At 35.5% G+C, this 144179-nt stretch overlaps 5 protein-coding genes across 8 annotated transcripts; 1 reads left to right on the top strand and 4 right to left on the bottom strand.

The window, feature by feature from the left end:
• Positions 1-6083: 6083 nt before the first annotated feature.
• LOC138335140 (KAT8 regulatory NSL complex subunit 3-like) lies at positions 6084-30310 on the bottom strand. Of its 3 annotated transcripts, XM_069284080.1 has the most exons (15): positions 28949-30310; positions 28773-28811; positions 26547-26770; positions 25842-26000; positions 25217-25322; positions 24372-24455; positions 23422-23523; positions 22922-23059; positions 16723-16938; positions 16362-16433; positions 16075-16149; positions 13542-13763; positions 11677-11787; positions 10450-10624; positions 6084-9641 (listed from the first exon to the last, which is right to left on the bottom strand). In XM_069284080.1, the coding sequence occupies exons 3-15, from the start codon at positions 26699-26701 to the stop codon at positions 8011-8013; spliced, it is 3246 nt and encodes a 1081-aa protein (XP_069140181.1). In that variant the 5' UTR covers positions 26702-26770; positions 28773-28811; positions 28949-30310; the 3' UTR covers positions 6084-8010. The 3 variants fall into 3 exon arrangements, with proteins under 3 accessions (XP_069140181.1, XP_069140180.1, XP_069140182.1); XM_069284079.1 differs by lacking the exon at positions 28773-28811 and having other exon boundaries at positions 28857-30309; XM_069284081.1 differs by lacking the exon at positions 28773-28811 and having other exon boundaries at positions 6085-9641; positions 25217-25307; positions 28857-30307.
• Positions 30311-38112: 7802 nt separating this feature from the next.
• On the bottom strand, positions 38113-54643 carry LOC138335139 (coiled-coil domain-containing protein 125-like). 2 transcript variants are annotated; one of them, XM_069284077.1, is made up of 11 exons: positions 54138-54643; positions 51456-51517; positions 51115-51201; positions 49639-49698; positions 48983-49068; positions 48498-48580; positions 48007-48170; positions 46521-46628; positions 45262-45457; positions 44428-44561; positions 38113-41283 (listed from the first exon to the last, which is right to left on the bottom strand). In XM_069284077.1, the coding sequence occupies exons 1-11, from the start codon at positions 54565-54567 to the stop codon at positions 41167-41169; spliced, it is 1527 nt and encodes a 508-aa protein (XP_069140178.1). In that variant the 5' UTR covers positions 54568-54643; the 3' UTR covers positions 38113-41166. The 2 variants fall into 2 exon arrangements, with proteins under 2 accessions (XP_069140178.1, XP_069140179.1); XM_069284078.1 differs by having other exon boundaries at positions 48049-48170.
• A 470-nt stretch (positions 54644-55113) lies between these two features.
• LOC138335138 (protein PBDC1-like) lies at positions 55114-68468 on the top strand. Its single transcript, XM_069284076.1, has 6 exons — positions 55114-55188; positions 58178-58243; positions 59454-59513; positions 64153-64293; positions 64845-64956; positions 67217-68468. Exons 1-6 carry the CDS (start codon positions 55165-55167, stop codon positions 67321-67323), a joined length of 510 nt encoding a protein of 169 aa, XP_069140177.1. The 5' UTR covers positions 55114-55164; the 3' UTR covers positions 67324-68468.
• A 1182-nt stretch (positions 68469-69650) lies between these two features.
• On the bottom strand, positions 69651-87635 carry LOC138335137 (high mobility group protein 20A-like). Its single transcript, XM_069284074.1, has 12 exons — positions 87522-87635; positions 85206-85478; positions 84740-84837; positions 84061-84272; positions 83474-83553; positions 82266-82389; positions 81468-81570; positions 81183-81244; positions 80401-80509; positions 74549-74731; positions 74106-74197; positions 69651-73883 (listed from the first exon to the last, which is right to left on the bottom strand). The coding sequence occupies exons 2-12, from the start codon at positions 85406-85408 to the stop codon at positions 73758-73760; spliced, it is 1392 nt and encodes a 463-aa protein (XP_069140175.1). The 5' UTR covers positions 85409-85478; positions 87522-87635; the 3' UTR covers positions 69651-73757.
• An 8970-nt stretch (positions 87636-96605) lies between these two features.
• LOC138335136 (uncharacterized) lies at positions 96606-140648 on the bottom strand. Its single transcript, XM_069284073.1, has 12 exons — positions 139648-140648; positions 128724-128794; positions 128124-128240; positions 127204-127281; positions 125658-125697; positions 124864-125142; positions 123834-123928; positions 122657-122785; positions 122301-122375; positions 121998-122030; positions 97695-97848; positions 96606-97175 (listed from the first exon to the last, which is right to left on the bottom strand). Exons 1-12 carry the CDS (start codon positions 139879-139881, stop codon positions 96861-96863), a joined length of 1620 nt encoding a protein of 539 aa, XP_069140174.1. The 5' UTR covers positions 139882-140648; the 3' UTR covers positions 96606-96860.
• Between the last annotated feature and the right edge of the window lie 3531 nt (positions 140649-144179).

The raw sequence follows: 144179 nt of genomic DNA, 5'->3' as shown, positions 1-144179 counted from the left end.
TTAATTCTTTAATACAACACACAACCATATATACTTTATAAACTTTTTTCATATATATAGGATCCTTGTATACATTTATAGACAGTGGCGTCGATAAAAGGAAATTAATGAATACGCAAATTGCCATGCGAGCACCGAAGGTGCGATATTTTGGTGTTTGGGGGTGCCGAGAGTCTCCTACGAGAAAAAATATTACGATTTAGAAAGACTAAGATGGGTTTAACGATGCATTTTGATGAATTTGCGAGCGCCGAAGACGCGATAATTTGGTGTTTGAGAGGTCCGGGGGTTTCCCTCGGAAAAAAAAAATTACGATTTAGAATTTTACGATGCATTTTGATGAATGTGGGAGCGCCCGAAGGCGTGAGATTTTGGTGTTTGAGGGGGTCCGGGGGTCTCCCCCGGGTAAAAATATTACGATTAAGAATGGCTGTGATGAGTTTTACGATGTATATAATGATTTTAAAGCGTTCTTAACATGATACTTTTTTATATTTAAAGTTACCTGCATTTAGAAATGATAATTGTGAATCCCATCATATCATTATGCAACTCTGCTCGATCTGAACATACCGGCTTCACACCATCGGCACATTGTTGTTTTACACAAAATAATAATGAATTAATTGTCTTTCTAAGTCATATAAACAAATGAATCTTTAAAGAGACGTTTTTTTTTAAAATAGTATGTAGAATCCCTTGATTGACATTTTAAGTCTAGTTCATGTGTATTGAATTTTGACTGGTTCGCCCGTTGTCAGTATAATGTGACCGGGTGGGGTGTGTTGTTTGGTGTCTTCGGCGGCATGCTTCAGGGACCTGGCACGATTTTTTTAACTAACAGTATACATATATATATATTATATTATAGTATCAAGGGTATGAACTCGGCGGTCGAGAAAAACGAACCTATTTTCTTAAAACCGTGATTATTTTAATAAATGGGTTCTATACAACATTGAAGGATATCTTACCTTAAAGAGAAATAATTTATCTTTCCATTGAGTGCTTGATGAACAAAATTGGCCAAGTATTGACGAAGTTATGGCTTGATGAATCGGGAAATTTGCTAAAAATATGCTAGGTAGACATTTCCCTGTCCGGTCGAAATGTCGTCTCGGCTCTAATGGGTACCTCAAAAACCAAGCCAAAATCACAAAATCTACGCTTGTGGTGGTAAACAGTACCCATAACTGTGTTCATCCACAATCTCCTTTGGAGGTGTCATGACCCGTACTTTGTAGAAACTCCATTTAAACATCGTGTAGCTCACTTACTTTAACCGTCACCGCCATGTTCATTTTTCTCTCGGAACGCTTCTCGAGTTTACACACAAGCACAACATTACATAATTTGCATAATGTAGTCACGATATGTAAAGTTGAGAAGCGTTCCGAGAGAAAAATGAACATGGCGGTGACGGTTAAAGTAAGTGAGCTACACGATGTTTAAATGGAGTTTCTACAAAGTACGGGTCATGACACCTCCAAAGGAGATTGTGGATGAACACAGTTATGGGTACTGTTTACCACCACAAGCGTAGATTTTGTGATTTTGGCTTGGTTTTTGAGGTACCCATTAGAGCCGAGACGACATTTCGACCGGACAGGGAAATGTCTACCTAGCATATTTTTAGCAAATTTCCCGATTCATCAAGCCATAACTTCGTCAATACTTGGCCAATTTTGTTCATCAAGCACTCAATGGAAAGATAAATTATTTCTCTTTAAGGTAAGATATCCGTCAATGTTGTATAGAACCCATTTATTAAAATAATCACGGTTTAAGAAAATAGGTTCGTTTTTCTCGACCGCCGAGTTCATACCCTTGATACTATAATATATATATATGTATACTATATTGGTTAAATTTTTTCGTGCCAGGTTTGGTGTCTTCGGCGGCATGCTTCAGTGATATAGCACTATAAAAAGGGCAACAGTTCCACTATACAAGAAGACACAACATGAATATACCTCAGTGTCGTAAAAACACGCACCTTGCACAACATACACGCAACACACTGCATACATGGGAGGCCGTCCTTATATGACCATAGCTGTTAATAGGACGCGAGCGTCGAAGGCGCGAGATTTTGGTGTTTTAGGGGTCTGAGGGTGACCCCCGGGAAAAAATATTGTAATTTAGAATGGCTGAGATGAGTTTTACAATGAATTTTGATGGCTTTGCGAGTGCTCGAAAGCGCGAGATTTTGTTGTTTGGGGGGTCCGGTACCTCCCCCGGGAAAATATTACGATTTAGAAAAGCTTAAATGAGTTTTGATAATTTGCGAGCGCCCGAAAGCGCGAAATTTTGGTGCCGTGATTCGGGGGTCCGAGGGTCTCCCCCGGAAAAAAAATTACGATTTAGAATAGCTGAAATGAGTTTTGATGAATTTGCGAGCGCCCGAAAGCGCGAGATTTTGGTGTTTGGGGGGCCCGGGGGTATCCCCCAGAAAAAAATTACGATTTAGAATGGCTTAGATGAGTTCTACGATGCATTTTGATGAATTTGCGAGCGCTGAAAGGCGCGAGAATTTGGTGTCAGGAAGGGACCGGGGGTCTCCCCCGGGAAAAAAAATTACGATTTAGAATGGCTGAGTTTTACGAGGTATTTTAATGATTATAAAGCGTTCTTAACACGGTACTTTTTTCGATTTAAAGCTACCTGCATTTAGAAATGATAATTGTGTCGACATAACATTATGCAACCCTACTCGATCTGAATATACCGGCTTCACACCATCGGCACATTGTTGTGTAACATAAAAAATGAATTAATTGTCTCGCTAAGACATATTAACAAATTGATCTTTTAAGAGACATTTTTTTAAATAGTACATATAATCCCTTGATGGACATTTTAGTCTAGTTCGTGTGTATGGAATTTTTACTATTTAAGGTTTGACATTATGTGCTTGAACGTTTTTTTTAAATGCGCCGCTCAGCGGAAAATTTTCTAGAATGAAGTACGAAAAATGTACAGGAGGACCCTTTTTTCTTTCAAATAAGCATGTTTGGAAATTTTCAGTCGGCGAAAATGGGGGGGGGGGGGGCAAAAAGACATGTTTGCCCCCCCCCCCGCTTCCTACGCCCCTGGTCAATATAAATATAGGAAACCGTAGGAAGCGGGGGGGGGGGGGGGGGGGGGGGGGGACATGTTTGCCCCCCCCCCCCCCTTCCTACGCCCCTGGTCAGCGGCAAATTTCTAATACATCGTCAATACAATGCCGGGAAAACGTACAGATACCTATTCATCGGGATCATATGTACCCCACTGCCCCCATATTATATCTCATTTGTGAAATTAAACAACTCTGCACAATGAAATACTTCTGGACCCTTCTATTTCACACATTTGCAATGGCCGCCGACTACATATTTAGTTGACTAAACGGTTAAAGGGACAATTCAGTCTAAGAGAACATTAAAATTTGTATATATATCAGAAAAAAACCCAATTCTAATGGAAATAAGATCAGTCGGTTTTACTGTGATATGCCTGAAAAGCCCATGGTGGTGACATGTGTGTGAAATGTTCAAACTTGCTTGCTGTCCGCCATTACACACTGTGGTCGAACATCTTGTATGCCGAACCCTTTCTCGTAAAGTAATGCAACTTTTGTCTAGAACTGCTCAAATCGCTCTGACAGTAGTGTTTACCTTATTAGGTGAATTGTCTTGCCTAAAAATCACTTTATCACCTTATCAGTGGTTATGTAGTTCATTTGTTTAACGTGCGTGACTTTGGCTCGGGTATGGGTACAGAGTCCATGTTGTACCTGCTTAATCGTATTGATCAACGATTTGATATTTCAACGATATTAATTTAAATACTTAACAATGTCGTGGAATTTGTCAATGTTTTACGTTATATGTTTCATAAGAAATGTAGACCAATACATTTATGCTATATTTTGCTTCTTGGTTATGTAAAAGAATTAGCCTGAGTGAATCGTCTCTTTAAGCCACGTGTAGTTGAGAGGTAAACAAAATGCTAGCCACGTGTATGCTACATGTAAATGCAACGTGGATATCGCGAATGTGATGCGGTACCAGCGATGTTGGTGTTCAATTTGAATATATTTGACAAAATGTCGTGTATGTTGACAATGATTCCACTATATCAACTTTAGGTGGCTGGCATTTTGTTTACCTCTCAATAGACAGTCTATTAATCTGTCTGCCGGTATGAAATGGCAGAACACCCCCTGCGTACAGCACGCGCATACTTTGAGATACATTGTTATTAGGATGTCAACCTAAAAACCATCTTTATAATAGCACACCTAACAGGCTAACAGCTTGATGTTTGTATGGATTATGTAGATAATAAGGAGAGTGTGTTTAATTCCAAAATAATTTTATGATATAGTATCATTATAAGAGTAACATCAAAATAATTTACTTTTTTTTTTGTTTAGGATTAACTTCAATAGATTGTTTTATGTTATATATCTCGCACAAGAATCTAAGTGTAATCTAAATAAACCGCGAAGCGGTTTATAATGAGAGTACACTAAGATTTTAGTGTTATAAAGCCATAAAATAAAAAAATCTATTCAAATTAATCCTTATAATTCAATTTACTAAAGATAATCTCTTTAATATTAAAAATTCATTTTGGGACTCTTTCGTCTATGAAATCATTACGCCGTCATCTCAGCCAACCAGAAGCAAGTAAAAAAAATTCATATCTTGGTCTTACAGTTTCGGACGATTTGAAATGGGACACTCATATAACAAAAATAGCAAAAAATGCTAGCTCCACATTAGGCTTTCAAAAACGGAACCTGAAACACTGCCCAACTACGTGCAAAAATAGCATATATTTCACTGGTGCGCTCCATTCTTGAGTATGGTGCAATAATTTGGGACCCTTATATAAAAAAAGACATTGACAAACTTGAAAGAATACAAGGAGTAGCAGCCAGATTCATTTCCAACGACTACAAGACCAGGGAGGAAGGATGCGTTACAAGAATGCTAGATGATCTGAAACTAACAGAGACTGACCTTCCTATATAAAGTGGTGGAGGGGTTGCTACCATCAATACCCCTAAATGAGTACTTAACAAAACAACGACCCAAAAGAAACATCAAGGCTAAGAAGTAAGAAAATCACATCACCACAAATATTGTTGAAAAAAATGTCACCAGAAATAGTAGCCTCGATCTAGACATGAACAGCGACCGGGCGCGGCTATGGTATAGACCAATCGACACATACATATACTTCAAAACCCCTCACGGTACCGACACACAACTGTGAGCCATACAGGAATTCCTTCTTTGTGCGTAGTCATTGACTGGAACCACTTAGAGGATAAGGTAGTATGTGCACCAACATTGGAGGCTTTTAAACATGCCCTGTAAGATCCTCTCTCTACCGTTGTGTTAAAACCGGAAACGGGTTCTACAACGTAACATATATCGATATAGAAGCAACGTTACAAACGGCGACGCCATTTTTACCTTTAAGGGCTGATAAAGTAAATTTTTATGAGACAATGATACAAGTTTTGCTACTTGGAACTTGGAACATGGACAGCTCACATGTTCTCAGGTTTAACAATTCCTCGTATTAACATACAAAAAGTCAATATTTGTATAGTGTCACCTCCGTCGATAATTATCACCAGCGGCAACAGGGACTCGCCTTTCAAATCACACACATCAGCCTTACCTGTGTTACGGTGCAGGTGTTACAATGTACCTGGCTCATTTCGTCGTAACAAGTAGCTGGATTTCCTACATATACTTGAAAAAACTTATTTAAGAGACATTTAGCATTAATTGAAATTTCTTCCGAGCCATAAGGGCAATTTTTGTCAATATTAGAAAAAAGTTTTATACCATTGCTACTGTACTGGCGTTACCGTAAATGGTTCATGAACACCGAGTTGATATAGAGGTCTACATACATGTAATACTAATACTATTGTACAATTTTGAATCCCCAACCGATAAGGACGCTACCATTACATTATGGGTGATATCCCATGCTTAGTTGCAGAGAAGAAGTCGTTTATATGGAAATAGACAAATTGACCCCTTTTGACCCCGCCCCTCAGGCCCCCGGGGGTCAGCCCCATCATTTGTACAATTTTGAATCCCCATCCTATAAAGATACAACCATTGCATTATGAGTGCTTTCCCATACTTAGTTTCAGAAAAGAAGTAGTTAATATGAAAATAGTCAAATTGGCCACTTTTGACCCCGCCCCTCAGTCGACCTAGGGGTCAGCCCCATCATTTGTACACTTTTTAATCCCCATCCTATAAAGATACTACCATTGCGTTATGAGTGCTTTCCCATTCTTAGTTTCAGAGAAGTCGTTTATATGGAAATAGTCAAATTGACCCCTTTTAACCCTGCCCCTCAGGCCCTCGGGGGGGTCAGCTCCATCATTTGTTCAATTTTTAATCCCCATCCTATAAAGATACTACCATTGCATTATGAGTGCTTTCCCATGCTTAGTTTCAGAGAAGAAGTCGTTTATATGGAAATAGTCAAATTGACCCCGCCCTTCAGGCCCCCGGGGTCAGCTCTATCATTTGTACAATTTTGAATCCCCATCCTATAATGATACTACCATTACATTATGGGTGAATACCATTACAATATGGGTGATATCCCATGCTTTGTTGCAGAGAAGTCGTTTATATGGAAATAGCCGAATTGACCCCTTATGACCCCACCCCTCAGGTCCCCGGGGGTCAGCCCTATCATTTGTACAATTTTGAATCCCCATCCTATAAGGATGCTACCATTACATTATGGGTGATACCCCATGCTTAGTTTCAGAGAAGTCGTTTATATGGAAATAGCCAAATTGACCCCTTTTGACCCCACCCTTCCGGACCCCGGGGGGTCAGCTCTATCAATTGTACAATTTTGAATTCCCATCCTTTAAGGATGCTACCATTACATTATGGGTGATACCCCATGCTTAGTTTCAGAGAAGTCGTTTATATGGAAATAGCCAAATTTACCCCTTTTGACCCCACCCTTCCGGCCCCCGAGGGGGTCAGCTCTATCATTTGTACAATTTTGAATCCCCATCCTATGATGATACTACCATAACATTATGGGTGACTACCATTACATTATAGGTGTACCCCATGCTTAGTTGCAGAGAAGAATTCGTTTATATGGAAATGGCCAAATTGACCCCTTTTGACCCCGCCCTTCAGGCCTCCCAGGGGTGGTTTAGCTCTATCACTTGTACAATTTTGAATCCCCACCCTATAAGGACGCTACCATTGCATTATGGGTGATATCCCATGCTTAGCTGCAGAGAAGAAGTTGTTTATATGGAAATAGCCAAATTGACCCCTTTTGGCCACGCCCTTGAGGCCCGTGGGTGGTCAGCTCTATCATTTGTACAATTCTGAATCCCAGCCCTATAAGGATATTTTCAGTTAATAGCCCAGTCAAATTTAATTGAGACCGGACCAGTGGTTATGGAGAAGAAGTCGATTGATGACAGACCCCAGACGCCGCTCTATCCCATAAGCCCTTTGGACCAGGTGAGCTAATTATGTAATTTTAAGCTAAATTACTTTCTGAACATGCAGGTTAGATGAATGATAGTTGAAGTTGATCACTATCAACATTGAGCTAACAAGGTACATTCAAGTTATTTTGATTGCATTTCATATTTATTCAAAAATCATTGAAGACAATATCATTTATATCTATGGTCGATGTAAGACAAAATAAGTATAACAGATAGCACTCGCTATCTGTTATCAACACTATTATCAACAAAAATACCTTTCTTACAATGAATGAACACAGTATAGTATATTTATCAAATGAAAATGATTGAAAGTAAACCTCGTCTCTGAAGATACTTTCATGCGAGTAATTTCAGATTGGTTACAAAAATGTTTTTCAGTATAAATGCGAAACAAAGTTAATGAATCATTAAATTTACTCGTGATACTCTTTGTACCTTACAATACACATATGCTTTATGATAGAATATGCATGGATGCCGACTTTTGATTACACATCATATTGTTTTGGGGTCCTAATCCGCCTTGTCCTGGTGGAGGCTACAGGAACTTTTGTAGGAGTGACGTATGATGTTGAAATAGCTGGAACTACCAGAGTTTTACTGACTACGGGTTTGTTTGGTACACTGGACACAGGTGTCCCACCACCTACAGTCATCACCGTGACGGTCGGGGTACCAACACATTTCGAGTCAGTTTCACTAGCTTCAGGAGCACTAATTGTCTGAGAGGTCAATGTACTTGTTGCCATTGGTGATGATGTGGAGCCCTGTATCACTGGACTTGACTCCAGAAGGGATGAAACCTTTCCTAATGTCTCTGTTGCCATAACTACTTTGATTTGTTTCTCCTGTGTCTGTACTGGCTTAGCAACTGCTGTCATGGATCCTCCACTCATTAGAGTTCTCTCTAATGCTGAAGCAATTCCTGGTGCTGATGTGGTTCCTGCAGTGACTGTCCCACTTGGTGTAGAAGTGTTACCGGTGTTGGAAGATACAGGAAGTGATGTCACAACAGACGGAACACTAACAGTAACACTCTTTCCCGTGGTGTTGCTGTTTGTCTGAGGTTTCATCATACAAATAAGTTCCTGGCGAGACACAGAGTGAATTTTGGCTTTCACAACAGATGCGGTTGTGTCAGTGAGCCCAGCTGTTGTGAGGGGAAAGTCGTGAAACTGGAGTTTTTGTAAAGTCTGAACTTTATCGGACTCTGTCTGACTACCAGCAGAAGCATGCATCTGGGTGGCGGCAGTAGTGGTAGCAACTGTTGGAACATTGACGGTGGATGCCACACTGACAGCAGCAGATGCAGGATTAGTAGCAGTGACCTTGTTGGCCTGTTGGATATTAGCTGCTGTAGGGGATGACAAGGTCTGTAGTAGTGTGGGAAGGTTTGAGTGAGCCATAACAGGGTTCGACTGTTGTGATGAGGATGAAGATGATCGGGCGATAGAGGACAAAAGCTGCTGAATCTGGTTACAACTTGTAGCTGATGCTGATGTTATATGAACTGGAGGCTTTATGCCACCAGCACGTAGGGCATTGCTGAGAGTCGTGAGAGTCATTTGTAAGGAAGAGGATGAGTTGGGAGTTGATACGCTGTTAGCTGACGACAGTGTCACACTTGCTACAAGTTCCTGCCGTGCTTCCCTTGCAGCCTGAGACAGATCGGAAGAGGATGGCCCACACACACTGTGACTTGGCTTGGCTAACGGCATCGAGGCCACTTTAGCTGTTGTCTTGTCCAGGGCTTGGTTCTGACTGATGAGGGTTGCAAGACGATCTGCCAGACTTTTACTAGCTAAAGGTGACATAGAGGATGCTGCTGGCTGCGGACTTTGTGAAGGTGTGGAAGTTTTGGTTCCATCTGCACTAGATAAAGCAGTAACTGTTGATGGTAAACGTGACTGTGGAGTAATTTCATTCCCACGAATATTAAAGGACAAAGGTCCGGGTCTACACAGCAGTCCAGATAACTCTGGGGCACTCTTCATGGCTTGCAGTGTGGATGGACTAGCGACCTGTTGCTGCTGATTAGCCAGGGCTGTCTTTAACCGCTTCTTTGGAACGGTACCAGGAGCACTGCGTACATACTTCCTCTTGGGAGCATTTTTGGGCTCTAAAATCAAAACAAAGTTATTTACATAAGTATGTTTATGTATTAACATGCTAATTTTAAAGCTCAAGTTTAAAACCAAATTCTTTATCACAAAACAGGCCTATTCAGCTATGACATAAATATTGTTAGACACATGTGAAATAAAACAACTGAGATGTCAAAGGTAATAATGATAGCCTCTGTACATGGAAATGTTGTATCTGAGTCTGATTTCATCTTTCTTATAGAGAAGAAAATTGAAAGTTTTGTTATATTCTTAAGTTTTTCAATTATGTGATAAATTCAATCTTACATTCGTGGCTATGTAATATGAAATTAATTAAACCTGTTAAAATAATTTAATATGCCATTTGCCTAATGTCTTAATATGAAGTATTGAATTATTGAATTCATTTAATAAATTTCATATTGTAGTCACGAATGTAAGATACACTTTTTCTAATTTAACATTGTTTTGTTTTAGCTTTAAGACCATGCTGAATGTATTTTCCATACACAACTGTTGATATTTTAAAACTGAAGTTTTAAAAGACTGGTTGCATGAAGATTACAGCAGTAATTATAAACACAACCATACCTAAAGGCACACATTGGAACCCTTTTAATGTTAAGACTAAAACTTTTAACTTTAAGGGTGAGCAAGGTAATGTATCAAATGTATGATGTTTGAACTTACTAGTCCCCGAGAAGATGACTGGACCAGCTGAAGTTAATGTATCAAATGTGTGATATTTGAACTTACTAGTCCCCGAGAAGATGACTGGACCAGCTGAAGTTAATGTATCAAATGTATGATGTGTGAACTTACTAGTCCCCGAAAAGATGACTGGTCCAGCTGAAGTACTTAAGGCAGAGGAAGTTGTGAATCCCTGGGCTGTAAATGTACCACTAAGGAATGTGAGGCCTTGTCGGGCAGACTTTAGGGCCTTGGCCACTGTCAAACCCTTAGGGCTTATCTGGGACACTGGGCTGGTTCTCTCGTACTATAAACAAAAGGAAGAGTGAATTATTTCCAAATATATATTCGTTACTCAACATAGTAAAACTGTCTTTTAAGGCATCTATGTGATACTTTGACTTCCAATTAATTCAACAGGTGCCAACTAGAGTATTCATTATATGTACCACATGTAATTGACTTTAGTTTAAACAATATTTTATTCCAAGATATACATACATATACACCAATACATACAGACAGCTGAAGTAATTTATTTGGAGTGCTGGACTAAAGTTAGAAATTTCAAAATAGTCCTTAATCTGTATGGTGTAAATATTGCACTTGATTTGTCAAGAATTACCAGTACAAAAATATATTTCCCTCTATAAGGTAAACTCTGTGTATGTTATGATAGGGGTAAGAATGTTACCAAGTTAATTTTTCTAATTTCTTTTTAGCACCAAAACTACCAGAAACACTTTTAAACAGTTAGCATAATCTCTGTCCATGTATTCTGTCAGATGCAAAAAGTAACTTGACCAAGATTCAGTTCAATCGAATGTGATTAACTTTGTCCACAAATGGATTTTTCACACAAATTCTCAAAATTTTAGGATTTAGCCCAAAACACCAGAACTGGTTTTAATATTTTTTCAAACCTTTGTCTGTTTTCTGCTTGATGCAAATAATGACCAGACTTGTCACCAAGTTTCACTCAATTGGATGTGATGAACTTTGTCAACAGTGGATGTTAATGCAAATGTTGACACTGTTGCCATTGGAAAAGCAGCCTATGGTTTGTTTATTTTTACGTCCTCTTAACAGCCAGGGTCATGTAAGGACGTGCCAGGTTTGTTGGTGGAGGAGGCCAGAGTACCCGGAGAAAAAACACCGACAAACGGTCAGTAGGCCTACCTGGCAACTGCCCCACATGGGATTCGAACCCGCTTCCCAGAGGTGGAGGGCTTGTGGTAATATGACGGGACATCTTAACCACTCGGCCACCGCGGCCCCAGCAGCCTATGGAAAGTCAGACAGGAACGAATAGTTTACAAATAAAGGCAAAAGGTGACTGCATGAATAAGATATATTGACCTTCTTTTTCTTCTTCTTTTTCTGTTCCGCATCTGACACATCAGTATTGTTCTCCATGTTGAGGTGGGCAGACTTACACAAGATACCTCCCAGAAAGTCTGACAACTCTTCCTGAAAGTAAATAACGATTATGTAAATTCTGCCAAATTGATAACAAGAAATGTCTGTATGACATAAAATGTCCTTGTCTCCTTATAAACTCTGAGCAGGATGGGATGAAGGGGATGCACAGGAGAGAATGGGACAGGACCAGACAGACACATTTAACAATATATGTCCCTCACTTCATCTTTTCAGTGCAGAGACACAAAAAGATGATTTCCAATAAATTAAAGCATTTTGTACTATCAATGAATCTTTTCAAGTCATCAATAATTGATCTGCATTGCATAAAAACACCGATGGTACACAAACATAACAAAAAAATAAGAGGCCACGGTCATCTGACTACCTTGGCAATAATCATATAGGAAATTAATTTGATATAGCGTCATGGTAGCCATCTTTTATTTGGGATCAACCAGAGATGTAACAACACTTTGTAAGGACCATGTCAGGATCATTTCATGCAAGTTTCAGCCAAATCGCACCTGTAGAACTTGAGAAGAAGTTCAAAATGTGTTTTCAAGATGTAGGCCATCTTGGAATTCGGATCGACTTGAAAAATAACAACACTTTGTCAGGACCAAGTCAGTATCATTTCATGCAAGTTTCAGCCGAATCGCACCAGTAGAACTTGAGAAGAAGTTCAAAATGTATTTTCAAGATGGCAGTTTTGCAGCCATCTTTGATTTCAGATCGTCGCGAAAAATAATATCACTTTGTCCGAACCATGTCAAGATCGTTTCATGCAAGTTTCAGCTTAAATGCACTGGAAGAAATTGAGAAGAAGTTCAAAATGTGAAAAGTTTACAACACATGGCGGACGAAACATGACGACTATAGGTCATCCTGACCCTTAGGGTCAGATGACCTAATAAAACCCTGAGGCAACAAGAGGCCCAAGGGCATTAATGGTCATCTGTGGCAGCCATCTTGGATTTCAGATAGACCCGGAAAATAACAACACTTTGTCGGGACCATGTCTGGATCATTTCATGCAAGTTTCAGCCAAATTGCACCGGTATAACTTGAGAAGTTCAAGATGTGTTTTCAAGATGGCGGCTGTGGTGACAATCTTGGATTTTGGATTGACCCAAAAAATAACAACATTTTGTCGTGACCATGTCAGGATCATTTCATGCAAGTTTCAGCCAAATCGCACCAGTAGAACTTGAGAAGAATTTCAAAATGTGTTTTAAAGATGACGGCTATGGCGGCCATCTTAGATTTCGGATCAACCTGAAAAAATAACACTTTGTCAGGACCATGTCAGGATCATTTGATGCAAGTTTCAGCCAAATCGCACTGGCAGAACTTAAGAAGTTCAAAATGTGATTTCAAGATGGCGGCTGTGGTGGCCATCTTGGATTTCAGATAGACCCGAAAAATAACAACACTTTGTCGGGACCATGTCTGGATCATTTAATGCAAGTTTCAGCCAAATTGCACTGGTAGAACTTGAGAAGTTCAAGATGTGTTTTCAAGATGGCCGCTGTGGTGGCCATCTTGGATTTCGGATTGACCCAAAAAATAACAACACTTTGTCGGGACCATGTCAGGATCATTTCATGTAAGTTTCAACTAAATCGCACAGGTAGAACTTGAGAAGAAGTTCAAAATGAGAAAAGTTAACGCACGGCGGACGACGACGGATGAAACATAACGACTACCTTCGGGTCAGATGACCTAAAAATAAGAGACATGCAAAATGTTTAACACAATTTGCCACCATTTTGACATCGAAAGTATAAATTCAGACGTACCAGGATTTGTCGGTCGACCATTACTTGAGTAATGCCCTCTTCTTTTTTCTTCGAGCTCCTCACCCGGAGATTGCTATCAGCACCCCCTATAACTAGCAGTCCATTCTCTGCCTTCATGCGTTCCCTGAGATCTTCCATGTCATCTATATTAGCATTATTGCTATGCTGACCAATTACAAAGAGACTTGGTGTACGACTGTCCAATAGGGGATCTTCAATGTCCTAAATAGTTAAAGCCAGATTAGAATCAGACATTTATAACACAAGTACAGTCAAACCTGTCTATAACGACCACTTAAGGGGAGGCAGAAAAACGGTCACTATATACAGGTTGCCTTTATAGACAGGTTGGGGCTTTCGTGCCAACCAACGAGCCAGTAAATAAAACAGAATTACATTAATACAAAACATACATGCTACTGGATGTTTATATATTTATTGCCATGCATTATTTAAGAAATAGTTGTGTCAATATATTTCCGTGATTTGTGTACGTTTTATTTTAATGCAATCGGAAATTTCAATCATCACAAAATCAACACGTTTTGATACATAGATTTTTTCAGCTATGAACATAATCATTACCTAATTACTGACTTCACATGGCATGGAATTATCTGTGAAAGATTATTTTCAGACAATGTATGCGTGCAATATTTTTTTTACAACATATTCTCGCTGGCAAGTGTCGTATGTAAGGCCAAACAAAATTAATTGTTAGTTTCTCAGGCCACTTTTTTAAAAAGTCAGTGCGGGCGGCGGGAATTATTTTTTATTTTTTATTTCTCTGAAAACAAATGCGGCAGATAACATTTTATTTTTTTCTCACTTGAAGGACATGAAAATCAATGAAAACATGTGTAGAAAATGTAAATTCTTACTCAGTCTTTAAGAACAGCTTTTAAATATCTCAATCGTCACTATATCCAAAGAAAACCAGTTGAAAATACATAATCCTGGGAGGAAACATTCCGTTTTGAGCAAATGCTGACATCGGCAGCCATTTTTTACCGGAAATGAAAGGTGCATACTAAAATTGGAGCCAATTTCCGGGTGCGTTTTCGAATGGAAATTGCGGGCGAGTTCGAATGGAAATTTGGGGTGCATTCGATGCGGCGGTCTCGATTTTAAGTTTTAAGTTATGGCGCATAAAAAAGTTGGTGCGGGGGGTAAATGTCGATGCGGCGGGGCCTGAGAAACTAAGAATTAAATTTTTTTGGCCTAATGTTGCTGTGTAACCAGTTTTGACGGATTAATCTCGGAAGATGAAAGATCAAAACTATTAAAATCACAATGCAGGTACACATATTAACTTTCAGTAACATTTCTACCAAGTAATGGGACTGTATTTTATTTATAAACACATCGAGATTACCTGAGTTACATCGGGCGATAATCCGACTGACTCTAATCGTAAAGAAGTCGAACGTAAATTTATAGGCCTAATTTGAAATAGCTTAAGTACAGGCCATTTCTTAGTAATAAAACAATGCTAAATATCGACAATGAAAAACGGAACACATTAAATAAATCGGCATGTTTTACTTGCCTACCGTATCATCAGAGTTGTGGCTTCAAAATCACGCTTTACGAGTGATCTTTTCGTGCACATGGCGTTCACGACCAAACTTAATTTCAGTCTTTGATAGGCGTAAACGGTCTTTAAAACTTCCATCCTTAAGTTGGCAACCATATTTGTACCTCAAATGTTACGACCACTAGGTTATAAACCAAACAGTACTGTATAAACAATTCATAGCTTTGGCTTCAGTAATGGCTGCCATTTGCTTACAAAGGGAGTTAATTACCGGAAGTAGGTCAAAGGGACGCTACTACACACACACTGTACTCGGTACTCGAAAAGTCGATCTCAGCAACCGGTTGTTACACAACCTTTACGGGGCTAAACGACCGGTCGTTAGCCACATTAGACAGGTGGTTGTTATGCAGAGTGCCATTATATAGTAAAAACGCACGGGGAGTCTAAAAACCGGTCGTTATAGACAGGCGGTCGTTATATACAGGCGGTCGTTAGAGCAGGTTTGACTGTAGTAACGAAATTTACAATACAAGTAGTAACGAAATTTACAATAACAGTATTAATGTAAAGTACATGTATTTATTCCATTAAACTTACATAAAGACTGTAAAAATGTACACTTTTAGGATGCATCCTAAAGAACTGAAGAAGTTTATATCTATCTTGGACAACACATTCTTCTGCTAATCAAATTTCATCAAAAGTTATGCAAGTCAAACCTGCCTATAAGATCACCCAAGGGACAAGTGGTCTCTTTTTTAAAGCAGACTAGATTAGTCTTTATATACAGGTCAAAATGTGTTATGAATGACCACTTGGGACCCTAACAAAGTGGTCTTAATGAGCAGGTGGTCTGAAAAGCATGTTTCACTGTGTATTTGAAACCTATTTCTGAATCAATCTGTTAAGTCAATACCTATCACCTTAATTTTTTCTCCAACATTTTTTCTTACACATGGTTTTTAGGTAAAGTCAAAACCATTACACACTCACCCCACGACTACCGTTGGTCCCGGTCAGTGGAAAGCCTAGGCAGACAACAGCACTAACTACCTCCAGCAACGCCACCTGTAGTGTGAACAAAACAAAGGTAATGACGTCTTTTCAAATCAGGAACTGCTGTTAAGGTGATAAACTATAATCCATAATATTCAAGTATATGAATTTAAATAATTTCTAGACAATGAGGACATCAACTATAGAGAATCAATTATAATTTTTATATCCAATATATTTGGTTTCCTTTCATTGGCTTATATCTTCCACACACGACTACTCACATGACAGGCTATTAAAGCACCAATATTCCACCCAAGTAACACGATGGGGCGATGCTGAAAATGGCCCTTCAGCTGAAAAATACAAAATTATCAAATTTTAAACATTTTTTTTTTATTCATGAATTATTGCATACTTTGACATTATACATGTATTGTATGTAAAACCACAAGACATTTTGTGAGGACAGCCCCATCATTTTTGGATTTACTGGACAGTGGTAAAAATATATGACTTGTGGACATATTTTGGATTTACTGTCAAAAGGTATATTTTGCATAATTATACCAACCTCGAGAACTTTAGTGCACACAGACTCAATATATTGGATTTACTGTTGAAAGATATGACTTGCATGCAAACCTCAAGAACTTTGGTGCGGACAGCCCCGATCATGTGCTCCAGACATTGGGCGATGCCTACACCACTACCACCACTAACTGTATGCATGGTTACAGGGATGACCTTCCCTAGGTGAGACAGCTGCGAGTTCCAGAATCGCGTCCTTTTGGAGTAGGCACTGTTGTGGGTGGGGCCTGACGGAGCGATCAGAATAAGAGGGTTCCCTGGTAGTTTACGCTGGGAAAGAGAAATAACATGACTGTGGAATTTTACAAACCAGGCAGGTAAGCTGCGAAAATAACCAGTTATATGGTATGTGATCTCAATCTCCATCACGCTAACTTGACTAGGTAAACATAAGGTAAACATTTAGTTCCAAGAATAAATTCTGTGCAAAATACTTCATCATAAACAAAAGGCCCAGAGGGCCTGTATTGCTCGCCTGTTTGTAATGCCATAGTAATGTTCTAAATACAGGTTCATTGTTTGTTTTCTGAAGGAATTTGAATATTTACCTCTAATTCCCCTTTTGGGCCCAATCCCTCCTGCCCCCAGGGGGTCAGAGCCAAAATTTAATACAAGTTCTGTTTTCCTTCCCCAAAGGATGTTTGTGGCCAAATTTGGTTATAATCCATGCAGAAATCTAGGACAAATAGAGATTTTCAGGATTCACCTCTAATTCCCATATTGGGCCCCGCACCTCCTACCCCCGGGGGGTCAGAAATAGCCAAAATTTATACAGCTTCTGTTCCCCTTCCCCCAAGGATGTTAATGGTCAAATCTGGTTACAATCCATGCAGAACTCGAGGACAAGTAGTGATTTATAGGATTTACCTCTATTTCCCCTATTGGGCCCCACCCCTCCTGCTCCCAGGGGGGTCAACGCCAAAATTTATACATGTTCTATTTTCCTTCCCCCAAGGATGTTTGTGGCCAAATTTGGTTACAATCCATGCAGAACTCTAGGACAAGTAGCGACTTATAGGATTTACCTCTATTTCCGCTATAGGGCCCCACCCCTCCTGCCCCTGGGGGTCAGAGTCAAAATTCATACAAGTTCTGTTCCCCTTCACCCAAGGATGTTTGTGGCCAAAGGACCAGGTAAGGTGTTACCGTATTTTTGCGCGTATAGTGCGCACCCGCGTATAGTGCGCAGGTACGTTTTTGAGTTTCATTTTGGAAAAAAAAAATATTTACAAAAAAAAATCTCAGTTTTTGTATCTTCGATCACAACATTTTGCATTGCCTCCAAACACTTTTGAAGAACAAAATCAAACGGTTCTTATTGTTTATCAGTGCTTAAAACAACCTTCTGTTCATTAAAATTAACTGGCGAGAGGAGTTTGACACGATGATTGACACTTTGTTTACACAACGGCAGGCCTAGTTAGCTTGTGAATTGCCGGTGACACTATAATGAGGATATCAACAACGATGTTTTTACAATCAAATAATTAACCATACCTTGTGTAATTCCAAGTGGTATCAATCAAGTCTATTGTGTATCTGATAGGCATTTAGATTTAATCATTGTCCAAGATATTAGCTGGAAAGCCGACTGAGTAGGCTAATCAACCACAGGTGGCCGCCATATTTGATTACTGACTGCACGCTTCCGTATTCTCAATTATTTCAATTAGTATTGAAATCAGGATGATATCTTACAGAACCATTTCAAAAGATAGTAATAAGAGTAAATTTTACAGTCATACCATCATTTATAGTGCCGATTGGTCAGTGTTAATGTAGGAAGGTTTTAGTTTCGTATTTAATTTGCTGGCTCTGCATGTGGGATTACACTCACTTCCGTAAACATTTGCAAGTTCAAAAGTTTTCACATGCTGGAGAAACTTATTTATAAGGTAATCTGTCTAATGTGACGAATTAATTACACACTTATACATCGTTTCAAGCTCCAGGCTATATTCATTTAGCCATTTAGATTTGGAGATACCTTACTGAATATTCACGATCGTAACATGAATCCGGTCATGAACACACGTGCTCTCAAAACGGACTTTCAAGGAATTAAAGATAAAAATTTCAAGAGATGTTTTCCTTTTATATTGAATATATGCATTGACCACTGACTTAAAGATCCAAGTATTTAATCATAATTATTTCACGACAACGTGTACAAAATGTTACTGCATAGCTCGCGGGACCTGCCGGTCGGTGATCATAACCCAGGACCTGGCCATGCCTTGTACCTGCGTATAGTGCGCACCCCCAACTTTTCACTTGATAAATTATGAAAAAAAGTGCGCACTATACGCGCAAAAATACGGTAGGTATGGTAAGGGTCTTTTTTTTTTGCCCCCAAATTCCGCTATTTTTCAAAGTTTGTTATTTTAAGATGTGAATCTTGCATTTCAAATATTAACTACATACCTGATATATTTGATAGTGTTATAAGATAATATAGCAGTTCTAGTTGCCATGGCAACCATTTTTATTATACATTAATTAAGCAAAATGTGAAAATTTCATCAAAAGTGGCCTTTTTATGCAGTTTTTCATCTAGTTAACATAGAGCGCATTCTAGAACAAACTTAATATTTCTCAAAACAAGAGGCCCAGAGGGCCTGTATCGCTCACCTGGTTTGTAATGCCAAGTAATGTTCTAAATACAGGTTCATTGTTTCTTTTCTGAAGGAATTTGAATATTTACCTCTAATTCCCCTATTGGGCGCCACCCCTCCTGCCCCCCGGGGGTCAGAGCCAAAATTTCTACAAGTTCTGTTCTCCTTCCCCCATGGATGTTTGTGGCCAAATTTGGTCACAAGTAGCGATTTATAGGATTTATCTCTATTTCTAATATTGGGCCCCACCCCTCCTTCCCCGGGGGGATCAGAGCCAAAATTTATACAAGTTCTGTTCCCCTTCCCCCAAGGATGATTGTGGCCAAATTTGGTTACAATCCATGCAGAACTCTATGACTAGTAGCGATTTATAGGATTTACCTCTATTTCCCCGATTGGGTCCCGCCCCTCCTGCCCCGAAGGGGTCAGAGCCAAAATTTATACAAGTTCTGTTCCCCTTCCCCCATGGATGTTTTTGGCTAAATTTGGTTACAATACATGCAGAACTCTAGGACAAGTAGCGATTTATAGGTTTAACCTCTATTTCCCCTATTTGGCCCCGCCCCTCCTGCCCCCGGGGGGTCAGAGCCAAAATTTATACAAGTTCTTTTCCCCTTCCCCCAAGGATGATTGTGGCCAAATTTGGTTACATTCCATGCAGAACTTTATGACTAGTAGCGATTTAAAGGATTTACCTCTATTTCCCCTATTGGGCCCCGCCCCTCCTGCCCCCGGGGGGTCAGAGCCAAAATTTATACAAGTTCTGTTCCCCTATCCCCAAGGATGTTTGTGGCCAAATTTGGTTACAATCCATGCAGAACTCTAGGACAAGTAGCGATTTATAGGATTTAACTCTATTTCCCCTATTGGGCCCCGCCCCTCCTGCCTCCGGAGGAGTCAGAGCCAAAATTTATTCAGTTCTATTCCCCTTCCCCCAACAATGTTTGAGGCTAAATTTGGTTACAATCCATGCAGAACTCAATGACAAGTAGTGATTTATAGGATTTACCTCTATTTCTCCTATTGGGCCCCGCCCCTCCTGCCCCCGAGGGATCAGAGCCAAAATTTATACAAGTTCTTTTCCCCTTCCCCCAAGGATGATTGTGGCCAAATTTGGTTATAATCCATGCAGAACTCTATGACTAGCAGCGATTTATAGGATTTACCTCTATTTCTCCTATTAGGTTCCGCCCCTCCTGCCCCGGGGGGTGTCAGAGCCAAAATATATACAAGTTCTGTTCCCCTTCCCCCAAGGATGTTTGTGGCCAAATTTGGTTACAATCCATGCAAAACTCTAGGACAAGTAGCGATTTATAGGATTTACCTCTGTTTTCCCCTATTGGGCCCCGCCCCTCCTGCCCACAGGGGTGTCAGAGCCAAAATTTATACAAGTTCTGTTCCCCTTCCCCCAAGGATGTTTGTGGCTAAATTTTGTTACAATCCATGCAGAACTCTATGACTAGTAGTGATTTATAGGATTTACCTCTATTTCCCCTATTGGACCCCGCCCCTCCTGCCCCCGGGGGATCAGAGCCAAAATTTATACAAGTTCTGTTCCCCTTCCCCCAAGGATGTTTGTGGCCAAATTTGGTTACAATCCATGCAGAACTCTAGGGCAAGTAGCGATTTATAGGATCTACCTCTATTTTCCCCTATTGGGCCCCGCCCCTCCTGCCCCCGGGGGGTCAGAGCCAAAATTCATACAAGTTCTGTTCCCCTTCCCCCAAGGATGTTTGTGGCCAAATTTGGTTACAATCCATGCAGAACTCTATGACAAGTAGTGATTTATAGGATTTACCTCTATTTCTCCTATTGGGGAAATGTTGACGGACAGAAGGAAGACGGACAACGGACGGACGGACGGACGGACGCCGCGCCATGACATAAGCTCACCGGCCCTTTTGGGCCAGGTGAGCTAATAATGTGTCTTCGTGTCTGCTAATTCCCTTAAAATATAAAGTTTGTTCTAGGTTGTGCTCTTTTGCTTTTCAAAGAAAAACAATCAAGAAATATGCCAAAATTGACTAAAGTTTCAAATTTGCAGGATTTAAATAAAGTTACCATGGTTATATAGCAAAAACATACTTTCCGTCAACGAAAATATCATTAAGTTTTTATCAGGGGCGTATTCAATATTTCAAACACAGCAACTTAATTTCTAAATACTTAATTTGAAATTTGGTAGATTTAGGGGCTAAAAAGAGCTATTACCATATCTAGTCCTTTGGTTACAATCTATGCAGAACTCCATGACTAGTAGCGATTTAAAGGAAATGTTGTCATACGGAAGCCGGAAGCAGCACCATGACTTAAGCTCACTGGCCCTTTGGGCCAGGTGAGCTAAAAATGAGGTGTATCTCTCTGCTGATTAATTTACGGATAATAGTGTTGGACTGTTTAGATATTTTCGTTAAATATCAGCAAAGCTACATGCACCAACTGAGATGAAAGTTCGTTGAAAGTTTTGCTATCTTTGCTTTCATTTCAATGTTATTTGCACAATGGTCAGTGCACAAAAAAGAAACTAGAAATATGTCTATTAGACATAAGTGCTCCCTAAATATGAACTTCCCAACCTTAATTTCCGCTATGAAATCATCCTCTGCAACAGGAGTACGTAGCACTTTCACTCATTATCTTCGGGACTATATATTGCAAGGAGACGGTTTACAGCCTTGGTGCATTATAATAAATACTTTTACTTCATCAGAACTTCAAATGTGAAATTACTTTTAAGTTCTTTGTTACATAAAAGTGTGTTTCTTATCATATTGATATTAATACGATAAACTTGTTTCGTTGTTCAAAATAGTCGTCCCCTAAAACACCGTCCAGTCTCTGTGTACGTGGTGACTTCCCTGTGTCATGCTTGAACGCCTTTCTGGGGTACATTAGATCTAGAGCTCAGACACTCAGCCTGATATTTTATAATGTGTTTTTTTAATTCTGTTTCTCTAATGCAAAGCTGTGTAATTTTATAAATATTAATTAAAACTGTAGCAAATGGGGTCTATGGTCACAGGGTTTAGTAAGCGATAGTGCAACGTACACCTAGTACCTAGGATGATGTGAAATAAATTAAATATGTGGCCGCTACTAACAGTTATCCGTTTCGTCACTTTCTTTTATTGCCTATATAAACCTGAATTGCATTGTATTGTTCCGTAAGTTTCCAAAGTCGATCAGATGCTTAAAATATCGTGACCGATGCAAGAGTTTGTATGATACACAGCTAGAAATTTACTCAAAACAAATGTGTTTTGCACTGTGAAATGTCCCTGCTATTAATGTATAGTAGATTATCGCTGACAAGTATATCTTACCATGTGTTTTTGAAAGTTTAGTGTCACTAAATCATGGCGAAATTTATTAAACGCTATAAGACACTGACTTCCAGTATCGCGTGCGCAGTTGGAAGCTGTGCATAGCGGATGAACACAGACTCTACACTCGACAAGGAAAATAATAGTACAAGTATACTCGCACTAAACAGCTTTTTTACAGAAGTTGGACAATAAAATGAGAATCGCAGTAAATTCAGAAAGGAAACAATCTTTTATCAATTCAATAAATGGCATGGATATCTTTGACAACCTATCAGTGACACAGGGTTACAGAATAAGAGATCCATAACCTACCAGTTTCTGTTGAGAGTAGACGCTGTATACTGGGTCCCATGGACGCTTGAGCAGTAGGTTTAGGGCATCAACCGAGGCTGCGGGTGTTTTGCCTCCGGTTGCAGTCATGGCTATCATTTTCTCAATCAGGGAAGGTACCTACAAAAATATCATCAAAATTCAGATTTAGATATCTTCAACAGCATGATTTGATATCAAATGTCTACTCAGGTTTTATTTTTAATTACGTTAAATTTTGTTCTTTTAATTAAAAGAGGCCCATCCTAGAAAACATTGTGAAATGAATATCTCCAAACCAGTACATCAGAAAGATTGCTCAGTTTTATGTTTTAAGGTATCTGGCAATTGCCCTACATGGAGTTCGAACTCATGACCCAGAGGCGGAGAACTTGTGGTCATATGTCAGGACACCTTTACAACTCAGCCACCGAGGCCCTGATCATAGATAATGACACTTCAGATCATAGATAAAGAAAACTTGTTTTGTATGCTACTGAGACCTTAGACTTTAGTGTCTGTAAGACGTCCAGATAGGCACTGAGTACAGGTACACTGAGGCTATCCAACAGTACACTGTGTAACCACTGGGTGAGGCGCGGGTCCTGAAACACACAACAACACAAATCACAATCGATGATCGGTGGAGGACAACTTACTAATTATCATATTATAATCGATTACCATTTACTCTCCTAAAGTTTTTTTTAGCTTTCCAGAAGAGTTTTAGAAAGATGAACCAGTAGTATGAAGACATAATTTTTTTTTCATAATTAAATGTATTGTGATTCTGAGACATTTTGAAACGTGGTTTTGGCATACGTTTTACATGATAAAGATTCAGAACAGCATAAAGCACAACTTATCTACCATTTAATGATCGATTATTGCTTTTTATAATCAATAGCCTTTAGCAAGATCACAATCAATTGATTATCGATTAAAATTGAAAATCGGTCCAACACTATCACAATTAATTTTAAAGCTACAATACATTATACATATTTATAGTATTATAATTGTGATAGATAAACTTGTTATTGTTAAGAAGGATAAATTCAGTCAAATATCATAGAGATACAAACATATTGAACTGGATATTGAATATGCTATTTAGATCTGAAAGTAGGTATTTTGTGGTTTAGAGAAAAGGTCATTTATTGTTTTATTTTTACTACTGATTAATTTCATTTAATTTTCTTTTTATACCGATATAAAGTACGAATATTGTATTTGTGATTTAAAAACAATTATGAACAACTTTATGCAATGAATGTTTCTTATCAAATGATAATGCAAATCCTGATTTCAAATGTCACTTTTAATTCATTCACCCCTGAAAACACATTTAGGCTTGTCTAAATCAAAGACTAGACCAGTCAATTATAAAATTTCAGGGGTGAATGAGTTAATTATATGTACAACAGTCTTTCATCATTAACATATATACTACCCAGGAAACCCCGGCCAGAGCTTGTCGGATGCGGCGAGCAGTCTTGTCAATGTGGATCCTTCTCATCACTGGCTCATTATGGTGCTACAGCAACATGATAAGTACATTTTAGTGACAATCCTATCACAAAGAAGTCACTCGAGATAAAAACTTTTAGACAACATCTTGGATATAATAGAACTGACAATTCAGAATAAAGTTGTATCTGCAGAGACAGATATAATATCTAACTTTTTTATGTAGTTTCAACATGCTCATGCTTAAGGAACAACATGATTGTTAGTTTGATCACTATTGAATAAGATTCCAATGTTATCCTTACAATAGTTCAAGCATTTTAATAGCATTAAAATTGTATTTTTTTTAACAAACATTTGTTACATCATATAAATGTTATAGTATATACAATGTATATGATTTGGTTTCAGGTTGCAGTTTATCTTAACCATATGGAACTAATTCACATACCACGTGATACCCAACAACATTTGTGCGGGACTAGTATCTTCAGTAGTGATGGAACGTAATTATTTGTAATCTTCCCGCTAGAATGAAGTTAGCGCAGGATATCATCTTTTGATGTCATTCCATCACCAACAGAAACAAAAGTCCTACATAAATGTTATCGGGTATCATGTGGTACATGAATGATTCCCATTATTTACTAGTTTTGAGACGCTAACCCCCTTGTATGCTATTTTGAGAGCCTTAATCACCCCATTGTATGTTATTTTTGATAGTCTTACCCCATAGTATGTTATTTTGATAGCCTTGCCCCATTGTATGTTAGTTTTGAGAGTCCTGTCATATTGTATGCTAGTTTTGAGTCTTTTTGATAGCCTTACCCCATTGTATGCTAGTCGTGAGAGCCTGTCTCCTTGCAGAGCCTTCATAACTTTGTTATAGAGTCGGTTCTGCTGTAGTGTCCAGCCGACCCTACAAGTAACAACACTAAAAATCGCACCTTGTTTATTTGTTGGATGAATGAAATGAGGCAATGAGAACGAACTAAAGAAATGAGGGACAAAGATAGCTGAGACTTGCATATGATGTGAATACATATGAAAAGAACATCATGATATTGTGTGCAATAATGTACAAATGAAAAAAATTTCAAATGATGCCACTCACTTACATATTAATGTATGATGAGGAAGTTTATAATGCTATGCAAATTGATGTATCAAAATATAAAATATGAATTAAACTTTTGATGATGATGTTGTAAACACAGTCCAACCAACTCAATTCATTTTTTTAAAAAGCATGAAAATCTCCTAGTCTTAATGTAACTTTCAACTAGCAACCCACAATATATAAAATTCTGAAACTCTGATAATTACTCTGACAAATTAAAGAAACTTCTAAGTTCCAAACAAATTTAGGATGGACTTAATATATGCTAAATGATAATTATGCTGTAATGGTTTATAATGATATTGTACACAACATATGATAATGTATTATTACTTGCTAACATGATCCTCAGCGTCATCAGCACAGTTATCTGCCCTTGCGAAGTTAACACTGCGGTCACACTCGTGCATCAGGCTACGAGCCTTGGCCATCTCGTACGGAGGGGGAGGAATAACATCATCTCCGGTCACATCTATCTCATTATCACGGGAACTGTAGGCAGAAAATGGCATTTTATCTCAGGAACTAGCTAGGCAGGAAATGGATTTTAAGGCAGATAAAATATCGAAAATTTATCAAAATTGAAAAGTTTGAGTTGCAAAAAGAATGTATATCGGTAATAACAAGTTCTTTTACTAGCTATGATTTACTGTACTATAGTTTATAACACACTGGCCAAAGGAGTCAATATAAACATACAGTATACTGATATGTATTGTGGTTGAATACATAAAGGTATATAGTATACAAATTTAACATGAATCAAATACATTTTAATATTCAATTTACTTATATACTAGCTATCGATACTGTCATATTCTGTCTTTTCATATTACAGAGTTTCTTCTCTTGCGGGTAAGTATCCATTATGGCATCATTATTTTGTGAGCAAAACTCGCGTCATTTTCTCTGGCATACCCAGGTACTCTTGTAAACACATGACGTCACAACCAATACCTACCTACAAGGGCAGATAACTCTGTTATATGTAAATACAGAGTAAAAAAGTTTTTATAGGAGTAATTTTGTCTCTATTACCCAAGAATCTGGTCTGCAGTGGTCTGAGGTTTGGTTGGCTTGGCCATAAAGAGTAGTTTGGCTGGTCGGGCATTGCTCGCGTCTGGATGAGCACTCCAAGGTTTGGAGTAGCAATGGTCTAGTCCGACAAAATCCACAATATGCATCTTATACATGATTGGCCCTAATTAGTTTTATCAGAATTTGAATGGTATGTCCCTGCTGTCACCGGCTCATTTTCAGATCTGAAAATTAAAAGAAACAAACACACTATTAATATTTTTAAACGCTAGCTGGAGTTTCCTCTGCATTTCCAGACCAAACTTTCAGAGAGATGGCTCTCAGGGGTGCAAACATCATAAATTTGGAACAATAGCAATGCATATATGAACAGTCATTATCTTGTATTACCTTTTTCAAGGTATATGTGCAATAACTGAAAATTTTTGACACATGATTTTTTTTTTCAGCAGTACATGTGAAGATTTAAATGGACAGACAAATGTCTATGCCTTTCACATTTGCTACACCATGCAATATACATGTATTATTATATGCACTTTGCCATTCCTGTTTCTTATGCCTTATATATTTTTACAGCAAGGCAGTATCTTCTTTCAGAATATGTCTTTATCTTTACTTATGAAAATTTTTGTGTAAGCTTAATGATACAAATACACATGCAATGTTAATGGTGAGAATTGGTTGCCTGCCAGTGGCACTTTTAATTTTCTCGCTTAATTCGAAATTCAAAGGGGTCTTTTTGCCTCATTTTGGGAAGGAAATTGGTAAATTGGGAAGGAAACTTCCAGGAGCAAACTGTATTTTTGGGGGAATTTAGCATAAATTTGAAATCATTTCCATTGGGAATGTGGCCGGCTGCCATTATCAGCCCAAAAAATCTTTCTGATAGGCAAGTAGGCATCCCCTACTCATACTTGCTAACTTTTTGAAATTCCCGTGCCAGGGGTAATTCATGTGTCTAAACTTTTAACCTCAAGAAAGTCTACTTAGTAAGCCCATTTGAAGAAATCAAAGGTTGATTTTTTTAATTTTTTTTATTATGACTTGTTCTTTCCGATGGTATAGGTAGATTTTTGACATTTTGAATTAAAGGGACAATTCAATGAGACTAATTCTTTTACATAACCATGAAGCAAAATATGACATAAATGTATTGTTCTATATTCCTTATAAAACATATAACAAGAAATATTGACAAATTCCACAACATTGTTAAGTATTTTGATTGATACCATTGAAATTCCAAATTATTGATAAATAAGATTAAGCAGGCATAACGTGTATGCTGTAGGTCCATACCCATACCAGGATCATGTATGTATACATTAATACATAACCACTGATCTTTATGAGGAGTTGGTCAAATTACATTTAGATAAGAACATGCACCTAATAATGTAAACACACTACTGTAAGAGTGATTTGAGAAGTTTTAGACAAAAAATACTACACTGGCTAGGGCTACGGTTAGGAATAGAAGGCGTCCAACCACAATGCATAAATGGCGGACAGCAAGTGAGTTTGAACATTCCTACAGTGGTCTTTCTGGCATATCACAGTAAAACCAACTAATATAATTTCCACTAGAACCGGTTTGCATTTACCAAGATATATTCAAATTTTAATGTACTCAGTAACTCTTAGACTGAATTGTCCCTTTAAAGAATTTAGATTTGCTGAAATGGCCTAAAATGGGGGGTTCAAAAATCGAGAGCCTAGCTCCCTCCAAATTAGGGAGAATTGGCAAGTATGCATGCTGTATCAGGCCCAAACTTCAGAATATCCATACCTTTAGGGATAATGGCAGAAACATAAAAGAGAAGTTTCTGTAACTTTCAGATAGGAACCCGTGCAATATCCGTACCCAATTTTAGAATCGGCGATCGACTAATTTTGGTTTTATCACATGCATTGTATTATTTTGAATTTAATCTGCATCGCTTTAAAGGTAGGTTTCGCTCAACCAAACAAATACATTTTTGTAAAATCCGATAAACGGAAGAAAAGATGAAAAATCATATAAAAAATACCTCAATTTAATTTCTTTATGTGTATGAGATTGAATGAATGTGTCTTGAATACAAAATTGAAGGAAATCCTTGCAATCCTTTTAACAAATGAATGAAACACGCTTGAAAACACTACAGTACAGGTGTGACTAAACAAACCAGAGTAAACCGACTATAAACAAGGCTGTTTACATTTGGCGTTGGCCTAACTTACATTTTTTCCGTCGAAACTGGAGACGCCAGACATGTGGCACTGAAACGACACAATTTGAGAGGGCACACATCAATATATACATACCTGGTTATTACAAAGATGACGGGGATATGTTAAACAATGAAAAATAATCATCAACGAACTAAATACGTATCGACATATACGTAATTGTTTACATAATTGCCTGATGTAATTTTAGCTTCGAAACAAAATGGCGCCTAAGGGAGATTCCAATTGTAAAACGGATGGCGGGTGCAAAATCCGGAAATATGTTTTGTTAAAATATATACAAACTCTGTAACTGTTTCAACAAGTTTATTCTGCAAATAATTAAAACGTGACATATTATTATGGTTGTTACATAAATAAATTGCATTGCATTTCAACTGAAGACATAAATATTGAACAAGTTTACACATTTTCCTAACACGTTACATCTACTAACGTAAACATGAGAAAAAGTTTTGTAATTTATACTGGTTCATATTTTGTTTCCATTATATAAAGAATAGCTACAAATTGTTACAATTATAAAGAAATGAGATTTTCACTAATTCTATCAATGGACATCTTCGATTTTACCCCCTCTCCAAATAAAATAAAATAAAATAATTAAAATAAGATCAAATAAAATAAAATAAAATAAATACCTTCACAAAAAAAGGCAAATGTTTATTATGGTGAATGTTATGTAAAATATTTATTTTTGCTGTGTGTTCTCTTTTTCAATGGGACTCATTCACGTACCAAGTGATACCCGATAACATTTGTGCGGAACTATTGTTTCTATTGGTGATGGAATGATGTCAAATGGCATTATCGCAGGAAAACGTCATTGCAGCAGGAAGATTACAAAGAGTTACGTTCTATCACTACTGGAGATCCTAGTCCTGCACAAACATTAATGAGTGTCTCGTGGTATGTGAATTAGTCCAATTGAATACTTTTTTTAATGGATATAATTTCTTAGCATTACTCCTTGAATCACTAGATGCATTTGTTTTATGTTCAATTTCTACTGATATAATTAAAACAGTAAATATTTTATCCAGTATTTCAATGCCAAGTTACTGTGACAAATACCAGAGGGATCTTGGCGCCCACCAAAGATTGATCTATGTCTGACAAATGAAAGAGGGATCTTTTCTCTGCTTTTCAAACTTACACTTCTTTTTTCTGCTTTTCAAACTTTAAACTATCAAAATCCAAGATGGTGGTCGCAAAATGCAATAGGCAGAACTAGGGTCCTAGAGGAACCTACATATGATATTTGAGAACAATCCCTTCAATACTTTCTGAGAAATAGCGGTAACAAACTTTAACTATCAAAATCCAAGATGGCTACCGGTCGGCCATTTTGTTGACCGATCAGTCCCAAAATGCAATATGCACAACTGGGGTCCTAGGGGAACCTACATATGAAATTTGAGAAAGATCCCTTCAGTGCTTTCTGAGAAATAGCGGTAACAAACTTTAACTATCAAAATCCAAGATGGCTACCTGGCAGCCATCTTGTTGACTGATCAGTCCCAAAATGCAATATGCACAACTGGGGTCCTAGGGAAACCTACATATGAAAAATTTGAGAAAGATCCCTTCAGTACTTTCTGAGAAATAGCGGTAACAAACTTTAACTATCAAAATCCAAGATGGCTACCTGGCGGCCATCTTGTTGACTGATCAGTCCCAAAATGCAATATGCACTACTAGGGTCCTAGGGGAACCTACATATGAAATTTGAGAACAATCCCTTCAATACTTTCTGAGAAATAGCCGTAACAAACTTTAACTATCAAAATCCAAGATGGCTGCTGGTCGGCCATCTTGTTGACCGATCAGTCCCAAAATGTAATATGCAGAACTAGGGTCCTAGAGGAACCTACATATGAAATTTGAGAACAATCCCTTCAATACTTTCTGAGAAATAGCGGTAACAAACTTTAACTATCAAAATCCAAGATGGCCACCGGTCGGCCATCTTGTTGACCGATCAGTCCCAAAATGCAATATGCACAACTGGGGTCCTAGGGGAACCTACATATGAAATTTGAGAAAGATCCCTTCAGTACTTTCTGAGAATTAGCGGTAACAAACTTTAACTATCAAAATCCAAGATGGCGGCTGGTCGGCCATCTTGTTGACCGATCAGTCCCAAAATGCAATATGCACAACTAGGGTCCTACGGGAACCTACATATGAAATTTGAGAAAGATCCCTTCAAACTTTATGAGAAATAGCGGTAACAAACTTTAACTATCAAAATCCAAGATGGCTGCCTGGCGGCCATCTTGTTGACTGATCAGTCCCAAAATACAATATGCACAACTAGGGTCCTAGGGGAACCTACATATGAAATTTGAGAAAGATCCCTTCAGTGCTTTCTGAGAAATAGCGGTAACAAACTTTAACTATCAAAATCCAAGATGGCTACCTGGCGGCCATCTTGTTGACTGATCAGTCCCAAAATGCAATATGCACAACTAGGGTCCTAGGGGAACCTACATATGAAATTTGAGAAAGATCCCTTCAGTACTTTCTGAGAAATAGCGGTAACAAATTTTAACTATCAAAATCCAAGATGGCTGCCTTGCGGCCATCTTGTTGACCGATCAGTCCCAAAATGCAATATGCACAACTAGGGTCCTAGGGGAACCTACATATGAAATTTGAGAAAGATCCCTTCAGTACTTTTAGAGAAATAGCGGTAACAAGAATTGTTAACGGACGGACGGACGGACGGACGGAAGGACGGACGGACGGACGGACGACGGACCACGGACGAAAGGCGATTTGAATAGCCCACCATCTGATGATGGTGGGCTAATAAAACATTGGAAATTGCTATAGTTGTAGTTTTGAGCAACACATAATATTATGATGATTAATATGTTAACATAACAATTGTCATCGGAAGCACATGAGAAAGAAAGAAAACAAAACCAATGTGAGATTTTTGGTAAGCTTTCAATGATCAATATGATAATGTAATAATAATATTGGCCATCATGGGAAGCACTGATGAAAAAAACACAAAAAAAAAAACAAACAAAAAAGTTGTGGCTCTGACTCGCAAAAACAAGTACATAAAGGATCAGAACACAAAATAACTTTGTTTGCCGTAGTCTATTCTTCTACCTTTAATTAGTATTTTTATACAAATTATTAAATTAAAAATATTGAAATAATTTTAATGATGACTGTAACATAAATTATATCTACTTTTTTTTAAATAGGTTTATTTTTTTAGTTTCAAATTGTTAGTTCATCCCAAAAACAATGGTGTTTTAATACAATGAAGGTGTAATTGCTGTAGGAAACACTGGGTTCTTTGGAAAAGATGTAAAATACCGGTAGTGTATATATATAAATGGAGTACATTTTGTTTAGTGTTTCATTCTAGGTCTCTGTAGCTAGGCCTAAAATAGTAGAAATTGTTGTTAGAATTATCAACAAAATGAAACAATTAATTACGTTAACATTGATTTTTCTATATGTCAAAGATGCTCCACTGCTGCCTGATGGTATTTTTTCACTATCAAAAACAGGATCAGATGATTTGGTATTTTTCTTCAGTTAAGAAAGTTACTTACTTTACATCATTACCAGAAATACCACCATTGGAAAGTTTGAGCTTCTAATTTTACTTCAAGATAAAAATATTAAAATTTTTAATTGTATCCTGAAAAAATTCTGTGGCACTATGTTCTATATAGAATGAAGTTCTGACTGCCCATGCACCAAAAGCAAAATAAATTATTTCATATTATTTTTTGTGTTAATTAGACATATATATATATACACGATTAAACACCAATTGTTGTTCAAATGATGAGTATCATTTATGGTCTGTCGGTGGTGGAGCATCTTTAATATATACCTGATTTTCTACAAGATATGTAAAAACCTATAACCAATATCATATCTCATTAACTCATTATTTGTAAATGAATCAATCAGATATTGTCTTTGCATATTACAGATCTAGAGTTACCTCCCATGCCTGTAGGTATTCATTGTGACGTCATTGTTTTGTGAGCGAAATATGTATTGTTTTCTCAGAAAAGTATGACGTTACGCTCACAAATACATGACATCACAATCAGTACCTACCCGCAAGGGCAGATAACTCTATGATATGCAAATACAGTGTACTACAAATATAATGGAAAAGAAGAGTAAAATCTGGGATAAAGAAGACTGATATCCTAAAATGAAATAACACTCAACAATCTGAACAACTGATATATATATATGTATATATATGATGTCAATAATTTCAGTAAATTGATAAAGTTAATCATAAAACAATATTTACAGAGATACATAAACTTGACATAACTCAAAATCAAATATATAAACAAACACTTTGAGATTTCTCTCTCTCAAACAAGTACTATGGATTGAGATTTTAATTTTAAATTGCAATCTCAAAAACATAATACATGTAAAACAAAAATTATGATCCCAAATGAAAAATGATATTAATGTGTATATATATCTATCACAGAAATTAGGAGACAATATGAAAAATAATGTCATTTTCATTCTGAAATTTTAACTTAAATATATGAGATCCACTCATTGAAGATTCATTGTAATTTTGAACCAGAGAAATAATTTAGAATTCTCTTAAACATTCCTAAAAACATGGGAGATAATCCATGTCCACCTTCCTTAACTTTCAACAGATATTTCTACATTAGGGGAGGTAATTTCTCCACTAGAAATAGAAACCATTTACATTGGTGAATAGATGGATACTGGTATGATATTTTTACCGACATGTCTGTTCATTAGAGGTATTATAGAGAATATTAAGACAATAAATCAGTTCAATTGTATAAAGAACAAGGTTTTGAACACTGAAAAGTCAATCTGATAAAAATGCTTTGTTCCGTAGAGGATATCTGACAATGTCTCGACATTAAGGGTCACTTTCTGATGTAGTTTGTACTCACTGTGCCTCATTTCAAATGCATTTACTGGTAGCTTAAGTATATATTACTGAAAACAACATTTTATTTAATCACAACGTGCATAAACGTGTAGCTATATGTTGTGCTGTCTGGGCAAAATGACTATAGACACAAAAATTATCCTGACAGCTTTTACAAACTATTTTGTCGACTCCCTGTCAAGATATTTGAAGATAATAATCTGATTGGTCAATTTGAAAGTTCATCAGAGCTTGACCCCATATGACTTGTTTTCAGATCCTCTATGAAACAGAGTAAGAATATGGATCTAGATTTTAATTAATTGATGTAATCACAGAACACAGGGGCAAGTTTTCATTTAATAGTAATAGCTAGGTGTAAAGGACCAAAAGATTGCATTGTGGTCAATGTTATTGCATCATCCATAAATTTGCTTACCCCTGTATTTGTGATTAGTTTAAATATATTATGTCTCAAAATTCATACTGATTGAAAATTACAACAGCGCTTTGATTCCCCCTTAACACCTCAAATATCAATATTTGAGCTAAAATCAAAATCTTTAACTTTATCATGAAGACAAATTTACCTATCTCTGACCTAAAATTTTAGTACATATGTAAAATTATCATATTAAGCTAGATAAAACACCAAGAAAATGAATGGTCAGACAAGGTTTCCTCCAACTGCTGGCAGCAAGATGATCAGGAAACTTAAATTGAAGTATAAATTTCTGATAAAGAGTGCCATTCCGCATTACTAATAGTTCAAGAGATTCAACTAATGATTAAACAGTCAGCTGCATATATACAAAGTTTCAAGCTAAATGGGTTCAACTGGATATTAAACAAAACGTAAATCGTATTGCTGATGGAGTGCATCATGTAAACATTGAAGTGCATTCAGTTGGTAATTATTGAAGTATGAATACCAATTGGACGGTGGCAAATTTAATGAAGCAAGCTATAGTGCTTCATGTTGATTTTCTGATGTCTAGTTGGCATTCATACTCCCAAAATTGCTAAGAGAATGCAGTTCAATGCTTATATATAAATTTGATATCAATCTTATGATAAAATTCAAAGAGATTTTGCATCTACAATGTATGATATAAACAATTCATTGTCGTTAGGAATGGAACAGCCATTTGAACAGTCATTTCTGTGGTCACTGGCATGACAATTAAACATATGGCAGTTCTTGTACTGGTGAATGCCAACTGCGTTTAGTATGGTTATACAGTAGGGATAGTGAAAATGTTAATTTATTTAAATGTCTAACAGAAATGTAAACAATGCCATGAGTAGATTGTATGCTACGAGATCTGTCAATGCACATTTGCAAATTACCTGGTATGCATAGATAAATTACAATACACATGAAAAAAACTGCATTTATCATAAGTTCAGAAATGTAAAAAATGTAACCCAAGTGTATGTGAATACATGTAAGCAGAAGAGTAAATCAAAATTTAAATCTGGTATTTAATATTAATTTGCATATCAAAGAGTTACATACCCTTGTGTTGATTGTGACATCATCAATTTGTGCGTGCTGCGTAATATTTTTTCTGAGAAAATGATGAACTTTGTAATTTTCCATTGCAAACTAATGACATTAAAAAACTGAAATCTGCAAAAAGTGCACATTGCTCTGAGACAATTAAAGCTGAGCATGGAAAGGTTTGAATAAAGAGTAACATTATTTACCCATTTGAACAGAGCTGAATTGGGTGACTGAAGCAAGACAAAGGGTCGATCATTGATTTAGACAACCACAGTTGTTATGACAAGAATGAATGGCAGAAGTTGAGGTATACATTGTATTGCAATTATTGAAAAATTACTATAGTGTATACTTATGCATATTTTTCCAGATCTGATTTGACTTATAATAATAATATAATTCAATATCACATATAAATTACAGATAAAAATAAATGATGGCACTATTTGTATTACAGTATAACTTGTCTAAACCTGATGTCATCAGGACCACATATCTGGCCAGAATAGACAGATTTCCAGATTATACAGGTTTTAATAACTATAATTAAAAAAAAAATATTATACGATTATGCTGGAATAGATTATAGGAATTTGGATTAGACAAGGGTCAGCTTGGGCAGGTTACACTGTAAATGGAAAGTAATATTATAGCTCATGATTGAAAAACATTACATGTATATGTAAATCTGTATACCGGGTAATAATTATAATATGATTGAAACATAACAAAGTCAAATAGACATCACTAGAACATACCAGAGTACTACTTCCATATCATTTTATATTCAGGGACACATCAGATAATATTTTGTGACTTTGTACTAATGATATGATTAGACATGATAAATACTGTAAACCACCTTTCTTTCGCTGCTACTAGATTTAGCGATCTCCATTTCAAAACAAGTTTAGCATTTGCAGATTTAAAGTTGAATGGGAATTCCTATCAATATAAATGATGAAGATGTTACCAGGGTATTTTGCAGAGACAAAATTTAGCAAAACTTGGGTTGTAAAATTCATGGAAGTAAATCGCATGTGAAAGAAAGTTGGTTTACAGAAAGACGATGTTATACATTTTTGATTAACACACTCAAGCTGAACACTTCAGGCAACATTTTTTAAATTAAAAATTCAATGATATTAACTGACATTAATTTCCTGATATTTGTAAATATACATGATATTGGCTTGTAATCACTTAAATCAAACATAATATGTATTCATTAAACTCCGGTAATATATAAACATTTGTAACAACATGATATAGACTTCTAACATATTTCTTTAAATATGACTGACATAATTTATTCTACTTTATCAAGATCAACCTTCACCTATGTGAAAGAAGAAAGTCCATTGTATGGGCTATCCTGTTCACATATTTCTATATCTAAATCTCATTCTACAATAAATATTACCGCATATATTCAATATATGTTAATAATATATGTCAACTTAAGCTAAATATCCTAAATAATTAACATGTCTTAAAATTAACTAAACTCATAAACTAAAACATCAACAACAATAACAATATATTTACTATAGGTAATAAAACTAAAACCTTGTCCCTTTCCACCATTAAAATTAGTCATTTATATTAATTAATGGAATGCAGCACTTTCAAACATACAGTATATAATTTGCACAAACATAAATACTACACTTTGAACTATAAAAGGAGTCAACCAATGTTATTTCCCCATTTATTGTACCATGCGGTTTGGGTTTTATTAGTTTAACATCCTATTAACAACCAGGGTCATGTAAGGAGGTACCAGGTTTGCTGGTGGAGGAAAGCCAGAGTACCTGGAGAAAAACTACCAACCAGTGGTCAGTACACCTGCCCCACTTGAGATTCAAACTCGTGACCCAGTGGTGGAGGGATTGTGGTAATATGTTGAGATATCTTACCCACTCGACCACCGCGACCCCTAAAACCATCTGTTAAAAAGTGTTCACTGATTTCATTTTCTATTACGGTTAATAATGCATTTACAGACTGCATATCATTCTGACATATAGAAGTTAATCGTAACTGCAAAAATACATTTAACTCATAGACCCCTGAAAATTCATAATGAACTGCCCTAACCTTTGAATTAGAGGAGTTTAAATGTGTTTTCAGGGGTGAATGAGTTTTTGGAAAATAAATCATCCAAAATTCTAAGCAATTTCAAATATCCAAGTATCTTCTATTCTGTCCTTGCAGGTAGGTATCGATTGTGACATTATGTGTTTGTGAGCGTTACATCATACAATCAGAGAAAACAATGTAGGTTTTGCTCATAAATTAACAACTTCATAATAAATACCTTTCTGCAAGGAAATAACTCTGTAATATACAAAGATGGAACACTGTATAAAATGGAATTGTCATTGTGCAGAAATTTCCATTTGTTTTACCTCGAGGTATATGTCACTGTAAATATAGCTAAAAACACTATGCCAAAATTATTTCTGCTACAAAATACATGTAATTTTAAAGCTCTTAGCCATAACAGAGAGCCTCCACTAAAATGTCATGTAATAATAGTTGTACATGTATATTTGTCAAAAATCTTGCATTATCTGGACAAACATTCTCTCACATAATATAAACTGTATTCGGTCCAATAAGCGACCCATCCCTATAAATGCCCCTCCTCCTTTTTGGGGGCCACAATTTCAGTTAAACTGACTTAAATACAAACAGACACTATGAAAACTGTGAAGATACATGTATTTCAATTTGATTCTGTTGTAAATTCATTAATAGCCTACTAGGTGCAATGATTGTGTGAAATGTAGCCGACGTTTTCACTGCTCCTTAACCGCCCGCCGCCCGGAGTGTCTATTCCCTCGCTGTTAATAGGATGTTAATCTAATAAACCAAACCAAATTATTGGGTCGCTCACCTGGTTTGTAATGCCAAGTAATGTTCTGAATACAGGTTCATTGTTTCTTTTCTGAAGGAATTTTAATATTAACCTCTAAATCCCCTATTGGGCCCCACCCCTCCCGCCCCCAGGGGGTCAGAGCCAAAATTTATACAAGTTCTGTTCCCCTTCCCCCAAGGATGTTTATGGCCAAATTTGGTCACAATCCAAGCAAAACTCTAGGACAAGAAGTGATTTATAGGATTTACCTCTATTTCCCCTATTGGGCCTCACCCGTCCTGCCCTTGAGGGGGCCAGAGTCAAAATTTATACAAGTTCTGTTCCCCTTCCTCCAATGATGTTTGTGGAAAATTTGGTTACAATCCATGCAGAACTCTATGACTAGTAGGGATTTAAAGGATTTACCTCTATTTCCCCTATTGGACCCCGCCCCTCCTGCCCCCGGGGGGGTCAGAGCCAAAATTTATACAAGTTCTGTTCCCCTTCCCCAAAGGATGCTTGTGGCCAAATTTGGTTACATTCCATTCAGAACTCTATGACTAGTAGCGATTTAAAGGATTTACCTCTATTTCCCCTATTGGGCCCCGCCCCTCCTGCCCCCGGGGGACCAGAGTCAAAATTTACACAAGTTCTGTTCCCCTTTCCCCAAGGATCTTTGTGGCCGAATTTGGTTACAATTCATGTAGAGCTCTAGGACAGTAGCGATTTAAAGGATTTACCTCTATTTCCCCTATTGGGCCCCGCCCCTCCTGCCCCCAGGGGACCAGAGCCAAAATTTATATAAGGTCTGTTCCCCCTCCCCCAAGGATGTTTGTGGCCAAATTTGGTTACATTCCATTCAGAACTCTATGACTAGTAGCGATTTAAAAGATTTACCTCTATTACCCCTATTGGGCCCCACCCCTCCTGCCCCCGGGGGGGTTAGAGCCAAAATTTATACAAGTTCTGTTCCCCTTCCCCCAAGGATGTTTGTGGCCAAATTTGGTTACATTCCATTCAGAACTCTATGACTAGTAGCGATTTAAAGGATTTACCTCTATTTCCCCTATTGGGCCCCGCCCCTCCTGCCCCCGGGGGACCAGAGCCAAAATTTACACAAGTTCTGTTCCCCTTTCCCCAAGGATGTTTGTGGCCAAATTTGGTTACAATTCATGTAGAACTCTATGACTAGTAGCGATTTAAAGGATTTACCTCTATTTCCCCTATTGGGCCCCGCCCCTCCTGCCCCCAGGGGACCAGAGCCAAAATTTAAACAAGTTCTGTTCCCCTTCCCCAAAGGATGTTTGTGGCCAAATTTGGTTACATTCCATTCAAAGCTCTATGACGAGAAGCGATTTAAAGGATTTACTTTTATTACCCCTATTGGGCCCCGCCCCTCCTGCCCCCGGGGGGGTTAGAGCCAAAATTTATACAAGTTCTATTCCCCCTCCCCCAAGGATGTTTGTGGCCAAATTTAGTTACATTCCATTCAGAACTCTATGACTAGTAGCGATTTATAGGATTTACCTCTATTTCCCCTATTGGGCCCCGCCCCTCCTGCCCCCAGGGGACCAGAGCCAAAATTTACACAAGTTCTGTTCCCCTTCCCCAAAGGATGTTTGTGGCCAAATTTGGTTACAATTCATGTAGAACTCTATGACTAAAAGCGATTAAAAGGATTTACCTCTATTTCCCCTATTGGGCCCCGCCCCTCCTGCCCCCGGGGGACCAGAGCCAAAATTTATACAAGTTCTGTTTCCCTTCCCCAAAGGATGTTTGTGGCCAAATTTGGTTACATTCCATTCAGAGCTCTATGACAAGTAGCGATTTAAAGGATTTACCTCTATTACCCCTATTGGGCCCCGCCCCTCCTGCCCCCGGGGGGTCAGAGCCAAAATTTATACAAGTTCTGTTCCCCCTCCCCCAAGGATGTTTGTGGCCAAATTTGGTTACAATCCATGCAGAACTCTATGACTAGTAGCGATTTAAAGGAAATGTTGACGGACGGACGGACGGACGACGGACGGACGGACGGACGGACGGACGGACGGGACGACGGACGCTGCGCCATGACATAAGCTCACCGGCCCTTCGGGCCAGGTGAGCTAATAAACCAAACCAAATTATTGGGTTTAATCTGGTATACAAGTATATTTCTACATATCAATTTACTTGTTGCAGATTTTGCCTAATATGACCAATGTTGTCATAAATCAAAGAATAAAACAACTGGAACTGTAAGTCAATTGCTTACTACAATACCCCTGCTTACCTTCATTTAATACCAGGATAACCAAATGACAATTATGATGTGTTATTTTTGAAAATAGGACAAATTTCCACCAATCATCCAAGCAGAAATTAAATTTATGTTCATTTTGATGTTTTACTTGGTATTATATAATCTATAATTTGCATAGAAAATTTGAACTGTCTTGACAAACTTTAAATTATGAATGAAGAACATACAGTTAACTTCACCATTACTATAGTGTATTGCCTTTAGTTGACAGATTCTAAAATTTTTCTAATATACCTACTAATTCAGGTCAAAATAATCTTTTTTTTTACAATTTCATAATCTATATTCTGGTGTTTGTTAAAGTGACAATTGAGACTTTTAATTGGTATCTCCTGGGGTATATCTTGCATCAAACCATTAAAAGACGCAATGACTTTTTAAGACCTTTGAAAAAGTCTGTAACAACTCACAAATCAATTTAACACACACAAAAAAAACAATATAAAGTACATGTATTGTAAATATTCTTACCTTGCATATAAAAAAAAAAACACTGGCAAGACAAAAATATCTAAAACTTCACATATTTGTGAGCAAAGACCTTAGAAAAAAGGCAGTAGAGAAGTAAACGTCAAACTCAACCTTCCAAGGATACTTTTCCCAGATGGCTGTCATTTTGTCGAAGACAGTGACCTTGACATTGTTTGCAAACAATCTTTTTAGCACTGTCAATTCCATGAGTACATATATCTTCTGTGACTTTGTTTTCAACTAATCTTTTTAGCACTGTCAATTCCATGAATACATATATCTTCTGTGACTTTGTTTTCAACTAAACTCCAGTCTTTAATTTTGGAACACTTCCTCTTGAATGGCAAGTTTTTCTTCCAGGTACTTGATTCGGTCCCCAAGGACTTGTATGGCAATTTTTTTGTTGGCTAAGGCTTCAGTTCTATCATGTAACTGTAAATTTTAACACAATCACTGATCAGTAATGCAGAAATTTCAAGATATTTGAGATATCATGGATAAGTCCCACCTTCTAGTAATTGTGAGATCACAAAAATCTCGTCAAATGTGACATCAGAATTACCGAAAGGTGGGACTAATTGAAAGTAAATTGTACTAAATACTTTCATTTTTTTCTACACAATTTAAAAGATTTTGTTTAAGAAAATATATCAAGGTGAATACACAATTAAGTTTTTTTTCAATCTCACATTTGGTAATTATCAATTAAACATACATCAGACAAACATAATGAAACACAAATGAATTAAGCATGTACCAAAATATTCTCCCCTCTCCCGACACTCCCCTAGCTATTTGTAACAGTTAAATATTCTCCCCTCTCCCGACACTCCCCTAGCTATTTGTAACAGTTAATTATTCTCCCCTCTCCCGACACACCCTAGCTATTTGTAACAGTTAAATATTCTCCCCTCTCCCGACACTCCCCTAGCTATTTGTAACAGTTAAATATTCTCCCCTCTCCCGACACTCCCCTAGCTATTTGTAACGTTAATATTCTCCCTCTCCGACAGTTAAATATTCTCCCCTCTCCCGACACACCCCTAGCTATTTGTAACAGTTAAATATTCTCCCCTCTCCCGACACTCCCCTAGCTATTTGTAACAGTTAAATATTCTCCCCTCTCCCGACACTCCCCTAGCTATTTGTAACAGTTAAATATTCTCCCCTCTCCCGACACTCCCCTAGCTATTTGTAACAGTTAAATATTCTCCCCTCTCCCGACACTCCCCTAGCTATTTGTAACAGTTAAATATTCTCCCCTCTCCCGACACTCCCCTAGCTATTTGTAACAGTTTAAATATTCTCCCCTCTCCTGACATTCCCCTAGCTATTTGTAACAGTTAAATATTCCCCCTCTCCCGACACTCTCCTAGCTATTTGTAACAGTTAAATATTCTCCCCTCTCCCGACACTCCCCTAGCTATTTGTAACAGTTAAATATTCTCCCCTCTCCCGACACTCCCCTAGCTATTTGTAACAGTTAAATATTCTCCCCTCTCCCGACATCCCCTAGCTATTTGTAACAGTTAAATATTCTCCCCTCTCCCGACACTCCCCTAGCTATTTGTAACAGTTAAATATTCTCCCCTCTCCCGACACTCCCCTAGCTATTTGTAACAGTTAAATATTCTCCCCTCTCCCGACACTCCCCTAGCTATTTGTAACAGTTAAATATTCTCCCCTCTCCCGACACTCCCCTAGCTATTTGTAACAGTTAAATATTCTCCCCTCTCCCGACACTCCCCTAGCTATTTGTAACAGTTAAATATTCTCCCCTCTCCCGACACTCCCTAGCTATTTGTAACAGTTAAATATTCTCCCCTCTCCCGACACTCCCCTAGCTATTTGTAACAGTTAAATATTCTCCCCTCTCCCGACACTCCCCTAGCTATTTGTAACAGTTAATATTCTCCCCTCTCCCGACATTCCCCTAGCTATTTGTAACAGTTAAATATTCTCCCCTCTCCCGACACTCCCCTAGCTATTTGTAACAGTTAAATATTCTCCCCCTCTCCCGACATCCCCTAGCTATTTGTAACAGTTAAATATTCTCCCCTCTCCCGACACTCCCCTAGCTATTTGTAACAGTTAAATATTCTCCCCTCTCCCGACACTCCCCTAGCTATTTGTAACAGTTAAATATTCTCCCCTCTCCCGACACTCCCCTAGCTATTTGTAACAGTTAAATATTCTCCCCTCTCCCGACACTCCCCTAGCTATTTGTAACAGTTAAATATTCTCCCCTCCCGACACTCCCTAGCTATTTGTAACAGTAATATTCTCCCCCTCTCCCGACACTCCCCCTAGCTATTTGTAACAGTTAAATATTCTCCCCTCTCCCGACACTCCCCTAGCTATTTGTAACAGTTAAATATTCTCCCCTCTCCCGACACTCCCCTAGCTATTTGTAACAGTTAAATATTCTCCCCTCTCCCGACACTCCCCTAGCTATTTGTAACAGTTAAATATTCTCCCCTCTCCCGACACTCCCCTAGCTATTTGTAACAGTTAAAATATTCTCCCCTCTCCCGACACTCCCCTAGCTATTTGTAACAGTTAAATATTCTCCCCTCTCCCGACACTCCCCTAGCTATTTGTAACAGTTAAATATTCTCCCCTCTCCCGACACTCCCCTAGCTATTTGTAACAGTTAAATATTCTCCCCTCTCCCGACACTCCCCTAGCTATTTGTAACAGTTAAATATTCTCCCCTCTCCCGACACTCCCCTAGCTATTTGTAACAGTTAAATATTCTCCCCTCTCCCGACACTCCCCTAGCTATTTGTAACAGTTAAATATTCTCCCCTCTCCCGACACTCCCCTAGCTATTTGTAACAGTTAAATATTCTCCCCTCTCCCGACACTCCCCTAGCTATTTGTAACAGTTAATTATTCTCCCCTCTCCCGACACACCCTAGCTATTTGTAACAGTTAAATATTCTCCCCTCTCCCGACACTCCCCTAGCTATTTGTAACAGTTAAATATTCTCCCCTCTCCCGACACTCCCCTAGCTATTTGTAACAGTTAAATATTCTCCCCTCTCCCGACACTCCCCTAGCTATTTGTAACAGTTAAATATTCTCCCCTCTCCCGACACTCCCCTAGCTATTTGTAACAGTTAAATATTCTCCCCTCTCCCGACACTCCCCTAGCTATTTGTAACAGTTAAATATTCTCCCCTCTCCCGACACTCCCCTAGCTATTTGTAACAGTTAAGTACCATGGTTCTGCTGTGGCCTATTGGTAGACCATTAAAACTTCCTAATTCAAAATGTCTGCTTCTCAGGACTTATTTGCTGATATATACAAATTCCACCAAATAATGCCTCACCCCAACAATTAGTGCCCCTCCCCTTTTCATGGCCTCAAATTCATTCACCTAATTTGGATTTATAGATATAAATGTAAACTAAAAATAAGTGCAATATTGCAATAGGTCTGGATTTTTAACCATTTTGCACTTCCTCAATTTCCTATGTACTTATTGGGTTGGACATGTTAAATAAGGAAAGATTAATTTACAGATGTATATAAATAATATAATTTATGCATTATAAATTAATATAGCATACTATTTCTGTGAGAGCGAGGACGAGATCCCTGTCTGTAATGGGGGGTACCCCAGCGGGGAGTGTATTACATGTCCCGTTACTGTCAGGATCCTGTTCTCGACCGTGGTCTCTTTTCAGGGAAGCTGTGTAGTCCTCTGTTAACATCATAAAGGTAAAATATCAAACTTTACATCAATTGTGAAACAAGCTATACAGCTTACTTAAATCACTTTTGATGAACTGGATGTAATCGCACAAGATGTGTTACAGTTGGAGGAAACCGGTATGCTTGATTGGGCATGTGACTGTGACCGTGAATAGGTAAGACAAACACTACCTTGATCTGAGCAATATTATGAAACACTTTATGCAACATCAAATACGTCATTTCACATAACAGAAATTAATTTGATTAAGTATCATCACCATACTTATGATAGTAAGAGTAGTTGTAAATCATTTTAACTGAAATTTGTGAAACATAAATTACTGGTACTGTAAACTAGATGAAAAATAGTATCAAGCCTCTAACCATTTCTTTGCTATAATAGACAACTTTTCGAGAACCGCATGTGACTTTCCATTTTGTATTGTGTATGCTGCAATATTTGCTACATCAATGAATAGTTGCATGTGTGTTTGCAAGCAATAGGTGTGGCTACATCCTGCTTGGTGATCGGGCAATATTTAAAGACATTATGAAGGATAGTGCAGATATTACGTTGCACACCAGGACAAGGTATTACACATATTTGAAACTTCAATAACAAAATTCTGCCATTTTAGTCATTAAACAAGTAAATATCACTGTATTTTTCTATTGTTCCTATTAATCTAGTTAAGAACATGCCCTACCATCATTTAGCATCTGTATGAAGCGTTTAACAATAGTTTTGGCTTTCGTAACACGAGAGGGTCCGGATGCTGAGGTAGCGATGTCGGATATGTGGAGCATGAGGGCTTTACTCTTGGATAACTGCTCCTCAAAGGCCATGTGGTAGGCGTCGGCTGTCATATAGGCTTCATCCCGTCGCCTCAGGTACATCTCATTCTGGTGGAGAAATTTAAAATGAATATATAAAATATGAATACTGTATAATAAAAAATTATATATTTATATTTACATTTTCACTGCAGCCCCACTATGTAACCTTACCAAACGCAGTTTGCAGTCATATAGACAATGAACATAAAGCGTTTATTATGACATCATTATCATTGTGACGTCACAGTTGTCGTACCAGCAATCACGGAGGACGGCTGTTCAAATGGCTGTTCCATCAACGACGATAACGAATGATTATTTAATCATAGATGCAAAATTCCTTGGGATTTCATCATAAAATTGTAACCGAATGTAAATATAAGCATTGAACCTCTTTCAGTTTGCGTTCATAGCCAACATGAATGCCAACTGAACAGAGGCAAATTCAACATAAGCGCTAGCGCGCTTCATTGCCTTTTTCCAGTTTGCATTCATATTGGCTATGAATGCCAAATGAAAGACGTTCAATGCTTAAATGTACATTGTAAATTGTGTAATCAAATCAAATAAAAAATTAAGTCTTTATAACTATATCTCATTTTGGTGAAGAGATTTAAAATGAATATATGAGATATGAATACTGTATGATCAAGTCAAATAAAAAAATAAGTCTTTGTAGCCATTTATATCAATCTTATTGAGATATGCATCTAATTCAATATAAATATGTCCCAACTTTATTAAATGATAATTTATTTTTGTACTTTTAACAGTAATTTTTTTAATCATGCAGTTTTATAGTAAAAGTCTAATAACAATGTATCACTGATAAATACATAAACAGCCTGACTACATGTATATTACATTCAGATTTTTTCTCTCAATTTATGGGATGCAAGCTCAAATCCCATGTGAGAATATTGCCTGGTACTGCTCTAGTAGTTTTTCTCCAAGTACTCTGGTTTCCCCCCATTCCCCCAACAAACCACACATGTCCTTAAGTAACCAAACTTAATCAATTTCTTTATGACTTACAAAAGGGATAAGATAAAGAAACTATTCCATATCATATAATACAGCCAATCAAAGACAGACATGCATGACACAATGAGGAAAGAAAGAGAGCTACCTTCTCATTACTCTTGATGATCTCTCTACGTAGATGAGCGGCAGCCATGGCACATCCACATGGTTCCGGTTCATTGCCCCGACATTTACAAGCACCAAGCACCGCTAGCTGTTAAGAATGAAATAGGTTGTTACAATTTTTTTTCTTTTTATGTAATTCATGTACGGTTACAGTTGTATTACCAATTTAATAAGATGTATAATGTGGAAATAAACATGCAGCAAAATACTACACTGTAAACTACTTCACAAATTGCATTTTAACAAGGTACACATTTTTGTGTAATTTCACAAGAACCAGAGAGAGCTCAACAACTCAAAGTAGTGCGAATTAAAAGGTTTCACAAATAATTGCATAAATGAAATTACAAAATGAAAATATACTGCACTTATTTAACAGTCCTTGATCGTGAATTAACATATTTACAAATATGTTGCAATTAACAAAGACACAAAAAATAGTATACACAAGAGTAAAGTGGTTTTCAGTTATTAATTGTCAAGATACGTTAGATCTACTTCAACAGTCATAAATAAATGGGATGCACCAAATAAGGAAATCATTTCAAAATATTACAGTAATATGATCAATCAGTAGAGATGAAAATTTATGATTTATAACTTCTGTCATTTAATATCTTACTGGTGTAATGGATTTGGATAATTTAGTCTAAGTAAGACTGATTTATGGAGAACAAATCTTTCTCCCTTTACTGCTTATCACAGTACAGCCAGATTTTAACGTTGTCATGACATCAGCCATAGTCAAATACTGAACACAACTATCTACCAGTATATAACATAAAGGCCAAAATGTCAATATACTGGTAATGTATAGCCAAACACACTCAGTTTATCATGTCAAGATGAAATGTGAATTGTATTAAATATGTACTTCTGATTCAGGAAAGAACTTTCACACAGTGCTGTTAAGATCTTAGGTGTTTTTATTTTTTATGGTTAACTTCAAGTATGGACCAGGTACAAAATGTCTTTATTTCCTAAATGGCATACTTCATGCAGAGTTACGGTATGTTTTGCAAATAAAGCATGTCTTTGTATTACAGTTTTACGTACCAAGTACTTTAGCATTGAAGAGTGATTTGGAATTACAGAATACCTTGGAAATTTTGCATGCTTCAAAATTAAAGCATGTCTTGAAATTATATCATGTCTTGGAATTAAGCATGATCAAAAATGTAGTAACATATTCAGATTTAAAGCATGTTTCAAAAGTATAGCATGTCTTAGAATTAGAGCATGCCATAGAAAAATAGCAAGTCTCTTGATCATAGCATGTCTTGTGCATGCAGTAACAGCATGTCACAAGGCTACAGCTGGTCTCAAGGTTACAGCATGCCTCAAGGTTACAGCATGCCTCAAAGTGTCCGCATGCTTCAGAATAGAAGCAAGTCTCAGTATCTAAGCATGCCAAGGACCATGGTAGCATGCTTCATGCTGCATGCTTAACAAAGAGATATTCATACCTCTGGTGACCCTTGACCTTCACAATGATCTTTGACCTTTACCTCTGCAGACGTGTATTGGCTGTACTCCTGATCATCAGAAGATGAACTTTTTGATTTTGAATATTTTCCCCTTTCCTGGACATCTAACAAGGCAATGAGTTCGTCTCGCTCCCGACAAAGACCTGAGCCAATCATAATGTTATATGTTTGTGCCAAAAAATATACTTGAGTCAATTTAACATATTTAAAGAAAGTCATGTACAAATACAATAATTACATTAAATACAACAATTTAAGATATTTTCCCAGCAAAGATGTGTGATGGAGAAAACTTCCCATTTGTATTTTTGCAGACTTATGATAGAAATTATCTGAGAACAGAAGACAGAGATTCCAATTGATGTAACACTGTTCCATCAACTTACTAGCTCAAATGTTAACAGGATAAAAGTCGTCAGGGGTGTCAACCAAAAAAATTTTGTAACATGGTCTGACACATGTGTACTTACTTAGATTCTGTGACCGAGCAGCTTTTAACTCTGCTGTTTTTTGTTCTAACTCTACTGTTAAAGCAACATTGTCCCTGCACACACTGAAATGACAAGCAAATTTGTGGAATTTCCATCCCCCGCTTTCAAGACATATTGTAGGTAAACATTATTGAGGTTGGGTTTAACCTTGGTTATGCCGTGGCAATCAAACTTGGCCAAGCCCTTAAGGCATTTGACCTTGTTACCAAGTTTGAAGAAAATCGGTTAATATCTATTAGAGTTATAGCAGGGAAATTGTTTATATTGCTCACTATTAATAGATCAATTTCAAAAATGCCTGACATAAATAATGTAGCAGGGTACAGGCCAAACAGTTGACAGACTAAAAACAGTTCAGAGACCAAGTGGCGATCATTATTAATATCTAAGGACTAAATCTGATCTAAAGAAATTTCTTTGTAATGTGGATATTATTTAAAATCTGCACATCTAAATAAACTTGCCTGTCAAATCGCACTGCCCACATCTGTTGGCTGTCCTCCAAACTGCTTCCCTGTTTGTCTAGTTCAAAGTGGAGCTTGTTCACCTCCTAAGAACAAAGATTTGTACCATATTCATAAATGTTGAATTACATTCAATGAAAACCAATTCATCATGAGTTTAACCACTTTGACAAGATGAATATTTTGGTCATCCTCAATACTCCAGGGGTTATTATTACTTTTGTTATATCCACCCCTGGACTATGCCACAACAAAGCTGAAGGCTCTGTATGTGAAAACAAATTAGCAGCAGGTAATTTGGTCCTTTGATCTACATCAATAGAATTGAATAACAGTACATTGTATGACTTTGAAGATGAGCGTCACTCTAAGTAAACTTCAAAGAAATTCTCTGCAGTCTGTGATCGGTAAGTTTTTCTCTCCTGAACTGCCATCTGTTTTATTATGATATACATGAAGTCCAAGAGTGGATATAATGAGAGTGATAATAACCCCTGAAGTATCAAGGACGGCATGGTATATATTTGTTTATACATCTGTTCTGTTTGCATCATGCATGTCCAATTATATTTCAAGGGATACTGATATTGAATTAGCTTTGAAAAACATTTTTACCATGACCATGCAACCTTTTATGTTTTTTGTAACATACAAACCTGCTCTAGGGAATGGCTGTACTTTTTGGACTTCTGATCTTGTTCTTCAACTTCTGAAACCTGTAAAAAAAAAAAAGAAAACAAACAAAGTTTATTTTTTCTGTGAACTTAGCCAAATTAGAATCTGCAATATGTATAATGTATATAAATATGATATGAGAATTGTACCTATTTATAACATAATGTCCCTTACAATCAATCCATGCTGTGATATACAGTGTTCTCCCTTAAGGATTTTTTCCTGCTGGTCCTAAGGACCGGCTGATCCTAAAAGTTACTGGTCCTGACTGAAAGTTAGTGGTCTTTACAAAGTTACAATTCATCCTTGTAGATTATATATTAATTACTAGCAAAGTTATAGGTTTACTAACAAAAGACTCTATACATGTATCTGCATATCCGGATTAGTATCGTCGGCTCTCAACAAAGTTGACTGAAAACCAGAATATTACAAAAATTTGTTTTGTACAATTTGAACTTCGACTTTCTACAATTGGACTGCCATTTTTGCTTTGTATATTTTCTGTCTGTACCAAAAGTCGCCGGTCAATGGACCAGCTACATGGTAAAAATTGTCTGCCCACCTATAAAGTTGCCGGTCACGGGCAGACAGACAGGCGTTAATTTCAAACGCTGGTGATATATACTGGCATCATGCTACAGATTTTAAAGTAAATAGTTTTTCTTTAACAGTCATAAAACAACGAAAACTTTGATGCTGCATACCATTTCCATGTATATATCAACATAAATCAAGATTTTCAAACACATTTTCATGTGATCCTAAATTTACATTAAGATTGTTAATGTTCCCTGTTATTACTCTGCAAACTTAATTTTCACTATATGTACACATTGAAATTTGTGTAACCTTAATTATGACATTAAAATACTCAAGTTATTTACTTTAACATGCACTGTATACAGCTGAAATACACAATATAATATTTAAAGTCATATAAATCAAACCAACAGGAAACTGTCCTTTTGTTATAAATGATTCTGTTATGAAATTTCAGCATAGTTACAGCATGAATTCAGTATGATTACAGCACGAAAATGCAGCACAAATACAGCATGGATGAAGCATGCTGCTAAATTTCTTCCACCATATATTATTACCACTGTAGCAACCGCATAGTGCAGCATGTTTCAATTATGCAAATTAGGCTGCAATCATGCTGCAAACCATACTGTGATCATGCTGCAGAACAGCTTGGCTGCAGTATGGTGGTAAATTGGTAAGGGTTAAATCCTATAAAAATATTTATAGATTCCATTTGTTTTTTTTCTTCAGCAAATATGAAAAAAACCCATTAAAGATCAAAACTGTCCTTAAAGAATGATTTGATGGACATAATGTACATCCAACATATGGAGATTGATTATCATATGACGATGTCAGCTTGTATCAACTATATGTACATCATTGATATGTTCAAGCATGTTTAAATTGATGTATGAAACTAAAATTACCTGTGTTTTTAAGATAGCAATAGCTTGATATTTTGCCTCCAGTCGTTTATGATAAATTTCTAAATCAATCTTCAATTCTTCAACTTCCTAGAATAAAAAATAAAGATCTGTATTATTTTCATTTTCAGATAGAAACATGATCAAAAATAAAAGACAAAACTAGAAGTTAATTCATTTTTTTTTTAATTGAACTAAGTGTTATGGTAAGCATTGTTATCATTGTAATATTGCACAAGCTCATTATTCCAGGTGTTAAGAATCTTCATAATCATCATCATCATCATCATCATCATTATCATCATCATCATCATCATCATCATATTCATTATCTCTTTTCTTACCTGCTCTGCTTCTATCAGCTTTTTCTCTATTGCATCTCTGCTTAGACTTCTTTGAAGTTTTGCTGAAAAAAAATTTGTAAAACAATTACATTCATTGTTTATAATTAGGTGTAAGTGGCATTGATTTATGGAACTTGTCTAGATGAGTTTTGGGTTTTGGACTCATGATTTTCCTGTGGGACCCACAATTATGAGGTAGAGTCTACATCAAAACATTGATATTGTGATTGAAAAAACAGTAATTGTTATTAAAGAAAACATAGTAGCCAGGCTCGTTTATAATCCCTCATCACCTTTGGGAGTCAGTATGCTTGAATAGCACAATTGGTATACCGAGTCTCTATCTTGCTGTGTTATGTATTCAAAGACAAGTTTGCAATTGGCTGCTATTCATGTATACATTTCTGTTTTTTTTAAAAATAGGGCTACCGCTGTTGTGATCGTCTACAAATCAGATATAAGTAGCAAACTATTATTGCTGCATTTTTCAAAACACTAAATTTAGTATAAATTAATGCAAATATAACATAGCTATTGTGCTAAGTCTTGTTACAGTCTGTTTCTACGAACTGATATATGGGAGAAATGCAAGTTGCATGTGCTTTATATAATTACTGGTTCTGCGGCTCATAGTTGTTCACTTGAGTTTGTTTTAAAGTGATGTATTGGGAACAATACACTCAAACAGCAATTACGAGTGAGTAATTTTGACAACTGAAAGATAAGAATATAAAATGCAGATATTAATATTTGCCAATTTGGTCATCACCACTTTGGACATATACATCTATCTACAACTACATCTACCTAATAATCGATCCGTCACCTACTTCATCATATTGAAGATCATGTCGATATTGTTGAAGGTGTGGCTATGAACAGGGGAAGAGAAGAAAATAATTGAATTAGAGATGAAAGACGAGTTTTGAAGGAGTCAAGCGACTTTGAGATTACAAGATCTGGCAGAAGAGAGTTCCAGTCTTGGATAGTGCGGGGAAAGAAAGAGTGTTTGCGAGAATCAGTTTTTCAGTAATGTATTTGGTATGCAAGTGTATGAGGGTGTCTGGTAGGGCGTAACTGTGAGGTCAAGTATTGGTCTTTTTTAAAAGCCACAATGCCGTTAGCGATTTTGAAATGCATAGTAAGCCGTGCTTTTTTTCTAGTAGCCGATAAGCTAGGCCTCTCTAGGTGTTCAAGCATGTCACTAACACTCGAGGTGTTATGGAATCGGTTAGTGACATATCGAGCAGCTCTGCGTTGGACCATTTCTAACTTATTAATGTCTCCCTTCTGGTATGGGTCCCACACTGTACAAGCAATTACAAGTATGGAACGTATGTACTAAAGATTTGTATGCTTGTTCTTTGATCTTTTTTTAATTAATTTTTAGATTTCGTCTAATAAAGCCAAGGGTCTTATTGGCTGTGCAGGTGATGTTACTGATTGTGGGAGTCCCAATTTAAGTCATGTTGGATTGTTACGCCCAGATATTTTGCCTTACTATATTTTGACCATGAAGATGATAATTATGTTTGATTGAAGGTTTAGTCTTGGTAATCGAAAGAACATCCATACATGCCATATTTTTCTAGGGGTGGAGAGGGAGATTGATAACCATTTTAAGGGATTTTGGTCTCAAAAGAGGGAGGTATACGTGCGACATATATGAATAAATTAAATATCTGCTTTTTTATGATGAAATTCTGCATTCATATTGAATTTTACAGAAATAAAGGAATGTGTGGTTTTGCAAAAGTAGTCACATCCCTATATACACCCAGTTCTTGAGCAGTTTTATTGTTCAAATTATTAGACTGGGCTTTTTTACAAGCACTAAATTTAAAAAAAAACCAGAATCGTTACAGTAGTATTCAAAATGTAATTTAATCTGAGAGAGAAAAAAAGTAAATTTCTTTTTAATTTTATCTATTTAAATTCAGTTACTACTGATAATTTTTTATTATTAATATATTTTTTTTCTAAAAATAAATTCACACAGAAATTCTAAAAAAATAATACTTTTTCCATTTTTAAAAACGTGGTTATTAGGAAATCCGGAAATTCTATAAAATCTCGATCATCTATTACCCAAAATGGCGGCCATTACAATTGCAAAGTTTGTGACATCCATCAAATACAGATAGGCCTTTTTAACATTAAAAACGTGAGTAAATCATTCACAGTTGTAAGCAGTATTTGTTTTGTTTAGCTGTAGCCTAGTCATAAAATTTATTGAAAGGCCAGCTGATCGTTTTCTAGGCGGCCGATCCTGATCGGCTGCTTCACTTCAGTTTACGTAATACACAGACGTGAGTGAAAGTGACACCACAAGCCAAGGTGGAAATAGCCCAAGGCTGCTAATTAGGGCCACTTGGGTGTTGGTCAGGGGGTCAGGGAGTGGTTACTCTCGTGCTAAAATTAACCTAGCATGTACACAAATGTGGCAACAAAAATAAAAGAGGGGTTTATAGAAATCGGGAATTTAGACTCTCCTGCCGGGAGACAATAAAAGGCTTTAAAATATGGGAGGTTTTGTCTCACGCCGGGAGGTATGACATGTATGAACATCACATTTCTGGGGGTGGAATTCCATTTTCCACCTTTTCCCCAGTCAGCTAGTTTATCTAGATCATTTTGGAGTGTTTCTGAATCTTTACTGATTTTTAATCTCTGGCTGCTTACTTTTTGAATGGCCTTCAGGAAGAAACATTTGTGACGAGGAGTCTAAAGATATGCATCTCTGTCTTATATTTGACAGGTCTTTCGCAAAAAGTCGCTTTTGCTGCTTAAGCGATGTTCCATATGGGACATCAGCAAATGTTGGGAAATTATCTTCACTCCCATTTTCACTTATACCATCAGATTCTATTGAAGATTGACTATGCGTTCTTGACTTTTTGGGAAATATCAGACGTGATTTACTCTGAACCGGTGGGTGCAAATCTTCACAATAGAAATCGTCAGGTAAATATTTCTCTGTCTTTTTTAGTGTTTTTCCCACTTTCCAATTTCTTAATATTTTTGGAAGGGCTCCAGGTCTCAACCCTTCACCAAGGCCCAAATCACCATTTTCTGGGTTATTATCTTCTGAACTTCTCGCATCAAGTGACATGTCGATGTCAAAACACAGCAATAACACACACTTTCATTTGTAAACAACGTTGAGCAGATCAAAATAGTGGCAGTCGTGGAAGACCGAACAACACCCATAAACAGGAACAAATTACGCAGAATATAGTTCAATAAAAAGAGACATTTTAAACTCATATTGTTGACTTCCCATAGATAATACAAATATAAAATTGTTTTGATTGATGCATTTATTAATTTTATAGATACTTAAAGACTTTTGATTGTAACAATTAAAATGCGTAGTGATATATTCCAAAAATTTCGTGTAAACAGTCAAGGATATTCTAGTTAACATATAGTAAAATATATTATCCGGAAATTTAATTTGATTAGGTTTATTTGTTTCTCTTGCTTTAAAGTTTTGTTTTACAATATTTTTTTTGTAACAACATAATTTATTGATAATTTCTCATATGCCTGCGTTCTCATGAAAACATAGTAATCACTAACGGCGCATATATAGTTTCAATATTTAGACACTGTAAAAATCTTCATCATTTGTGAGCTTGTTTTAGGCAGTCTTTTAAATGCTGTCATTCTAGAGCGCCTATTTGACATAGAAACACCAAAAAGCGGCATGGCGTTCGATCTGGGAGGATTGGTAAATATTGGCTCTAAATACGCCGTATTTTTCAATCGAAAACTGAGTATAGCCTGCCTTTACATTGTACTGTTTTACCTTAGGCTTCCATATGGCCAAATGACGTTTGTCAGGCATTACGTAGCCGTAATCTAGTGATAGAAATGTTTATATACCAGGTTGGGCACAACCCTGCATTTGGGTAACGGTCCATTTGAGTAACAGTTACTTGTTTGCAGTTATCAATAAGTTACCCAATTAAGTAATTTTGTGAAAAGAAAACGTATAATGTTGGTTTAAAACTTATTATCAAAAAAGGGCATCATAACTTTTAGAATGCCCTACAACTGATCAAAGACTATTTTTCTGTGGGTGAAATATCAAATTCTGTTGTCTACTGGGTCGCGACCAGTTACCGTGTTTTTTTCGAGGTTTTTAAGGATTTTGTCAAAACTAACGCACAGAAGGCGTTGAAAAATCGACATCAATTATCTTTAGTCCAAGATACTTCAGTAACAATAGTCGCTACTTAGTTTTAATAATATGTTTTTTGACGAGACGCCATTTATTTTCACCGCTAATTGGTACAGTTGACGATACCTACAGGACCAGTTACCGTGATTTCAAAATAGAAAAGAAATGCGCTTTTAAAAACATGCTTATAGCACCAAAACTTAGCTTGTGTTTCATTAAAGCGCCCAATATCTTTTGGTGAAATAATGTAATCGTAATGCATGGTTATTTTGGGATCCAGTGACTGATCGGCGAAAGCAGCACGAAAAAAGGACTGTCTAAAGGTGCGTTCGATAGGTGACCAGGGAATCACTAAAAACAGGATTCAGCTCCGGGCAGGAGTAAATTTAGACAAACAAAGGTGTAGACGATCTAAAACTTACAAAAAATTCACTAAAGACAAATTAATTTTCTTTTGACGGTAACTTGCCGTATATACCCATTATTTTGTTTTGACCTACTTTGATGCAGACGATTTTTGAAAACAACCAACAAATAAACGATGATTTCATGAAATTTCAGGATAAATATGCAAGTGAGTCATGATTTCAAGCTATTCCCCGCTATGATTTAGTGTTGCAAACTTTGATTTCAAAAGAAAAACGTAGATTTGTGAGCAATATCGACTGCAAATGAACAATTTTTTGTTGAATGAACACTTGCCTGGCAACCGTGATTTAGCTGTTTAAAAGAATCCAAAAAATTGTGCGGGAGATAGTGTAGAAGTCACGGTAATTGGTACATCACGGTAACTGGTCGCGACCCAGTAACTTTATCAATTTAGGTGCTCTCCATTGACTTCAGTGTATAGCAGTGCAAATATCATGGTTGAATGAGTTTTACCTTTGTTCTTTTTTTAGCACCATAGTAAGCAATGGAGGTGGTCTATTTTGTGACTTTTACCAAAATTGAGACAATGAAGTTTGTCCCATTTTGATTAACAATGTACAATGTTATGTTAGTAATGGTGCCATGTCAAAATTATTACGCCTTTTTTTTTATTAAAAAGTTTAAAACAACTTCATGCATTTTTCTTACACAAAATTCCTCATTTGGGTAACTTATTGATTACACAAACAGGTAACTGTTACTCAAATGGGTAACCGTTACCCATATGCAGGGTTGTGCCCAACCTGTTTACTGAACAACATCATGTCTTGTCACTAAATCAAGTGCGTATTTTACTTATTTCGTTTGTTGTCACATGTTGGCATTTGATGTCGGCATATAGGATGATCAATTATCAGCCGGATGGTATTATCACAGGCGTCGGCTTCTAGTTTGAAAAAAAAAGTATAATACTAATAGCTTACCCCGAGACTCCCTAATCCAATAATATTAGATCTCGATATTGAGAAACTTCTGATGGGCAATACCGAGATCTAATGCCCGATCTCTATATGAGTCTTTGCAAGTTACGCCCTCAAATTAGTGTGTAAGTTTGACGCTTAATTACTAAGTAAAAACTTACCAGAATGTCAAAAAAAAACATGTATAGCATGAATCAGTAGTTATCCATGAACACAACTGGTATGACAAAATATAAATCCACGGAATAATCATGCACACAATTTATAGGTGACCCATAGCAATTAAGTGCAGGGCTGTATAATATAGGTAAAATCCAATTCAATTTGTCACTTCCGGTTTATCAAGTTATAGCATGTAGTATCAAGTGGAAAGATAATATTAACAGTGGTAACCAAGGTTGTTTATGCGTACGGAAACAAGTATTTAGTATTCAGTTCTGATATATTCTTGAAATATTTAAATAAATTAATGCATTTAGTCGAAATACTGTAAGATATATTTGTAGATTTTTTACTTTCCGTCACCATTCCATAATTTGTAACTACCCATAAAAATGGCGACCGGGTAGACTTACAAATAATGGTGGGGGTAAAGAAACTAAATTCAATGTAAAAGTGCAAAAGTGACGTTTGGTATTTTGGATTTAAGACATGATTTGGGATAATTCTTTTAGGATTTGAAAGGTTAGTGTAAACACAACTTGAAATTTTGAATTTATATCGAGCCTATTTCTGCGCCATGTGAATCCTGCCTTAATTGTTAGAGGTTAGACACGACAAATATATATACCGTATGTTCTATTTGCAGATACAACTGGTAGGAATCGCTGTATCTGTAATGGAACGAGCTGTACCAGCCGAACCGAATCGGTATAATTAAGTGATTCGTTTTCAGAAGCGTACCACTTGTATCTAAGATGGCGGACCCGAGATTCCTCATTTGTCACCGAAATGTTTTCATTGTTGAAAACAAGGCAGAGCATATTTATATCCGATAAAATTACACGGATTGTTTATTTCAATGTGTACTGAAACTATTTAGGTATTATTTTTATATCCATTTCATTGTTAACACTGAAAATATGTAGCTTTTATATTCAAAGCGTATCCTTCAAATGGGTGCCGCCATCATGGAAAAATCCAAACATGTTCCATTGTATGATGTGTGATGTTTTCTATTTTTGTAGAACGTGAATCAAATGACAGCAGCAGGAAAAGCTCTAGATTCAGATGCCTCCAAATATGTTAATGATGTAAGTGAATTTGTGCATTTCATCCATTGATGATTAATATATAATAGTATTGGGCTGGATCAATATATCAATATACCGATATGTATCGGTTTTCAGCAGTGTATCGAATATCGATATGCAAACATGCTGTATATCGCTGTATCGTTTTAACAACTCAACCTACTGTTTTTACTATAGAAAGAGGAAATTCCAAACAAAATTTATTCTTGAACATCATTCAAGTAAGAGCATTTCAATCAAAAGGAAGTGTTTAAAGCATCTGTGTCACCTAGATGGATTTGAAATGTCTTTTCATAGCTAAGAATACGAATTGACAGAAATAAATCAACACAGATGGTGAACCAAATCAAATGTCTGGTAGGTTTTTGCCAGGTTATAGAATGTTTTATCAAAATTGTCTTTTATTGTCACAATATTCAAAACACAATGGTCAACTGAATTTGAAAAAGAGAGGTCCACTGTATCGTCAATACGTGTCGTGTTAGGTGTATTGTTTCAGTGTATTTTTTGATACGTATCGTATCGTTTTAGACCTTCCAATACCCAGCCCTATAATAGTATAACGTGTTCTACCGGTGCTATTTAGCTGAAACTTGCCGAAATTATCCAGATATGATCTTGACAAAGTGTTGTAACATCTCTGGTTGATCCCAAATCGAAGATGGCTACCATGACACCATATCTAATTAATTTCCTATATGACTATTTCCAAGGAAGTCAGACTGTTAAGGCCCTTGGGCCTCTTGTTCAGAAAGTACTGAAGCGATCTGTCTCAAATTTTATATGTGTTCCCCTAGGACCTTAGTTGTGCATATTGCATTTTGGAACCAATCGGTCAACAAGATGGCCGACAGGTAGCCATCTTTGATTTTGATAACTGAAGTTTGTTACTGCTATATATCTCGAAAAGTACTGAAAGGATCTTTCTCAAATTTCATATGTGGTATGTAGTAAAAGTTTGAATAGCAGAGAAAAGATCTCTCTTTCCAATGTCAGACATAAAGATAATTCTTTGGTGGGTGCCAAGATCCCTCTGGGACCCCTTGTTTAATCTTGATATTAATTTAAATTGATGATGAAAAAGTGCTTCAATCTGTCAATATCAATTTAGATGCAACTGTTATAAAAGATGTACCAATAATTTGAAGTAAAAACTTTGTTGAAATGAAATATTTGTACAGCAATTGATATCTTTTTCTTTCTTTTTCAGACAAATATTGAAATGCAGTGGGCTGTGAAAGCTTACCACCATGCTGAAACTTATTTTAATGTAAGTCATCAAGCAAAACAAATTACTTTAATTTTTAGTGCGAGTGTACTCGTACTATTATTTTCCTTGTCGGGTGTAGAGTCTGTGTACATCCGCTATGTGCAGATTCCAACTGCACATGCGATACCGGAAGTTAGTGCCTTATGCCGTTTAATAGATTTCGCCATGATTTAGTGACACTAAACTTTCAAAAACATATATTAAGATATACTTGTCAGCGACAATCTACTATAAATTAACAACAGTGACATTTCACAGTGCTAAACACATTTGTGTAAACTTCAACCGGCATATCATACAAATTATTGCATCTACTTTGGAAACTTCCGGAACAATACAATGCAATTCAGGTTTATTTATTGTCATTAAAAGAAAGTGACGAAAAGGATAACTTTTAGTACCGGCCACATATTTAATTTATTTCACATCATCCTAGGTACTAGGTGTACGTTGCACTATCACTTACTAAACCCTGTGACTATAGACCGCATTTGCTGCAGTTCTAATTAATATTTATAAAATTACACAGCTTTGCGTGAGAGAAACAGAATAAGAAACACAATATAAAATATCAGTCTGAGTGTCTTGAGCTCTAGATCTAATGTACCCCAGTAAGGCGTTGAAGCATAGCACTGGTAAATCACCACGTGCATAAAGACTGGACGGTGTTCTAGCGGACGACTATTTTGAACAACGAAATAAGTTTATCGTATCAATATAAATATGATAAGAAACACACTTTTATGTAACAAATAATTTCAAAGTAATTTTACAGTAATTTAAAGTTCTGATGAAGTAAAGGAAAGTATTTATTACAATGCACCAATGGCGTAAACCATCTCCTTGCAAAAGTCCCAAGGATACTGAGCAAAAGTGCTAATACATCTGTTGCAGACGATGATTTCATAGCGGAAATTGAGGTTAGGAAGTATTTAGCGAGCACTTAATGTCTAATAGACATATTTCTAGTTACACTAGGTATTCATAAATTCAGCAAGTTAAGATTGCATTTTGGAATAATTTATATTGAAAACATAGAAACTTAAATATACTCCTTATCTCTGGATCTAGATCTAGATCTAAAGTCATCAGGTATGTTTTACTTTTTAACTCAGAGAGTAATTGTCTTTACTACCAAAGATATTATCTGAAGAAGATAACAGACAAAGCAGTACTGTCACAAACCTGAATAATAATTTGCCTTTTGGTTATTGTTCTTTTCCCATCCTAATATTTATGTTTTATTAGCCCACCATCATCAGATGGTGGGCTATTCAAATCGCCTTTTGTCCGTGGTCAGTCGTCCGTCCGTCCGTCCGGTAACAATTCTTGTTACTGTTACTGCTATTTCTCAGAAAGTACTGAAGGGATCTTTCTCAAATTTCATATGTAGGTTCCCCTAGGACCTTAGTTGTGCATCTTGCATTTTGGGACAGATGGCTCAACAAGATGGCCGAGCGACGGCCATTTTGGATTTTGATAGTTAAAGTTTGTTACCGCTATTTCTCAGTAAGGACTGAAGGTATGTTTCTCAAATTTCATATGTAGGTTCCCCTAGTTGTGCATATTACATTTTGGGACGGATCAGTGAACAAGATGGCTGGCCAGCGGCCATCTTGGATTTTGATAGTTAAAGTTTGTTACCGCTATTTCTCAAAAAGTACTGAATGGATGTTTCTAAAATTTCATATGTAGGTTCCCCTATGACCCTAGTTGTGCATATTACATTTTGGGACTGATGGGTCAACAAGATGGCCGACCAGCTGCCATCTTGGATTTTGATAGTTAAAGTTTGTTACCGCTATTTTTCAGAGAGTACTGATGGGATGTTTCTCAAAAGTCGTATGTAGATTCCTCTAGGACCCTAGTTGTGCATATTACATTTTGGGACTGATCGGTCAACAAGATGGCCGACCCCCAGCCATCTTGGATTTTGATAGTTAAAGTTTGTTACCGCTATTTTGTCAAAAGTACTGAAGGGATGTTTCTCAAATGTCATATGGATTCCCTTATGTAGATCACATTTTGGGACTCTAGGACCCCAGCCATCTTGTTTTAAGTGCATATTACATTTTGGGGACTGATGTAGATTCCCTAGGTCAACAAGATGGCCGACCCCAGCCATCTTGGATTTTGATTGTTAAAGTTTGTTACCGCTATTTCACAAAAAGTACTGAAGGGATGTTTCTCAAAAATGTCATATGTAGATTCCCCTAGGACCCTACGTTTTGTGCATATTACATTTTGGGGACTGATGGGTCAACAAGATGCCAACCAGCGGCCATCTTGGATTTTGATTGTTAAAGTTTGTTACCGCTTATTTCACAAATAGAACTGTACTGAAAGGGATGTTTCTCTAGTAAATGTTCATAATGAGATTCCCGAGCCCCAGCCATAGGACCCTAGTTGTGGGCATATTACATTTTGGGAATGATGGGTCTTACAAGATGGCCAACCAGCGGCCATCTTGGATTTTGATAGTTTAAAGTTTGTTACCGCTAAAGTTGATGTATAGAAAAGGTCATGTAGATGTACCCTAGTTGTGCATATTACATTTTGGGACTGATGGGTAACAAGATGGCCAACCAGCGCCATCTTGGATTTTGATAGTTAAAGTTTGTTACCTCTATTTCACAAAAAGTACTGAAGGGATGTTTCCAAATGTCATATGTAGATTCCCCTAGGACCCTAGTTGTGCATATTACATTTTGGGACTGATGGGTCAACAAGATGGCCAACCAGCGGCCATCTTGGATTTTGATTGTTAAAGTTTTGTTACCGCTATTTCTGAAAAAGTACGGAAGGGATGTTTCTCAAATGTCATATGTAGGTTCCCCTAGGACCCTAGTTGTGCATATTGCATTTTGGGACGGATCAGTGAACAAGATGGCTGACCAGCGGCCATCTTGGATTTTGATAGTTAAAGTTTGTTACCGCTATTTCTCAGAAAGTACTGAATGGATCTTTCTCAAATTTCATATGTGTAGATTCCCCTAGGACCCTAGTTGTGCATATTACATTTTGGACTGATCGGTCAACAAGATGGCTGACCGCCATTCTTGGATTTTGATAGTTAAAGTTTGTTACCGCTATTTCTCAGAAAGTACTGATGGATCTTTCTCAAAGTCATATGTAGATTCCCCTAGACCAGTTGTGCACATTACATTTTGGGACTGATGAGTCAACAAGATGGCCAACCAGCTGCCATCTTGGATTTTGATTGTTAAAGTTTGTTACCTCTATTTCTCAAAAAGTACTGAAGGGATGTTTCTCAAATGTCAATATAGATTCCCTTAGGACCCTAGTTGTGCATATAACATTTTGGGGACTGATCGGTCAACAAGATGTCTGAACGCCAGCCGTGCATATAACATTTTGGGACTGATCGGTCAACAAGATGTCCGAACGCCAGCCATCTTGGATTTTGATAGTTAAAGTTTGTTACAGCTATTTCACAAAAAGTACTGAAGGGATGTTTCTCAAATGTCATATATAGATTCCCTTAGGACCCTAGTTGTGCATATAACATTTGGGACTGATCGGTCAACAAGATGGCCGACGCCAGCCATCTTGGATTTTGATAGTTAAAGTTTGTTACCACTATTTCACAAAAAGTACTGAAGGGATGTTTCTCAAATGTCATATATAGATTCCCCTAGGACCCTTGTTGTGCATATTGCATTTTGGGACCGATTGGTGAATACTGGCGGCCATCTTGGATTTTGATTGTTAAAGTTCGTTACCGCTATGTCTCAAAAAGTACTTAAGTGATCTTCTCAAATGTCATTTGTAGGTTCCCCTAGGACCCTAGATGTGCATATTGCATTTTTGGATTGATCAGTCAATAAGATGGCCGTCAGGCAGCCATCTTGGATTTCGATTGTTATTGCTATTTGTCTGCAATTACTGAAGTGATGTCTCTCATATTTCATGCGTAGTTTCCCCTTGGGCTTTAGTTGTGTTACCTTTGGGACTGATTGGTCAACAAGATGGCCAACGGCAACCTGTCGCCATCTTGGATTTCACCTCTGATTCTCAGAAAGCAATAAAGCGCGCGATCTGTCTTAAATGTTATATGTTGTATATTTGAAAACATTTGAAAAGCAGGGAAAAGATCTTTCTTTCCATTGTCAGACAAAGATCATTCTATGGTGGGCGCCAGGATCCCTCTGGGATCTCTTGTTATTTATTGTTTAACAAATATATTAGAAGTCCAACATGTAAACAGATACCATATTAGTTATACGTTTTATCTATTTTGTGTGTCAGGGAAATGAAAGATATGTATGAGAAAGTTGAAAGCAATGAGTGAAAGACTAACCACCTGTACATGTGTGATGTTGTGAGAGGATTGACCCCAGGGCTCCCATCCCTGGCAGCTTCATCCAAAAACTGCTTGGGAAAAGTAAAATTGTTGTGTTTAAAAAAGAGAGGAGGGGTGGTTAGAATCCTCTAATAACTTAATTATGTATAAATGATTGTACTCTAGTTCTTCAATCTTAGATCGTTTTTTAATTCAAGTGGAGAATGACAATAATAGTCATCATCTTGAATCCTAATATACAGGGATGACTCTATGCTTGACAAGGGATTACATGTTAATTTTCAAATGATATAATTTTTTATTTTTTTACTTTAGTTGCTGTGTTCAGTTGATTCATCGTTGCTGAAACTGACAAAGAAAGATGATGCAATTTATGAACATTTTCGAAAAACCTTCCCAGACATGGCTGTGGATGTCCTTAAGGATAGCGATCTGAAGACTCCTGAAGCAAAAGCTGTATGTTTATATGGCACCAATATAGCTATATAGTATGCGCTCAAAAAGATAGGACTAAACTTAACAGAATAATTTTCATCATCTGTCACTGAAACATTTGTGATAAATATTTCTAACTAGGCCAGGCCATTCAAGAAATATATGTGTTTCCGGTAGCTCTACCTTATAATTAATGACTACCAAAAACTTTTTATTAGTAAATTTTCATACAAAATGTAACCAAAAAAATTGTGTGTTTTGTTCAGAATTGTAATTTAATGTACAGGTTTTGTCTATTTATATATAAACCATGAAATGGAATCTGACAACTCCATGGTTAAAAATCAGGATAGATGTCTTAAGAGTATAAAACAAATTAAGAGAATTGCTTTCCTTCTTCTGCCCTTCTTCTTTAAAGAATGTTACTAAAAACACATATATAATTTAATTTGGCCTTATCTGTTATCATGGGTGCAACTGTTTTTCTAGATGTAAGTAATTATAAGAAATGAATTGTTTTACCAGTGTGTAACTTAGAGATATCAGTAAACAAATATTTTATCTTTTATCAGGCATGGCGTGACTTTTTAAAGTGCTATGAAGGTGAAATAGAAGATTACAATTTTGGAACACTGATTCGCGTAGATTCAGCAGGAGATATAGCTGATGACAATACAACTCTAGGTAAAGATAATTTTCCTTAATTAGTAAATGAAAAGTATTTGAAATTCTTAAGGATATGCTTTAGTGAAAAGTGAAATTTTTGTGATGACTAACTTTTTTCTAAACATAAAATATAGATTTCATATTCATAATTTAAAACGGAAAAGATTTTCTCAAAACCGATCACCTCTAGAAACCGAACATGGATGTCATGTACGGAATGAGTTCCTTATCTGTTATCATGTTGTTGCATGCCATGTCCTGGGGCATGTATACAAGTGTGAAGGTGTGCAACTAGTAAGTTTTTCTAGATGTAAGTAATTATAAGAAATGAATTGTTTTACCAGTGTGTAACTTAGAGATATCAGTAAACAAATATTTTATCTTTTATCAGGCATGGCGTGACTTTTTAAAGTGCTATGAAGGTGAAATAGAAGATTACAATTTTGGAACACTGATTCGCGTAGATTCAGCAGGAGATATAGCTGATGACAATACAACTCTAGGTAAAGATAATTTTCCTTAATTAGTAAATGAAAAGTATTTGAAATTCTTAAGGATATGCTTTAGTGAAAAGTGAAATTTTTGTGATGACTAACTTTTTTCTTTTAAAAATATAGATTTCTGGAAATTGGAGTTTATACCAATGTTGAAAACAGAAAAGATAATATGGTTTTGTTCTTGATTTTGAGCTACAATGTAACTTCCCGCAACCAAACCTTCTCAAAACCGATCACCTCTAGAAACCGAACATGGATGTCATGTACGGAATGAGTTCCTCTTTATTAATGGTAAATAAAATTTCCCAAAACCGATCCCTCCCAATACCGAATACAGGACAGATTTTGAGATCGGAATAGTCAAAAGTAACTAAAATACACTTCTGAAATACACACGTACCTGTATCCATAGTTGTTGCATGCCATGTCCTGGGGCATGTATACAAGTGTGAAGGTCATAAGTATAATTATGTACACAGTAATTATACCAGAGATGGTGGTGTAATTATTTATCATGTCTATTGTTTAGATATTTAACGAAGGTCTATCACGTGCATTGACGGTTTGTTTACTGTAGAAAACAAGCAGAGCTAGTAATAAACAGAAAGTGTCGTATTCAATTTTGAGAGTCTCACACGGGTTATTTATTTACTTATGTAGTTGTCAGATATCGTAAATTATCTGTATGAACAAGCCGAAGCCATGTATTGTTTTGTCATATAATGAGCGGCATCGACTGATCATCATGTAACTAGACCAAATTTGATTTCATTCTTGATGTGACCGGAAGTGATCGGCTGTATGTAGGTTAGATCAGACAAGAACATCCCCAAGAACATTCACGCAACTAACTACGTTTATAAGCGGTAACAAAGTCAAGATTGTTGTAATCCATCCCTTTAAATTATATGATTTTCTCTTTTGTGCTAACATTTACATTAACAATTAATATCGGCCAGTTATAACAAACACTAGGCAGTACAGTGTAGTGTAGAAAACAACTTCCGATCAATAAAATACGGATCGTAATTTTCTATTATGGCCTGGTTGAGAGGGCACTATTGCCTCATAGAATTGTCGAGGGATGGAATAGTGCCCGAGCCTAAGGCGAGGGCATTATCCCATTATGAGACAATACTATGAGGCAATAGTGCCCTCTCAACCAGGCCATAATGGGTTTAGTACATCACCCTGACATGAGACCATTTTTCATGTCATCGTAATGGAAGCACGTCAAGCGATAGGTCAACCACGCAACGCTATTTTCATTTCCACACCATGTTGTTACATTAAAAGTACAACATATGAATTGTCGCAGAAATATGGGATTCCATAAGAACGGGATTCAGCTTCATGAAGATTAAAAGTAGATCAATGTAGAACATTTGTGAACTGTCTATTGTAGAAAAGCAAGATTTGCTTGCACAAAACAGCCTGTCCGCCTTCTTGACGTCTTGGTCGAAGCGCAACGATATAATGATGCCATGTAATGATGACGTCACAATACATTCACATTCCATTTCGGGCCGCTTGCCTGGTCACTATTGCAAATAGTACCCATGTGTGTAGCCAATCAGAATCCAGTATTCTGTCACGTGATGTACTAATGATCGATAATCGGTAAACAAAACCCTCTCTAAACCGGCCAAAATTCTATGCACTGATTATTATCGGTTTAGGGAAGTTCCACTGTATTATGATTGAGAATAGCTATTTGATGTAAATTGTGATTTCACCAGAATTTCACTGTTTTGTTATGTTTTATTTTGTTGTATTTTCAGTTTTAAGAGTCCAGTTTTTGGCAATAGAGATAGCAAGGAATCGTGAAGGTTTGAACAAAGCTGTAAGAGAAAAGATCAGGAAACAGAAAGAAGAATCAAAATCATAGCACAAACTTTTTATATTGGATTAACAAGAAGAGGGTGGGGAGAGGTGGTGTATAGTTCTGATGATTATATACAACACTATAATGTTCATGGATTAAATGGTCTTTGCTGCTATGTGATATGACTTTGCAAGACTTTTTGCCAAAAGTGTACCTAGTGCTTGGATCCTGATTGTCTGCACAAGGTTTTCAGTCAATTTCAGAATGTCAAGTGCTTTATGTGTCAATTTCTTATATTTTAACCCATTCTTTTTGGATTATTAAGTTAAATATTTGAGAAATTCAAGTTCCGGTCTCATATTAAGGTTACACATGTCATATGAAGGGGCAGGTTGTCCCCTGCCTAGATGGTTACTGTCGAGGAAACAAATTGATATTGATTAATACATGTCAATTTTCTAAATTCATTGTATAAGTATTGAAGATATGAACTGCATTATTTCAGACAGATTAGCTCAGTAAGAGACGTTTCAAAAAAGATATGTAAATTGTTGGTAAAAGTATCATAATTATAAAGTATGGTATTATAATTTTAATACTGCCGTAACTCTTTGATGTGGTTAGGTCTACAATTGAGGTATATTCATTTGGAAAAGGCTACCTTCAGCACTATTTTATATCATATTTCTGAATATAACTCTCTATCAATTTTCAGTGGAAAATGTTAATGCAGAAATGAAAGGATTTACGGAATTCAGTGAAAAAGCATTTTCGTTTATATTAATAATGTCTCTATGTATGATAAGGCCCCATGGGCCTCTTGTATAAAAATATTGTTATAATGAACCAGTTTTTATACAGTTTTCTCATCAGTTCTTGAAAGTGTAAATCTGATTATAGCTGGTGTCTTCAAGTTTTGTAAAGATTAACCCACAGGGACCTGAACCAGCACGGTATAATAAATATACACAGTGTATGTGTATTATAACACTATTAATAAATGTATATTTATATTGTTGGTTGGAAATTGTGCAAGGTCCCTGTGGCTTAACCAACACGCTTTGACAATGTTGTTTTATTTTTATGCAACCCATACAGCTACATGTGCTTTTATGTTAAAACACATGCTGTGCAGACTACATAACTAATGTTGTACTTCATACAAGATTATGAATTTAACCTATAATGTATAAAACATGTCTACAAAAGTAGGCTTTATGGTTATATGTTTACCCATTGCTTGCCATGGTATGAATCAAACTCAGTTCAAACCCATCTGAACTCAAACAGAATTACTGCAGTCTGTACAGTGCATGTGCAAGATTAAAAGAATCTTGTACATATAATTAGGTAATGTCAAGTGGACATGTATTTCTCTAAACCTGGAAAGATGATATATCCACACTTCTGGTGAAGGAAAAATATCTATCTTGCTCATGACAAGACAGCTTGCAAACACAGAAGTATTTCTCTAAACCAGGAAAGATGATATATCCACACTTGAGTGGGTTTGTTTGTTTGTTTGATTAATTAACGTCCTATTAACAGCCGGGGTCACATAAGGACGGCCTCCCATAAATGCAGTGTGTAGCATGTGTAAAGTGGGAGGTACGTGTTTTGGGAGACTGCCGTATGTTCACTGAAGCATGCCGCCAAAGACACCAAGCAACATCCCCCACCCGGTCTCATAATACTGACAACGGGCGAACCAGTCGTCCCATTCCCTGTATGCTGAGCGCTAAGCAGCAGCAGAAAGTACCACTTTTATAGACTTTGGGGTGTCTCGGCCAGGGGACAGAACCCAGAGCCTTCCTGGTGAAGGAAAAATATTATCTTGCTCATGATGAAGACAGCTTGCACACACAGAACAATTATATGACATCACAACAATCTGATGTTGATACCATACTATGTATCATATCAAAAGCTTTCCATTCCATCATATCAATAGCTTTCCATTCCATCATATCAATAGCTTTCCATTCCATCATATATGTGTATAAATGTATGTATTTCATCATAGAAAGCAAACGGATTAAGAGAAAGTTACAAGAATTTTTTAGATCAATCTATTGAGTTCACAAACAGGTTGATATACTATAAACACATTTTATTTCGAGGCTACTAAATTTCACAATTTACGTTTCATAACATGTTCACAGATTTATAACTGAATGGAAATGCCTTTCATTTTAATTTTGCAAGAATTGTGGAAGATGTTAATTCGTGGATATAAACTTTTAGAAATTTACATTGATCGTGAAATTCCCGAAAATAAATTGCATGCGAAAGAAAGTTGGTTTACAGTAACTAAATTGTATATCTGTTCTCCGGATGGACTGCTAACATTCTCCAAGTAAACATATTGATTATATTAATACAAAAACTGATTTTCTTCAATAAAGGTTTATTATTTTAGACAACAATTCATTCAAATATAAATAGAATCAAGCACAGTTTTCATTCATTCATTCATTCATTCATTCATTCATTCTTATATTCATTCATTTGTTTATTCTTATATTCATTCATTTGTTTTTTTATTCGTTCATTTGTTTTTTACTCATTCATTTCCTCCCTCATTTCATTCATTCATAATATTTATTATAGTAAATTGTATGATTCAATCATTCATCAATTGAATAACATAATTTGTTAATTCAATGTTATTTACTCATTCATTCATATAGGGCATATACACATGCTCATTTCCAATAAACAATTTTATCAATAATTTTTATGGTACATGTAAATTACTAATACCTGAACATGTTAGATATACAAAACATGCATATTGTAAAATGAATACACAGTTAATTGGTATTTTTAACACCAGTCAGTACATGTTCTCTCACCCAACAACTGTAACCCATAATTATATGATTCACATTCCATTTTTATCACAGTTTGCACGACCTGTTACTAGATTCATGAATCTAAACTGCTTAAACGTTCATTCTCCACTAAATGTACAAATTCCATTATTAAGTGTCCTCTATCAATATCGCATCCTCGATATTCCAGGGGTTCCGATCACTTACGATCTCTACACCCCTGGACTATCTCATAGTAAAACTGGAGGCAACGGAATAGAACAGATAATTTAGTCATTTGATGTACATCAAAAGAACCGTATAACGGTACACTGTGGTTGACTGTGTGGCTTTGATGTTAGGCGTCGCTCTCTCTGTAGTCTTCAAAGGAAATCTTTGCTGGCCTGTGATTGGTCAAATGTTTTCAGCTGAGCTGCCTTCAATTTCACTATGAGATAGTCCAGGGGTGTAGAGATCGTAAGTGATCGGAACCCCTGGAGTTTCGAGGATGTCAATATCGGGACTTAAAAACCATGTTTGTATATCATGTTTGTTTCACACGTAAAATATATTGATTGATCTTCGAAAATAATCAAGTGTTGTTCCTCTGACCAATTCAGATTTTGCTCATCATCACATTAAATATGGCTCTCGTGAATTTCGACTGTCCTCTTAAGCTATAATGTATTTCATAAATCATCTGTGACTAAGTAAATGGGTAAATGTTACATTTTTTTCTATCATATCATAGATATTAGCATACGCAATGAGAATAGACAAGTATTGGCACACAAAATGCTTAGATATTTTTTATATAACTCATTTTATCATTGTCACAAACTATGCTGGCAGATACGTTACAAACAAATAAAATCACGTACACAATTAATGTATTATCAAATGTTCACGTTTTTTTCGTGATAATGAACTTTAATATGTATACTAACTTTTACCCTTATGACAAGGACATATCCATTAACAATTAAATGGACAGGTGCGATCTAATCTTGAAAATATACATGTTACGCAACGACATCAACAGATACGTTACTACTATGTACTTGATTACCTAAGATGCCACTTTCCCACAGAGATAAATTCACATCACAGTTTGAAAAGTATATAACACTAAGTGTTACAATGTTTGTGCTTTGGTTGACAAGTCACACGGTGTCATTTAAATGATGAGAGGGGTTAGTGTCGGTCAGTACATTACCGACAGATACGTTATGGAAAAATACTCATATCGACAGAAATTCTCACGCTTGTCATAAAACATTCGAAATTAGCTTAACCACGTGGCAAGTGTCCGAGAGTTTGTCAATAGTTTACAAGCGGGAAGATTCGTTGTGTTGCCAGTGTTGGAAACTCGAAATAAGAAAAACCTTTACTTTCCTGTAGTATATACCTATACATAGTAACATATATATACATTTCTGATAATAATCACATGATTTCTAACACTAGTTAGCTGTATTGATTAAGCTATTAGGTATATAATTAATTGTTAAATGTATAAATCACATATCAAAATAAGAACGTATCTGGTATAAAAGATTATGTATCTGTTTGATGAAAGATGTACCGTTAACTCTAATATTTAGTGTAAAACTAATAAAAATACTGTTACATCGACTAATTCAAATACATTTTATAGCCAGATATTGTTAGAATGCTTGGTATACTAATGATACGGTAATGTGATATATAAACATGAAATAACGTATCTGTTTATTTGGTAGCGTACCTGTCATATTTGGTAACGGATCTGTACTTTTGTACGTAAACCTTAATTTGAGTGAACTTGGTTTCATTTGTAGCAATTTGTTTCAGACTAGATATGGTCAGAAAATGTAAGTTTAGGGTTGTTTGTGGCAATCAAGTATGACGGAGACTGATACGTTTCTCAGGTGAAGGAAGGCGAGGACAAAGAGAATGAATTATTCCTTTTCTTCATGTCAAAAAACATCAACAAAGGACAAGTGAGGTTTCGTTGGCCAATAATATCAGACGAACTGTTTATCCTGAGTTATCACATCTACCTGTCAGCCGTGCGGGTCGTTTTTTCCCAATTAAATGACAAGAACGCTGAAACCATCCGCAGTAAATGGGAATCGGTGTAGACAGATACGTTACCAATATGGTACAAACATAATCATCTCTTCATCGACGCCGCTTTCAATAGTTTTGATCTATCGTTTGATAATTTCGATGTTGTAGTTTTGATTACAAGTTTTGAAGCAGATTCGTGTTATTGAATTCGTTTATTTTCTAATACTTCATAAAGACATATACCAAGAGAACAGATACGATCGCTGCTAATTTAGGCAAAAATTATCTAAAGTATTGCAGAGAAGTGAAACCGCTGAAAAGTACATTTTCTTTGATGCATTTTGACGAATTTATGAAACAGAAAAACATAATAATCCTGTCAGATTTCTACAGTCATATATTAAGTATGTTGTAACATAAACGTTACTGTTTAAAGCTGGATTTTAATGTCCTATACAGTAATTTTTGATTTATACAAATACAAAATTAATAACATGTACTGATGCAGATAAAGGTACAGTTTGATAAAAAGGAAAAATATAGAAATAAAATACTTTGGTACTATTTTTATATGAAACTATTCGAACACACTTATGAATCATACAAACCAATATTCACAAATGAACTTTTCATAACTGCAATTGATAAAGACAAGTTGCTTTCGAGACGGACAAATGGCTTTGAATGGAAAGAAAAGTCCAAAACCAAAGCAAAAATTCAGTTTAAGTGTATATTTTGTGGCATTTCTAATGACAAACCTCAATTTAGTTCATTTTAACAAAGTCACGTATCTGTTCTTTACCAAAATATGATGGTTGACTGTAACAATTATAACTTTTCTTTGAGTAAAGATAGGAGCCAGCCCTTTTGGATTTAAAAAGTAGAGATATTTGCCAAACAAATGACAATACATAAGAACTTTGTTTTCAATTTTCATATTTTATGTTTTCTTTTCTGAAAACATGCAAATTAGTGGAGAATGAACGTAAAGTTATGTTTCAAATGTTTTTCCAGAAAAAACGGGGAAAATATGACAAGACTGTTTGGATGAATTAGTTCCTCTTTAAATAATTTTCAAACTTAAAAAATAATGTAAACCTACTTATTTTATCGATATAATCTGATTTCAGTGCTTTTTGTACCAGACATTTTGTGCTTTTGCAGTAACTCTATTTTATCTTAGTCTTTAGTGTAGCATTTGCATGACATTGTGATGATTACACAAATTCATCAATGCATTATCCTGTTTATAAAAACAATTTTACCTTTAAAATTGATTGCACCAAAATAAGTACACTTACAGTACCAGGTAACTCATAATTCGAAGACAATCACATTTGACCTACCCTGGATACCAGTTGCCCTGGATACCTATACTCAATTTTGTCAGAGGAAAGTGATGACAGACCCATCTACATTGTGGATCTCGATCTACAACCAAGTCAGTATCCTTATTTCTGCCTGAGAAATTGATGACTCAATCAGCCTGGAAAGTAATCCTCATTATTGTCGATCACAGTACTATCCTCCTTTCTGTTATCCAAGAAGTTGACGGTATTGATTTTGAGTACCTTAACAGTACAATCCTCCTTTCTGTCCCAAAACCTGATGCTACTGATTTTGAGTAAGTCGTCAGCCTTGGAAGTTAATTACACCAAACAGAGTGAGTACCATTTTAAGAGTGTCTGTCTGAGAGGAAAGGTTAGCACCGATAGCTTTGTGGTTGGCTGTATCGTCCTCCAATTTGTTCTGGTAGATCTGCAACAACAACCATTAGCATGAGTAAAACTTTTCAAAATGTAGGAAAAGTGAAGCTAATTGCTAGGATTTTAGAAGTTGATGAGAAAAATACAAAATTTGAGATCAGCACTTCATATATTCTGGATATCAGGCATGGTTACTCAATGACTCCATAGTAATTTCATGATACAATCATTATCATTTGTTATTTCATTATTCTTTTCTTTCAATTTTACTCACCTTTAATTCATTGATCTGTTTGTAGAGAGACAGGTTTTCTTCCTGTAGATGTTTGAAAGATTTCCTAATTTCTATTAATTCTAGTTCCCGTTCTGCAAAAAATCAGACACAAGTACCAGAACAGTTTCAAAAGTTGTGTCTATGGCATACATCTACATGCAGCCTATATATATGAAAAAGTTAACATCATGTACCAGTATTTTCATAATGAAGCAGACGACAGTAGATAATAATAAATTGGATGAAATAAAACAAAAGCAACATGCATTTCTTCACTTCTGCACATTTTCAATCTGTAATTTCAAAATGTAAAGAAAGCAAAGCCAGTATATTTTGATAAATATTTTACTGAAGTTTAATATTTCTAGTTTGACCTCTTTGCATCAAATCAAGAGGTCAGGCTATAACCTTGACCTTGAATGGGTTCAGTTTGTCTGTCTTACCGTAATTGCCTCTAAAGAAGTTCTGTATGAATCCGTCAACATCGAGGGGAGATGATTCTTTGTCCGCTACAGGCAGGCTATCTGACTGGTTACTGTCGGTACCAAGGTCCTGGGGGATGGATCTTTGTGTAGGTGACAGAGTCGAGGAGTTTGCTGTACTGCCTATATCCTTTTGTATCTCACCTAAGCATAGAAACATTAATCAGCATTCCAACAACAAAGAGTTACAGATCATGATCATACAGTTTGACATTATCTTAAACAAGATGCCCATGGGCTTTAGCGGTCACCTGAGTTCAGATACAGAATAAAACAAAGACATATAAACACTATATATTGGCTCATCAGGCCCTTGAAGTTAGCCAGCGATTTTATAAATTTGAATTTTAAATATGAAGAGTATTTGGTTCCATCAAATCTGTGAATTCAGACGGTATTTTGAAATTTCAGCAATTTTGACCCCTTTTGGCCCCTCTTTGGGGGTCGGCTAGGACCAATATGGATATGATGATAAAATGCTATCGCAGACTAATTCTAACCACATTTGACTCATTACCTATGAAATTTGAGCTAATAATGCTCATAAATGTGTTTTTTTTCTTAATAAACTATGGTAAAATTGACCCCCTCCCCAGGGGAAACATGAGACCCCAGACCCAGGGTCATATAATTCACAATTTTTGTGAAGGACCTAATGACCTTTCTTTTTATGAAGAGTATTTGATTCCAGATCTGTGAGTGGAGAAGAAGATTTTTGAAATTTTTGTCAATTTTTTCCCCTTTTTGCCCCCAACAGCCCCTTGAGGGTGGGGATCATATAATTCACAATTTTAATTTGCCTTATATGTACCTTAGAAGGTTTGTTCAAAATTTCATTGAAATTGCATCAGCAGTTTTAGAAAAGAAGTCAAAAATGTAAATTGTTTACTGACATAAGACGCACAATGCATGAAGGACGATGCACAACGATGACGACGGACAAAAGGCGATTAGAATAGGTCACTTTAGACTTCATCTCAGGTGACCTAAAAATATACATGTACATGTACTATACAAACCAAGTTATGATTCAAGGTTAAGAACAGTAAAACGTTTCTGCAGACATGACAGGTTATACAGTAGGTGATGCACCATGGTTATCACATATAACCATTCTACCTCACCTGCTACATTCTGTACATGTTATACAGTAGTTGATGTGCTGTGGTTATCACATATAACCATTCTACCTCACCTGCTACATTCTGTACATGTTATACAGTAGTTGATGTGCTGTGGTTATCACATATAACCATTCTACCTCACTGCTACATTCTGTACATTTATACAGTAGTTGATGTGCTGTGGTTATCACATATAACCATTCTACCTCACCTGCTACATTCTGTACATGTTATACAGTAGTTGATGTGCTGTGGTTATCACATATAACCATTCTACCTCACCTCACCTGTACATACATTCTGTACATGTTATACAGTAGTTGATGATGCTGTGGTTATCACATATAACCATTCTACCTCACCTGCTACATTCTGTACATGTTATACAGTAGTTGATGTGCTGTGGTTATCACATATAACCATTCTACCTCACCTGCTACATTCTGTACATGTTATACAGTAGTTGATGTGCTGTGGTTATCACATATAACCATTCTACCTCACCTGCTACATTCTGTACATGTTATACAGTAGTTGATGTGCTGTGGTTATCACATATAACCATTCTACCTCACCTGCTACATTCTGTACATGTTATACAGTAGTTGATGTGCTGTGGTTATCACATATAACCATTCTACCTCACCTGCTACATTCTGTACATGTTATACAGTAGTTGATGTGCTGTGGTTATCACATATAACCATTCTACCTCACCTGCTACATTCTGTACATGTTATACAGTAGTTGATGTGCTGTGGTTATCACATATAACCATTCTACCTCACCTGCTACATTCTGTACATGTTATACAGTAGTTGATGTGCTGTGGTTATCACATATAACCATTCTACCTCACCTGCTACATTCTGTACATGTTATACAGTAGTTGATGTGCTGTGGTTATCACATATAACCATTCTACCTCACCTGCTACATTCTGTACATGTTATACAGTAGTTGATGTGCTGTGGTTATCACATATAACCATTCTACCTCACCTGCTACATTCTGTACATGTTATACAGTAGTGATGTGCTGTGGTTATCACATATAACCATTCTACCTCACCTGCTACATTCTGTACATGTTATACAGTAGTTGATGTGCTGTGGTTATCACATATAACCATTCTACCTCACCTGCTACATTCTGTACATGTTATACAGTAGTTGATGTGCTGTGGTTATCACATATAACCATTCTACCTCACCTGCTACATTCTGTACATGTTATACAGTAGTTGATGTGCTCTGGTTATCACATATAACCATTCTACCTCACCTGCTACATTCTGTACATGTTATACAGTAGTTGATGTGCTGTGGTTATCACATATAACCATTCTACCTCACCTGCTACATTCTGTACATGTTATACAGTAGTTGATGTGCTGTGGTTATCACATATAACCATTCTACCTCACCTGCTACATTCTGTACATGTTATACAGTAGTTGATGTGCTGTGGTTATCACATATAACCATTCTACCTCACCTGCTACATTCTGTACATGTTATACAGTAGGTGATGCACCATGGTTATCACATATAACCATTCTACCTCACCTGCTACATTCTGTACATGTTATACAGTAGTTGATGTGCTGTGGTTATCACATATAACCATTCTACCTCACCTGCTACATTCTGTACATGTTATACAGTAGTTGATGTGCTGTGGTTATCACATATAACCATTCTACCTCACCTGCTACATTCTGTACATGTTATACAGTAGTTGATGTGCTGTGGTTATCACATATAACCATTCTACCTCACCTGCTACATTCTGTACATGTTATACAGTACATGTAGTTGATGTGCTGTGGTTATCACATATAACCATTCTACCTCACCTGCTACATTCTGTACATGTTATACAGTAGTTGATGTGCTGTGGTTATCACATATAACCATTCTACCTCACCTGCTACATTCTGTACATGTTATACAGTATTAGATGTGCTGTGGTTATCACATATAACCATTCTTCACTGCTACATTCTACATGTTATACAGTAGTTGCATGTTTCAAATAACCTTCTACCGTGCTACATTCTGTACATGTTATACAGTAGTTGATGTGCTGTGGTTATCACAATATAACCATTCTACCTCACCTGCTACATTCTGTACATTAGTTATACAGTAGTTGATGTGCTGTGGTTATCACATATAACCATTTACTCACCTGCTACATTCTGTACATGTTATACAGTAGTTGATGTGCTGTGGTTATCACATATAACCATTCTACCTCACCTGCTACATTCTGTACATGTTATACAGTAGTTGATGTGCTGTGGTTATCACATATAACCATTCTACCTCACCTGCTACATTCTGTACATGTTATACAGTAGTTGATGTGCTGTGGTTATCACATATAACCATTCTACCTCACCTGCTACATTCTGTACATGTTATACAGTAGTTGATGTGCTGTGGTTATCACATATAACCATTCTACCTCACCTGCTGTACATGTTATACAGTAGTTGTGGCTCACACATATAACCATTCTACCTCACCTGCTACATTCTGTACATGTTATACAGTAGTTGATGTGCTTGGTTATCACATATAACCATTCTACCTCACCTGCTACATTCTGTACATGTTATACAGTAGTTGATGTGCTGTGGTTATCACATATAACCATTCTACCTCACCTGCTACATTCTGTACATGTTATACAGTAGTTGATGTGCTGTGGTTATCACATATAACCATTCTACCTCACCTGCTACATTCTGTACATGTTATACAGTAGTTGATGTGCTGTGGTTACACATATAACCATTCTACCTCACCTGCTACATTCTGTACATGTTATACAGTAGTTGATGTGCTCCTGGTTATCACATATAAACCATTCTACCTCACCTGCTACATTCTGTACATGTTATACAGTAGTTGATGTGCTTGTTATCAATATAACCATTCTACCTACACCTGCTACATTCTGTAGCATGTTATACAGTAGTTGATTGTGCTGTGGTTATCACCATATAACCATTCTACCTCACCTGCTACATTCTGTACATGTTTTTAACATAGTTGATGTTCCATGGTTATCATCATATAACCCATCTCTACCTGCATCGGCTACATTCTGTACATGTTATACCAGTAAGTTGGATGTCCATGGTTATCACATATAACCATTCTACCTCACCTGCTACATTCTGTACATGTTTATACAGTATATATTGATGCACATGGTTATCACATATAACCATTCACCACCTGCTACATTCTGTACATGTTATACAGTAGTTGATGTGCTGTGGTTATCACATATAACCATTCTACCTCACCTGCTACATTCTGTACATGTTATACAGTAGTTGATGTGCTGTGGTTATCACATATAACCATTCTACCTCACCTGCTACATTCTGTACATGTTATACAGTAGTTGATGTGCTGTGGTTATCACATATAACCATTCTACCTCACCTGCTACATTCTGTACATGTTATACAGTAGTTGATGTGCTGTGGTTATCACATATAACCATTCTACCTCACCTGCTACATTCTGTACATGTTATACAGTAGTTGATGTGCTGTGGTTATCACATAATAACCATTCTACCTCACCTGCTACATTCTGTACATGTTATACAGTAGTTTGATGTGCTCTGGTTATCACATATAACCATTCTACCTCACCTGCTACATTCTGTACATGTTATACAGTAGTTGATGTGCTGTGGTTATCACATATAACCATTCTTTTTCACCTGCTACATTCTGTACATGTTATACAGTAGTTGATGTGCTGTGGTTATCACATATAACCATTCTACCTCACCTGCTACATTCTGTACATGTTATACAGTAGTTGATGTGCTGTGGTTATCACATATAACCATTCTACCTCACCTGCTACATTCTGTACATGTTATACAGTAGTTGATGTGCTGTGGTTATCACATATAACCATTCTACCTCACCTGCTACATTCTGTACATGTTATACGTAGTTGATGTGCTTGGTTATCACATGTAACCATTCTACTCATGCTACATTCTGTACATGTTTTACAGTAGTTGATGCTGCCTGGTTATCACATATAACCATTCTACCTCACCTGCTACATTCTGTACATGTTATACAGTAGTTGATGTGCTGTGGTTATATCACATATAACCATTCTACCTCACCTGCTACATTCTGTACATGTTATACAGTAGTTGATGTGCTGTGGTTATCACATATAACCATTCTACCTCACCTGCTACATTCTGTACATGTTATACAGTAGTTGATGTGCTGTGGTTCTTATCACATATACCATTCACATTACTTCATTCTACCTCACCTGCTACATTCTGTACATGTTATACAGTAGTTGATGTGCTGTGGTTATCACATATAACCATTCTACCTCACCTGCTACATTCTGTACATGTTATACAGTAGTTGATGTGCTGTGGTTATCACATATAACCATTCTACCTCACCTGCTACATTCTGTACATGTTATACAGTAGTTGATGTGCTGTGGTTATCACATATAACCATTCTACCTCACCTGCGTAGTTATCAGTACATATCAACCATTCTACCTCACCTGCTACATTCTGTACATGTTATACAGTAGTTGATGTGCTGTGGTTATCACATATAACCATTCTACCTCACCTGCGTAGTTATCACATATAACCATTCTACCTCACCTGCTACATTCTGTACATGTTGCCTCCCCAACATGTGTTCCTTTTTATTATGTTGTGAGCTGAAGTATTTGTCACATGTCCTACAGTAAAGTTCATTCATGTCATCCTCCTGGTCAAAAGGAAATTAACATTCGTAAAATAGGAAGGTATGATTTTCAAGTAAATTACATGCTGATATACAAGTGTGATTTAATTTCATTCAAACTTAATTAAAATACAATATATATTGATCCTTAAATCCTTGATGAGAAAACACTGTATCCTTGATGAGAAAACACTGTAAGCCAACTTTCTTTTCTTTCATGTGCAATTTAATTTCACGATTAAAGTAAATTAAAGGTTTATCTTTGCAAATACTATTTACACAATACTTATTGATAGAAATTTCCAATTAATTCTTCAATCTGTAAATTTTCATCTTTGCATATCAATTTTTTTTTCTTTTTAGATGAAATTGCAAAATTGAATAGCTGCAAAAGAAATGATGTTAAGTACTGGACAATCAGATAATGCCTTATTCTCTTATTGTTCTTAGACAAGGGGAATGAATGTACATGTATATAACCCAATTTTGAGTGTGTATTAAAAACAGAATTTGAGAGGGATGTTATTAATCAGGATTACAGGAAGCAGAAAAATTGTTATTTGGATTAATTTGTAAAAGGAATCCATAATAATGACTTTATCTTTTTTAAGCATTCAAAATGATAAATATTTTAAAGGGGCATGTGCCATTATTAGGGTACCAAATGTAGTAATGGCCTGAACATAAAGAAGCTTACCTCCATGTCACCAGACATTAGTTGTGAGTAGTTCTCGTCATTCACCCATTCACCTTCCTCACCTGTATCGTGAAAACTTTCAGTACACTTTGATTTATAGGAGACAATATGAAGTTGTTTCCAAATAATCTTATGCATATGTAGTACAAAACAACTAATGTAACACAAGTAAGAGCATAATTAACCTAAACTAACATTTACATAATTTATTGACTTACAAAAGTGTTCAGACAAATAGACAAATTTGAAATACAAGATGCATGTAAGTGATTTCTGTTTTAATACCTCTTATACCAGCCTTCATTTTCTTTTTCTTTACTGTGTTTTGGTAAGTTTTCAGTTCTTCTTTGTATCTCTTCTTATCATTTTCTGCCTCATCCAAATATTTCTGTATAGTAAAGAACAAAACCAATCAACATTTGAAATATTTATCATGGTTTGGCTGATGAATTTTTATGTAATGTTTTAAAGCACAGTGATAGATAAATAAAGCTTTCGTTATCAGCTACTACAAACACATACTTGAAAAGTGACCCTGATTTTCAAGGTGAGATAAAACCATCAAAAACAACTAAATTCAAGGCTATTTTCTCATAGAAATATTGTCAAACAATCATTCTGAGAGTATTTCTAAAGCAAAACATGTACATGTTCCCTTCCACTCTCCACATGCCATCACATTGATCTCAGCCTAATCTTAGTAACGGTGACCTTTATGGTTGACTTTTTTACCCCAAAAATCAATTCCAAACTGTGTTTTCTAATAAAATACAATTGTATGCAGTTTCAACAAAATGCATAAATCTGTTCTCATGTTATGGTCTTGAAACCAACAGACAGACAGACAGACCGACAGAGACTACATGTAACCCTAGAGTCCGTTCTCGTTTTACCTGTAAGGGACTGATGTAACCCTAGAGTCCGAAGCATTATCAACCAAGTGAGTATCACATCATTGTATTGTTTCCTGTGGTATCATGGGGATTTGAAACTTTCAATATCACAAACCAACGTGAAGATAGAACTGCCCTGTAATGTCTGACTCTTGCCCGCAATCATTACCACGGCTTTCTCCCATTTTACCTGTTTCTTCTCTGCTGGCATACTGGACCATTCCTGGCCAAGAATCTTTGTTACTTCTGAAAAAGGTATTTCTGGGTTGCTTCCCTTTATTTCCTGTCTGCGTTCTATAGCATACAGCAAATATCTAGAAATACAGAACAGAATTGATTAGTGTAATTTCTAACAATCAAAAATTACAATCAAATAGCAACATAGTTTCCAAAGGTACAAAATGTAGACACCAAATATATGCTTCATATATATATATATATATACATTAATTATATAAATTGTTAAGTCAACCTAAATCTTAGAAATACAACAAGCTTTTAAATTGATAATTTAAGTTAATTTTTTATTCAATATCAATTACAATTCTTCTGATAAATGTTTTAAATGTGAAATTTCCACAAAACTTATCATTTTGACTGTAGTTACTGTGCTATAATTTAGTTCAATACACTATACAGTATAACTTGTCTAAACCGGTTGTGAACGGGACCAGTCTATTTGTTCGGTTTATACAGGTGTCCGGTTTATAGAGGATAGAACCATATGACAATATGTTCACATGAAAATCATCATAAGATTTTTTTTTATTACAGCACAAACATTTATTCTCACATATGTACATGGTAGAACACAGAATTCAATCCTATGTTTTCTTGGTTTCTGAGATGTACATGTACGATCCATTTCTCTCGGTGTGCTACATTCAAATTAACTCTCAGAATTTATGGGTATGTTTTATTGTCAGAATTGACTGTGAAAAGTATTCACAAATACAATGTACATGTAACAAAACCGTCGAATGAAAAGTGAAAAGTTGTCACTATCTAGGCCTTAGTATACCAGTACAGGTAAATCCCCTTAAACGCCTCATGATCAGTCCCATGTTGTGAAAACATTGCGTCCGGTTTGCCCAAGTTAATTTTACAAGGAAAGGTAAAGTAACATTACAGTTCCGGTTTTCAGAGTAGACAGGTTCCGGATTATGCAGGTTTTGGGTACTATATTTTATTAAGAAATTTGCCGGGACCAAACAAATTAATCAGTATAGACAAGTTTCCAATTTATACAGGGTTCGGCTTAGACAAGTTATACTGTATAACCAATTTGAAATTCATCATAGTATCCTGTCTGTTGGTAGCCACCTAGATTAATTCAAGTTTAAAACAGGTTCACATTTCACCAATTGATTTTGATTTTACCTATGTGGCACCACTTACCCAGAAGCAGGTGCCCTAGGTGTGTTAAAGTCTGGAGCAGGTTTACGTCGTTTACCTTTGGGCCATCCTCCTCTTCTTTTCTGGTATGATAAACATGATCATTATGAGTAATAATAAATAGATTGTCTCCCCTTCTTACCAAAATTAGATAATTGTCTCCACTTTTATAAATCATAATTAAATAAGAACAGAACAGAATTACCAAAATTAGATAATTGTCTCCCCTTTTATAAATCATAATTAAATAAGAACTGTATGTTATAACCACTTCATATCATTTCTACAAACATGCTATTGGTGGTACATATTAACAGATATTGCATTATTTGTCCAAAAAGGTTTCTTTTTTTTTATTTATGAACATAACTTTACAACAAAATACCTTTTGTATGCAATATATCTTCAAGAGTCACAGATTCACTTCAAAAGTTTTAAGTCAGGAAATGAACATTTTTTGTTTGTTTTTTTTTTTTTTTTTTGAATAAAATTCCTATTGTGAAGTTCAATGTATGTGAACTTATCAAAATTTCAAATAAATATTTTTGAAAAAAAATTGGTGTTAAAGGTCAGGTTTCAAATATAAAAACCTTTTCTGAGGACTGGTCACCACTGGATGAAGTACTGGTCAGTGGAGATTTAGGGGTCAAGATTTGGTCAGACTGTAGTGGAGTACAGCTAACTGATGCCTCGTATGTTTCCTCACAAACGACAGCTCCTTCCCCTGGAGTGGGGGTTTGGTTAATCAGCAGAGTTGTCCCTTGTGATTCAACTAGACCGTTCTGTGTGAGGATTCCTGTCACTACACAAAATATAGCCTCTATTTTATACTGGATACCATTAATTTTGGTTACTTAATGCATCAGTATCAAGATTGTTCTGCTTAGTGTAATCAGATGATATTGCCCTTTAGTAATAAAGTTATGTATTGATAAGGGCACCACAACATGGAAAGATTAAAAAAAAACCAAAAAAAAACCATAGAAGTTTATTTAGCATATGACATTTTCAAAAAAAAACCATAGAAGTTTATTTAGCATATGACATTTTCAGTCAAAACTTTAACAGGACCACTCAATTAATTCTTATTCAAGAAAAAAAAGTGAGAAACAAATGTGAATAAGAAAAATATCACCGGAGACTTCATGTCATATTCAAGAATAGTTAAACAATTAAATCATCATGCAAAAAAGTATTAGACTTTTCTCTTTTTCAAATATCAATCTAACAATTATGTACGTCATTTTCAAATGCAAAAAATAAATTTACTTGGTAATGCAGTTGTCAGGATTTGTCTCCCTTGAATGTCAGCATCTGTATAACTAACAGAACCCAGTGTATCGCCGTTCACAGACAGCAGTAAATTCCTGTAAGGAATTAGTATAAGACACATTCTATTCAATGAGTACATTGCATTTGAGCTGTTGCAAAAATGTAAAAGTTTCCAAATATTACTGGTGTAAAAATATGTACATTTCAAATAGATGGCATCACTAAATAATTAACTAATGGTAGCCAAGAGAAACAGTCAATCTTTTAACTTCAATTTTTCTTTCAATATATATATTTTCTATACATGTATATCTAAAACCTTTCAACAAAATGTCTAAAATTCTCAGTGACTCATTTAAATTTTGTACCATATTTCAACTATGTTGCATCAATTAGTGGATATCTAATGACAAAGTCAAGTTTACATTTACATTTACAATCAATAGAGGAAACTACTGCCTACCCTCGTGAAGTTTCCACCAGAACCAAACCTCCATGTTCTGGGAGCAGTGTGGCCGCAGTTGTTGTCGAGACGAGGGCTTCTCCAGCTGGTTCACTTTTAGAAGTGACTGTTATAGTATCTATGGCGACAGGTTCAGCCACGGTGAGAACAGAGTGGTGTACAGAGCTCCCATCTGTCATGTTCAACATTTCATGGTGATCCATTTTTGATTTAAGGATCGTTTCAGTACCAAAGGTTGTGTCGTATGGCTACATTCTACCATCTAGCAGCGAACTGAAAAGTGAAAACAAAATGCCTTAAGATATTGGTGAGCAAGAATTAGATCAAGTCAGTTTTTATGACACCATGATAATTAGCTCTCATTTTATATTAAACAGGCTTCAAGAAACTAGAAAGAAAATTTCCTAAGTCTCTTAATGCTGTTATAATACATACCGTCAAACCTGCTTATAAAGACCATCCAATTCAGGGACCAAGAAGAAATAGTCATTTATAGTAATTCTTGGAACTTACCGTATTCGACCCAATAAGCGCCCAGGGCGCTTAAAATTGATAAAAATGAAAAGGTGCTAATAAGTCAAAATAATTGCAAAATAATTGCAAATTTATACCGTTTTATGTAGTTTTGGTCCTTATTTATGCCTGGGCAATTGAAATTGAGGCCTCAAAAAGGGGGAGGGGCGCTTATAGGGACATGGGCGCTTATTGGGTCGAATACGGTATACACAGAGCAAATTGTGTTAAAATTGACCATTTGGGACCCTGAGAAAGTGTTCTCACTAAGCAGGTGGTCTTTATACAGAGCTGGTCCCTAAAGGCAGATTTGCCTGTATCTTGCTTAATAATCTGCTTTTGTGAGTATACATTTAGATATTTATAATTTATGGCATGTACCTGTGAGTCCAACATCAAATGCCATCAATGATGCATACAAACTTGTAATTATAACACACAATATTTGGTTTTCTTAGTTGAATGTCCAAGTAACAGCTGGGGTCATGTAAGGATTTGTTAGATTTTTTGGTGGAGAAAAACCTGAAAAAAAACCATAAACCAAGCGGTCAGTACCTGGCAGCTGTCCCACATGGGATTCAAATTTGTGACCCAGAGGTGGAGAGCTTGTGGTAATGTCGAGACATCTTAACCGATCTGCCAACGCGGCCCCACACACAATACTGATAATGAAAATACAGAATAGTATGACTAGACATAGGAGATATATTATCAGCTAGCCACCTGGGATACCTGTAACAGGGTACAGGATTTACAATAAATTTAATACCTGCCTCTGTCAGGGATCGAACTCGGGACCTCTGGATTACTAGTCTAACGCTCAACCGATCGAGCTAAAGAGAAGTTCTCTCTAGCCAGGTGATATATTGTGGCTAGTATTGACCAGAGTTACATACTCCCCCTCTAGGAATCAACTCCTCGAGTTTCCAGGGGTCACAACGATTCCTTCGCAGGTATCGTTAAGTATTATTTCCGAGTCCCTACATGGGCGCCAATGTAACAGGGTACAGAATTTACAATAAATTTAATACCTGCCTCTGCCAGGGATCAAACTCTGGACCTCTGGATTACTAGTCTGACGCTCAACCAATCGAGCTAAAGAGAAGTTCTCTCTAGCCGAGCGATATATTGCAGCTAGTATTGACCAGGGTTACATACCACCTGGATGATGAAATTCCACCTAATCTGCTGACCATCACCAAAAAAAGGACACCTTATAGCGCAGCACTGTACAAGCTTGAGTGTGTAACATCCGACAAATATCTTCTAGACTGCTTTATAACATCAGAGTTAAGATGGAACTATTATATCTACAATAACGTATGTAACACACTAAAATTTCTGAAATAGAACCGTGACATTAACAACTGTAATAATCAAGAAAAATGCTTATCAATCACTCTTAGAGTTAGTTAGCACCATCTGCCATCTAGGATCCACACCAACACTGCAACATACACCGGCTGGAGTCCAAAGATGCGCAGCGAGAACAAACCTCACTACAAAAGTACAGCATCCTTACTTTTTAAGCGTACATACCAAAGTAGCAGTATAATCGACCTGATGATAATGGCCACAGTCTGATAGAAGTTATAGTAATTATAAAGATCAAGATTGTATGTTTTTTATGATACAACGTTGTACTGCAAACAAGGCCGTTTTCGATTTGACTAAGTTGGACCTAGTAAGTTGTTCGTTTATGAATAAAGACGATCCGGATCTGGTGATTTAATGCTGGGCCTTGACAAAGCCCTGTAACAAAAACATATGCATCTTTCTAAGTTAACGTTTCGAATAATTTACCTCATTACACACAAATCCTGATGACAGACAACAGGTAAACACAAAAATTAAACTGCATGTCTGGGTAGTTCGTCGGATAAATAACCGGAAGTGAATATTAGAGTGATGCCCCTTAGTTGATTATTTTTAAGGATGCGCGCACTTATTTACGGATAAAAAAAATAACAACAACAAAATGTTTCTAATTTAATGGTGGCTGATTAATATAGATAATTAATAAAGAAAAATACTAAAATATAATTTTGAAACATACTATATATGACAGGACCTTGTGATTTCAGTTGGTCTATTTTCAGATGCTCTCCTCATCGTTCTCCACTGTGCTAATGTCGTTTTTAGGTCATCTGACCGAAGGTCATCCTTTTCAGGTCATCTGACCGAAGGTCAGGATGACTTATTGTCATCGTGTTTCGTCCGTCGTCGTGCGCCGTCCGCCGTGCGCCGTGCGTAAGACTTTTTATACAAAAGCCTACTCTATGGCAATCCGTTTTGATATTTAATACATAATAGCTAAAGTTAAAAAATTATTTAGCTTAAGTTAAAAAGATTTTAGCTTAAGCTAAAAAGATTTCAACACAAATTAAAAAGATTTCAACTTCAGTTAAAAAAAACTTACATAATCTGTTTTTTGAAATCTTTATAACTGAAGTTAAATTACGTGATGATGCAAAATAGTTTTTTCTAACTTAAGTTGAAAAGATAGTTGCACAATGATAATGCAAAAAGAATTTGTCTAAAGTTAGATTTCTCATTTTTGCATTAGGCCTAACACTTATTTTAAAGATGCTCCACCGCTGACGAATGGTATTTTTTCACTATAAAAAACAGGATCAGACGATTAGGTATTTTTCTTCAGTTACAAAAGTTACTTACTTTACACCATTACCACCACTGAAAAGTTTGAGCTTCTAATCTCCTTCAAGATAAAAATATTAGAAATAATTAATTGCATACCGAAAAAATTTCGTGGCACTATGTTCTATATAGAATGAAGTTCTGACTGCACATTCACCAAAAGCAAAAGCAGCTTTTCGTGCGATGACAACTGCCTAACAAGATGACGTCCCCCAATATTTACATGTCGAGTACCCATGGCACGTTGCATTTTTCTGTTTATTGTTAAGTCAAATGTTCATTTAGCACATTCTCATATTGCTCATCTAAAATTGCATTTGTTAAAAAGTCAAATTAGACCAGTTTACAATTAATCACGACCAATCACAGACATTATACAGATAAACATTATTAAATAACTCAATAAAGCATACTTTATCCAATATGTATAAATCAGAATTTGTTAATGGAAGATTTTTTTTACTTATAAAGCTGAAAAGATTTTTTAAACTTAAGTCGAAAAGTCTTTTTACTTAAGTAGAAAAAGTTTTTTAACTTAAGCTGAAAAGGTTTTTTTTTAATTTAAGTAGAAAAGTTTTTTAACTTAAGCTGAAAAAGGTTTTTTTTTAAATTTAAGTAGAAAAGTTTTTTAACTTAAGCTGAAACGGTTTTTTTACTTAAGCTGAAACGTTTTTTTTAACTTAAGTAGAAAAGTTTTTTAACTTAAGCTGAAAAGTTTTTTAACTTAAGCTGAAAAGTTTTTTTTACTTCAGCTGAAAGTTTTTTTAACATAAGCTGAAAAGTTTTTTTTCTTTAACTTAAGCAGAAAGTTTTTTAACGTAAGCTGAAAAGGTTTTTTTACTTAAGCTGAAAACATTATATAATATATACCAGATTTTTTAACGATTTTTTTTCTAAGGCATTATTCACATCCAGCACCTTTGCTTTCTTACTAGCAAGGTGGCTATCTTTAAAAATAATGAAAGGCGCCATAATTGCAATGCTTCTAGGCAGAAAACATTGGGTTTTTTTTTGCAATATGGCTATTCAAGCTTGTCGGGAACACGTACAAATGGACTAGCCTAACATATTATAAATATAAGAGGATGGCAGGTGGAAAATTGGAAATACGATTTACTTATTTAAAACCGGATTTTTTTAGCTCGTTGGGTGGATGACAACCATATCTGGTTTGAAATATTGTAGGGAATTGGCAATATAAATGAGCCTGCTCCGACACCAAGGAGCTGAGTGGTGGGGCCCCAAAAGGGTAAATTTTCTTAATTTTAGCTTTAAAATCCTACACCTCTTTCATCCTAAAATGGATTTTATCCATATTTGATGTGAAACATCATGGGGGAAGGACAGCCATATCTTATAATGAGTTAGGTCTGACCCCTGGGGGCAGAGGGGCAAGGCCCCAAATGGGCAAGTTTTCATAATTTTAGCTTTAAAATCCTACTCCTCATTAACCCTTGGATGGATGGCAACTAGTTTGAACATTGTTGGGAAAGGGCAATAATATTTTATATAAATGAGCTTGCTCCAACCCCTAAGGACTGAAGGGTAAGGCTCCAAAAGGAGAAATTTTCTTAATTTTAGCTTTAAAATCATACTCCTGCTTAACTTTTGAATGAATTTCATCCATATTTGGTGTGAAACATCATTGGTGCAGGACAATCATATCTTATATAAACGAGTTAGGTCCGACCCCTGTGGACAGAGGGACGGGGCTCCTTGAAAATACTTTTGATATATTTTAACCACTGTGTATTATAATTATTAGTAATCTGGAACAGTTTATGATTAAGTTTGTTATGTGATGATTCGATCATCCTTGCCCAATAGCCAATCATGCGAATTTTAATACTGATAGCTAATGGGAATCTACCAAGATCCTCGTATACCATGAAGTTGGGTGTTGATGTTTTCAACTTAAGAATATGTTTACAAAATTTAAGGTAGAGACGTTCTAAGAGTTTATCATTACAAAACCCCCAAACCTCACAGTCGTAAAATATAACTGGTTTTATAGCTTTATTAAAAACATCTAAATTTCAATCAATAGACAGATTATGACTCCTACATTTAGCAATGGCATCATGCATCGCTTTTTTTACCCTTTTCATATAATTTCTTAACATTAAAATTGCGTGGAAGCCATTTTTAGTGAAATAAACACCAAGATATTTGAAATTTTTCACAATTTCCACGTTGTTGCCATTAAAAGTGATCCTTATATCTCGGGATAGATTCCCTCTACCAAAAACCATAACTTTCGTCTTATCGATGTAAACTTTAAGGTGCCATAGCCTGGAATAATTATAAAATACATTAAGTTGCTTTTGTAAATCTTCAGCAGAGTCTGCAAGTAATATAGTATCTTCAGCATACAGTAAGACATACAATTTAAGATAAACATGTAAATTCATTCTCAAGTTTCCGCGCGATAAAGCTGACAAGCCTTTACAATCACGTGATTTTAAAAAAGTCTTCTAAATCGTTTAAAATATTGAAAATACAAATGGGGATAAGTTTTCACCTTGTCTCACTCCAGAGTTACAATTAATATATATTAGAAACTGATTTACCTTTAACGACTTTAGCTTTAATGTCATTATACATATTTATTATTACATTAAGACACTTTCCATTTATATCACTTGATATTAATTTGTTCCATAATCCTAATCTCCAGACACTGTCAAAAGCTTTTTTGAAATATATAAAAGCACAATACATACGTTATTTGAATTGCTTTGACAGTTATATGACAGATATAACGAAAATATGTGATCTAAGGTAGAGTATTGCTTCCGAAATCCTGCTTGGTTTTCAAGTATAAGTTCAATGCTGTTAGCATAGTTATTGGGTCTTTCACTAATGATAGCAGTAAATAGCTTACCCAAACAACTAACAAGAGTGATAGGTCTATATTTTTTGGCGTCAAACCTATTCCCTTTATTTTAATATACAGGTATTCTATTACCCATAAGCCACGACTATGGTATGATACCAGTGTCATATATGTTGTTAATTTTTTTACATATACAGGAATCATAATATCAATAGTAGATTTAATGTGTTCATTACAAACTAAGTCTTCTACATCAGCCTTATTGCTTCTTAATTTACTGACACATTTAAGTATTTGAGATGCTGATATTTGTTGGTTCAAGATACCATGAACACCAAGGTTCGACAACTCTTTGATTTCTTCAATTGATAGTACATGGTCAATATCACCTTCAACATTATTATTAAAATATGTACCAAAAAAGTTGAATAATTCATGGATGCTTGCCTTACATGATTTATTTGTAGAATTACCCTGATTTAATATTTTCCAATATTCTTTTGGGTTTCTAGATCTTAGATTATTTAACTTGGTTCTTATGGTTTTCTTATGTGAATTCACAGCAGATTTCAGTGTTTTACGATAACTTCGTTCCTTATCATATGAATTTTCTTTGAGCGCAATATCACCATATCTTTTGTATAATCTCTTTGCTTTTCTGTAGTTCTGTCTAACAGATTTACATTCAGTAGTAAACCAAGGTTTTTGAAAATTCTGATGCTTCTTTACAGGTTGGTTGATATCAAATTTTATGTTTGGCATGGCAACATCGACGAAGATTTCACACATTGTATTTACAATTTCATCAAGTGAATTTAAATTATCAGATTCGCTGTTACACAAAGTGTCTACGATATTATCGATATAGGGAAACCTTTCGGAAACATAATCAACAAATAATCCTTTACCAGAATCATTCCACTTTTTAGGTTTCAACAATGAAGAATGGTGTCTCTCCCCGATCTCGCTTGTATCAGAAATATTACATTTTTTAGATAAACATAAGTGAATCGGACAGTGTACTTCTGACAACAATGTGGAGAATTCGTTAATCGATACAAACTCATTTACTAACATTAAAAAGCCAAAATTACTTATACAATAATCCAAAGCACTTTTATTTTTGCAGGTTAACTTACCGACTCCTTAATCATCTCCCATTCGACTATTCAAAATAAAAATATTATTATTAGCCATTAGCAATTATTACATATGTTTAGCAAATGTTTATCATGATTATTACACACTTTATCCTGAGAGCTTCTCCTCTGAGATACCTGAATTTCTTCAAATTTGTGGTATATGGTCACACTTGATCAACAAACAGAATTAACAGAAAAGAACAAATGTACAACGCTTGATAACACTAGCTGTTTTACAGTTGCTGATAACGTTTTGTTAAGTGTTTCACGCATTGTTTAATTTCCATATACTTTCTATCCTTTTTTATCACAATAACTTAAATTGCACCATTTCATTTTCTAAGACAGCAATTTGCTGCGGTTAAGATTAATCGATACTTTTTGACCTGTGTTTCTTCATCCCCGATACTCCAGAGGTTACTTTCACTGACCGTTATATCCAATCCTCCATAAACGACAATAGATGTTAAAAAATCGTTTAGAAAAATGTGATAACAACATGGTTTCATTCATTTTATTATATATAATTATGTGTCCATGTTTACCCCAGACTTATGGTTTATATATATATATATATATATATATATGAGAAAGGAAAAAGAAAAAAAAACATTATCTGTCTTAAAAGAATTCAAATGAAGAACATTTCGATGATCCAAATTAGCACTTGTTTGACATCGATAACGAAGGGTGATAGGTCCAATGCGAGAAAAAGCTGCTTCACAGATAAACTATTTCGACTTTAAAAGTGCTGCCTCACTTACGAAATATGCCGGAGAAACTATACAGGACAACAAAACCCACCTAATTATTCAACAATGGATCAATGTAAGGTAAGAATTTAGTTACTTTTAACGATCATTGAATTGTTGTATCTCTTACGTCCCTGCTGAATGTCTGGTTCTTGTATTCCTTTTGAAAGGCCAGGTTATTTAAATGTAAAATATGAAATCTTTCTTAAAACTTAAGACTTCAGACTTGTAAAACATTTAGAGGGACGTGAAGAAAACTCGTCAGCTGTGCTAAATTACGTTCTCTTAAAACAGGTCGTAAATTGCATTCTTAGTGATTCCTTGTACAGCATATCACCCGCGTCATTCTGATTAGAGTAGTTAGGTTTCAATATTAAAGATGTTTCCTTCTATAACTTTACACTAAATGTTTGGAATTGAGAGTTCATATACTGATACCATGGTATAAAATGAAATATGCTCTTGTACAAAGTGTTATTGGCCACATCTGAATGGAAAAAAAACATTTTTTTTTAATTTTAAACTTATTCTACACAAATTCAACTACTCATACACCTTTAGTTTCTAATTATACAATACAACAGTTTTTCCTTATTCTGAGTTTCATATACTGATCGTACGTAAAGAAACCGATCATGTAGCAAAATATTACTAAAAACCACAGTGGAGGCATATCATAGTGATTGTATCTATACGTGATTTATTCTTCTGTCAAATAGTTTTCTATTTTCGAGTAGACCTGTTTGTATCTTAAAATCTAGAAAGTCGAATTATAAATCGCTGAACCTTATTGCAGTAGGTATCTCATAAACTTGCATGATACATGAAAGATGACATGCAATGTACACGTTCTGTCTTTCGTTTTTAAGTCATTAAACTTCATCCACAAGTCAATGGTGATACAAGCGTGATTTTTCATCTAAAAATTGCATGAACAATTAAAAGTGGATTTTAAAAATAAGATAAAAAGATGAACACGTTCAAAATATTTTATTGCATTTTTATCCAAAATCAAATTTAGTTAGAACACATACATACATTCAATAAACTGTATTTAAATTGCATCGTCAATATTGCGTTGCTAATGAACTCTCTCCTCTACATACACTATCGTTCGGAGATCCTCTTCTTTTTATAAAACATAAGCAGACACCTATTTCATTACACTTATTCAAACTCTCTCTGATTCATACATTGGTATCCACTTAAACGTTTTCTAACTGTCATTCATATGTCACACTCAAAAATAATTGAAATCTCAATTAAGTAAGACACACAAAAACAACATAACATCGATCTATACAACAGACACATCCAATAAAAATAGTTTCTTACATTAAATTTCGTAGGGGGTAAATTGTTATCATGTGCAGTACATTTATATTATATATAGTTGTCCTCTTGACACTTTCAGCGCGGTTTGCATGGAAATAATCCAGCTAAATTGATATTACTTTCTATAAAAAATATGGATATTGTTTTCTGTATTTCCACATTGAAGATGCACTATTTTTGTTAACAGATCTCGTTTGGGAATATAACTATCACTTATGGCTAGCCAAGTTTTCATTTATTCAAGGAGCAAAGCTGATAGAAAATTAAAATGAAAATAAATCATCTTTTAAAGATTGTGGAATTACGAATTAGATATACATTTAATTTGTATATAAATATTATACAGAAACTTTAATGAGATAATGGTATGAGATATCTCAAAAAGTATAAGAGGTCTTTCTTATACAAAAATCATCCTTGTAAGGTAGTATTGTTTAATTTGGCTTTACTTTGGATCAATATAGTTCCTTGAATAAAAGGCAACATGGCTTGCCATTATCACTTCTAAGATCACAAGTTATGTTTTAGGTTTTCAGAATAAAATGTTTAAATAAATAATACGATGGATATATTAAGCACTTCGTTTACCTCTTAATTAGTACGTTTTCGAAACAATTTAAAGTTTATCAATACACATAGAACATTTTTTTATGTCACGAGAAGAAGTTATATCACCAAATATATGAAAGATTCCCGGTGTAAGTTATATGTGCCGCAATTTTCGTACTCACGGATTAAGATGAGGTTTTTATATTTTATTCTCCGCAATTTTCGTACTCACGGATTAAGATGAGGTTTTTATATTTTATTCTCCACCAAAATTACCATAATTTTGAGAATTACAATACTTACAATACACAGATTTCAATTTTACAAACACAGATATTTACATCTACAAAGCAGTGAAATGAATAAATATTATCAGACATCTAAGCATCAACTACTACATGGTAAGTAGGCCGACCACAGGAAACATAAGATTTATTTTATGAAAATTTGAATTTATCTTCTGTTTAGAATTGTTAAGAACATATAAGTGTAGTTTATGAATTTACAACCAGTCAATTACTTATGAGACTCTACAAAATAATCAATCTCGTTTTAAAGTTACATTTTTTTTAAATTGAAGGCCGTTTAGAGAGGCAGGGAATCTGGTAATTGGTCACGATACAAAATTTCAGATGGAATGAAGACATTTGTAAATGTAATCAAAATTGGTCTCACTGAGGTTCAATCGACTTGTATAATACAATTGTAGGAAGCTGATGTATATTGAATGGAGATGACTGTGTTGTTCTATTCCCGTTGTCATTCCCAGCATATATCAACGAACAGTGGCATCAAGTAGTTATTAGGCACGATATGTTGTAAAGTTTTTCAAATGTTTATCTATTTATTTTCATCCTATTCACACCTTTACTTCATGGTTTATAATTTAAATCAGAATTATTCTTTAGATGCATGTATTCTCGCTTATTATGTAAAGAGTCTGAAAACTTATTATTTACATAAAACAACATCACAACACTGACTACAAAGAATGTAAAACCCATTTACTGGGTCCAGACAGGGAGATCATTTTTACTTGTGACATAGAGGAGTCTGCAAATATATCAGCGAATTGCATTAATCTTATTGGATTCTTGTTAGGATATCAAAGATATTACAAAAACACATGGAGGCTTTTTTGGTCTATCAATGATCCCTCTAGTCCGCTAAACCTGCTATATTACTAGACTTTTGAAATTTTTACTTTTGCCTTATTTATATACATATATGTATTCGGCAAAAAAATCCTAATAATATAGGCGGGTATAGCGGACTACGATCAGTCCTGCTCAGCCCGGTTTTAGAATATATCATATATATATCTAGTTAAGTCAAAGTTGATCGTTCTCGATAATCATTATTACACAAGCTTTCCAGGATACAAAACGAACTAAACTTAGATAACGATATTGCTAAAATAGGTCATAGAAAAAAACCTCAAAATCACAATCGACCATAAGTTTATAGCCTTCTTCACATACCAAATGAAACTATGATACCATAATAAAACTAACTAATTTTGCTGCAATAGACGTTATATCCACCATGAAAACCTAAAATTAAAGGCACGCCAGGAGAAAAGTACTGAGAATTACATGATTCAAAGCAACACAGCACATGATTCAAAGCAACACAGTCAACCATGGTTTACGTTATATAATTCCTATATCAAATGGCCAATCACCTTTGTCTTTTGTTGCCTTCATTTTGCTATGATATAGTCCAGGGGTGGATATAACGTCGGCGATAATAACCCCTGGAGTATCGAGGATGGACATTTTAACACTTGGAATTCATTGATTGCAAAATGCATACAGATTTACTGCACAATTATATTTCTATAAATAAACTACAAAGGCGAGACCGTATATCAAATTACATAAATATTAATTAAATTTAGCTGATAAACTTTTGTTACAACCGTTCTAGTAAATGTTGCGACGAACTGATCTCTATCATCTGCTTTAGCTTGAGTCCAGAACGATCTAAATCCGAGGTCGTGAAGATTCCGTAATATTATTAATCTATGACGGTATTGTTCACCTCCATCGTCAACATCGCCGTGGAGCTCTAATAATAACTGTTTTACTTGTCTTAGTAAGCCTGAGCTGATTTTTTTTTTTAAAGATGGCAAGACTTTCCACTCGGATGAGTCTATGTCAATTCGTAATACATCTAGTTGTTTCTGAAATAGATATACATGGGCTGATAAAATATTTTTGTTTCAAATTCAAAGAATTTTACTTCCAATTGTGAATAGGATTTGAAATCAGGCTTTGCCTATATAAGTGGTTCCCGGTAAATTCTTATTCGTCCTTGCCATAAAATACAATATTGACGGTTTGTAATTGACCCATCCGCGACTTAGCCCCATTTTATTTTTTGACCAATGAAAATAATTGTTGACTTTACATATGATATACTTTGATTTTGATATGTTTACTCCAATTTTACAAATACATGTGTAATAAAATTCTAGCCTAATCGTCTCCCTTTGTTCGGCACTATGCATCTTTTTTGCTTTTGCCATAATAGCATATATTTATGAGTATAGAAAATGAAGTATCATTTTTAATGCAACCATTTCCTGTTTATCTATGATAATGTCGTATCCAAGAAAGTGTGCTAATAACACGATGAACTCTTCTTCTAACAAACAAATGCACAGGGATGATACCACCAACATGAAAAATATCATACTTACATTTAAATGCCGTAACTTTTTCTTTATAGTTTTTAGAGTAACGCCCGTCCACGTCTGTCCGTCTGGACGCCGGATATTGGTATTTTTGTCCCAGAGTGCACTATTATGGTACAGGACTGTTCCAGCTCTGTTGTTAATGGATATCAGGTCGCTACTAAAAGCGAAAGTCGGAAAGAAAAATTAAAGGAATTCATGTTTGTTACTACAGCTATGTCATCATGTTTATTACTCGCGATTAATCATAATGGCATGGTATGAGAGAAAAAATATCCTTTTATAAGTTGAAAAGAACGACAGGGATATTTTGCCCTCGGGATCACAAAATGTTATGAGAAATATCCCTATATCCTTTTCTATCCACATACGAAAGAGTAATAGATCTATAATATTCAACGAAATCAAACATCAATTAAAATTGAGTTTAACTTATGCATTAATATACGATATCAAAAGTTACATCGAAGTGATTGAAGCATTTTCTTCACATCAGTCAAAGTTGAATAATCTATTATATGCAGTTGGTAAAGTGCTGATATGCATTGCTTTCGTTTTGTTCATATATTTCAGTGTTTTTTATGGATCCGATATGAAAGCGAAAACTTTATATTTTCCTGTGTACAAATTAGACAAGCTCCCTGATCATGTTAAGATCTATACTGACGGCTCAAAAGATGGTGATAAAGTTGCGGCAGCATGCTGTACATCTAATCACTGTTCCTCTATCCGACTTCCAGATGTTGCTTCCATTTTCTCTGCGGAAGCTTGTGCTATCGGTCTGGCTCTTGACCACATCGAAGAACACCGTATTGAAAAGGCAATCATCTGTTCAGACTCTCTTTCGGTTCTTCAGGCTTTGAAATCAAGAAGCCCTAGAAATACTCTAATCCAAAATATTTTAATCCGAACATTTCGATTATCTTCTAAAACTCAAATTACTTATCTCTGGATTCCCAGTCATGTGGGTATAAAGGGGAATGAACAGGCTGATAAAGCAGCTAAGACTGCTCTTCGCCTAGCACAAACACATTTGAAACTACCATACACCGACATCAAACCTTCAATTCAGTCAGCCATCAAACACCATTGGCAACAAAGGTGGTCTACCGAAACAAACAATAAACTGTTTAAAAATCAACCTACACTTAATCCTAAACTGTCCAGTCGGAGAGACCGCAGAGAGGAAGTTGTTCTCTCTCGGCTCCGAACTGGACACACATATTTTACACATTCCTATCTATTGAGAGGGGAGGATCCTCCTACATGCCATGCATGTGATTCTCCTCTCACAGTGGAGCATATTTTATTGCATTGTATTGATTTTAAACACATACGAGATAAATACTACGATGTCTCCGACATGTACACTTTGTTTCATGCCGTGAGACATAATCGTATTTTTAATTATCTCAAAGAGATCGGTATTTTAAGCAAAATATGAACGTTTTCTCATCATACATCGTATCAACTCAACATTTCATCGTTTCATCAACATTGTGCATGAGTTTTCTCATGTGTTTTAGCCAAATTTATTTTATCCCATGCAAACCTTTTTTTTTTATCAAATTAACGTTTACAATCTGTGTTTTAGTCCTTACTTGCTTTTTCTTACCCTGAACTTTTATCCTGATATTAATGCATGACTTGTAGTTTGGCCCTAAATGACCTTAGTTGTCGATGGGCCGTAAAACTCAAACAAACAAACAAACAAACAAATCATCTCAAAACAACAATTTAGCATACCGCATTAGTGTTTATCACACGAAACGAAACCGACACGACTGAGAAACACATGTCCATGTTGACATTTTCCACGCAGCCTCGTTTTCTAAGAGTTTGGAGAATTTATATTTAGAATCTGTGCTAAATTTACACGGGGCTTCCCCAAAATTTCAATGGTCAAAACTGGACACCGTAAGCAGAACTTGACCATCATTATGGTATACAATGACTTTTGGAAGGCCAAAAGAACGCATTTAGACTGGTTTCCTTTGCCCGACTATTCACTTTAAGAAAGAATATATAGGTTTTGCAACATAAGTAAATTTACAACATGCACAAACTATTATTCGCTTAAATCATAATGTAATGATCGTACATTTTTATGAATTTTGATCCGTTTAAACAGCTCTATAAATTTATATATACACAATTATATCGGTTAACCCTTTATTCTCCACATGCAAAAATCCTCTTAAAGATATGCCATACTAGTTGACATTTTCAAAATGTTTTATAATAAAAAATGGTTTATAACGTACAATTGTAATAGAATACGATTCGTCACGTTTATGCATACACGACAGAATATGGAATTTGCTCTACAACACAAAATGGATATTGTTGCACAACTGTGATACAAAGTACATACTTAGAATAGTTTCCTATCAAGTCATTTATTTCAAATTTCTACATACTAATGGTAAGGTCAATTTTCTACTCCATTTCAGTTTATCATGTATAATATGGATGCATTTCAACTCGTCATTCTCCGTATTCTTTTGTACTTGGGTTAAAACATAATTTAGTTTATAACAAAAAACATTTGACATCGCCCGTTTTAGACATAAAAAACAGTTAAGGATATGCTGCAGTTTGATGAGATAGCACAATAAATGAATCTTTAAAAAATAACTAAACATTGGACAACTATGTGCGAATATATACAATAATATTTGTATTCAAGTATATATTTCAACAACTATTAATTGGAAAAAATTGTTAACAATCATAGATTTAGAAAAATTACTGCTAAAAATATAAAACAAATATAATTAGGAAATTTAACTAGCGGCCATAATGAATTTTGACTTTTATTTTGGATTGTAGAAATAGTTTAAGGTCATTCACAATATTTTCTACTTTTCAGATATTTTCAGAAGTTTTAGCAATTGTAGATAGTTCAGATGCGATTATATGAGCAAAAAAATGACGCGACATAAATAGGCTCGTATAATAGATGTGATCACGTCAAAGAGGATTGAGGCGCGATTTGCCCATGGAATTGATTGTTAAAACGTTGTAAGTAATTTATGGTTTTCACCGAATTAACTGTTCGGTCAAAAAGAAAAATAGATATCTACAAACACTTCCATAAAAATAATCGTAAAACTTATTTTATTCCATAACATTAAGCGGTCGGATATATGCAAATTCCAATACATTTATGAAATAAAAAAAAAAAAAAACAGATGATCCAATTCCTCGCACATCTATATTGATCATGTAACACGCACATGTACCCGTACAACCACATAATCATTGTTCAATTACGTTTATGACAAGTGTCAACTTTTAGGCACATCTTAGATATAGTGTCGATGCATACTGGGCAATATACCGTGAATAAAAGTATTCGGCCACGTCATTTTTATATATTTCAAGACTTCATGGGACAAATTTTAATAAATTTTCATGGGTTCATTATTTCCCATTTTCAGCGACAGTCAAAATGCAAAATTACAGATTTGCTTATAGTTTAATTAATAAAATTAATTTTAAATTTATAATTTCAGGACATAATGTAACCAGGTGTTTAGCAAAGCTGAATCCAAATCACTGATTTAGGACTATTCTGTGTCATGAATCCTCGATATCCAGGGGCATCCGATCCATGCCCGAGCATGTAACGGTACACTGTGGTTGGCTGTGTGGCGTTGGTGTTTGGCGTCGCTCTCTTTGTAGTCTTTCAAAACATTCCTGGAATATTACCGAAAACCTGTGATTGGATTTGGCACTGTTTTCTGATGAGCAACAATGGGGTCCAGATTTTATATGAAAGAGTCCAGGGGTGTAGAGATCGTAAGTGATTCGGAACCCCCTGGAGTATCGAGGATGGTGTTCAAAAACACTAGTGAAGAAGCACTTTATATATGTACACGATGAAATTTATGATGATATTGAATGGACAAAATTCCTCATCCTCAAAAATTCCAACATTTTAGGTAGACCATTTTGGCACTTATTGTAATGCCGATTTTTTATTGTTCATGTTGTTGTTATTTGTTTAGCTATAAATTTCATGTGTAATAGTAAAAGTGCTAATAAAATTGAATTCCAATTTGAATTGTAATAATTACCCACTCGAAAAAAATTTTTTAAAACACTTTTACCTGTCACACATTTTTTTCGACAGTAAACATATATATAACATGAGTTATCATATAATAATCATATAATAATGTAAACTGTTACAAAAAAAAAAAAAAATTGATTGCCAGGTACTCTGTTCTAAAACTTGGTGTAGAGGATGTTTTTGTCATATTCAAGAGTTTTTCTCCCTTCTCGATGTACAGGTAGAATATGAACTTCACTGTTTTTTTTTTTTAATCTAGAACCCTAAGACCTCTAGAAATGGTCTATGGACACTCGGGTGGGTCCAAGTTGATATAAACTTTAACTTATTCTCGGACCCTCCCTAACTCCCGGCAACTCAGACCAAAACACGTGTTTAACTTGTCTTGGACATCGGATTCTGGCACGTAATATTCAGCAGATTGATAAATCAACAAGAGGTCATAAAACATGCTTAATCATTTAAAGAATCATAGATGTTACGGGGATTAAAGCTGTCTATATTATTATGTACATTATGTGTACGCGCTGATCATTATTCAGTAAATATTTTCAGTGATCTTTTCCTACATGTGTTGTTTGCTCTTTGTGCCCACTAAGGTTGGAACATTATGCCGATTTATATTTTAATTTTGGATGAAATATGCTTGAAATAGTCGGAACATATACTTTTCCTATATTAGCACGAAGTCTGCAAATAGGCCATCTATCTAAGTGCTGCCTGTTGTTGCAATACATATAAATCAAGTATTTATGAAAAAACATGTTGATATTTATGACAAAAAGTCCTAACGCTGTATTTAACAGGCATATTTTGCTTTAAATTTGGAATCAGTAAATTTCCGTTTGTATATGTTAATTAAATTAAAAAATGGAATTTGATATATCTGACCGTTTCGCACAATTATATGTTCAAATGTGGGATAGTACCATTGGAAACCCGGTTACATTGAACTATATTTGTTCCGTCGACATAATCTTTTGTTCCTTGGGATAATTAATCGGTTATGTAAAAGCTATGTCAAATTAAAACACGTTGTAAAAACGGCAACGACCATCTATGTTTGCGTTTGTAAGTAATGCGTGGAAATACAGGAACAATAACTTTGTCGTGGTGAACTCTCGTATAAAGCAATGCGGTATATCATTAGACGATCAATAAAACATTGACTTGTATACAGTTATTACGTTGCCCATTTTTGGCAATCACCATTACAAAAATTTACACCCGTACGGTAGGCTGATTAACGTGGATAACCACGATTGGGGGGGGCGATAGGCTATATGTACGATTTTATGCAGTTTCACTCGCATCTCTTGGACCGATCTACACTCTTTGACTCTTTGACATTCTGATCCTCGACAGATAAAAACGAACATGTTTACAGGATGACCGGGGTCGTACCGAAACATGCGTCTAGCAAAAAGCTATTCTCAGCTTTATTTGGTCACAGTACCACAAGTAACTAATTCGCGCCTTAACACACATAATCTATTGTACATGTATTATATGGATTCCATAGCGTTAACGGAATACATTCCTATATAAACCAGTCAATATTTCGGTAAATAAATATAACCTCACGTTTTAGAACTCATAAAAAAATATTACATTACTGCATGTCCATGTCATTTTTGTACATAATTATGAAGCTTGAGGTTTATATATACTACAATTGTATTTATCAATAAGAAATCGCAAGTTTAATTGACTGTCCACAGAATATGATATCTGACTACAGACCAAAGAGATTTTGACATATAAATGTGAAACTACCAAACGGTACCGGCGTCATATGAAATATGGTATGCATATTAAGTTCACACTGTCAAGTAGAGGTTTCAAGTGTAAGATCTGCAGCGTGTTCCATTTAGTTTTCCTGGGACAAACCTGGCGTTCAGCTTACTACTTCATTCCCTTACACTACTCGTACTTGGGGTGTAAACACTTTAGCATAAAAGGGAGTGCGTGAGTTTGCCTGTTGTCAGTATAATGACCGAGGGGATGTGCTGGCATGTTTCAGTGAGATAGCACTATAAATGGACAAGAGATTCCACTATAGCAAAGAGACATAGCATGAATAAAAACTATGAATTAATATGACATAAAACCTAATCAAACAACTATTAATTGCGCCCAAAATCATTTGGCAACAAATGGAAATACTTTAACAACGCATTTACGGTAAAAAAATACAGAAACTTCTAGGAATAAAGAATATATCCTCGAGATTCTTCGTAAGAAGATGCCATTCGCGGAATATAGGAGCACTTTTCTGAAGTCTGTCTTGTCCAGAAAGTTAGGTCGAGGATCAGAATGTCAAAGAGCACTGCAAAGAGTGGGTCCAAGAGATGCGAGTGAAACTGCATATAAAATCGTACATATAGCTAGGCTATCCCCCCATCGTCGGTTATCCACGTTAATCAGCCTACAGAGCGTATAAGTATAGACACTGGGTTTCCAATGGTACTATCCCCTACAAACACATATAACTGCAGTATATGGTCACTGCATATACATAATTATATATACATAACGGAATATTTCCACTGCCAATATCTAAAACAAAATATATCCGTTAAAAACAGACACACAGAAACTAGTGACCGCCGTTCCAAAATCATCCGTCGTTAGCCACATATATACAATGTATACTTATTGCAACAGACAGGCAGTCTCATAAAGATGGCCTATTTGCAGACCGTCGTGCTAATACTAGGAGATGTATCGTTCCGACTATTTCAAGCATATTTCATCTAAAATTAAAATATAAATCGGCATAATGTTCCAACCTTAGTGGGCACAAAGAGAAAACAAAACATGTGGGAAAAAGATCACTGAAAATACTTACTGAATAATGATCAGCGCGTACATAATGTTCATTAATAATATAGACAGACCTGTAACATCTAGATTCTTTAAATGATCCAGCATGTTTTAGTGGGACCTCTTGTTGCTTTATCAATCTGCTGAATATTACCGAGAAACCGATGTCCAAGACAAGTTAAACACGTGTTTGGTCTGAGGCCGGGAGCACAGGGGTCCGAGAATAAGTTACAGTTTATATCAACTTGGACCCACCCGAGTGTCCATAGACCATTTCTAGATGTCTTAGGGTTCTAGATTAAAACAAAAACAGTTAAGTTCATATTCTATCTGTACACGAGAAGGGAGAAAAACTCCCCGAGACAAAAACATCCACCACACCAAGTTTTAGAAACAGAGACCTGGCACGATTTTTTTAACCAACAGTTTACATATATATATATTATAGATACTATAATATATATATGTATACTGTTAAAAAATCGTGCCAGGTCCCTGTGGTTTTAGCGGTTAAATAGTCATTTTTCGAGTGGGTATTATTACAATTCAATTTAATTCAACTTTATTAACACTTTTACTATTACACATGTAATTCTATAGCTAAACAAATAACAACAACATGAACACAATAAACATACAATAAGTGCCAAAATGGTACTACTGTTGGAAAGAGGAGTGATAATTTTCCATTCAATATCATCCTTCATAACTAATATATAAAGTGCGTCACTAAGATGACACCATCCTCGATACTCCAGGGGTTCCGATCACTTACGATCTCTACACCCCTGGACTCTTTCATAGTAAAATTGGAGGCAGCTCATCAGAAAAGAGCTGAACCAATCACAGGCATTTCCTTTGAAGACTACAGAGAGAGCGACGCCAAACATCAACGCCACACAGCCAACCACAGTGTACGTTACATGGCTCGGGCATCGATCGGATCCCCTGGAGTATCGAGGATGACATGACACAGAAAGTCCTAAATCGGGGTTTGGATCAGCGTGCTAAACACCTATACATGTATGTCTTGAAATTACCAATCGAAAATTATTCTTATTATAACTATAAGCAATCAGTCTGTAATGTTGCTACTGTCGCTCGAAAATGGGAAATGAACCCATGAAAATTGATTAAAATTTGTCCCATGCATGAAATATATAAAAATGACGTGGCCGAATACTTTTGGCACGGTATATTGCCCAGTATGCATCGACTCTATCTAAGTGCCTAACAGAGTGAGACATGCAACGTATTGAACAATGACTATGTGGTTGTGCGGGTACATGTGCGTGTACATGATCAATATAGATGTGCGAGGAATTGGATCAGTACTTTTTTTTTATTTCATAAATGTATTGGAATTTGCATATATCCGACCGCTTAATGTTATGGAATAAAATAAGTTTACGATTATTTATTAGTGTTTGTAGATATCTATTTTTCTTTTGGATCCGAAGAATTCGGTGAAAACCCATAAATTACACACGTTCGATGTCACTTCCATCGGCAAATCGCGCCTCAATATCTTTGACGTGATCACTCTCGACGAGCCTATTTACGTCGCGTCATCAATTTTTGGCGTCATCAATTATTACGTCATTTCTGGCAAATTCAAAAATTCGGCAGTGAAAGGGTTAAGATTGATAACAAAACTTTTATCTACAAACATTGGTGTGAAAAAAAAATTTTTTTTATTAATGATTTGATAGAAAACAATGTACTTGTAACTTATGAAAGGTTTTGTGATAAATATAACCTGACAATTAATTTTCTTGAATTTTATAGTGTAATGAATTCAATTCCAAGGCAATGGAAGAGTATATTGCTTGAACAGGAAAATGACTTTATCAATTTGAATCTAAACAAATTTATTCAATATCTTAAGAAATATGATAAGATTACAAAATACTTTTACCATCTTATGCTAAAACCGATTATTGAATATCCACTTAAAAGTCAAAATTCATGGCAGGAGATTTTGCATGTCAACATCCCAAGAGAGGTTTGGAATAAGATTTTTATCATACCTTATAATGTTACAGATGATATAAAACTTCAAAACATTCAATTTAAATTTCTCCATAAAATGATATATACCAATTGCAAATTAATGCAATGTAAAATGAGTGAAACAGAAAGATGTTCTTTTTGCAAAGATGGTCGAGAAACACTCATGCACCTCTTTGGGGAATGTTGCCATGTTCAATCTCTTTGGACATCCTTTTTGAATTTATTAAAATCAAACTATGACATTGAGCTGGGCAGAGACCCAATGATAATGGCTTTTGGTATTGTAACGGCCAAGTGGTATGACCAAAACCACTATAATCCAGGTAGCGTATATGACCGTACATAGGTTAGGTATCAATCTGATTGATACCAAGTCCATAAAGGACTTCACTAATGGTCAAGGAATCTGTCAGTCAAGTCTGTCATTTGTCATGCTTCAGTCACTGTGAAATTCATCAGGAATCTTCTTCAGCACAGCATCAGCAGCAGTAATAAATATTCTGGAACCATTCAGTCTTATTGTCCTTGTCAATGTCTATATAATCCAGAGAGTTATCCACCCTTGGACCATTAGGGTTAACCATATTCTATTAACGAACTTTAGAATGGTATGAGATTTCACTATACTCATACACCATAATCACTGTCACCGAGACTGTGATTCCTAATCAAATACAACCAAGAGTGAAATAAAGTTAAATAATTTAATTATAGTAATATCTGATTTATTTACAAGTACATAAGTATGACCCTATCACTCTCTTTCATCTTCCATACCCTCACTACCAAACCTACTATGATATTTACAATGAAAATCTTTACAATAAATAAATAACTAATCTATATGTATTAGGAAAAACCTTAGAACCTTAAATCCAGCAATCACCAGCGGTACTAGCAAAAATGGTGAAAAATACTAAAACCCATGAATAAAATCTTATCCCTATAAGATCTCTATATAAATTCCCATTACTTTTCTCCAATATTTTACCTCTAACCCTTATATAATTACAGCTTCACATCCCCCATGATGATTCCCCATGAAAAATCCTCCCAAAAATGGCGATAAACGCTAAGTACTAAACTAAGGAAAACTATGAAAAATTCCCATAAAATCTCCCTAAACTTCCCCACAAATAACATTTAGTAGACAACAAGTACATATAAGACGAGACAGCCGCATTGGGATCGAGGAAACGCCTCTTACGTCCCCTAGCGGAAAGGTTACACGGAGACATGTTACATAACGTACACCCACCTAGAGCTTCCGTAGTAGAAGTGACCCCCTACCCAGATCTAACGGTACTTTTGCTGGAGCGTTGCTGGAAAACCATAGTTACCGCGTGCGGATATTCCGCTGCTGGATTCTGTTGGAAAATGTTGTGCACAACAATGACAACATTTATAAAAGTAAGAGATACAAACCTATTACAATATACGAAATTAATTACCACTCAAATACACGCCATACGTACTTCTAAAACTCCATTACACACGTTCGTACAAAAATGATAACTTTTATATTTACAATAACACTGGTGGAGGTGATTTCGTGTACGCCGTCCCCGATACCGTACCCGATCCCCGTACCAGGAATTATGTTTATTACATATTACTCGACAATAAAACAAGCTACGATAATAATTGTGGTACGGTTAGATTTGGAATCCAATTTTACATCACTGTGTCAAATATCAACGCACAATTTTCTTTATTTTTCTCATAATTGCAAATATTCGTTTTTCAAGAGGTGATTTCTTGTACGCCGCAATCAACCGTGAAATTTCATTAATTTTGATGCATACTAGCTATTTAAAGGCTTTTCATAATATTTGTTGTATTCTTGTAATCAATTATGCATATATGATTGATATTGCAAAGGAATTATAAAGATTTCAGTTGATACATATGAAAAATCTTGCTTTTATCATCTATCACGGCGATGGCGTACAAGCAGTCTCAAGATCCCCGAACCCGTACCACGGGAGCTAACTCTAGTATACTTATATACAGTTGTATGTAGAACTTTACATGTATACCTAAGCCCGCCCCGAGCCCGAGCTTTAAAACCCGAGCCCGAACTTTGGTTATTTTCGTTTTTCTACACAACGACAGCACATATTAAAACGATTTTTCACACAACATTTCTTTGTCTTATGTTTTATCTTTCTATGTAAGTTATATTTCATGAAATTAATTTGAATTTCACAAATCGACCTTTATCACTTTTCAAGGGGCTAAACCATGTAGCCCGCAATGGAGCGTGACATTTTTACGATTTTTCCAAATTATTAAAATATTATGCCTTTTTGACAATAATTGCCGTAACAAAAACACCAAGTAAACCTAGCTGGTCATAAAGGTATACATTTAAACATATATATCCAATTATTTTATAACAAATTCTGCCTTTTTTGTAACTTCGTTGAAAAGTACCTGTCTCGCCGATCTCTCTGTTTACCCGAGCCCGAGCTAAGGGCAGACAACCCTCTGACCCAAGCTTTTTTATAACTGTACATGTAAAATGCACACGTTATTATTACAATATTGTATAATGTAATTAATGTAATAGCAGTTTATATGTTATATTAATTTTGAATTTTAAAGGGCCACTACCTTTCCGGAGCAAAATTTATAGGTTTCTTAAAAACATTAATAACAAAAGAAAATATATATCGATGGCTTAAGATGAGGTTACAACACCAAACATATGCAATATTTCCTGTCTAATGTACGATAACAGTGGAAATTCATTTCGCTGTTTTGCCGTCTGGCGCAGTGATAGTCAACTACCGCGCGGCATTTAGGATGACGGCGGGAAACATAAAACGACCCGCGTTATGAAAATTAACATTTCATTTATTCTAATTAAAAAGTTCTGAAGGTGGTGATAAGTGTGCTAGTAAACGAGTTAATAACTTCAGCGACTCTGCAAAATTATTGATCTCGTTTCACATTCCTATTTTAAAAATTAAAAGCCGTTTCGGAAAGGTAGTGGCCCTTTAATTAAATGACATTAGTACAAAACTTGACTAAATTCAAATGAAAATTAATTAGACAATTAACTTTGCCCGTGTATGAAATAAACATCAGTTATTCATGATATTATTTATTTGTAATTTCAATATAATGTTGCCTATTCACTTGGCAGATTTTCTAAAATTATTGAGGTTTGATAGTGAAAGCGATTTTTTAAAACTATGTTAGATAAGGTCTCTGAGAAGTGGAGTGAACCATTTGTAGATTATTTCAATTCCAATATCAAGGGAGATATAGTGAAATATACAGGTTGGTGGGTACTAGCTGAATTAGGTATAGGTAACAAGTACATAGGTATTACAAATAATATAGTTGAAGGTACGAATAGTTTGATCAAATCTTTAAATACTTGGAAAGAGATACCGTTAAATAGTCAGTTTTGTCATTTTATTATATTCAAAATTACTATAGCAATGAGATCAAAAGGGTATTAATAGGAGTAGGTACATACCAGCTGAAGGCTATACATAAAAGTGCTCAATTGCTGATTTTCGGATGAATAATGGTAAAAGTACAATTAGTTTTAAGGAAAAGAATAATATTTTAATGGATAAGAAACTTTCTGGAAATACAATGTGTTATGTTCAGGACATTTTAAAGAAGCAATTTTCTAATATTAATGGTATGCAGGCAGGATACGGGTTATGCTCTGGACAATGTTACAGGCAATTTTACCTTATATACAGCAACAGACAAACGGGGTCAACTGTGGGGTTTTTGCAATCGCTAATTTAGTAGAGTTTCGTTTCAATGGTTTTAAAGGTGATGAAGAGTTAAAATTCGACATAGATTGTATGAGATTTATTTTTCATTTGAATTTAGTCAAGTTTTGTACTTAATGTCATTTAATTAAAATTCAAATATTAATATAACATATAAACTGCTATTACATTAATTACATTATACAATATTGTATTAATAACGTGTGCATTTTACATGTACAGTCATTAAAAACGCTCGGGTCGGAGAGTTGTCTGCCCTTAGCTCGGGCTCGGCTCGGGTAAACAGTGAGATCGGCGAGACAGGTCAACGAGGTTACAAAAAAGCAGAATTCGTTATGAAATAATTTGATATTGATGTTGAAATTTATACCTTTATGACCAGCTATGTTTACTTGTTGTTTGGATTAAAACAATTCTTCACAAAAAAGCATAGATTTAAAATAATTTGGGAAAATCGTAAAATGTCACGCTCCATTGCGGGCTACATGGTTTAGCCCCCTGAAAGGTGATAAAGGTCGATTTATGAAATTCACATCAATTGCATGAAATATGAATTATATGTATAGATATCAAATACCTCAAAGATTCTTTGTGCCAAAAATTGTTTTAATACGTGCTTTTTTGGAGGAGAAAAACGAAAATAACCAAAGCTCGGGCTCGGGTTTTAAAGCTCGGGCTCGGGGCGGGCTACATGGTTTAGCCCCCACCCACGAAATCACCTCCACCAATAACACTTGCGTACTACGTCACTTCCGTTTCCGCGCTTACATATAGGAGATTTCAGAAAAGATGGCGATGACGTCACACAAAGGTACATCCGGGCGCTCAAAGGTACAACTCCGTTTTATCTACACATAAACATAGTGGGAACACAGCCGCTTGCGATGATTGTTTACATTCTATTGTAATAAATAGTGCGACAATCCGAGAACTATTGCGTTATTTTAATTATAAAAAGGGTAAATAAATATATTTAACAAAAATATTTAGATATAAACATCTGGTATTCATATATTTTACTCTATTTATACTCCATTTTCGACCGCCACGAGTAAAAACACGGTCGACATTAGACATACGTATAAACATTGACAGAAGTTACAAAATTATCAGAAACTACATATCAAATTCCAAGTTTTCCCAAATAATATAATGATATTTTAATAATCGATTACTGTTTTCTAAGTTTAACTTGGTAAAACATCTTACGATGTGTGATTATGACTACATTAAAATTTGCCTTCGTAGATTACCCCAAGCGCACTGCAGCCATTACGTACAGTACTGCCGAGATCCCGACTTTCGTCATTTTTCAGAGTCACAAAATTATATATTCTGGTTAACTTTTTCGTCAGAAAATTTTGGAATTTAGTTTATGACATTCAAATCAGTCATTTTGTAGTTACTTTTTATCATATTTTAAAACAAAACTTCGAGTATTTCAGGATTCTCGAAGCCGTGCGCAATATGTGTCCTGGTCGGCATTTATAGTAATTACTATCTACCTATATTAATATATCTAAATGTAGTCTATCTAACATGTATTCAAATTATTTAAAAGTAATATCACCTCAATATGAACTTCACCTAACGGCACATGGAATAAAAATGGCTAAAAATTAAAAAGTAAACTCATGAAATTGAACGATTTCACTATTTTATTTTTCGAGATATCGGCAGCCATACTGTACGTGTGCGTACATGTACACATACATCTTTATTTATGTGTAACAGTGGTTTATACCATTCATTAAAAATAATATATACATGGGAAATAACGAAATATATATATTTTACAAGTACTTATTGAGATATGTGTTGGTAATTACGTATAAATAGTATTAATTTCCCAATCATTGGCTGTTACCCGAGGTGATCTACCAGCGAAGCCATGCACGAGCGGCCGTGGTCTGGCCAGGTGGTTTACATTTCGTTATATTTATATTAATTAGTGTTATGAACAGATTTTTCGTGTATAAAAGAAATATGATACATTGAAATCAATTATCTATTCATAACTTTTTCACAACATGGATTTCTACGTGTGAACAAAAAGCGGGTACGTGTGACGGCCCGGCACCGCTTCGCAAGCTGGCTTCAACACTAAATCTACACAAATATATTTAGCAATGAACAAGTTGTAAATATAAATGTCTGTAACCTCTGAAACAATAAGAAGCTATTTAAAAAATCAGAATTTGCAAGTATGAAAGTGTATACTTTTGCCAGCGTATCGATTGTGTAGCAGGGATGTACATATCTGTTATTGTTTTTATTAGTCGCCATACTGTGTTTGTACCTTTGAGGACCCGGATGTAAACTTTCTGTGACGTCACGCCATCTTTTCTGAAATCTCCTATACACTGCTGTCACTCCGGTGCCTCTCACGCATACTATTGTGAATCTATAACTTAATACGGGTATAAACCATATATAATCTAATCATGTTACATGTGCAAATGATTAATACGATCTTATCTTTATATCTAATCAACAATCCCTAATTATCGTAAACTCTCTCACCTCACTCGTCCATTCTCACAGGGTCCACTCGTCACAGTATTGTAGACAATGTTTTTAGCTATGAATTGAATTTTTTGATATTATTGCTGAAATATTATATATACTATTGTAAATTAAAATCAAAAACTCCTTCTATTGGAGAGTGGAAAGCTTATACCTTATTTTACAAAGAAATTGAAAATTTTGATTTAATTTCATATTCAGAGAGAAAAAAAAACCAAAATAAAGCAAAATTGGGTTTTTGTAGCCAATTTTTTGGAGATTAGCGGAAGAAAGATACAAATTAAATTTACATAGTGTATGTATGTAGTTATAATTGACACCTTCCTGAACTTTCAGTACATGTATGCCATTTGTTTTTCTTACTGTGTGTTGATTTGTAACATGGAAAATGAATGTAACAACAAAAAAACTGAATAAAAAAAAAAAATAAAAAAAAACATGCTCCGTCAGCTGAGTGACAGAAACCGTATTTAACACTATTTACAAGCCACACCGACCAACTGCTTTTACACTATAATACACATCGTATAAAATGCATCTAAACCTAAATTAATACACAAATCTTCATAAACAATAAAACGATCTAAGTATAATAGCAGACATTCTTTACAATATTTATACAACGAATACACTCGAAACGCCGGCTAGGCATCTACGTCATTTTGGCAACAAGTTGTCAGCGACGAACACATGAATGTCAACAACGACATTTAACTTACAGCTAAATAAAGTCGTCTAACAATGAAATCGACGGTATTTCAGCGAAATAACTAACACGTAGGTTTGTACATTTATTGATTTACATGTAATGTCGATTACTTAATCTTATATCGAACACATTTCACATACTAGTCATGTTTGTGTATTGTCGAAAAGATCGAGAACGTGACGTGATGTTATAGTATTGTATTGGAATGAGCGATGAAACTATCTAGTTGTGGGCAAGGGGGAAATAACTCTAATCACATTTGAAACTTTGGAACTCTTTTGTTGTAAAAGATAGAAAATTGAGAAGAATAAAAGGAAGAAAAAATGAACGGACGTGTTGCTGTCTCTCACTCTAACATTCCCCAAACACATGAAGCGACACACAACATGGTGGAGAATTCGAATTTAATAGATGTTACTTGCAGTACTCCTAACAGTATGTATACTTCAGGCTGTGACCCCATTTCGCACCTCGACACACCAATTCGATGGATTGACATTGCTGACGGGATCACGGAGAACAACGTTAACCGCTATCACGCCATGGCGGGAAACGGAATGAACTGTGCTGTGACAAATACTGAAATGCCATGCCCTGATGACCATCCACATATGAATACGCTACCTCGTCCAAATTTCTCACAGACTCCCGACGGGAACCCGGGGTACCGTTTACCACGGACAGATTTCCCACAACCAGACGGTAATTATAATGTTCACATTCCCGCCCATAATTCATCACGTGGCCATGGAGTCGGACCGACATTTATCATTCGAGACGTCGTCCCAGATAAACATTTAAGATTTTCGGGATTCATGAATGAAGATGGAGAGAAGTTTTTGCGTGAGTTTCACAGTTATCTCACACTCTCTGGACTAGTAGATAACCATGAACAAATTATAGCTTGTTTTCATTTGAGGCTACAAGGCCCTGCCTTGGTCTGGTTTGACACGCTCACTAGTAATAAGAGACTGTCATGGCCCCAGATTGAGGCCAGCTTTCGCCAAGAGTACTGTGGAGACAATCCAGCCCTCATCGCTGAGGAGGCCAACTGGCATCATTTGAAACATCCCTCAGAAGCAATTGAGGAGTATCATGCAGTTGTTGTGAGTAAAAGGCTTGCGTTTACAAAAAAGTGAACGTGATATGACTTTCAAATTCATTCAAGGCTTACCGTCTTAACTTCGGTTTTTTGTACGAGCTGGCCTAGGACGAGTATCAACTCTTCGTGACGCCCTTCATTCAGCCAAAATTGGAGAGAGTCATGGTTATCGCCAAGACTTTAATGTCTCACACAATGTCGTTCAACCATCTATCAGTGCTCTTAAGAAGAGTGACGCCGAAGATGCCACAGTGACAGCCCTTAATCAGATATGTGAACGCCTAGACAAGCTGGAAAAGACTCCAAACCCAGAGGTCAACGGCCGAAGACCGACGAGGAGAACAGGACGTGCTTCAAATGTCAAGGTCAGGGACATATCAAACCTAATTGTAATTGGCTTGGCATTGGACAAGTTTCCCCATCGCTTCTTTGTGATTTGTGTAAACAGAACGGACACAGCGCAAAGTGTTGTAGGCTATCGGTGTCGGTGTCTACTACCACAGATGTTTGTCAACTGTGTAGCGAGACAGGCCATACCGCATTGAAGTGTCCGCAGTTACACAGTCTCGGCCTGGGATTGACGCGCACCTCTCAGGTCTCTGTGTGGAGGAAATGAACCCAGTCCAGATGATTGATACCTCGCGATCGGTGACTGGAAGAGTTCAGCGCGAACTAACGTCTTCTAGTGATACGGACAGTACTGAGCAGCAGCCAAAGATTACAACAGATAATCGCTTTATGTATCTGAATGTATATGTAGGTTGTTTTACCAGTTACAGCTCTGCTTGATTCTGGCAGTGAAATTAATGTCATATCTAAGCAATTGTTTGATGCTTTACCTCAGTCTGCTATTTCAAATTTTTCACAGAGTCAAATGAAAAATGTTGTAGCTAGTAACAGTACTGTTAAAATTTTTGGCACAGCTAGTGACCTCAGTCATAGTGTAGCCAGTATGAGTCGAGTAAGCTATACAGTGTATTTGTATATATTTTAGATGAAGCATCGCACCCTATGATACTTGGTGTTGAATATTTACGTTCACACAATATTGTTCTAGATTTCAGTGCAGGTGCTAGTTTCCATGGCAAGAAAAATACTACAAAGATTTTATGTACTCATTCTTTTGTTGTTTAACCAAACTCGGAATGTGTAGTTAGTGGGAAACTTTCAAGTGATATCCAGATTGGTATGCAAGGGATTTGTGAAAGTCATCCTCAACTACGGTTTAAGGGATTATTAGTATGTAAATCTGTAGCAACATGTTCTCCTGATAATTTAGTACAAATTAAGATTTTGAACCCAACCAATGACAGTATCCATGTAAATAAGAAGTCTGTACTGTCATATTTTCGATTATGTGATAACACTGTACATATTGTTTCTTTTTCATGAAATCAAATCTCCAGGAATTTTTGTCTCCAAACATTACATCACATAGTAGTGAATTTTGTGATCATGACATGTACACTAGTAGCACTACATGTAGTAGTGAGGAGGGAGTTACCTCCCCTGACTACAGTCCAGATTTCCAGAAATTTAGTGAATACTTAGAACTAAATTCAGGGTTATCATCTGATGAGAGGTCTAGGTTACTTCAATGTTTGTACACTCACAAAGATGTTTTTATGACTGATGAAAATACAGGTTTAGGTCTTACCAATCTTGTTAAACATAAGATTATGTTAAAACCTGATGCTGTCTCTAAACATCAGCGTCCTTACAGGTTACCTCCTGACAAAAAGGAAGTGTTAAGACACCAATTAGATGAGTTGTTAGAACAAGGTATTATTGCTGCAGTCAGTGAGGAAGAGGAAGTACCTATAACAAGTCCAATTGCTTTAGTGTCTAAACGCTCTAAGCCTAAATCTGTAGGTGACTCGCTCATAACTAGAGAGCTTAGTCTCTCCTCATACAGGTTCTGTTGTGATTTCAGGTATCTTAACACACAAACACAAGATTTCAGATACACGATACCTGATTTACAAGACCTGACTGAATCCTTTTCGGAGCGCACCCCTAACTTTATAACACTTTTGGACTTGCGCACGGGATTTTTCCAAATGCCTATTTCTGAGGATTCTTGTAAATATACTGCTTTTAATACTTGTTATGGTACTTTCAAATTTCTCAGACTTCCAATGGGTCTCCATACAGCCGCAAATACTTTCCAACTTTTAATGGATAAAGTACTCAAAGGTTTGACATTTGTTTCAGTATTATGTTATTTAGATGATATATGTATAATATCTGAGACATTTGAACAACATTTATCTGATGTAAATGAGGTACTGAATCGTTTGAAACAGGCAGGCTTAAAACTTGGACCACAGAAGTGCGCGTTCGGAAAGAGTTCCTGTGTTTTCCTCGGACATTCGATATCCAAGGACGGTATAAAACCAACGACTGGAAAGATAAAGGTCATCAAACAATTCCCATTACCTACTACACGTAAGCAATTACAGCGTGCTTTAGGATTATTCAACTGGTTTAGAAAATTTATCAAAAATTTTAGTGCTATAAGCTGGACCCTTATACAAACTGCTCAAGAAAGGCACACCATTTGTATGGACACAGGAACATAGTGAGTTGTTTCCAGATATTGAAAGATAGTTTGGTAAACTCTAGCATTTTAGCTTTTCCACGATACAATGTGGAATTCCGCATCTCAGTAGATACCAGCAGCAAGGGTATTGGCTACATGTTATACCAACGTTACGAGGATGGATCGGACCATATTGTTCGTTTTGGGTCTAAAGGACTTACACGTTATCAACAATCTTATGGTCCAACCAAACTTGAACTACTCGGAGTTGTTACAAGTGTATTAGACTGTGCAGCATACGTACAAGGTCGCCATTTTGTAATTGAATGTGATCATGAAGCATTACGCGCATTTTATCAAAAACAGCTCAATGTGTGCAATTTACGAGCGCTGGTTAGCAATGTTACAACCATTTGACTTTGATATCATCTACAAACCTGCATCAGAGATGTAGTTCCCGATGCTCTCTCTCTCGTAATACAGAGTTTCTGGAAATGCTTGGATCCAGCCCTGATGAAGATGACCCCTACTTTTGACAATGTTGAGGAAAAACCTACCACGGTACGAGTTATTTCACCGAACTCTACGGTTATCAACACATTTAGTAATGTTCAATCATGTAGCCATGTCGAGCATAAACAGGACATTTTATCAGTATACTATGATGCGGACACAAGAAGACAATATTGAAGATACATGTTACGTCATAGAGTCAAACAGTCCGAACGAAGCGCCGTCTACATGTACAAACACGCTAACCCAGTCAGTGTTTATATACCGCAAAGTCTACATACAAATCCTGACGATGTTGGAAGATGAGAAAAGGCGATAATTATGTTGTTATCGCTAATAAACACAGTTTCAAGTCTTGTGATATTAGTGCTCACCCTTACTCCAGAACATTTTGATGCCAAAAAACGACGATAGTCGATAGTCAAGCTACAATCAGATATTCCAGACATCCCAACACGGACAGCTTGATCACCGACAACTAGCAACAAGATTTGACAAATTTATGGTCAGTACAAGGCACAATGGAGAATAATCCTAGACGGAACAGACAAGCGATACGAATTATGTGTCGTGCGATACTAAATTGCTCTCAAAAGCAGAAGTGATTCACCAGATTTTTGTTAATGTTAAGGTACAACACATTTATAACTCCACATGGCAAACTGATTACTCAAACAATGAGAGAAAATATCCATTACATCAGAAGACCCATGATCAGTTAGACATTCACAATGTACCTACACACATGGAACAAGTAACTGATGAGTGCAAATGATTGGTACAAACACGAAGCTCAATCGACACCTACAACAGGATGAAGGAGTTTGTTGAAAAACAGAACTTAATCAACTAGATTTTCCTGACCTGTCCTGTAGATAGAATCAAATCTAAAACTATAAGGCAAGACCATGAACTATTTTCCTATAAATCCAACTATCAGTCCAAAGGATGTTACCCAATCATCTCAACGCATTGCATGGGATTCTTTTCCATTCGCGTGTGGCTAGAGCAAAGCAAACACAGACTCTATCTCATTATCAACTTGTTTTACCAAAGTCATTGATACCTACAGTTCTTCAACTATTTCATGATTCGCCCCTCGCAGGACATAGTGGTATACAGGATACTGTGGATAGACTCAAAGAAATTTTTTTTTCTCACGCCCCTAGCAACAGTTGTATCAGATTATGTGAAATCTTGCCACGAGTGTCAAGCCAGGAAAATAACCAAAGTACATAGACAAAATAAAATCATGGCATATCCGACACCTTCGGAACCTTTTCTGTATAGGAAATAGACTTATATGGACCACTTCCACGTACTACAAAGGGAAACCTTTATGTCTTGACAGCAGTGGATTTATTCTCAAAATACATTGTGTCAATACCTATCCCTGCCAAGGATGCTGTAACGGTGTCAGAAGCACTCTTTACACTCTTCACAATCTATGGTGTCTGTGATACATTGATCAGCGACCAAGGTACAGAGTTCACTGCTAAAGTTACATCAGCACTCTGTGATCTACTTGATATACCCCAACAGTTTATTTCCCCAGCTTCATACACCATTGTCTAGGAGCTTGTGAGAGGACTCATAACACCCTTGGAGTTCGCCTTACTCCCTACATGAATGATGAGTGTAATAATTGGGACACAGTTGTACCTGCTGTTACATTTTCTATGAACAACAGCACAGGATTTTCACCATTTGAGGTTATTTTTGCCCAGCGACCAAAGTTTCCTCTTGTTAATCATACGAAGGATCTGAAATCTCTTCCAGTGGACATGAGAGATTACGTCGCTCAAAAAGCAACAACTCTTAAATGACATTCGTACTGATCTACATGCAAATGTACAGAAAACCAAACATCATATGTTGACAGCTACCAATCAGGGTAAAAACCTTATAGATCTCAAGCAAAGAGGATTATGTTTTACATGACGTAATGAATACACAGGCCCTGCAAAGAAACTTCATCATCATTATGATGGTCCTTATGTCATTTGATGAACACGTCAGTGGCCACATGGTCACACCTAACTGTGACCCTACAGGAAAGAAATCTTTTCCTCAACCTATTCATGTTGACCGTTTGAAGATTGCTCATTTGCGACCAAACCATTCACCGTCAAATTTCTTCACAGTTACCCAACCAAACGGACCTTCTCAGACTTACAGGTACCCAAACTCCGCTGACTGTAATGTTTGACAAGGGAGATAATCGACAGAGTAATTCCCCTTTGACGTCTTCATCTACCCAGGATGATGCGTTAGTAAAGGAATCCTCAGCTCTGCTGCCACGACGACAATTGCCTAATCCTCCTGTTCAATCCCATCGTCCACAGAGACAGATACGGAAACCTCTGCGGTACAGAGATTCTGATCACATTGACCCTGACATTGTTTTCGCCACCCAAGATCCTACCACTTCTAAGGTCAAGGTGAAAAAAAAGTGCCTGCTCAACGACAAACTGCAGCTGGTATTCAGTATCTTGTACATGCGGTTGGAGAGCCAGTTCAGTTAGCAACTTGGTGTCCTGCCTCAAGTTTGAACACTAAAGCTCTACAGTTAATCGCTAAATGCCCACCTAAATGTGTTTAGTTATTTGTATTAACTACTTTATAAACCAAGCCTGATTCATTGTAAGTGAAATGAACATTCTTTAGTATAATCCTAGGCTTATCTCATCTCCAATTTCATAGTTGAATTTGAAGTTTCTTTGTATTGTTTTTGAACATAATGACTTATGTTTTATATTTCAAAATCTTTTTTATGCCAACACCATTGTATGATTTTTCAACTATTGTTTTTTTAATAAGTATTACTCCATGTTACTACGGACATAGTAGATTACATGTATATGGTTACACCATTGTTGATCACATTGCATTCATTATCAATACATTTGTGTACCATAGGAGTATTTTGTATACTTGAAATAATTTTTCACATTTCTTTTACCTTGTGTGACTTTGTATGCAAAGACACATGCTTTTTATCTTGAACTCTTTGATAATTGGCAACATTCTTATTGAGTTATCATATTTCCTTGATTTTTCAATCATGTATCTTAAATGTTGTAGCAATGGCTACAATGAGTTATAACATACCACCATTTTATATCAATTGTACACGTTTTTGAGTGAGAAATCTTATGGTCTGTCAACTCTTAAGTGAATACTGAATATTGAATTATAATGTATGTTGTATGTACCTCATATGATTAGCCTGGTAAACATTGACCAAACTGAATTATACCATATTAATTGATGTTCACTGTATTTCATATACACTACTGTTTGAATAATGTTTTCTTTCTTTGATCCTTTTGGGTCAATTTAATGCTTCAGTAGCATTACCTTGTTTAAAACTTACTCATAACTCCAATTTCATGTATGTTTAAAAAAAATATATACCAATTGAAATACTTCCCATCATACTATTTAGTAATATATACTGTTCAATGTATTTTAATAGGTATATTAAATTTAATAGGTGTCTTATATATGTATTTATTATTTGTATATAGTTATCATCAAATTATGAATAAATAATAATTTGCTTAATTGCTGACTATCTACTCTAATATATAACCACATAAAATGAAAGAGATAACGGTTTAACTTCCCTATGTTTTGGGGAAAACTATGGTCCTTTTCGAAATTCGGAAAAGTTTATAACAGCGGCATTATCGGATATTTGACCATTCTCAATTTGGTAGAAAAAAATCATTTTGAAATGTTATAACACCTAGAATGTTATTGCAAGATTCAGTAAACAGATTTTTAAGCTCCATCATCATAGCTTTATGTAATAGATGTATAATAAACATGAAGACATTTACAACCAAAGTCTTAAAATGTGATAAAAAATAAGAGTTGAATAATCTATTATATGCAGTTGGTAAAGTGCTGATATGCATTGCTTTCGTTTTGTTCATATATTTCAGTGTTTTTTATGGATCCGATATGAAAGCGAAAACTTTATATTTTCCTGTGTACAAATTAGACAAGCTTCCAAACTATTTCTTTTAAAAGTAAAACAGATTTTTCACTTTAAAAATGAAAGAAAAACAATGAATATAATAAGAATTTTAAATCTGTGAATGCTATTGATAAACAAAAACAACGCATCTCGACGATACAAATACAAACAAAGAATTAGAAGAAAATATCAAAAGAAATAGTACTATGATTTTTAATTCATAGGTAGACATTTATAATATACTTATTACATACCTGGTATTGTTTTCACTGTTCGTATTTTGATATCTGTAAGAAATATAGATATATAAAAATATCTTATACAAAACTATGGGTTAAGGTTAATGATAATGGATAATAATGGATTATAATCCTATTGACATAACATCTTTTGTCAATAAAAATATATGGAAATGATAATGAATAAATGGACGAATTTCACAAAATGTCGTTTTAGAAATACAATATAAGATATTTTCATAACGCCTCTACCATGGCGTAGTCATTGACATTGAATCGCTATGTGCATTAGAGATTTTGAGATTATGTATAATATACCTTGGATCAAAACTGTGGACTTCACAGCCAAAGTGATTGGCCATTGCGCTGTCAAATGCCCAGTCATCAGCAGATCTACAGTGAAAAGACGAATATACCGGTATTACACACCATTATTTACATATGTATACTTTTCTCTATCATAGCAACATAAATAAGACTACAACATAATGTATTTTATATAACGTACGTGAAAGAGAGTAAAGCGAAAGCACCAGGTATCAAACCGACGATCACATCACTACCGTGGATCGACTGTCTGAACCAGCTGTATACATTGTCTAGTTCTAGTTTGGCTCGTTTGAATGAAACGATCTTCATTGTTATAAATCGTTATATAAACGTGTTATACTTACCCAAACGAGTAAGTAAGACAAGGCACGGTCGGACTGTAAGGTTTATCTGCACATAAATCCCAGCCACCTCTTCCGTGATCACCCATCGGAGTTAACTTCTTACAAAACGTCTGCGTCGTCAACAGATACCTTTATTAAAGGAGTAAATTAGTATGTGATGCAATAGTTTCAATTACATTTTCACTGCAAAAGAAAGACAGCGATCTTTTATGATAATAATTTCAGGAAAAATAAAGAAACAACGAAGGAGATCATACTAGTGAATGGTGGCACACAATCTAAATGAAAATAATATCACAGTATTAAGCTTAACCATATTTTTCATTAGCGTACATTTTTCGAGCCAATATGTAAAATATTCTCTCAACAATAATTCAATGACATGCTCAAAAATGTCACCACAGCGGCCCCAACCCAACATAGATGCCAATGGTTTCATATTTGTAATCTAAAGCAACACAATATATCGATCGATCAAAGGATAAACTCTAAAAAGGGGGATAAGTAACTCGTTCAAATTAAATTTCACACATGTGCACTGTATAAGGATTACTGTCACCATTTTTCATTGAAATTACTCCAGTGGTTTAGGAGCAGTAGTCGATCTGTCGTTTTGTACCAAAAGGGCATAACTCCTGACTCAGAAAAAAGATGGTTTGTTTGATTGTTCGATTAACGTTTTATTGACAGGTAGTGTCAGGTAATGACGACCTCTCATGTATATGGTGTGTTGCGTGTATGAAGTGCGTGGTGCGTGTTTTGGGAGACTGCGGTATGTTCGTGTTGTGCTTTCTTGTATAGTGGAACTCTTGCCATTTTATAGTGTTATATCACTGAAGCAGGCCGCCAAACACACCAAGCACCCGGTCACATTATACTGACAACGGACGAACAAGTCGTCCCACTCCCTGAATGCTAGGCGCTAAAAGGAGCAGAAACAATAAAAGGCGGATGTATCTTTTTCAGGTATATATTACACACACCTTAATTTTATAACAATTATTGCTATTACGTTTTGTTGACATCCCTCCACTAGAAGGTGTAGTCGATTGATCGGTGTGTCGACAGACAACTGGATCCAGTATACCCCCATAACTTCGTTACCGGTGTATGATAAAGAGAGAAGAGGTAAGAAGTTACAATTTGACTTACTCGACATGGTAACATGGTAATTTACCTGTGATAAAACCGGTTTAGTTGGTTGGATGTGAGATTATCAAGATACCTCTCTGACGGTATAACGAGCGGTGCCTTTACTTGCGAAGGTAACATCTGTAAAAAAGACATGTAGAAATGTTTGGAGGAAAAAAACTATTTTCTGTAACATCGGCATGGCCGAAATTCATATATCGAATCGTATTGAACACTTACAAAGTGACCTTGATGTTAACAGGCACCAGTTACATAACATAGATACTACAGATGTACAAACTGTGATATGCGCTTATTGATAATTTTGTCGAAGAAATTTAGCCATGCTTTATGTTCATTTTTGTGGAGAAAGATCGGGTATCTTAAAGATGCTCCACCGCCGACAGAGCATAAATGATATTCTTCATTTGAACAATAATTGGTGATTAATTGTGTATATATATGCCTACTTAAAACAAAAATTAATATAAAATATTTTATTTCGCCTTTGGTGTATGCGCAATCAGTACTTCATTCCATATAGGATATAGTGCCAAGGAATTTTTTCGGGATGCAATTAATTATTTTTCATATTTGTAACTTGAATTAAAATTAGAAGCTCAAACTTTTTAACTGTGGTAATGGTGTAAAGTAAGTAACTTTTGTAACTGAAGAAAAATACAAAATCGTCTGCTCCTGTTTTTGATATTGAAAAAATGAATTATTTGCTATTTTCAATTATATTTGTATACAAAGAAAAAAAAGAACAAAACGAAAAAAAAAAAAAAAAAAAAACAAACAAATATCGAACTTTATACGAGTACTTTATGTGTAAATATATTGTAGATAAAATTTCATCCAAATATAAAAGAGTGAAACATACAATTTGACAGGACGTTTTAAAAGGATTTTGATGAATTTCACTGGCAAACAGCTGGATGTCATCATTTTTCATTTTTCGAGATACGTTATCGTTTATACTATTACAGCCGATAGAAATTCTATGTTACACTTGTGGCATAAATTAAAATTACATTGTTAAAATCATTGACTCAATTATTAAAACATCGACTTACCATACTTAATGTCACACATCCGGCCCTCGGGGTCTTGTCACAGTGTGTGCACTGGGTGTGCCGAGTGCGATGGAATATTCGGTATCCTCGGTGAAGTAGGTCTCTTTGTATAGTCAGTCTATTTTGGTATTGCTTAGCATTCAAATTACCTTCCATGTCACCATGAAATGTAACTAACAGTTGTTTGACCCTATCTATAACACCTAAAGATATCACCCTGTCTAGTAAGAGAGCCTCCGAGTCGTCAACATCAACGGCGAATATATCTATTACTCTGTGCTAAATTAAGAGATGTGAATGATTAATTCTAAGCAAACGGGAAATACGAAGCAACTTTTATTTTCTTTCTCTTCCACAAAACTTTATTTCAATCATATATCAAATAGGAAAACATCTTTTTATTACTAAACAGAATGAAAAGAAGCTCTTCCATCCATGCAAATGTAATACATGGACAACATTCGCAGTGTGTACTTGTTACTGAAGAGAAGAGAAAATATTCTGAAAATACTTCTTTAACAAACATTTCCCCTTTTACTACAATATTTCAATGTCTGATTGTGTCCAGCTCCTCATATTTCTGACCCAGTTCCGGAGTGTCGCTTTAGTACAAAACCCACCACATTTTGCTACATGTAATTTTAAAAATTAAGCATGAGCTGTTAAATACTTCATGATAACATCGTGTTTAAGTGGGTTTCACTGGGCAAACATAAAGAATGGCTAAATATATTTACTAAGTGCAGTATACAGACGGCCTAGTGTTTGATTACATGCGTTGCATGTTTACTCACCTCGTCTTTAATCCGTTTCAATTTGCTTTCTGTACACTCACTGAAAGTAAAAAAAAACCAAACATTCAAATTGGGCAATCGGACAAAAATAATAAAATTTGCATGGTGTTGTTAGGATGTTGTAAGATGGTTTTTAACATTACATAAAGGTTCCCCCTTCTTCCCTTTGTGAATATTGCCCAAAAAAAAACCCCAAGAAAAAAGTATACCTGGTCTGTAGTCGTTCACAAGTTTAAGAGAGAAATATACAAAAAGCAAAAATAACAAACTTTACATTCTGTAAGCATCATAAATACTTCTTACTGTAAACAATGACACATACTTTGCGTTATAAAGATTGTAATGTAAGTTACCAGCAAAATGCTATTTATATGTTCAACATATTACATTCCGTATTTACATAATACAGAGTTATCTGCGCTTGTATCTGCGGGTTAGCATCAATTGTGACGTCATTATTTTCAGCTATCATCTCATCTTTTTCTTTTGTATATGGGAGAAAAAGAATCATTCCCTATCTATGAGGGTGTGACAACGAAATCATTACCCTCGGGGGAATTCCTGAATGTCGAACCCTCAGCAAGTCTCGAGTTGGACGTTCATGAACTACCCCTCGGGTTTTGAATTCGTGTTCACACCCTCTAGGTAGGGAAATATTTTATTAATCAATACCCTCATGCAGAGGGAGACAACTATGTAATATGTTAACGTGGACTGTATAAAATGAACATCACTCGACCAACTGGTCTCAACCTGTCTCCTTATGTGCATATTTGGGTCTAATCGAAAACGAGATACTTTTATGGGAGATATTAATAAAATAGATTAAAAAGAAAAGGTTTAAAAATACAAAAGAACAATTAATCTGATACCAATAGATAAACTTGATAGGCGCCAGCGTCCTGGAGAGCTGTCCACAAAATGAACTTGATGATAATTTACTACAGATACTTGACTTCCGATACATAATCAGCTACCACTGTGTTTTATAATTAGGTATTGTACTCCATAATCTATAATCTAATAAAATATCTATATTTTCCGACGAATTATAGAATAACATATTCGTCCGTTTTGTTGTACGGTTCAGCCAGCATGGCCTATGAATTGACCCACTAGATCCTGGACACACCATGTGGAGAGATTTCATTGTCCAATTTGTATTTTCCCATGTCACTGGTAGCTGTTTTTAAACTATAGCGTATGCATACTGCTGTGTTATCAAATTATATACTATCATATTAATATAATTTTACTTATCTTTACAGTTTACCAATGTAGCGTTACAGTATTGTATTTTTCGATTGGTATATTTTTTTTCATCCTCTGACATATGACAGCCAGGGTCATTTAAGGACAATGCGTTTGTGTGAACGGCTGTTTATTGAGGAAGACTGCGGTATGTTCGTATTGTGTTTCTTACATTAGTACTACCCGGTACCCTACTGAAACATACCGCCAGAGACACCGGGCAGCGCACCCCACTCAGTCACATAATACTGACAACAGGCAAACCAGTCGTAATGACCGAGATAGAATAACTTACGCTTGTTCTATTTTAAAGACCTGACATCCCCATATTGTATTGAGTTCACCCAGAAAGTGACTCGGGTCAGGGTTACTACTGCAATAGAGAAAGTACTATGAGTCACAGCACGGTTCATGTTCATTGTTGTTGATAGTTGATAACATTTTTTAAACTAGATGGTTCTTTCGTCATTAAAGCTGAAAATGCAATTAAAAGTTATGCCATTGAAGATTTAAAAAAAGTAACATTTTTGAAAAATCCTTTCTGAGAAACATATTATTCATGACAGTGCCATATCCATGGAAGCGTAGCAGCCCTGTCTTTATTCTGCTTGGATACCTTAATCTGGCCAACAGCTTTAAATGACTAGCATTCCCGTATATTTTACAGTTTTGTTGATAATCTTACAACAATCGTTAACGATCTATTTTTTGTCAGTTATCATGATGTTGCTTTTAATACTAGTCGTTTTGTCATTCCTTCACTCCAAACTTTGTTGAAAAATGTATGAAATCAATCGATTCACAACTTCAGTTAATGTACAAGTATGGTACTTTGTTGCATCACATTATACCAAGGTTTTGGAAATCAGTCAATCGAAAATTAGTATAACCTGAGTAACTGGTATAATCACACTTACATACTATACTTGACAAACATCTGATCATATGGATCATAAGGATATAAATTTCCATTTACTTTATTCTGCATTTGCATATTACAGAGTTATCTGCCCTTGTGGGCAGGTATTGATTGTGACGTCAGGTGTTTGCGAGCGTAACGTCATACTTTTCGAAGAAAATGACGTGAATTGCACCTACCAAAACAATGACGTCACAATAGATACCTACCCGCAAGGGAGCTAACTCTTTAATATGCAAAGACGTAATAACGCTAGTAAAAACCATGTTCGTGTTAAAAAGCGGTTTAATGCTTACGTGATTAGATAAACAACGCATCTGTTCCTCTGCTCTGTTGAACACACGGCCCACCCGTCATGTGTTCCACCGAACACTGTTTTTACCGGACAGAATATCTGAAGGTTATTCATGTTCCTGAAAATGGTTCACAAAACACAGTAAGAATCAGACAATTTTTTACCCTGTGCAGGATTACAGCAATGCTTTTCAAAATTTTCATTTGTATACTCAACAACGCCAAAAATAAACGCCTTTGGTCTTTACTTGTGAAGTTTTCATGAAGAATTGTTATTGGTTTTTTTAATTCAAAATGTTAAATGAATCACGAGAAGTATTAAGATATTGAAGCTGAAATACTGTATTGATATTTTGTTAAATATTATACCTATTTAAGGAATTATATTGAAAATGTTTTCCTAAAAAACAACTCTGTATTGATAATATTTTAAAAAGAAAAAAATTATGTAAGAAATTCTAATTCTATGAATTTTTTTAGGTCTTCCCCAAGGCAAGTAGACCGCTGATAAAACAGTGAACATATTGTAATGTATGAAGTAAATGGTTGGACCTGAATAGTGTTATGTTAAAGATTAATAGACTTGCGGTTTATAAGCTCACCTTTTATATAACTCTTGCAACCTAGGTACAGCCATCATCTCCAGTTGAGATCTCTCTGGAATCATGACAATCTGAAATTAAAACTTAAATTACGTGAAACAGAACTTTCTCTCAAAAATATAGGTGTAGTACTGGGTTATCACATGCACTAAACCCATGTCGTCTGAGGCTGTATTATATGGCTACCCATGCAATATGTTCTCTTGACGTCACTACTGCGTCAACAAGACTACAGTTTTCTCGGTAAAATACAATGTTCATTTTTCTAGAAAGCTGGTGTGTTTTCTGTAAAAAAGGCAAATAGCAGGAGTTGTGTTTGAATTGTCATGCAATTTACACGTATGGGAAATTGAGTCACGACTTTCTAAGAACTTGTTGCAGCAGATTTAAAATAGCGGTATATTTAAATTGTGGGATGGTAATAAAGACGTTAAGGTATCAAAATGAAAACTAAGGATTTTCTACTCTCGGGGTCAAAAAATGTTATAAAACTCTCGGCAAGCCTCGACTCAATTAAGTGACCATCAGTTAGAATGTGTTATAGTATTCATCCTGATAGCGGTCATTTTATGGTTTGTCGTTAGGTACTGATTTCTTCAGAAACGTCTGTGTCACACGACAACAACAACAACAACAACAACAAAAAGATCCTTCATCTATTGTCATCAATGAAGATGTATCCCATTTCACAAACAGGATTCGTGTATTTAAATTTCTTTAGTTTGTAACGATTCATGACAAGAATCAAATGTCAATGATGTCTTGTCTTTGTTCTTGTAGTCAGTCTGATGGGTTTCAATAAATTCCATTCCACTAAAGGTAGTCATTTACATACTTTGGAATAAGTTTACATTATTAAACATAATACATTTGATGTAGTCAAAAGTCTATGTGTCTAAACAAAATATGGGGATACGTATGGGCACGCATTACGGCATATAACCGTGTCACAATCCAACGAACTTTATAGTATCTACTGTCTGCGTGCCAAAAATGCAGACTTGTTTGTATTTGGGAGCACGAATGCAGAAGGATCGCCATGTTTGTTTGTGTTTGGGCTCCGTTTGGTCTACGGCGTTTAGGTCACGCATTTAACCACGTCCGGAAGACACGCGCATGCACCGTACAGTCAATACGCAAGCGCTGTATTGTCTCATCAGATGACAAACAACTTGTGCTCAGCGCACTAAGGCCATCTTAAGTATGTAGCACTTGTAAGTACGGTTTGATATCGTGGTGATCGTACGGAGATCGTACATTGTTAACACGTGCAACTGTTCACATGTGCGGACCACACGTGCAACTCTTGCGTGTGCCGCACTCCTTCCCATTATTCACCACTTCTTCATTTCTTCCCCACGTTTTCAGAAAGAACATAGCGATCGTAGCTCCTGAAAAAGTACGACTGAAAAACACACACGTCCTGTTAACCGTTTCATAAACAAAATTCTTCTTTGTTTTTTCTTTTAATGTTTTCGTTGTATTGTTTTCATTCACTTCATTTTATGCATTCCCACCTCCATTTATTTTTGCCTTTTCATTATTGTGTTCCAGTGAAACAGTATGCAATAAATGAACGTTGAAATACAATGTAATTTAAGTTAACATATTTTATGAATGAAGAGATATGAGTGTTAACTAAAAAACCGATTGTTTGTGGATTAATATGTTAACTAAAAAACCGATTGTTTGTGGATTAATATAACATCAATAAGCTATATTCCTATTTATCACATTTTAAAAGTTGAATCATACTATTGAAGACTCAGAGGAAGCACATCCATCCCGCCACATTTCTCGGACGAAAGACAAACCGATTGTATCTGCTTAGCAGGACGGGAAAACATTTACACTCGAATCTGTACTAACGAACATCTGTATAAAGCGACCCTCTGGTCTAAACGAACAATTCGATTTCCTTCCCGTGGTCGCAAAAAATCTCCTTACATCGACTAGAAAAACGAATGTCATTTCGATCATCATCCGGTCGCCGGTTTTGACACGGATTGGGCAGAGCAATTAAGGACGTACCGAACAGTGATCGAATGCGCCGTTCGTTCGGACCTCCTCGGGTCAATTAGACTGGGTTGTCTGCCCGAGTTTTTCTACTCTCCGCTAGGCTTCGCTCCGAAAATACGACAGGTCTGGGCTATCGCTCTTGGCAATTTGATTGGCTAGTATCTATAATGTTCTGGGGATATTCCTATTTTTCAAAATGACGTCTGCATAATTTCGCTGAAAAAATACCAACATCTATTGTTTTAGAACTGCTGACCCCTAGTCTGCTATACAATGGTAAATTGTAAATAGTATTAATTATTTATTGATGGAAAACAATTTTACATACCATTAGCTGTGTATTGGGTGTTGAAACGCGAAATTTTCTTTTGAAGCAGACGCTCGTGGGTTTTCCGGTACATTCACCAAGACGTCAGCGTACTACATGTGGTATGGAACTTCAAATTTCGGACATGAGTAGATATCTAGTCGTTAAACTTAAATTGTAGCGTTCTTAAACTACAAATACCTTTTCAATGCTGTATGCTCCCTTAACAACATCAAAATTGCATTTCCACCTCGTTGCCATTGTAAACAGAAGGAAATCCCGGGTCTAAATGGACCCAACGGTACTTCTACTAACAAAATCCCTGTCTCAATAGTCTTTTACTAGGTCGGCGTCATGATCCGAGATGTCACGGTCTACTTCATATCGTGTCCAGCTAAAAACATTCGAGCTAAAGGAGGTATTGGGTCGAGGAGCTGACGCACGTGTCCGCGAAGTCCTAGTTTGTACAATTACGTTAGTAAGTTGTGATTTGTGGTTCATTATGTCAGTAATTTTGAAGGTTAATGTTCTACGGACAAAGAGGTCAACATTTATGTCACCTACACCGAATGATATATGCGGTTTCGCCTATACGCTGGTTTCTAAGGAGTGCTGGCAAATGGTTCCAAATAGGAGGGTAATACAGTTTGAGGAGGTCTTATACGTGGTAGTACAATAACCAAAAGTTTATGGTTGTGGGAAGGGAGGTGGATTATAAGAGTACTGGAAGTATTAATTTAACCCCGCCTCTTTTTCAAAGTCGATCCTAGGAGAAATATGCGTCGTCTGCGTTCCGTTAATGTCGAAGGTGAGTCTCTGTTGTACATATAATAACAAAGTCGCTGGCTAACTGTGTTCTAAAGATGACAGTTTTGTTTCTTAGACGCGAATGTTTTAGATGGGAATTATAGAAAGGTCATTATTCACGTTCGTCAGGGCCAGTGATAGGATGGACATCATTACAGGAGAGGAGCAGTAACTGTGGAGGATTAGTAGGAAGTTAGTATTTTTTATTTATACACGACAGAATAATCCATGACAGAAGTTGCGAATGTTGCATACATAAACACTCAGCCTACAATTAATTTAAAAAATATGAATATTGATATAGGACTAACATTTTTTGCAATAGTAATTGCCATGTGGTGCCGATTGTAGAAGCAACCTAACATGCCGCCCAATATGATTCTTGATATCATTACCACATTGTCCATCAAAAACAACCAAAGTTTTCGGGTGGCATGTACACGTAAAGCAAATCTAGAAAGAGTCATGATAGTTCAAGATGTCATACAGGATAGAGGTTACAGTGAGGTGAGCAATGTAAGAAACAATAGAAGGCGCTATAGGATGTTATAGTTACAGAGATGGATCAGCATGGGAGAATGCTAACAGTGTGCGTAACACTAGGTTTCAATTTCCAAGGGATGTTTTTTCAAAACATACTTAAATCTATCAAATTAGTATAATTAATAAATAAAAACTGAATGCTAAAATAAATGCCCCATAATATTGTTCATGTGATCCATTATCTGTGTAAGAGTATTAACTAACAAATTTAATACGACAAGTCCATTCCACAGTATTCACCATAGGTTGCGAATACGTATGTCCCATACAGTTGGCTAATCATTGAAAAGACAGTAAAAGTGATGGTTGTTTGATTTTTTATATAATGTGTATAGAAAATGTCATTATAGGTGATCAAACATCATTATCATCTATGCGATTATGACCACACGCTTGTATAATTAATCTTTACTCTTGTACTCACAATTTACTTATAATTATTTAGTAGGCCATATATTCCTTTTTACATATATATAATTAATTCCATATACACTTGTATTCCAATTTACGCTTATGCAATCCAATACGTAAACCCATAGTATTTTCAATTTACACATATGCTATCAATTTTATATAATTACTATAAAAATATATATCAATCGATATACATGCTCATATATTTCTATTTTACAAATCTGCAATTTATTATATAGTCTTATAAATTAAAATTTACACTTATTTAATCAATCATATATGCCCATATTTTTAATACTTTACATACATGCAATTCAACATATACAGTCATACCTGTATATGCCCATATATTCATATCTCCATATATGTAATCAAAATAATTTGCCCATATACTCCTATTTACTTGAATGCAATTGTTCTCATTTGCCCATACATTTTTTGCCGTACACTAGTGCAATCATGTAGTAGTGCCCATTTTACATTTAGGTAAAGCAATTCTAGTATTTACACTTATTCAATCAATATATAATGCATGTAATACATTCTTATGCCCATATATTCCTAAATCCAATATATGTCAATCAATACATGCTGCTCATATATATCTATTTAATCCTACATGTAATCAACAGATAGGCCATTATAATCATGTCTTTAATATAATTCTTGTTTTCTGTATAACCATTTTTAAATTTGCTCTTATATATCTATTTAGACATACGTTAGTATACAACCATTTTTATATACCAATGCTTGCGTTTTATTTTACATAAACAATTGTTGTACCTGCCGATATATTATTGATTATCACAATCTTGATAAATCAGTTTACTGAATTGTATGGTATTGTCGGATAATTTACAATTTACATATACTATTATACATGTTATACAAGACACCTAAAACATACTCCACTGCTGCCAATCATGACTATTGTAATAATTTAGCATATACATTAAAACTTTTAAATTAAACTTTTTCCTTATTTTATTTGGGAAAATTTTTTTAAAAGTTTTTTTTTAGGGGGGGGCCCCAAAAAAAAATTGGGGGGTTTTGTAAAACTGTGTCAACTTATTATAGGGTCAATCACGACGTAATATTGTTTTGCAAAAAGACCCGTATTTTTCACTCAGATCAGTGGTCCACTTGTGTGATGAGGGATGGGAATCTGCTGTCGCGATCAAAAAGATCTTCCTTCCTTCCTGGCTAAGTTTGTATAACATATGCGTCCACACACTGCTAAGTCTTTTCATGATAGCCTTCCTAACCTCGGGTTAGGTCCTCAGTTAAAACGTTTTGTTGAGGAGGTTTTACCTTTTAAGGTTTGTTTTTTGCCATGTAGATTTTATTTTTAAATTTTTCAAGTTCTAAAATAGATGATGTTGAAAATTGTTGTCCCTTGTTTTCAATATGATATGCGGACCTGAATATGATATTTCCACTTTCCAAGACGCCCTTTTGCAAGTGTCTCCGATAGTGGAATCATTGTTAGCGGTATTCGCCCTTTCCAGGGGAACGTTATGGAACCTTAGGGAGTTTCCTTCTTACCATATTAGTTCGAGTTCTTCAAACAGGGGTTATTGTAAGATTTCCTACGGTTTCTTCTAAGGAGAAAATCACCTGTCTGATTACAAATTTGTGTGTCTATAGTCCTGGCGCAGGGGAGTTACCATTATCGTCCGAAAGCTTCGCGCTGACTATTAGTAATGATGGATTCATTGAGAAGATGGAGTAAGGGCATCAACCAGTGGCGGGAGCTCTGGCTGTTGATTGAATTGACCAATCAGAATCATTTGGTCAGGATCTTGACCAAAATGGTAGCCCTGACCTGTCTTAGTATTTATGAGCACAGTCTAGCGGAGAGAATTGGTTCTAAGACAGGTAATCAAGTCTACGGGTCAATGAGTGCATTCGGAACTGCACATGAAAACGCCTTTTGTGACTAAGATTATGAAAAAAAGCAATCTATATGCTATCCGTCTAACGATACCTTACATTTCAACATTAAAATCGGGATAGTATAGTCGATAAACGGCGTATTTGTCGATATTGTACTTCGTTCGGTTTGCGGAAAGCTTGATACCGGGTGAAAATCAAAGTTTGTACGGTAGGTGTAGGACCTAGTTTCGACAAACTTAAAAAAAAATATTGTAAGATGTTTGATTTTGGCTAGGCTAATATAACATGAAGCTACGTGTATCTTTTGAGAAGCAAATTGCATAACTCATACAAACGGACTGATATATGCCGATACGGTCTTGTACTGAATAAAATGAGATTTCATAACAATCAAGTGATTAAAACTTTTTCTGTTCAACTCCTTTAAACTGTGAATATGAGTGACACAGTGGAAGGGGCTAAAACTAGGGTAACGCTAATAGAAATATAAATTGATCATGTACGCGCTCGAGACCTGTGAAAATGATTAAAAACGTATCTGCCATCATATGAAAAGACTCTTTGTATAGCGGAACAGATGGGGATCCAATGTTATCTTAAACTTTACAGGTGTAATATTACCTTTAACTATCGAATTAGGGCTTAGCTGGAGTTACGTCATGAAGTCACTTGTAAATCGATTCCTCTATCAACTCTATACACAATGCGTTGATGGAAATTCATAACATTGTTTTTGTCTAATATTATACTTGCAAATGAAATGAAAATGTGGCGATGAATAATAAAATATTTAACTGAAATCGCGGCAGTAATTGACCGACGCAAAACACATTTCGTCTGGTAATCCGATCAGAAATAACTAAATTGTCACTAGAGGAATTTAATTTCTGAAGCCTAATTTGCGGCATTTTGATAGACATTTACAAACAATGTATCTGCATGTGCGTACATGTATTCTTAGCTTGAAATATGATATCAGAAAAAACACAAATGATCTATAAGTGTAAGATTTCTAAAAGGTATGTGATTTTACTAAAAACTTGTGGTTATATCAATATGGAAATGTCAATTTGTTAATGAATGCAATGTGCCAAACATTAGATATTACTGAATAATAAAGTAATTGTTTTATACATCGGTTGTTGTATACCAATACATCCAATGAGTGCCAATATCGTGAATGTCTCTACACGCTGGTTTTAGTTCGTACATCCCCTGTGCTACGGAATTCGTTCAATCATTCTCTTTTCATGCCAAACATGATATATTTACGCCTTCAGAAGAGATTGCTTCATTGACCTCAAAGTGTTGACAAACCTTTTGTTTCGGATTTTATAAATATTTTATCTCTATTTTCTTATCATGAAAGTCGATCATAATGACAGAATACAAAAATATACGAAAGATCTTCTTAACAGACCTATTTGTATGTGTGGAATAATTACCTCACCAAATGCTAACGAGCAAAGGTACACGAAGCCGCACACATTTAACTCTAAACATATCACTATGATTTATGTATAATTCACTCGAACGGAATACGTAGACTAGTAAACCGAACAATAACTAGGTATGAATGATAAATGGGATGATTTTTACCATATATACGATTGTTCAAATTAGTGTACATCCTTGATTAATTATTTAATTGAATGTTTTCCTTCAGAAAAGAAAATATAAGTTGACATTGTTAGTAAATGCGAATATCGATGATGTGTCATGTATGTTTTATATTTATCTACTCTCCTTTTCCATAGAAATATTTACCTGTACATCAAACTTCCGAGATAAATTGATAGACGCTTTTCACCCAATAGACAGTCTAATATAAAAGGTACCAAAGGGAAACAACAAAAATGTCCTTTGTAGACATGTCTCCTTTATATATATATATTAATGGTCTTTATAGCAGATGTAAATTGTCATTTCGAAAACAAAACATGAAGCGAACTGAATTTACTTAAGGATGTCCTTCTCTGAGAAGTCAACATTTTCTTGTATTATACTTCTTTTCTCATATAGATATTTGGAAATAGGAGTTCATAGCATAAAAGAAAATGGAAGAAAAACCATATGTCTGTGTGGTCGTTTTTGAACTATTGTCACTCAAAGAGACTAAGTTGACGAAATATTGGATTTCATGGGAATTTTGCCGTTTTGACCACATAAACGAGAGATTAAAGCCAAAATTTTTAATGAGTTGTTTGATATGTATGGATGTTTGTAGAATTTATTTTCCATTAGTCTTCTTTGAAAATATGCTAGTAATGATTAATAAGACTCATATTTTTTCTCAGAATAACAACAAATGCTTCCCCTACCCCTTATTTTTGAGCTACAAAATGCACCATTTTCAGCCATTTTTGCCAAAATTAACCCTGTATAGGAAAAGTTCTGGTATTAACTTTCTTATGAGTTCTAGGGAATTCAGTGATTTATATTAAGTTTTGGTCATTTTGTTTACTGGTATGATAGATGTTTGTAGCTGTTTGCTTATAATATTAACTCCATGCCAAACTAGTACATATAGATATGTAACCTTGCAACTTTAATTTAATTATGTTCTTTCACACCATACACTACCAAATGGCACTTTCAGGGGAGAATGCTAACATTATTTGACTTTTGATATTAGGATAAAAAGATAAAAATCAAACATGTCCATTCGGAAAGACCAGCCAGTACGTTGGCCTATAGTTCAATTAAAGTCTATCGCAGAGAAAGTGGACATTAAGGACACCTTACACCATTGATTTGGGTTTTCATTAATATTTACTTTTACCACTTGACCAACTGAATAGCCCCCTAAGGGGTCAAAACCGTTTAATTAAAAATATTGTTACACTAAACACAATCCTTTAGTACCATAAAATCAACTTTGAATACCAAAGGTTACATAAGCATGGAAGTTCAATGGAAACTATAAATCTTTCTAATCTATAACGCAAACGATGCCCAGTGTAACGGACAATTGGACAAGTTGTCCGTAGGCTAAGCTGGCAGTTCCAACACAGCTAGCCAACACCCCATTAACATACGTTATAAACGGTCACAACCCAGATAATTATCCATGTTTATCTGCTTATAAATTAAGTTAATGGATAAACTATGTAAATATTCCAAAAGTGCTACCGTACTGATGCAGACTGCTAAAGAAGACCGCCAACATGGACTGATGGGCAGAAACCAGATAAATATCCATGCTTCTTTGCTTATACATTTTAAAAGTTAATGTATAAATGTACACTATATTATATTTATTATCCGGCCCATTGTCCCTTTATATGGTATGTTTGTGGCCGATTGGTATCAGAAAACTATGTAAATATTCCAAAAGTGCTACTGTACTGATGCAGACTGCTGGAGGCGGCCGCCCACATGGACTGAGGATAGAACTACACCAGGACCCCATTTGTTCAAAGGATGATTATCTTTATCACATGATTAGTGAAATTTTCATGTCTTATTTGCTGCAAAATTCATAATTATATTTACGCTAAAATCAGCAATCAGATAAAAAATGATTTTTGTAAAATTCGTTTTACCTGAAATTATTTGATCTTGATTTGATAATGTAATTAGCCTTACATCAGCTGGGCACAGATCATTGTTATAAGGGGTTATAGGTGTACGATAACATACTCACAACAAAATTAATTTATATCAACTAATTACAACATGTACAAAACTAATAACTGAGTCAAAATTGAAATTATGAATATAAACGTTTTTTAATAAATATTGTAATGGTAAGTTACGAAGGTTCAAATGCACATACAAGAACTAACATTTGTTTCATATTTTTATTTTATAGTCACATCTTTACGAAAAATATCATAGAGACCACATTTTAAAAGACTCGTGTACATGTAATACACACATTTTACAAAAACAGTGTTACTATTTTTTCAATCCTCCAGCATTACATAGTTATGTAGCTGGTGTTCAATACCATCACATCCGATCGATTTTGTGACAGCTGGCGTACATTTAGACTAGTGTTGTTTGTCTATAATGATAATCCCACAGGCCCGACTGGTTGTTTACCATGGTGATATATATACATATATAATGCTTATTACATATTTATAGAAAGTAATCTGATTCATTTGTATTTACAAATGTAGCGATGTAAGCTTGGGATCAATGTCTTTAGATTGTACAGACACGAGTTGGTATATATTGTGCTACGTTAGTGTCATTACGGACCGACCAAGTCCCCTCAAGTTACATTATAATGACCAAATCAATACTACGGAGGGCCGATAAATCTGACACGTGCTCATGGGGATTCTTAATTCTGATATGATCTGGGAAGTTCAGGAATGATTTAGATTACAATTTTATTGGGATATAAATAGTAAGTAGGAATTCAGGTGTTCAGACATAATTACATTCTTACTAACATAAACATGGAAACATAGACTGAACATGTTAACATGTCTCCTTAATGTTAACAAATAATTGTAGGCAGGTATAGGGACTTCTTATATCAAAGGCAGAATATTAGCCAGTTAAGTACATACCAATAATACAGAACTATGTGACCAGTAGTCTCATTCATAAATATTCCGTAGATGTCATGTTGACATCATTTATGAAGCCTAGCAAATGGGCACCATAAGATGTTAATGTTTACTTTGTAACGTTGAAAGGCGGTAAAAATCATTATCAAATCAACATAAGCCTTAATATAGAATTACAGTGGAACCGTGGTATATTAAAGTTCTCAGGAAAGGAAAATTTCTTCAAATTATCAAGATTTCAAAATAATTGAGGAAAAAGACAATGGATATGTGTGAACAGGAATTATAATCAATGTCAATTTAGTGGTATTATAATGTAACCGATTTAAAATTAAGTGGGTTTCACATGTAACCGATTTAAAATTAAGTGGGTTTCACAACGGAGAGGAATGTAAAATAAATGTATTACCGATTCGTCCACCATTTGTACTTGTCCAAGCGTCTCAGGGACAGCGTTAAATTCCCATATGTCTTTGATATACCCATCGTTGTAGTCGGAGGTCGGTGTGACAGCATCATTGCCATTTCCAGACAGGTGAAAGGTCCACAACAATAGTATCACTATCAACACCAAACACACGTTCTTTTTGCGGACACTTATAGTGCTGTGCCTGTCATAGAAAGAGTAGAAGTCCGGCAACATTCTATATAGTATTGACACGTTTAAAGCATTAGAGTCATGGGCAGGAGTATAGTGTGTATAATCGAAGATACAAGTGTATGTGCGTATTGATCGTAACAATGGGTAGTTTAAATGAGAATAGGTCTGGGTTTAGCCGGCTTGGTATGTTTTCTTACTGTAAAATACCCCAGGGAAGAGAATAAATCACATTTTCGTTTATTTAGGGATGGAAAAGTTTTGTTCACCTTTGGGGTATTAACATATGAGTGTTCATATAAAAGACAAATTATGTCACACCAAAGCCTCTTCAAAGAAACACATGATTACAACAAACATAATCTTGTAAACGGAGAGAGGGCAATTAGATGGTAATTAAATAATTACAAGAGAGAGTGCAATTAAATGGTAACTACTTATTACAAGAGAGAGGGCATTTTAATGGTAACTACTAATTACAAGACATTTAATCGATTCATGAAATAAAAGTGCTATGTCCTTGCTTTTAACAGTATATCTATGTTTTCTGTTTTAAATCATCAATGCCGTAAATCTGATTATTTTCGCGGTTCAAATTATTTCAACTTTCATTTATGAATTGAAAAAGAAGTCGTTATGTTGATATAAAAGTATTTTGATTAACCATTGTCTTATCGTTTCAAGGATCAAAAGCGGTGTGCAAGCTAATGTTAAAAATGCCATAGAAACTGCCACAGCCTTATATCTGAGTCATTTTGTTTCAGATTTTGAATTTTGTTTTAAATAATTATGGAAAAATGGAAAGCGAAACATTGTTCTTTGTTATTTCATTCCACCCCATTAAAGGAGGTGTCCACAATTTGCCCTGCATTTAAATACTTTCAGGGCATTCTCTGTCTATGTGTAAGGCAGTTTCAAAATCGAAATCTGGGAAAACAGTTTTTGGGTGATTTAACTGTAGCGATTGGTTGAAATTTAGATATTTTTGTATATAAGTGAAAATTGGCAAATATTGGTTACGAGGTATGCCGAATACGATAGCAACAATTTTGAAATACTTTGTTGTCAAGGTAACAAAATAAAGGGCCCTAATTGGTCAAAATTAAAATTGTAGCCTTTATGGTGTTGGTATTCTATTTAGTTTAGATATATTTATATGAAAATCAAATGTTATTTTGTATCATTCTTTAATCTACATAAATTCTATTTCAAATAGTTTTTATGTACCTTAGAGGGAAAGATAATCTTAATTTATATCTTTTGAATTTGAGTTACTAACGAAAATAAATTTCTTTCCAATTATTATTTGATTTCTGTTATGAAAAATAAAGAACCATTTGTTTCATCCAAGAGCATATCTAGAAGTTAGGCTTTTTGTACTGTTAGGGAAAATGCAAGAATAAAAATGCATTAATTTAAGGAATATATGTTAGTTTACAGAATTATATCACCAACTGTCGTTTTATCACGGTTACTATGGTCAATTTTGATTTAAAAGTTTCCTAGGATAAATTTGATTTTTAATCCTCTCAGGCTACATTTCAGCCTATGAAATACTATTTTACTGGATTTCATTTTTGTTGAAAAGGTATCTGATATAAGATATACATATGGCATGTTTTTAAAAAGTGATTTAAAAGTGTGGACAAAATCGAAAGCATGCCAAATATTTGGTGCAAACCCAATACCCTTAATTTTCTTTAAAAAATGACATTTTTAATTGAAAAATCCATTTGAAGTCAAAATAATGAAAAAAGAATGAAGTATCTTTCATTAACAAAAATAATGAGAAGATAAAAAATATGTTCAAAAAGTGGTCACAAGGTTGACACATACCCAAATTATTGTTAGAAAACATCATTTTAAGATTTGAAAAAAATGGAGCGTGGGCAGATTTTGCAATCTCACCTTTTCGCAAATATAACCCGCAAAATCCCGAAAATAGCATTTCCGCGGAAATAAACAGCTTGATCCTGCAACCAGCATTTGCATCGCCGGAATACACCTACCATATATATTTTCGCTGTGTTCATCACTAACGGAAAACAGCTGTATTTCTTCAAAGCAATATGTTAGTATTACGTGTGAAATTGTTTATCCAACTCAAAAGCAAAACGTATTTTGATATTAGGTATATTCATTACGTCAGTTTACGTCAATCTTTGTATACGATGTTTTGACGTCGTCTGCTCAACGTCAACGTCATTACTGTCAATGTCAACAATCAATGTGAAGAAAGGAAGACGATAAAAACACAAATTGTCTGATAAGCAAATGGAAGGGGACTTTGCATTTTTTATAAAGATGGAATAGACTAGCGCCTTGCCTCTAGAGTATTTAACATTATCAAAATATGTCTGAGGAGATAATCTTGTATCATAATTTACTTAGGAAATTCTAAACAAAAAGCTTTCGTGCCTCTAAGGTAATTTGTAATTTAAAAGAGGAAATGTGGACTACCCACTTCTGTTTTATTGCAATTTAAAGTTAATTCTCTTAATTATAACATAACAGAGATGAACACCTAAAACATACAAATGTATCTAATTATGAAAATATAATGGATGTTAAATTTTCATTCCAAATGATATTTCGCACAATTATGAAGTGGTTTGAAGGATATGACATCACAACACCGGTACAATAACATTTACGTATACTTTAGTTGTATAAATACCAGACACATTTGTAAGGAGCGACATTTGTATTGTTTTAATGATTCAATGAACGTTTTCATCATTCCGAGTCAAAATCAATTATATTTTAAACCGTTGAAATAACAAAGACCACTTACCTGTGACTTAGGATATTTCTCATAGTTACTTCGAGTTGATACCGTCGGTTACCCTACGTTGAAATAATTGAAATAAAGATTAGCCCTATCCATTTATCTATGTTATACTAAACATTTATCCCACTGGTGGTTTTAATACCTGTGGCAGTACTAGCATGTATTCATGCGACATTTAAATCCAGTCTAATTATATCCGAATTGAGGGGTGCCTCCAGTAATGTCAGGATTTAACACGTATATGACATAGTACATAGAATATATACAAAGGTATTTTTAAAGCGTGTTAGTGAAATAGGTAAGATCATCATCAATGTGTTTGGACATGCCATCACTCTTAATAGTTATCGGTTCTGATATAATTCTTTCAAAATTTTTGTTTGTTTGTTTAACTGATAAATTAATGTCCTATTAACAGCCAGGTTCATGTATGGACGGTCTCCAATAGTCTCGATGTGTAGCGTGATATAGTATCTGGTGTATATTTTGGGAGACTGCAGTATTTCCGTGTTGTGTCTTCTTGTATAGTGGAACTGTTGCCCTTTCATAGTATTAAATCAATGAAGCGCGCCACCGAAGACACCAAGCAACACACCCTACCCGGTCACATTATACTGACAACGGGCGAACCAGTCGTCCAACTCCTTTAAATGTTGAGCGCTGGGCAGTAGCAAAAACTACCACTTTTATAGACTTTTGTGTGTCTCGGCATGGAAACAGAACCAAAAGCCTTCCTCAATGTGGCGAGCGCTCAATTGAAGACCAAAACTACGGTGGCTGATTTGTGTCATTTCGTCTTTTCGTCTTCCGGTCCGGTGTGGAAGTCATTTTGAAATCTTTTTATCTTAATATTGACTTAATTGTTCAATATGGCAGCATCGAAGTAGTTTATGATAACAATCGATTTATTAAATTGATAGTATCACAAGGCTCTTTATCAATAACTAAGATTACAAGTTTTAAAACAGAAGTCAACATGTATATTTACAGCAGTTACGTAGATTTCTCACACATGGCATGTGGCACGTGCCACAAACAGATTCATCATTCCGCAAATCTTTTAGCTTGATCGATAATTTTTTTTAAATTCATTGATATCTTATTTTTTGTGTTCTAATAGCCTTATTTAGCAATTACGCTTATCAAAATATTGCCGTGTATATGTTAGGCACATAATGAACTTAAGACGCTAAACATAGCACTTACAGGAGTTGCCTCCCCTACTCAACTTGAAAAAAAGTTGTCGGTGGATAATATTTGAAAGCGTTTGAACCACGGATCGAATTGTTAACAAAATAATTTATGAAAGACAACTCATGAAGACTTTGAGTTTAAAGAAAGGCTTTGTACCAAGAAATTGCTCAAATACAGTTAATTAGTAAGTACAATGTACTGTGTATTATTTGAAAAGACATTTTGACTACATACATGACATGATCTTCATCATAATTGTACATTAGAAATTACATTATAATCTCCGTCGTATATGAAAGATGACAAAGTATATCTGAAATTTGTAATTTTTCGGGGCGAAAAGGCGAAAAGACGAAAT

This window comes from Argopecten irradians, chromosome 11 (genome assembly GCF_041381155.1).
Source record: "Argopecten irradians isolate NY chromosome 11, Ai_NY, whole genome shotgun sequence".
Taxonomy (NCBI): domain Eukaryota; kingdom Metazoa; phylum Mollusca; class Bivalvia; order Pectinida; family Pectinidae; genus Argopecten; species Argopecten irradians.
The sequence above is the reverse complement of the archived record's forward strand: the minus strand, read 5'-3'. Positions and strand labels throughout refer to the sequence as shown.

What these genes read in the sequence shown, in the direction of transcription:
- LOC138335136 (XM_069284073.1), bottom strand. Translation starts at nt 139,881, where the DNA reads ATGTTGCCGGACTTCTACTCTTTCTATGACAGGCACAGCACTATAAGT. An exon ending in TTGCAAGAGTTATATAAAAG is followed by an intron (nt 128,241 to 128,723) that starts GTGAGCTTATAA and finishes AACCATTTTCAG; the next exon opens with GAACATGAATAACCTTCAGA. An exon ending in GATGTGTGACATTAAGTATG is followed by an intron (nt 123,929 to 124,863) that starts GTAAGTCGATGT and finishes TCTTTTTTACAG; the next exon opens with ATGTTACCTTCGCAAGTAAA.
- LOC138335140 (XM_069284080.1), bottom strand. Translation starts at nt 26,701, where the DNA reads ATGTATAAGATGCATATTGTGGATTTTGTCGGACTAGACCATTGCTAC. An exon ending in CACGACTAGCATACAATGGG is followed by an intron (nt 24,456 to 25,216) that starts GTAAGGCTATCA and finishes ATGTTGCTGTAG; the next exon opens with CACCATAATGAGCCAGTGAT. An exon ending in TACAGACACTAAAGTCTAAG is followed by an intron (nt 23,060 to 23,421) that starts GTCTCAGTAGCA and finishes ATATTTTTGTAG; the next exon opens with GTACCTTCCCTGATTGAGAA.
- LOC138335138 (XM_069284076.1), top strand. Translation starts at nt 55,165, where the DNA reads ATGGCGTTCGATCTGGGAGGATTG. An exon ending in CCTCCAAATATGTTAATGAT is followed by an intron (nt 58,244 to 59,453) that starts GTAAGTGAATTT and finishes TTTCTTTTTCAG; the next exon opens with ACAAATATTGAAATGCAGTG. An exon ending in ATGCTGAAACTTATTTTAAT is followed by an intron (nt 59,514 to 64,152) that starts GTAAGTCATCAA and finishes TTTTTACTTTAG; the next exon opens with TTGCTGTGTTCAGTTGATTC.
- LOC138335139 (XM_069284077.1), bottom strand. Translation starts at nt 54,567, where the DNA reads ATGTCACTTGATGCGAGAAGTTCAGAAGATAATAACCCAGAAAATGGT. An exon ending in TCCTGAAGGCCATTCAAAAA is followed by an intron (nt 51,518 to 54,137) that starts GTAAGCAGCCAG and finishes ATTTTTTTTCAG; the next exon opens with CAAAACTTCAAAGAAGTCTA. An exon ending in CATACAGATGCTAAATGATG is followed by an intron (nt 44,562 to 45,261) that starts GTAGGGCATGTT and finishes TGATGTTAACAG; the next exon opens with AGGACTACACAGCTTCCCTG.
- LOC138335137 (XM_069284074.1), bottom strand. Translation starts at nt 85,408, where the DNA reads ATGGATCACCATGAAATGTTGAACATGACAGATGGGAGCTCTGTACAC. An exon ending in GTGACCAGTCCTCAGAAAAG is followed by an intron (nt 83,554 to 84,060) that starts GTTTTTATATTT and finishes TTATCATACCAG; the next exon opens with AAAAGAAGAGGAGGATGGCC. An exon ending in CTTCTTTAGAGGCAATTACG is followed by an intron (nt 74,198 to 74,548) that starts GTAAGACAGACA and finishes GATTTTTTGCAG; the next exon opens with AACGGGAACTAGAATTAATA.